We start from the raw sequence: 131,364 nt of genomic DNA, 5'->3' as shown, positions 1-131,364 counted from the left end.
TCAACTCAGGACATCAACCATATGCTGAAAAGCCAGAAACCTATCTCCCAGCTCACACCATTTGAACAGCTGTTCATTTGGTAAATTGCTTTCCTGAATGAGCTTTACCATGAGAAGGCTTCACCCGCCACAGATTTTGTTACAGTGTTGCTGGCCACGGAGCAGTCAAAGCCTGTGTGCAGGGGTAAGGGAAGGAGAGCAGGGCAGAGGTGCCAAGGGATGGGTACCCCCAGGCTACAGGGGGCTGTCTACCCCCGGTTTCAGTAGCTCCTGAGACTGCAGCTCTCAACTGCACGTGTCCTCAGATCAGAGTCACAGTGTTTCTACAGCCTACATCTTGTCTTTTGTAAGAGTGCTGCATGGGCAGTGGTCATCCCATTTTACAGATGGGAAGACTGAAGCTTGGTGCCCAGGGTCCAGAGTCATTGTTAGCCAACGCTTGTCCAGGGAAGATACACAAATGGCCAATAAATACCTGAAAGATGCTCGATATGAGTCACCAGAGAGATGCAAATCGAAATCACAGTGAGATACCACTTCACACCCACAAAGATGGCTAGGATCAAAAATCCAAATAATAACAAGCGTTGATGAAGATGTGGAGAAATCAGAACCCTCATACCGTGCCGCATACAGAGAATGTAAAATGGCGCAGTCCTTGGGAAAACAGTCTGGCAGTTCTTCAAACGATTAAACATAGAGTTCCCATGTGACCCAGAATATCTATTCTTAGGTATATACCTGAAAGAAATGAAAACAAGTGTCTATGCAAAAACTTGTACACAGCTGTTTAGGACAGCATTACATATAACAGCCAAAAGGTAGAAACAACCCAAATAGGTCCATCAACTGAGGAATGAATAAACAAAATGTTATATATATACATACATACACACACACACACACGCACGCGCGCGCAAATGGAATAATATTCCACTGTAAAATATTATTCCATTATTTGTCCATACAAAGGAATGCAGTACTGATATACGGCTCAATACGAGTGAACCTTGAGAACATTATGCTCGGTGAAAGAAGCCAGCCACAGAAGACCACGTATTATACGATTCTATTTATGTGAAATGTCCAGAATAGGGAAATATCTAGAGACAGCGGCTGCTCAGAGCTGGTGAGCGGGCAGGGAGGATACAGGGGGTGAGAGCTAAAGGAAACGGTTTCTTTTTCAGGTGATGGAAATGTTCTAAAATCAACTGAGAGGATGCTCGCACATGTCTGTGAATATGCTAGACCCGTGGAATCGTACACCTCCTTATGGGAGCCGTAAGGAAGTCACCAGTAACTGTAAAGTGATGGGGGGGGGCTTGAGGAAGGGTGTGGGGTGGTGGGCTTTGCACTGCGGCAGCCTCACACCTGCCTGGTTCACACCTGGCCCCTGCTGGAGCGAGAAGTTCCTCAGCTAGCATCTCTGGACCTCAGTTCTCCGCCTGTCTAAATGGGCCATTTTGTACGCGGCGTCTTGTAAACATGAAAAGAAAATTGTGGATATTAACCTCCTGGTTAACATGGAAACCAGTATCAGTAGAACAGGGCTTCCAACATGGACAACATGCTGGGATGGTGCAGAGACTGTGGGTTAGCAGGGAGAGAAGATTCCAGAAGGGGATGGTTGGATCAGTGCCAGTCTAGACTGTGTGCCAGAACAGCAGCAAGGAAGCACAGAGGAGGCCGGAGGCCCAGTTAGTGGTCAGTGGAGTGGGGACGGGCATCCTGAGGACCAAAGGACCCTCTGCGGACTCCGTGTGACCCAGAGGTCGACAAGGCTGGCTTTTGCCCCAGCTCCAGCACGCTGTGCCCCCCGTCTCTGGGCTCATGTCACCCCAGTACAAAGCTCAGTCCTTGAATGGTTTCGGCAAGAAGTCCCCTCACAGCTTACAAGCGTTACCAGATCAAGTCCAGCCTTGAGAGGTTATTGAGCAGAGCACATCACCTTCCCATGCCACCGCCTCACTTGGCCGCCGCCCCTGGGACCCAGAGCCCCGTGCCCACCCAGGGTCACCCGGGAAGCAGACACCCCCTTGCCAAGCCCCCGGTGGGCCATGTGTGAGGCCCACTGCTTCCCTGGCCAGACCTGGGGAGACCAGCTCCCTTCTTGGCATGTGCCCTCTTGGGGGGCTGAGAAGCCCTGGGACATTTCCTCCCCGGGTCCAGGGAGAAAGAACTGTGCTGGTCCTCAGGTCCACGCCTGCGGCATCGATGCCTGCCAGCTTCAGAGGACGCCTCAGCTGCATCCTCAAACCAGAGTCAGCCCCTGATGGAGCTGTGCGAGCTGGCGGTACAGCCTGGGAGCAAGCATGCGCCCTCGGAGTCCATGCCCACGTCCCCACTCGGTACCTGCAGGACCTGGGCAGCGGGGTTTTCTTCTCGGCGCCCAGCTTCATCACCAGCAAGAGGAACCCTCCAGAACCTCCCTGATGGGGCTGCACGAGCATTCAGTTGATGTTAACTTACCATCATTATTGTGGTTGTTGTTCGTTTATGATGTAGGACCAGAGATACCATGAGACTCCACCCGATTAAAGCACATGCCTGGAGTCTGAGGGGCAGGTGCAAAGGAAACCCGGCCCTGAGATGAGCGTTTAGCACACTAATAGGTTACGCTGACTCAAGCGTGCACCAGCGCACGCCAGCCTGAAACGAGCCTGCTCCCGGACCTGGTCCTGGCTCTTCCACAAGCCAGGTGTGGATGCAGTGAGCCCGTGTGTGCTCAGGAGAAAGGCTGCAGGTGTGACAGGCCCACGTGACGTGGAGGGACTGCCCGACCCCTATGGGCAGCGGGCTCGGGCACCCCGAGAAAGGGCAGCGGGGAGGGCCTGGGTGGGGGGAGATACTGCCAGACCCAGAGGGTTTTTAATCAATGAATTCTTTTTGAAACATCTGCCTCTTGCCTCTGCAGTCTGTGGGGTTCTTCTGTGGTCCTGCAGCTTTTTCTAACTTCACAGCTGCCATGCTGGTTAAATGCTTCCCTCTACAAACCCCAAAGTAAACTTTTCTTCCCCAAGACTTGGCATGCTGCTGCCTCTGCAGTATAAAAACAAAAACAAAACAAAAAACCAAGCATTTCGTAAACCCTCCCAGGAGGCGTCTACAGCCTTACGCTCCTGAAGAGCGGAGAGAAGGTGAGGGGATGGTGGCGGTTAACAGGAAATGCTGGGCACTGGAAATAGCCTCAGCAGTTGTATTAGCCGGGGTTCTCCATAGAGACAGAGCAACAGGGGATGGGTGATAGATGGATGGATAGATGGACGGATAGATGATAGATGGATAGATAGATGGATGGATAGATGGATGGGTAGATGGATGGATAGATGGATGGATAGATAGATGGATAGACGATAGATAAATGGATAGATAGATGATAGGTAGGTAGATAGATAGGTGATAGATGATAGATACATAGATACATGATAGATGATAGGTAGATATAGATGGATAGATGATAGATTGATAGATGATAGATATAGATATAAAGAACTAGGTAGATGATAGATAGATGGATAGATAGAATAGATATAAAGAAGCAGGTAGATGATAGATAGATGGATAGATAAAGAGATTTAAAGAATTGGTTCATGTGATTATGGAGGCTCACAAGTCCAAAATCTTCAGGGTGGGCCAGCGGGGAGAAGAGCCAGTGCAGTTCAAGCCCAAAGGCATTCTGCTGGCAGCTCTCACGCTTCCCTGAGGGGGACAGTCTTGTGCTCTCCTCAGGCCTTCAAGCGATTGGATGAGGCCCACCCACATTATGGAAGGTAAACTGCTTCACTCAGAGTTCACTGATTTAAATGTTAGTCTCAGCCAAAAACACCCTCACAGAAACATCCAGAATAGTGTTTGACCAAATATCTAGGCATCGTGGCCCAGCCGAGTTAACACATAAAATGAACCATCACAGGAGTTCACTGTAGCTCATTTTTCTTGGGATCCTTGAGCATCTTGGATCTGTTTTTCCTTTGACCATGTGGAAACATCTGCACATGTTCACTACATTCTTTTTTTAAATTTTTTTTGTATCTTTTTAAGTTTGTGGCTGTGTTGGGTCTCCGTTGCTGCACGTGGGCTTTCTCTAGTTGTGGTGAGGGGGGGCTACTCTTCATTGCAGTGCACAGGCTTCTCATTGTGGTGGCTTCTCTTGTTGCGAAGCACGGGCTCTAGGTGCGTGGGCTTCAGTAGTTGTGGCGCACGGGCTCTAGAGCGCAGGCTCAGTAGTTGCGGTGCACGGGCTTAGTTGCTCTGCGGCATGTGGAATCTTCCCAGACCAGGGCTCAAACCCATGTCCCCAGCATTGGCAGGTAGATTCTTAACCACTGCACCACCGGGGAAGTCCCCATCTTTACTACATTCTGTCTGAGCAACATTTAACTTGCTCTTCCAAACAGACATTCTAAAATTCGATTAAGGGCATTCATGACAAGAGAAGATAGTTTTTCCCTCATCCTCCCTTTTAATCCTAAATATTATTATAAATCCAACTGCCATGCTTTAAAAAAAAAAATCCAATTTGTCCACTAGAAAAGACCCAACATGATCTAATATAATGAACTCATATAATCTGGAGGATTTGGAACTCTACCCAGGAGCCTTGAACGAGCTTTTTGATTACATTTCAGCTTTGTCATTCTGTGTTGCCGAGGGTCACCTAAAAAAGAGTTCAACATTTTATAGCACAAGGGCTTAGCTTCTGTGCAAATTAACCAGAAACCTCTTTGTGTCATTCTTTAAATAGAGATGCATTGAGAGCACGTGATGCGCTTGGAGTATTAGTAAGGATCTTCATTATCTCTAGGGCAGTGATTTCCACCGGACGGGTGGGGTGCATGGGCAATGTTAGCCCCAGAGAACACCGGGTGATGTCTGAAGACATCTTTGGTTGTCACAACTGGGGATTAGAGAGGAGGGGGATGCTAGCAGGTAGCATCTAGTGGGTGGAGGCCAGGGATGCTCATACAAATCCTACCATGTGCAGGACTGCCCCTGCAACAAAGAAGTGTCCAGACCAAAACGTCAGCAGTACCGAGGTTGAGGAACTCTATTGGTCCTGTTCTTATAGTAATGCAATTAAACAATTAAAGGCAAATTCCCCTCATCCTTGAATCTTGAAAAAAGTTTTACATGTGTGTCAGTGACAAGGGCACATTTCATAGAAGCAGCTAAAGTAGCTCAAGCTTGTGTATGCTTTTCAGTCCCTGGAGCAGAAAACAACAAATTGCTATGATGCAGATTTGCTCCTGGATGCAATGGAAAATTCTAGATAAAGCAAGTCTTTTCCTCCAGGGAGAGCGTGCAACAGATCTACAGCATAATGATTGTTTTCTCAGACACTGATACAAAGAGGAGCAGAGATGAGTTTCCCTGGGTGGCTTCACTCACCCAGGACAGGCGGGACAGACTCTCAGCCTTTTGGCTCAGCTACTTTAATGTTCTCCAGAGAAGATCTATGTAGAAACTCCACTCCAAACAATTGCAACCTATTTTCCAAAATGGACCGAGTGTGTCTCAAGCTGATTAACCTCAGAGCTATCAGTAAGCGCGGCAGAGCAGGAAGCAGAAGAGGAAAATGAGTCTCTGCAGAGCCAGTGGCTAAGCCTGACTCGGGGGAGGGGAACCTTGCGTGGGTGAAGCTTGCCTTCAGCCCGGGTCTGTGTCCTCATCCTGTATCCCTGTCTCCTAGCATAGCTCCCACTCCCACCCCTCCGCTGCCCCTCCTCAAATCCTTGTTTCTATCTCAGAAGGACTGATGCTAGCTGTGAACTCTTGGGAATGTGGCCATTTCTTTCCCCTGGAACTTACCCATAACCCCACACTACCTAAATTGTAGACCTGGGAGGCTGACATCTCTCGGTACTGAAAATGTTCGATGACTTGGTTCTACTTTTAGCTGCACCATGTACCACTAGATTACATCACAAGGCATATAAAAAACAAATTTCATGGAACAAAAGTCACATGCTTTGTCACAAAATTCTCTACCTTGGGTGCCAAGGATGCTGACGCCTCTGTACGTCAGGTGGCTAGCAACTGTCAGGTTCAGTCACCTCCCAAAAGCATGATTTGTCAGGGTGCCATTACTAATGGGGGAAGCCGTGTGGGACTACCCAAGTCATTTAGTGTAAATGAGCAGTACTTTCAGCTGGGGGAAGACTCATCTCAATCCCCGTCACCAGTTAACAAGCATCAGATGTATCATATCAGAACCAGAAAGGCTATTAAAGTGTTTGTGGTTCCCGGACCTTCTCAGTTTATCTGAAAACTGGAAACCAGAGTGCTGTGGGTGAACATCCATCCTCACCTAATGGGACCAGTGTGAGAAACCCACATCCTGACAAGTGCCACCTCTCAGCCAAATACACACTAGACCTAAGAAGGGAGATTTTAAGAGTAGAAAGGATCTCTGAACAAAAACAACAATAACCAAAAAAAAACCCCAACCACAAACAAAACCTAAGAAACAGTGTTTGGGGTAACCATAGTGAGGTTTCCATACAGCATAATAAGGGAACCCCCTCAAATTACATATAATGTCACGTCATGTATATTTAACATCCCTTGGCCCACCTTGCCAGTTAAAATAAGTAATAAAGTCCCTCATATATTTATTGTTTGGGTTTCACAGCTAAAGCTTTTTCTGACTTAATACTAATTTTTTTCAACTTAATAGGGTAAGTCATTTAACTATCCTCATAAAGGCTCTTAACATATCAAAAGGATCTCCCAGAAAAAGTTTTCCTACGAAACAAAACCAAAGATTATTAATTTGCAGGCACAAAACTGCAACATCTAAGAATGAGAACTGGCGTTAGTTTGATAAACAAGTAGTTTTCAAGGACAATTAGATAACCTGAACATAAGAAGACATGATAAATGGGCATTTACTAATTAACACTTTGTTTAAACTATATAAACTTAACCAGAGTGACTATTTTCATGAATCACAAAAGCATCCAAGTAGACAGATTACCCACAGGAAGAGATTCTGAGCCTAAATCACCATCATCACCACCACCACCACCATCGTCCTCATCACCTTCACTGCCCCCACCACCACCATCATCACCACCGTCATCGTCACCATCATCGCCACCACTGCCATCCTTCTCACCTTATTGAGCATTTACTATGTACCAGGAACTCATAGCAACTCTACTTAGTAGACATTGTTATTATTGCTATTATACAGATGAGGAAACTAAGGCCTAGTGTGGTAAAAATAACTTATGTAAGTAGTAGATGGCAAAGCTAAGATCAATCTGACACCAACTCCTATGCTTTCCACCACCAATCTTTAAAGACCAGAACACTCCACTGTCATTTCCGCACTTAATCCATCCCCCACCCATCTGATTTCCATCGCCACCCTCTGACCACCAGGCCATCTCTGGTGTCCTCTGTCTCCTTACAGAAGAGTTCAGATGTCCCTCTGCTTACACAGCTCCCAACAACCAGCAAATGTCACCCCAGGTGACAGTAGGGCCCCCAGAGTTGGAGGAACAGTAAGGTGCTCTGGTTGTCAAACCCTGACTGGCACCTCAGAGACGTCTAGGTGCTGCTCTCAGGATGGGTAACCCTAGGAGAAATTTGAAACCCATTCCTCTTGAAGGTCTTCATTGGGCCAGATTAGGAAAGGGTAAATATCTTGAAAGACTAGATTTCACTTTCACTGCATGGAAATCCAGCTCTAAGTTCTCCTCCTGAGGATGGACCTCTTAGCCAGGCTTCACTTATGCTCTGGGGAGAAATCCACTATATATCCTTGGGGCTACCCTTCTTCCTTCTCACCGTGGTCGGAAAGATCTTGACCCAGACAGTCTGGGACACTGTTCCGGGCACTGAGGACACCATAGCAACTAAGTCAAGCACAAGTCATAGAGTCCACTAGACCACGACTGCAGTGTGGGCTGAGATCACCTCCCCACCTGCTCAGAGACCATGTGTGGTCTGAGGCACCTCACCAGAACTGGGGCTCACACAGGGTCTGGGGCTGAAGGGCTCTGGCCTGACTCTCCCTGGGGAGGATACTAGCACTCAGAAGGCCTTTCAAACACACATCTTGCCTCATCCCCACTGCAGGCCATATTATGCTGATCTACCTTCCATAGGGAGTCACTGGGGTTCTTGAGAGACATTCCTGATCACCTGCTGGGCATGGAGGCAGAGAAGAGATGGAGAACCCTTGAGGACTGTCAATCAAGGTCATGAGCACGGAGTCTGTGCTCAGAGTGGCCCCCAGCATCCCTCTGCCCAGGACGGGCACCAAGCAGGGTGTGTAGCATTCACACAGAGACCCATTCTTCTGTAAGGAAATGACTACCCTGCCAGGATCACAAAGAAAACGTAGCAAAGCCAGGACCAGACCTTTGTCTGTCTGTCTCCAGAGACCCTTCCCCACACAGCTTTGAATATGCCTACTGTCATTTGGTTTAATTAAGCAAGCGGAGCATCTTCTTCCCCGTATGCTTTTCTGGGAGGAGAGACAGGCTGAGTCTGATAAAGCAGAGTATTTTCCACACTGCTGCTTCTACCGAGCCGATTTAGCTCGTTTCCGCTGTCATGTAACGTTCTCCTAGTTAAACACCAGTGCCCTCAACAACAGGATCTAATCAGCAGTGTCCCAAGAGGCATCTGGTAGCAGGACAGCCACCATCACCCCCCGCAGCCAGTGGGAAGTAGCTGATGGCCAGTCAGTCCCGTGACTCCCGGGCAGATGAAGTGAGGGCCGCACGGCTGCCCCAGGTGTGTTTCAAGCTTCCTCCAGCCCCTGCTCATCTCCCAGGAACAGAGCTCGGGCCCCAGGAACGACCTCCAGAGACGCACAGAGAGCAGCTCAGAAGGCAGTGCAGCCCAAACGGGGAGGCCCTCGATACCCTGGATGACCCATGGATGGAGGCTCAGCCTCAGTCCTCAAGGCTGTCCCGGGGCAGAAACGGAGAGCGAAGTGAGGCTCTTCTCTCTCTGGTCCTGCCTCCGTGGGGTGTAGGGGCTTTGGTGTGGAGGACACTAAGTACATTTGGTGCAGGAACCAGCTGTAACCATACTTTCAGTCTCAGGATGAAAAGGTTTGGCAGGTCATGGGTGTGGCCTCTGTAAAGTCAAGGAGATTTCAGAGCCGACAGGAAGCGACTGGGTGGGTGCGGAGATGGGGCGGGGGAAGGGGCAGTGTTCAGAGCTCCACTCATTTACCTGGGAGTCCCACCCATTACGCTAAATGAAGTAAGTCAGAGAAAAACCAATACTGTATAATCTCACTTGTATGAGGAATCTAAGAAAACAAATGAAGAGCAAAAAACCCAGCTCACAGGTACAGAGAACAGACTGGCGGTTGCCAGAGGCAAGACGTGGAGCAGGGTGTGAAACAGGTGAAGGGATCCAAAGCCACAAACTTCCCGTTATAAAATAATAAGTCATGGGATGTAACCGATAGCATGGGGACTATAGTTAATAACCGTGCGCTGCGTATTTGAAAGTTGCTAAGGAGAGTAGATCTTAAAAATTCTCATCACAAGGAAAAACGTTATAACTATGTGTAGTGATGGATGTGAACTAGACATTGTGGTCATTGTTCTGCGATACCTACAAACAGCAAATCATTCGGTTGTACACCTGAAACCAATATAATGTTTTACGTCCATTATATCTCAATTATTAAAAAAGGAAAAAAAAAAAAAAGAGCTGTCTGGGCACATTAGGTCTTCAGTGCCTATTCCACACCAGATGAAAACATCCACCACCTGTGGGATTGGTGCCCAGGCAGATGTCAGCAAGCTTTCTCCGTAAAGGTTCAGACAGTCAGCACTTTAGGCTTTGCGAGCATACGGCCTCTGTTACAGCTATGTGCCCTGGAGAGTGAAAACCACCATAGACAATATGTCACTGAGTGAGCAGGGCTGTGTTTCAATGCAATTGCATTGACAGAAACAGGCAGTGGCTGGATTTGAACTGTGGGCTGTGGGCCCCTGGCCTAGAGGTGGTGGTCAAGGGCACAGCTGAAGGTCGGCAGCCTCTAGCTGGCATTTAAAGCCATGAGCTGTAGAGATGGCCCAGGCAGGGGGGCAGAGAAGGGTCCCCAGGATGGAACCGGCTTCTAGCCCTCAGGGGTAGGGTGGGGCCTGGGTGGGGGGGAGTGATGGTAATGGCATGACCCCCGTGGTCAGCAAGGTGGGAGCGAGCGTGAGTGTTGGGTGGGAGCCCGGCGGGCGTGCAGAGTTAGGGAGGGTGCACGCCCAGACTCGCAGTGTCTCTGGCTCAGTAGCTTGGCGTGGTGTTGTAGGTGGAATTGTGTCCCCCAAAAGGTTTTACTCTAAGTCCCTGTGAATGTGACCTTATTTGGAAACAGGGTCTTTGCATATGTAATTAAGTTAAAACAAGGCCATACTTGGTTAGGGTGGGCGGGTGCTAATCCAGTGACGGGTGGGCGCTAATCCAATGACTGGTGGCCCTATAAAAAGTGGGAAGTGTGTTGGGCTTCCCTGGTGGCGCAGTGGTTGAGAGTCCGCCTGCCGATGCAGGGGACGCGGGTTCGTGCCCTGATCCGGGAAGGTCCCACATGCCGCGGAGCGGCTGGGCGCGTGAGCCATGGCCGCTGAGCCTGCGCGTCCGGAGCCTGTGCTCTGCAACGGGAGAGGCCACAACAGTGAGAGGCCCGTGTACGATAAAAAAAAAAAAAAAAAAAAAAAAAAAGTGGGAAGTGTGGACACAGACACACAGAAGGAAGCCGGCCATGTGGTGACAGAGGCAGACGGAGGCTGCCACAAGCCAAGGAACGCCAAGGATTGCTGGCAACCACCAGGAGCTGGGAGAGGTGAGGAAGCACCCTCCCCTGGAGGCTTCAGAGGGGGCGTGGCCCTGCTGACACAGCGATTCCCGAACTGCGAGGGAATACATGTCAGTTGCTTGAAGCCATCCAGGTAATTTGTTACAGCAATCACGCGAAACTAATACAGGTTCGGCCTGAGAAGGTGTACTTCGGAAAATTTCCCAAGTGGTGCTGATGCTGCCTGTCCCGGGAACCCCGGCCCTTCAAGCACCATTGCTTTATGCAACCGCAGAGGGCCATCTGCCAGCTCAGGGAGAGCACGAGGGTTGCCCAAATCTCTCTAGAGTCACCTGGCCGGAGTCCGGAATTAGGAATGTGTAGAGTTAGAGAACCACAGGCTGGGGCTCAGGACGGGCCCAGCGCCTGCACAGCAGCGGGAGGGAAGGCAGGCAGGGGTGGCTTTTTCGACCCCCAACCTATGACCTTTCACCCTACAGAGGGCATCAGGCACTTCAACCAAGGGAGGCCCATTCCAATGGAGTTTGGTCAGGAAGGACATCGAGTCTGCACCTTTCAATGATCACTCAGGTTAGAAGGTAAAAGCTGGTCCCCCAACCCCCAGGGGCAGGGCGTGAAGGGGCCATGGGATGGCTAAGGGACTCCTTTGCTGGGGAGCGGGGACATTCTGCAACCTTTCTCACTGTAGGGTGACAGCTTCCCCATCACAACCCATGTGCCCAAACCCTCTCGTCTCTGATGGCCCAGAGAGGGGCCTTCCTGGTCCAGCTTCTCCACTCAGCTCTTGGCCCTAATAAAGCTTCTAAGAGCTCGTGAAAAATTGGTGTCATATCCTTGCAGCTACCTGACCTCTTGATTTTGTGTCGCGCTTTTGAAATGGCAAGGCGGGTCTGAGCGTCATTTACATACGCATCCAGGAAAACCTATTAACATCTCGTTAGGTTTGGGGCTTGAGTGAGGGCAGCAATGAGCTCGGGCGGGATGACCAGGCAGGTGGTGTCGAGTGGGCAGGGTGGCTGCCCCATGCTTGTGATCGGCTGTCCCTGCTGCAGGGGCAGTGGCCCCCTGGCACTGGGAGCTGCGGTTGAGCTAACAATTCACCTGAGCAATCTGCACATCAAAGTTGGGTTTGTCGGCAGACTGGCGGTTTTCGGACCACCTTTCACGTCCCTGGCTGGAAACCAGCTAGGTTATCATCAAGGGAAACAGCCGGAGTGACCTATTGGGAGCCAGTGACCACGTGAAGGGCTGCTTGCAGAAGCCCTCGAGGTCCTCAAGGGGCAACGCTCTTGAGTGCACGACTGCCCAGCGCAGACGCACTGCTCTTGGGGCCGGGCCGCCGGACGGAAAGAGCATCCGTCCATCTGTGCTCCTCAGAGCCTCGGGGTGCTCGACGCAGGTCCAGTCGGGGGAATAAAGACCACCTCCCTCACTTTTCATGTCAGTTCTCAGATTTTCTTTCTTTTTTTGGCCGTGCCTCTTGGACTGCAGGATCTTAGCTCCCCGACCAGGGATCGAACCTGGGCCCCCTGCTGTGGAAGCGCGGAGTCCTAACCACTGGACCGACAGGGACGTCCCTAGTTCTCAGATTTTCTAATAAGGACAGTTCCTTGTATATTACCTTCACATCATTTGTCTTTCACAACAATAAATACAAATAATCTCCAATAACAATCTTGGCCTAGAACAAAACCTTATTTAAAATTTGACATCCTATGTAGGTCCTTAATAATTATGATTCTGGATGAGTAGAATTTAATGACTAAAATTATGGTTTTTAACGTGTCAGACTTCTCAAATGCTGAATAGAACTTCCCAAATAAATAGCTGTTTGTCTTCAGTCCCATCAAAAATTACTGAAAAGATGAATTGTGTATGAATGTCTTTTTAAAAAGTAGCTACAAATCATTAGATAAAACTATAGAAGAAAAATGTTGATTTGGTGTAGGAAAGGCCTTCTTAAATAAGAAATGCAAATATAAACTAAAAAGTTTGGCAAGTTTGACTAAATCAAAATTTAAGACTTACACACGATACCTTAAAGATAAGTGATAAAATGGGAGAAAAAAATGCAGGATGTGTCAAAGAACTGACTCAAAATTTATAGAAAACTCCTATAAATCAGTAAAAATGACACCAAAGGGTAATTTTTTAAAAATGAGAAACAGATATATATAACAAAATTTTAAAACAGGAAATAGAAATGGTCAAAAGACACATGAAAAGATGCTCTACTTCACCAGTAACTCAGGCGATTAAAATGAGATACAATTTCTTAACCATTGGACTGGCAAACAGCAAGTGCGCTGCAGGGGGAAAGGGGCCTCTTTTGTCCATTGTCGACAGGTGAATATTCAGCAGGCTCTGAAAAGGGCAACACAGCAGTGACTACTGAAATAAAATTCGTCTTCCCTTCTACTGGCAAGTCCCACTTCTACACGCTTGTCTTAGAGAAACATTCACTTGTGTATACAAATAGGTAAGTCAGATGAAGGCTCTTCATGACTTACAAGTGGTAAGAACTGAAAAGACTGTAACAGTCCATCATGAGGTCATGGTTAAATGTACCACAGTGCAGCTCTCCAGAGGAACACTACACAGCAATCAACAAGAACACTGGGTGAAAATGTATATACCACACTGTACATCACATGAAGGGGAGAAAACATTAAAAATATATTTCTATGTCAAACAGAGAAAAGACAACTATCATGATATCACTTATATGCGGAACCTAAGAAATATGATACAAATGAACTTATTTACAGAACAGAAATGGACCCACAGACATGGAAGACAAACTTACGGTTACTAAAGGGGAAGGGGCAAAGGGAGAAATTAGGAGCTTGGGATTAACGGATACACACTACTACATATAAAACAGATGAACAACAAGGACCTACTGTTTAGCACAGGGAACTGTACTCAGTTATCTTGTAATAACCTATAATGGAAAAGAATCTGAAAAAGTACATATATATATATACATATATATATACTTTATACTGAAAAAGTATATCTATATCTGAATCACTTTGCTGTACACCTGAAACTAATACAACATTGTAAATCAACTAATAAAAAATAAACTAAATGAAAAAAATTATAAATGTATATATTATATAACATATTATATAATATATATAATAATAACAAATAAATAACAAAACTAAACTTGTTTCTATATACACAGGTAAATAAATCCACAGAAACACAGCTGAAGGATGCCTCCCTACCAGTGGGTACTTCTGAGAAGAGGCAGAATGTAAAGAGATTATTTTAACACGTGCAGAGAGGTATTCACAGATAGCTCATGAATTTAAAAGTCTTACTTTTGAAATGTGAAAAATAAAAGTGTGTCAGATGAAGGAAGTGCACATCTATTTCTATCAAAATAAGTAACATTAAAAACACTGGTATCATTGTATCATTTTCCAATTTACACACACTTAGGTTTATCCAAGTATCACACCGTTGTACCATAAGACTTTATTTCACAAGTGATTTTAAATTCCGTAGCCACAACTTCCCCACATTTTTACATGACTCTCATCCTTTTTGCTATGTTTTAAACTTTAGATACAGAGTTTGTTAAAAGAGAAGCTAAGAGGGAAAGACACATTCCTTCTGCTGAATAATATATCCTATTCAACTCAAAGATGATTATTAACCTTTTGGGTATCAAGAATTGAAACTGCTGGGGCCGCATTTATTTGTAGGTCCCCAAATAGCCCTGAGGTCTAAATAGAAAAATATCTTTTATAAACTGTAACAAAACTCTCACCTCAAAATAAAACACTATGAAATTTACACAACTATATCCTTATTCAACATTTTTACAATATCCGGAAACCTACGGGATTTTTAGAAACGACAATGAAAATAGTTTTACATTCAGAAAACAAAGCTTATACCAACATGACATAACCTGAAACCAGGCACCTGTGCAGAGTCCATACAGTTCTTAAGTCACCCTTGTTAAAAACACACATTCTCAGACACCCAATACATGTGAGTCAGAACAAGGATTTGAATGAAGAGAATTCCAATGAGATTAGCTTTGCCTGTTTGTTTGAATGGGGTCTATTATTCAAATTCCTTAGGATGGCCGAGAGGCTCACAGGGCTGCTGGTAACATGGCCAGGTTTATAGCATCCTTTTCTGGTTTTTATCCTGTTTGACAGAGCTGTGAGGTTCCAAACCAGCTTCTAGAACTTCTGCTCAAAAACTGGTGTTAAAGTGCTTCAATGCAACCTCCCAAAATTTCATAAAGCATCAAACCAACACAGGCCACTGCCGTGCCTGCAACCGCTGGTTTCATTTTATTTCTCGTCTTCACTTTCTTCAAAAACAATATAAAGGTGTCCCGTTGTGATGAAATGATTCTCTCAAAAACCAAACTGTGTTAGTGTTGATTAATTAGAGTACTGATACTTGGGCAGACTTGGGAACATCTCAGTGCCTCCGCAGGGTAAGATGCTGATTCTGTGGCTAGCCTGGTGCCATGGGGTGAATGCCTGGTGGAGCTCCCCAAGCATCTCCTCTGGATTCTGCCCCTCCATGCCAAGGACGCAGCCAAAAGCAGAGCGATGGCCCAGGCCCGGCTACACAACCTCGCCCAGGAGCTCCTACATGAGCCGCCCAGGCCAACACCACCTTTCGACAAGAAGACCTGCGTTATGACACACTGGCTGTGCTCTGTGCCACAGTGGACACACTGGAGTGCTCCCAGTGGGCGTCTTGGGCTGTCCCATCCTCCACTACATGCCATCAAATCAGGTCACACCAGACATTACCTGGGAGCCACAACGGCAGTCCCCTCTGAGCACAAAACCCGGACTCCTTCCTGTGTGTGTGTGTGCACACACACATCACATCACACACCTCCACTTGCAGCTGAGGCCATCAGAGCACTGCAGGGCTGTGCCTTTCACATGAGCCTTATTTCAGGCTGGGTCAGGGTAAGGGGAGATTTTGCACGCAGCCCTGGCATTCAACTGAGTCCCTCAAAAATGAGCTAAATCAAACCAGGCAGTGGTGGTTTTTTGTTTTTTTCCATTTCTTTAAAATAAAACAAAAAACCTCCAGAGGAATTGTTTTAGCCTCTTATTTTAAATGTTAATGAAGAAACATGTGAATTCAAGGGCACAGCCGTGAGTAGCTGATTCAAGAGTTACAAGGACGTTTGAAACAAAGTCTAAATGCATGGAGAGGAGAGCAACCAGCGTTTTCAGGAAGAGCTGTTTTGTTGTAAGTTCTTCATGGCAACAGCCCTCCCTCCCGCTGCCATGATTATGTACCCAATGCCAGCTGTTGTCGCAAAGGGGACTTTGTTTTATAAGGATCAGTCGTGATGGGTCTTCTGCCATTCCTTCCCTAGAAGACCACTGTCCAGCAGGCCCAGCGGAAAGGGGCCCAGCATGAGCCTGCCGCCGAGGAAACCGAGGACCAGACGCAGACCAGGGCCCTGAGGGATCCTGTGAGCCGGGCACCCACAGCCAAATGCAGAATCCAAACAGTTACCCACGTGGGACGAAAAGGCTCACAAGGGAATACTTGGGTAGCGCGTTAGGATTTCCCCAAATACCGTGAAAAAGAAAAAGTGTGTCAGCACTTCATCCTATAAAAGATAGATTGCCGCTAGCAGCTTACAAATAGTTCCTGACAAATCTTAGCACTGCAGGGAACACCTGCATTGTATCAGGATGGGAACTGAGCGAGCACATGTCTCCAAGTGAACCTGGGGGTAAGCACTGCACCTGACATCCGTCAGGGCTAGAACTCCTTTAGCGGAGCTCAAGTGAATGATGAAAAGACAGTCTTCCGTCTTAATGCAGCGTGGATAAGGGGGGAATACTGTGATCCTGCCAGAGGCCGGAAGAGTCAAATCGTCCCTACTTCTTAGTCTTAGCTCATTTATTGGCCCCTCAGGGGTGCTTTACTTCGTAATAACTCGGTACCCATGATTCTTCCCTGGAGACAGAAGGCTTTGCATCCACTTCAGGATTCGGGTGTGGCCCACCTCACGGGATTGTTTCACAGCCTCATCTCCACTCAGCGGACTTCCAGAGACCCGGTCATCCACAGCACGGAAAGAAGCAGACAGAGGCAGCCTGGACTGGCCACGCTGCATCCACAAATCCCACTTTCCAACTGACATCACGAACTCTATCCTCCACTGCAGAATGAGTGAGTAGCAGGGGTGCCCGAAGTTGAGATGACGAACTACTGCGATTTCCGATCCTATTTCTGAGGCATCTAGTGCCACCAGGAGCTCGTGGGGAGGTGCTGCAGAAAAAGTCACGAAGGTCCGTAATGTCACGTGTTGCATTTCTCAAAGGTAGCCAAAGACATGCAAGGTCTCTGAACGACGCGGTCATTCCAGCTTTTCCCTCCCCACTCCCAGCGGTGAGCTTGGCGCTCGACTGGCTGTAGAACACGATTCACATAAGCAGATAGAAAACACTGTCACTGTCACACCACACACCCCTGGATCAGATGGGGAGGAAACAGTTGTAGAGGTAAAAGCGATGAATGGTCCATCTGTGTTGTCACAGCCATCTCTACGTACATGAGGGCTGCAATTTTTTTTTGAATACAAGGGTTCACATCCACAAGAGGCAACTGAGAGGCACTGAAGTGACTTCACATCCACTCCAAAGCCATTTCAGCTGCCAGAGTCCCGAGTTTCTAATAATCAAGAAATCTCAACACGAGGGGTGATTCCCAGGCATCTCCCCAGAAAACAGCAAAACTGACATTGTCTTAGAAATATTTCTTCTATCTAGTTTAATAACTCACTCAGATATTAAAAAGTATTAAAATATACTTCAACTTTTCCCCTAACTGTATTTATATATAAATCCCTGAGAGGGTACCTGTCAAGTTGAAATTCACTATTTACAGTTAACAGACATCAGGAGTGCAAGCAGACACCGGATCTACAGCAGGGCGGTGCTGTCACCTGCCAGGAGAGCAAACCAAGTCTCCCTCCCTAAAGAAAAAAAAAGGGGGAAAGCGCGCGGTGGAGGTGGGGGAATTGTGCCAACACTCTGCACAGGAGCAGCGGGCGGAATCTGCCGTTCATTCACTCTTGGGTGTTTGGAGGGCACGACATGATAATTCCACAGGGCACCGTTGATCTCTCAGCATTGCCTTGCTTTTCCGCCCCTTTTAGATCTCAGAGTAGTGGTGCCAGGGATGATCAAGGCATTTAGCTAAATCTGGAGCAGAAAACAGGCAAAACAAAGCAAAAGCAAATAAGGAAAACAGGAGGCAAAGGGGTCAGCAGGGAATGTATGTGGTGACGGAGCTGGGGGGGCACTGCTCATCAGTGCCGCATCCCTGACCGACACTGGAGCGGAGGGAGGAGGGCTGACCCCTTGGTGAGAAAAATGCAGCTAGCCATTCAAAGCCACGAAAATACAGAAACACGAAAATGATCTCAAAGGATATGGATTGGACTGTCAGGGAAACGGGTGTTTCTCTCCACGTCGGGGACCAGCTTTCATCTCATCCAAGGGGACTTGGCCAACCTCAACTCTTAGACACGAAAGTGACCCAACAGCCAACTGCATCAGTGATGCTCAAAGTGGGTCCAGACCTCTGTGCCTTTCTTCTTGTGCCCTTCTGGGATGAGGGAGGAACTCACTAAAATCTGACTTTAAGAGCTGTATTATCGTCACACCTGTCTCCCACCAGTCTGGGTGCAGCCTGATGGTCTGTTTATTGAGATTTGGGGGAAGGTGAGTGTGAGATGCTCAACTCTGAAGGATGGGGCAGAAGGGGGAGAGTGGCGCTACCCCGCCCACATAATGAGACAGACACGTGCTCATTACCGCATAGCCAGGGAGCACGATTTCCCCTGCGAATCTAGAGTTATAATAAAGAGCTTCCAAACTGGTCTGTAATATTTTAAATCTATGGCTTCTGAGCAGAATAATATTTAAATAAAGTGCTGTTGGTAGTGCATATGTGAGAGAGACTCTGCAACCCAGATGGCCAGAGATTCATTAGAATTTCTCAGTGCTTTGGAGATAACTCCCTCGGAGAGCTCAGGGCCCGGGGCAAATCACATACATGCTCTGCCGAAGTCCCAACATCTTGGAAATTCTACAAAGTCGGCATAAGGGTAAACTGAAGATCAGGGGCAGTCATCAAAGGAAAAATGAAAGTAATTCCACACCAGGGATTCCTTGGAATTGAGTCAGGAGGCGGAAGCAACCCAGCTCACTCCAGGCAAATTTGCCTAAAACATGTTTGCTTAAGTATTCAATTGTAGTCCCTGTTTCTCTAAAAAATTTACGCCTGCCCCCATTTCAGCAGTCTGCAGGACACTGGGTTCCTTATGCTTTTTGCATCTTTTTTACATTTTAAGGATATCTGAATTCAATTTATCCAAGAGCACATAACTTACTTTTGTATTTCTAGTAATAATTTATTAGATTTGCCCCTATTTTCTTAAATACTTTTTTCTTATGTCAATATCTATTTTTGAATATGTTCGAGACTTCGTACAGTTTATCTAGAATCCCTTGCTTAAAATGAGTTTAGTCCTAGCAATAAATACGTGCTTCTCTACGCAGTCTCATACGTTGACAACTGGGTTTTTTCATCATTTTCTAGCACTGGATGGACAAGAGAGCTTAAAAAGTAAGATACAAGGAAATCTGATTCCTCTATCTTACTTGATCATTTTGCTGTAAAGTAAACGCCTCCATCAGATGGAAAGAAATATTCTGCATCACTTAATCCAGTTAAGAACATGCAGTGCTCACGGGCACCCACGTGAGATGGAAAGGCAAAGACCCAAACAAACAGCAGAAGGGGGGAGAATGCCACAAATTCTGTGTGAAATCATAGAGATATCACAAGTAGTCATTGCTAGAAACGGTACTTTAAACAAAGGGTCTTCAGACAAATGCATTAAAACCATCCTACGTATGAAGAGCCCCATCTTTGTATGGGGCTGGTAAAGTGCTGCACGTTTGACTGTGATTAAAAGCACAGAACTATCCAGAAAATGCCCTTCTGACAAACTGGTCTTAAAAATTTCTTAACGGAGATTCTAAAGATAAACTTTTAGGTAAAACGCCCACTAAGTGTACTGACTGCTGGGGGAACTGGTTTTAGGCAAATCGATTAGTGCTATGCCCAATTCACTCTTGGGTGCAGCCTGAACAAACACAAACGTTTTCTCGGGCCGAAGGGGCCTGCGGGCACGGGGACGTGTGGTGCGTAAAAGGCAAGGGCCGGGCGGAGGTTCTGCGTCCTTCCTCCCCGCCCACCCCCAGACACCCCCCGCCCCCCCCCCCCCCCCCCCCGTCACGTCCTTTTCCTCCAGGACGGTGCCCGCTTCTCCTTGTGCGCCGTGGCCAGCCGCTGCTTCTCTGCCTCTTCCGCCTTCCTTCTTTCCTCCTTCGCCTCCTTGTACCGCCACTTGGGGAGCTGCAGGTGGGTGCTGTCCTTGGTGCTGCCCTTCGCCGCCCGCTCGGGCTGGAAGGCGGGCGCGGGCGCCTTGCTGATGCGCACCTTGGGGATGACCACGCCCGGCCGCACGCTGCTCCGCCGCAGCAGCTGCAGGGACAGGAGGCTGGCCTTCCGCGGGGCAGCTGGCAGCTGGGAAGACGACGTGGAGCTGGCTCTGGGGGCCCCCTCTCTGGAGACCCCCGCGGTCTGGGAGGTCCGGAATCGCTGCTCGTTGCCCTCCGCTTTGTCCCTCTCTTGGGCTTGCGTGTCCGGGTGCCCCCGTGCCGCCAGGATTTCCTGCACCGCCAGCCGCCTTTTCCCCACACAGGGGGGGTTCTCGGGGCACATGGTCTGGCAGACAACGGCCACGGCGGGGCTGTAGAGGCTCGTGGTCATCCTGACCATGTGGTCCAGGGCGCCCCCATCCTCCAGGCCTTGGCGCAAGCGGGAGGTCAGCATGGACCGCACAAACTCGGTGAGCCTCTGCAAGCAGTTCTTGGAGCCCGCAGGCTTCGGACCCGCCTCGGGGGCCAGCGGCAGGTCTGGCTTGTACTTTTCCCCAAACTGCTCTGGGCAGGGTCGCTCCAGCAGCCTCTGGATGACGTGGACCGCTTCGAACCTTCCCGTGTAAGTAGCCCACTCCTGGGACGACATTCCGCGGTGAGGGTCCCTGGCGTGGACATCTGCCCCTGAAAACCGCAAAGAAGAAACAGGAATGGGTGGATGCAATAAGACCTCCCTTCCACAGGCAGAAAACGAAAAGACAGTGAAATGGATCAAAGGCGAAACTTCCAAAACCTTCTAACAGACCCTACCCTGGAGCTGGGCCACCTGGATGAACCCACACCTGACCGTCACCTCTTGCGTTTACTATTGTAACACAACCGACCTTTTGTTTTTGCGGTACGCGGGCCTCTCACTGTTGTGGCCTCTCCCGTTGCGGAGCACAGGCTCTGGACACGCAGGCTCAGCGGCCATGGCTCACGGGCCCAGCCGCTCCGCGGCATGTGGGATCTTCCCGGACCAGGGCATGAACCCGTGTCCCCTGCATCGGCAGGCGGACTCTCAACCACTGTGCCACCAGGGAAGCCCCACAACCGACCTTTAAGTGTTCCACTTAATGGTTTATCTTTCCTAAATAAAACCCCCTAAACTCAGCACCTAAATCATGGAATTTTTTTATAGAAATAAGATTTCATGGCTTTCCAGCAATGGAGACACAATCAGACCACAAAGGTGCTTTGTAACACTTGGCAGATGATACTAGAATGTTCTAAAAATACTAACAGTAACTCACAGGCAAAGCACTCAGTGTCCCATTTATTTATCATCTCCCTTTTTCCTCCAAGATCTCTTGTGGGGACGATTATGGTTCTTATCTTACAGGAAACGTGTGGTCCTTCACTTTTCGTGCTGGTGGTTAGTTGGTCGTGGGTCGTGGGCTTCTCCAGGACAGAGGCAGTTTAAGCAAAAACTTAAGTCATTTTTGCTTCCTTAACACACATAGTTCTGGCTGGTAGGAGGCATGCATTTAATAAACATTTGTTACAGAATGGATGGTGGTCCCAGTGGCTGAGGGCACTGCTGGAGACCTCGAAGCTGGTAAGAGAGAAGTGCTCAGACCTGGGTCCTGACCCTCAGCTGCCTGCACTTCCCACCACCCTGCTGGGGGGCTCTTCCTCTGTGACACTTTCCTGTGTCAACAGGGCCAGGGCCTAGTACTCAGGGACTTGATCCAACACTAATCTAGGTGCGCTGTGGAGCTGTTTTGTAGGCGCGGTTAGCATCCACAACTGGTTGACTTTTAAGTCCAGATTACCACCCAAAATGTGGGTGAGCCTCGTCCAAGGTCTTAGGAGCAAAAGTTGAAGTTTCCTGGAGAAAGAATTCAGCCTGAAGACTGCAGCATCCACTCCTGCCCAGGTCTCCAGCCCACTGGCCTGTCCTACAGATTCCAGGCTTACCAACCCCGTAAATCACGTGAGCCAATTCCCTAAAATAAATCTCTTAATATATATCTCCCATCGGTTCTGTCTTTCTGCAGGACAGAGGCTGCATCTCCTACATCCTCACGGTCTCCCTTACACTGGTCACTTCCTTAATAAATCTCCTCCGTACCAGCCACTGCCCCCTCTTAATACTGCAAAGTTAAACTTCAGCTCAACTTGATGAAATGTTCATAAGTTTCAGCTCGGTAGTAAAACAGAAATTAACCAGGGATTGCTGTTCAATTAATCTTGGTCCAATCTCAGCCGAATATACAGTTAAAAATCATTCAGCATTTCAAGTCCCATTAGTCATATTTTCACTGGCAAAGCAATGTGGGAAGTAGGGCAATTATCTAGTCTACCCAGGGACCAGGCCCAGCAGAAGCTTCTGCATTTACATCCCACACAGACCGGGGTGTCCGGCATGCTATGGCAGGTGAATATGAACGAGAGCAGCAGGGGGTCTCAGCGACTTCCCTGCCCCATAGCCCTCAGTGGCCCCATGGCTGAGGCAGACGCAGCTCACCTGAGCTCGCCCGGTAATGCTCTTAATTCTGTGACACGTTAAAGAACATATCAGAAGAGTGGTAATTATTGGGAACTGGAAATCACGATGGAACTCATTAGCTACAGTACAATTTATAAACGGACTCAAATGAAAAGGAGGCAGTAAAAATGTCATTGCAAAAAATAGATTGACACATTAAACCTTAATTCGTTGCACGTCACTTAAAAAAGGAGCAAACTGAAAAATTAAAATCTTAATGAACGCTGCTTGAAAGAGACATTTTTCAAATGCTAATGGAAAACTAAAGGAACAGCTGTCAAAAGTTGAGTGCACCTCTTCCTTTTCAAAATCACCTTGGAAAATACAAACACTGTAAAGAACGGAGGCCATTCTGACTGTAATGCAGCTCAAGAATCTGAGTCATGCTATAAATTAGGGATTCACTTCCTTAAGAAAGTACTATTAAGGGTAATATTAAAGGCCTGGGCATAGTCATTAAATCATGAAAGGCAAGTACTGACGATTAGCACGTTATACTTATATCTTTTTAGAAAATACGGAGCACCTCTGACAGGCCAAAGTACCCATCGCCTGCCCCAGAGACACCCGGCATCCTCATCCCCCCACCCCATGTTGTTTCACCCAGGGCTCCAGCCGTGCAAAGGCTGGGCTCCTGCCAATGAGTCCATTTGCTGCCACGTTAAGTGCTGTGAGCTGTCTACACAGAATCCTCTATTTTATTCAAGGCAGCAACTACTCAGTTCTAGGCAATGCATCATGACTGGTCTATCCCTGAGTTTCAAAACTTGGCCATACTGACATTTGGGGCCAGACGACTATTTGTTTTGGGGATTGTAGGGCTTTTAACAGCATCCCTGTTCTCTGTGCACTAGATGCCAGTAGCATTCCACCAGTTGTGACAATCAAAAATGTCCCCTGGGGGATCACACACATCCCCACCCCATTGAGGATTATGGTTCTGACCTCGATGACCTGCCACGTTGTTCCCCATTCTCCCAGTCTCCCTTACAGCTGGTCAGTGAGCCCCAAAGAGAAGGCTGCAGCACCCTGATCGAAGGGACCGATGAATCTGAGGCCTGGAGCTCTGGTGACCATCGTGCAATCATGAGGTGACCAGTCAACACACTGGCAGGTGGTTGGGGGGCCGTGTGGAGCTGAGTGGACAAGAGGAAGAAACCTGGGTCTGTGATGTCCTCATGGAGTCCAGGGCCAAGCTCTGCATGGTGACTTCCAGTGAGGTGAGACAGACAGACACTTGCTTTCTTTAAGCCACCGTCAAGTCAGGACTTCTGTTACTGGAAGCAGAAAGCATTCTAAAAGGGACTAAAGGAAAACAATCTACCTTCCGTTGCTCATTCTTAGGACGCTTTTCTCCAACAGTCAAGGCCAGGTATGTGGGACCAGCAGGAGGCAGGCAGAGCCCAGGGTGCGTCACTTCCTTTCCTATTTATCTCTAAGCCCCCATCCCCATGTTATCTTATCTCTAAGCCCCCATCCCCATGTTATCTTATCTCTAAGCCCCCATCCCCATGTTATCTTATCTCTAAGCCCCCATCCCCATGTTATCTACCCTTCAGAGCCCCAATCTGGTCCCCCTCCTGCCGAGAGACCCTGCTGGTCATGTCAGATGGTTAGACATGAGCAGCTCCCTGCCGCATCCTGGACGGGGTCATCTTTCCCTCCCCCATCTGGACACTGGTGATTAGAACATGCCCAGAGAGCCTCCCTTTTGTGGTCAAGGACCGTTAAGTCTCCAGCCTTATCAAGACCAAACAAGATAAAACCACCAGCACAGGTTGGTGCAGGCATACCAAGACCTAAAAGGTGACTCAGTAACCCGGGGTTCATTACGCCGTGTTTGTAATAAATTAGCATTGCGGTTTCTGCATCCATCACCCTTCTGTGGGTTTTGCCCGGGTGCCTGTGGGTAAGCGCTTGCGCAGAAGGAAGAAGTTATATAACCTAAAGCTGTCGATCAGCTTGGCAGTCAAATGATGCAGGACCTGAGGGGCTTTCCACCACTCTGAGAAACCAACCCCAGCCCTACCGCGGGGCTGCTTCCAGTTTCCAAACAACCCCGCGCCCCTTCTCTCTCTCCGGAGTGTACTTTTGCTTTGCTTAATAAAAAACTCTTGCTACTTAAAACTGCTCTATGTCTCTGGACTGAATTCTTTCTCTTCGAGAGGACGAGAACCGAGGGAATAGCCTTTTTCCGCCGGTGACAGTCACAAGACCACTGTGGACCGGTCCTTACAGGCCTCCTCCTGTGCTGTCTGTGGCCTGTATCTTGGGCACTTGGGGTATACTCGGGATGCAGGGTCACAGGGAAGAGCCCTTGAAGGGGGTGGGGCAGGTGATCCCACCCTACCCTCAGGCATTTCAGTCTTTCAGAGGGTCTCAGCAGGGCTCAAGCCCACAGCCTGCAGGGTAGCCAGCTAATGAGCTCACACTGGTTCGTTTTCCAGTCTTCCCAATCTGGCTTCCTTATCCCTGACCAGCTTCCAAGGGTGACTTTCCAGAACAACCACTTGCCCCACGGTTGGCTCTTGTGGGTACCCAGGCTAAGACAGTGCCCTTGGTGATATGAAATGCCTGATTTTTAGCCCTTTCTCTGCCTAATTACTTGACACTATTCCAACTTAGTCACAGAAAATTCATGTTTTCCTCTATAAACAGAAAGAAACCTCTCTGGTGATATCATATCCTTCGGCTTTCCAGAAACACATAGTCAGGGCTTGCCTAAGACAAAGATGAGCACACAATGTACAGCGGGAGTGCCTCTGCTCTCTGTTCAGTAAACGAGCCTCCTACACCTTCCTTTCCATCTGCTTTGCTGCCCGGAATCCCAGGGAGATTCAAGGCTTCTGTTTGCTTGTTTTTGCTCCCCAAGTGCCGCAGCAATGACACCAACAACTCAGGTATGAAAGCCAGCTCTCTTAAGCCAGTCTGGAACCTGCCAACCTCCACCGGGTTCTGCTTCTCTTCAGAGATAATCACAGCTTCCCTCATACGGCTTCTAAGAGCATTTATTAAATACACCTGTCACTTGGGGGCATTAATATTCCACTGAATTAACAAGGCTCTGCAACCCTATCCCCAACCCCTGGGATCTCAACAGCAGAGCTGACGTTACTCCTTGGGATGCCAAAAACCAAAGAGCCAATATATCAGCTGTTCAGAACTTGGTTATATATATATATTTTTATTTATTTATTTATTTAATTTATTTATTCTTGGCTGCGCTGGGTCTTCGTTGCTGCGCGCGGGCTTTCTCTAGTTGCGGCGAGCGGGGGCTACTCTTCGTTGCGGTGTGCGGGCTGCTCCTTGCGATGGCTTCTCTTGTTGGGGAGCACGGGCTCTAGGCTCACGGGCTTCAGTAGTTGTGGTGCGTGGGCTCAGTAGTTGTGACTCGCAGGCTCTAGAGCACAGGCTCAGTAGTTGTGGCCCACGGGCTTAGTTGCTCCACGGCATGTGGGATCCTCCAGGACCAGGGCTCAAACCCGTGTCCCCTGCATTGGCAGGTGGATTCTTAACCACTGCACCACCAGGGAAGCCCGAGAACTTGGTTATATTTCTATTAAAAGCCTGAGTTCTGGTAATTCTGACACTATTTCGTTCTGCCCAACAAGGTAAGATAAGAGCTGATATGCACCAACAGGTTATGAACTATTGGAAAATCTAAACAGTCTAGGGGGGCATTCAATTCAATGATTCATTATTTCCAAAAGGAAATAGTTCTTATTGAATATTATGAAACTGCAACTCGGAAATTCAACCCAGGTGCAGAAAGACACTCAGGTTCAGAAGAACACGGCACTTGAAAAAATGAGAATGAGATACACAGTTTTATCCTAACTATTAATATGTAGTAATGCTCGTGCCTTTTGCTTTTAAAATGATCACAGGATGACCTGATTCTGTAAACATCAATCCAAAAGAAATGCCCAGATTTTAGGATCTTTACAGGCTTAGTTTTTCTTAATATTGATAAATTCAAACGGAAATAAGAAGACTTTAAAATACTGTTGCAAATTGTTTAAACATTTCAACAAGTATCCTATTGCTATGTACCAAACCCAGGAAAGGCATTCAATCACGTATTGTTTTTTCTTTTAAAACATACACACTCATCTGTAAGAAGAAAATGTGACCCACTTTCCTGGGAAAAAGTATAAGGTAACTTAGTGGCAATAGTAAAAAATGAAAATATTCTGTAAGTTAAACAATAAAAGCCTTAGAGGGCAGCTCAAAAGCTCCCTGAAAAAGGTGTCAGATTTTCTTTTCACTTTTCCCTTCATTTCCCATTTACATTAGTTATATCAGTGGTTTTCAACAAAAGGCCACTTTCCCACTAGGGGACGTTTGGCAATGTCTGGAGATATTTTTGATCATCACAACTGCGGGGTGCTACAGTCACCTAGTGTGCAGAGGCCAGGGATGCTGCTAAACATCCTACAACCCACAGGATAGCCCGACCACGAAGAATTATCTGGCCCCAAACATCAACAGTGCCAAGATTAAGAAACCTGAGTTACCCTCCATAGAAAGTTTAAGTATCTGATCACAAGGATATTTTCAAAGGGAAAAATATACCATAGTTTTTCATTCATTTAACACATAATAGTGAACACATAAAGTCACCAATAACAATGACAACCAACAATGACTGATGGCTTCCTCCATGCCAGGCGAGCCCCTGAGAGCTGTGAAGTGTGAACTCAATACACATCATGACCTCCTGCAGTAACTACTGACATTCACCGAGTTTTACAGAAGAAACAGGCCCATAGCAGGAGGTGACTGGCCCTGGGTATAGAGAGGCTGAATGGTGGGGCTGGAATTTGAAACCAGGGGTCCTGATTTCCAAGTTGGTTCTATTGGCCATTCTGCTCTGACCAGGTACAGTTCAGGAACAGAGGCACTAGAGGTCTGCACTCATGTGGATTATTCTAGACTTTGATGGGGTTGTGCTCACGTTGACAGGAACAGGAAAGGTAGGGTATATAAAACCTAATGCCAAATTTGTTATCCAAATAACTAAGGGAAAAGAAAAAAAAACACATTAGCATTGAACACACTGCCCTCAAGCAGGCCCATCTCTCGCGAGATCTGAAAGGTTCTGTGATCTGTAAATGCCTGAAACCTCTACCAGACTCAGGGAAAAAATGACAGCAAATCCCATGCACGGTCCAGACTGATTAGAAGGCAATTAATCTGAAAACAAGAGGGTTTGTAATTCAAATTAATTCATTGGGGAAAATGCCTCGATTGACATCGAAAGTTTTTGGTTGTAAAAGTGAATTGCTAATTTACACTCAATTATAACTAGATCCAGAAGCAGTAAAAGCAGATGAAGCTCCCCCCAAAACACAAAAGCATCGTAATCACCATTAAATTAGGAGGAACCATCCCTCCCTGATGTCATTGATAAACCCTGTGGAAACGGCTATCTCACTTTAAAAAAATGAAACTGTCACTGAGTCAAAAGCACAACCAATGAGATTAATTTTAATTAGGATCTTTTTTAATTCCAAGAAGGTTTTCATCTTCGAAGCCTCTGTCTTCGCTTACTGAATTTATTTTCCTTACAGCATCCCCTAAAACACTTCAGCTAAAGCAGGAGAAAAAAACAATCCTGAGTAGGTTTGTAACAAATCCTGTAACCCCAATCTAATCACAAGGAAAAAGACAGATGGGCTCAGGTTGGGGGACCAGTGTTCATTGGCCAGTGTCAAGACCAAGTCATGGACAAGGCATGAAGACTGAGCAACTTCTGGGGACCAGAACAGACTGGGGACATGTGACAACTCAGTGTGGGAGCCTGGCTGGGATGCTGGAACAGAAAGGGGCCATCTGTGGAAGAACTGGTGACATCTGGATAAAGTCTGGACTTTAGTGACTTGTATTGTGCAGTTTCTGCCTCTCGGTAAGATGCTAACATGGTCGGGGGAGGGAGGGCGGTGCTGAGTCGGGGCTCTGTGGGTGCTCTCTCTACTACCTCTGTCGCTTTTCCATACACCTAAAATTATCCCCAAATGAAGGTTTATTTACAAAAAGAAGCAAGTTGTCTAAACAGAGCTACTAGCCCAGGCTGATGCCTGGAAGAATTTTAACGTGGTCCTCAAGATACTGAGACTGGAGGGGATGCCGCCTCTCTGGGAGCTCGTAGGGCCAAGCAAGACCGGCTGAACCCAGTGCCAAGAACAAAAACAAAATAAACTAAGATAATGAAATTAAATAATGGCGACAACAGCATCTCCCCCTGTTTGAGATGCTCCCTCTGCGCCTGACCGTGGGTGTGTGCTTCACATACATTTTCTCATTTTATTGCCAGAATAACCCAATGAGGTTGTGCCCTAACAATGATCATTAATTCCATTTTAGAGTGAGGGGGAAAACAACTAGAGATTAGTCGCAAGGAATTCAGCTCAGTAATTCCTTAAATATGTATAGCCCCAGAGAGTTTACAAAGTGATGTATTTCATCCTCAGGGAGGTGGGGAAGAAGTCATTACTCCCATTTCACAGATGAGGACAGAGAGGCTCAGAGGAGGGGCTTCCCTCAAGATGATGAGGCCAAAAGGGCAAAGGGGGGCCTGCCGTGCTGGCCCAGCCTGAGAACATTCCACTGTGATGCCAGGCAGAAAGAAACTGCCCCACACAGAAACCAAGACCCCTAAAACCGAGTCCCACTCCCGCAATTTATGATGAACCTCTCTACCCAAAACTTTAATCTCTTTCTTGTCCCACTCCTGTTCTCCTCAGGATTGATGCAAATCAAAGAAAAGGGGGGATTGAAACCGAGCAGGACCCTGTGAGGCCTTCCCGGGTGCAAAAGCCCATCTGTGTCCCGTTTCTTGTTTGTAGAAAAAAGGCTTTAGTCTCCTAGGCCTTCCTCGAGTTCCAAAGAGCAGACTCAAGCAGCTAATGACCAGGACGACAGAGTCACAGGACTCCCAGTTCCTCCTGAAGGGATACAGGTGACAATCTGGTGCATATCTTTGAGTTGTTCTGCAGAAACTAAGACCCCCTCCCAGTGGCGGATGGTGACTACACTGACCACAAGCACTAGATCCCAGACCGGCTGGAACCCAAAGGTTGATGGTTGAGACTCCTGAAGCATCACCCTGTTACCTCAGCACCAGCTGATCAGAAGGTCAACAAGCTGGTCAGGCAACCTATGACCCTCTCCCCTAACACCATCTTTAAAAACCGTTGCCTAAAAGCCATCGGGAGGTTCGGGTCTTCTGAGCCTAAGCTGCCGGTACTCCTTGCTTGGTGCCCTGCAAATAAACCCTTACTTTGCTGTGAACAACCACCGTCAGAGTATGGCTTTCTGCACTGCAGGCACACGAGCCCTTGCTCAGTTACAACATCATATGACCACGTGACTCCACCCACCAGCAAGCAGACACCTGGGATGGCTCCTGGGTAGACCCTGCCATCCCTTTGCCCACCTTCAACAGGACCATCTTGCCGGCGTCAAGACCAGAGCACACGTTTGTGAAGAAAAATGCAGGCAGGATGAGGCTAGGGGGTGAGGAAACAGGAGGGCTGGCCTATGGGGTGACCAGTGCTGTGACCTCCCAACCCACCCTGAAAGCAGGAGCTTTTTTTTTTTTTTCTTTTAAAAATTAAGACTGGGGTGATTTATTAATCTTGTTAGGAACTCTGATACAAAGCACAGTAAAAGGCCACAGACCAGTAAATAAACAATGTGGCTTTTGGCTACTTTACAACTGCTGCTACGGACCTAAGAGGAAAACACGCTTTTTCATCACTTAGAATGAAGGAGTACAAATGGCAAATAAAAGTTTTAATCACGTCTCTGATTAAAAAGTTTAATAAAGCTTTAAGTGTCTGCTGGTTTAAATATTACCAACCTAAAAAAAATACTTTAAAAATTTTTAGTTAACACAAGATTTATAGAGAAAGTTACTTGGTTTTGAAGGCAATGCAGTTGGTTCCTATGCCATAAGAAACTTATCCTCCAGCTTTATGAATTAGTAAAGTAGCAGACCGTATTATAGGCCTTGAGTCACATAAATTTATATAGGTTATTAGCATTATCTTTAAATGTACAATATAAACAAAACTGTACATGTATGGCATATTAACTTTGTTTTCCAAAACAATAGGCAACTCGTTGGCTAAAGACACCATAGTCTGCAAAAACACTCTGTATAAGATATGTGCCCTTTTCTCCTCTTATGATTGGGTTAGGTAGTCTGTTTACATTTCGACAAAACAATAAACACAGTGCATTCCATTATTTTCGTTCTATTTTTCACTTTTGTCTTCAGCAGCAAATTCTGGCTTTTAAGACATGGCATTAAAGAGTTTAAGAGCAGTGCGTGTTATTCACGATCTTCCGAAATGTAAAAACTAGACGTAAAAACTAGAAGATGGTCAAAGAGTTTGCTTAAAAATCAGTATCACCACACATTCCCTATATGTGTATAAATTCACTGCCTTAAAAAGTCATCTGTTACTCAAATTTGAAAAATTCCACAAATGCACTACCCGCTTTCAGTGCCATCCATGTCACTTTAAACCATATTTCAGCAGAGTCTACAGTGCAAATATAAATTCTTTATACTGGCCTTTGGGCAGCACTGAGGATCCAAGACAAGACAATAAATGCTACTGATCACCTGAGGATAATGGTAAAGGACTTCTGTATTTTTATTTTTCCAATTCTTAAAAGCTTATTTGATCAGTAGCATTTTTGTAAGAACATTATTTTTAAAAAGTACTAAAATACTACGCCTTTTTTGAATAAATTAAAAAAATAAACTGTACAAATACCATTCCAGTGTCAATGACTACATATGGCTAGGATCATTGAGGAGTTTCTGCATTTTCTAGCAAAGGCAGTCTACACAATGGGGGTTGTGAAAGCTCCCGTTTGTAAGTCTTTGGTGGCAGTTTTGGTAGGTGAGGGCTTGAATTCTGCCTTGGTGGAACAGGGGGAGCTTAAGGATGAGCAAGATTATTTTGACTAGAACTGAGCACATAGCGTCGACGTGGTACCATTGGAGAGGGTGTGCTAGGAGGAGTGTTTGGAGAATTGGGACATGTACTAACGTCTCTGAACCAGTCTGGATCTCTGTGAAGGTGTCCCAGAGCAGGTGGCTGAAGAGTAAACGGACAGTTTATAAAGTGTTCTGGAGGCCGAAGGGAAACTGGTGGAGGGGTATCAGGAAGAGGATCTCTCGGCGGCGGCGGCGGTGGACTATACAGAGGCCCGTCAAATGCACCAGAAGGAGCAGGAACTCTGGGTTTTACCTTTGGAGGAGGGGGCTGTCTTGGCAGAATAGCAGGGGGGTCCTCATCAGATTTCATAGTCCCCTTGGAATCTGAAGCATCATGATCAAATTTTTTTCGAGGAGGAAGTGGAGGAGGAATCAGTGGCCCTTCGCTTAGTTTATGTAAACTACCACACGAACTAAAGAAAGACTTTGAATGAGGCAAGAGGACTGGAGCAAAGATGCTATTGCTTCCACAGGAACTGTTGAGATCCACATCTAAAAACACACTAAGGTCTGAAGAAGCAGATACTGGTGGAGTAGATGGTGTATTCGGAGAGGTTGGTGCTGACACTGTTGATTCAAGCTCTGTTTCAGCAATCCGACTAAAGCTTATTTTACGTGGTTCTCTTTCTAATGGTGTTGGATGACCTCGTAAAGTACCTGAGGTAGAGCCATGTCGGCCTGTATTAGGCCTTATTCCAGGAGATTTTAAAGAGAAAGTTGATTTCCTAGGAAATCGAGGTGGCTGTTTGCAGTTTCGGGGTTCAATTTCTAGTGACTTGTTGAACAAATAATCTGTAAACTCGTTTTCAGAAGCATTTCCCATGGGATTAAGGTTTTCAAAGAACCTCCTCATTTCTGGTTCTATCCGTAAACAGTAAGGCTGATTCTGATATTGCTGAATTTCTCCAGTAATTTCAGCCACTTTTTTCCTCTTACTGAAATTGATTAAATCTTTCCCTTTCTTTTTTAAAAAATCATTATTCCCTTCTTCAGTCTTCAGAATATTTGTTAAATATATTTCAAAAGAAGACACACAAGGTGGACTGATTGACTTAAGTTTCACTAGATATTTTTAAAAATGATCTTGACTTAATTCCACAGCTTCATCCAAAATTTTCCTTTTTCTTTCCTCAAAGGTATGATCTAGTCTACAGACTCATACTGAATTTACTGCACTGACGATCTCTAATACACCACTGAAATTATTCAAATCTTGAAAAACTTGCAGAATTTCTATAATTCTACTTAGTACTGCCACCCGTTCCTCAAAATTTTCTGCTTCCACAATGCACTTTTCAAACCAGAGAGTGAGATTTGTGGTGTGGCGAATCATTTTTAATAAATTTGGAGAATTTATTTATCTTCTTTGGTCCATACACTCCCTACAAGTTCAGAAGGTTGAACTTTCCTGTAGAGATCAGATTCCAAAAGTGTCAGCTGACATGCAATTTCTATTGGATGAAGTGTCATGAGATCAAATGTTTCAAACTGTCCTGGTCTGCTGATATGCCATTCAATTGGTGGAGGTGGACTTTCAAAGGTAATATTATGGCTTATTCCATTTGCCTGAGCTTGTTTCTTCCTCTTGATGATCTTAGCAATTGACTCTACCCATTTCTTCAGAGCTTTCCCTCTTACACTTGAAGGATTCTAGTCTTTCAAGCAACTCCAAGTCTCTTTCAAAGTCAAAAAATGGTGTTCAACCCTGTGCCGAAACACATTTAAGATCCTAAGTTGTACTGGCTGGACGTATTCCTTGCGAAACCTTTTAAGGTCTGCACTGATTGGCTGCTCGCCTTTCTCTACTGCCAATTTATCTGCTTCACTAGGTTGTGGCTCTGGAATTTCAAATCGTTCAATCAGTAAGCTTAGCAATTCCTGTGGTTTACAAAATGAACGATACGTAGTAAGAAAAGTGCGAACAAAATCGGGATCTGCATACATGTGATGTGTTAACCTTTCAATTAATTTCACCACAGTTCCTCCTTTAATAATGGGGATTCCACTTCTACTTTGCAAGTTGTCTTCAAAAACAATGTTTTCCTCAGAGTCTTTTACCACAAAACGATACACTTCAGGACTCGGTAATCGAAGTGGTTGCTCATTTTCTTCCTTCAATAATACTGAATCTAGCATTCGATGTAGAGTACTATGATAATGAAGAGAAATAAGTGCTGCCATCCGATTATTTTTCTCTTCAGCAGACTTAGCAGCAAATACTATGCTGTTTTCATCTTTGGATACTAATTCAAAAGCATGTTTGCACTCACAAGTATCTTCTTTATCACATATTTGTATTTTCCTCATGACAAATTTTTCTTTTAATCTGTATTCTGTACTACTGTATCCTGGAAGGTGTGACTGGCTGTGACTGCGTTTGTGGCTAATCATTAAGCCATCAAAGAGAAAAATATGCCGTTCATGTTTAGCACCAATTCTCGTCAATGGGCCTTCCATAATAAATTCATTACAACACTGTCCAACATCTTTGCCTTCCCATCCATCTATGTTTTTCTGAATTTCATTCATTTTTTTAATAGCCAGGTGCTTGCTTCTTAATTGATGATTACAAAAAGGGCAAACAGGATCCCCAGGTCAGCGTCTAGGTGAATACTATTTGTAAATTCGGTCTACACTACCTTGGAGATTCATGAGAGCAGTAACAGCTTGGTTCAAACATTCTCTGTCTTCATGCTCTTCACTACATGCTTTCAATTGCTTTAATAATTCAAAATAGTGCCAACAATGATATACTGGCACCAGCATAAGGCATGGAAGGACATAACGAACTGCCTCTTTAAAACCATCAGCAATGGACGGAAAGTGTAGAGCCACTGCAGGTCTGGCCATCAACTTACTGAAATGTTCATTAAATTTTGGTGAAAGAATATCCTGTGATAATGTTTCATAAGGATCAAATGCTTGTTCCTCTGCCAAATCTTCAAAACAGCTTCCAGCTAAGGGATGAGGGCTGCTTTCATCAGTCATTTCAACTGTGTCTTCAATTAAACCTAAAAGTTTCACAGTCAATTCATGTATAGCTAAAATGTTACTGAAAATCTTTTCAATATCAGAAAGTTTAGACAGCTTTCTGTCAGAAATAAAAGCTTCTCAAAACACTTTTATGATCATATTTAGTTCCCGTAGATACTGTCTTTCTTCTGCAATTTCAGTTCTGACAAGGTCATAGTAGTTTAATTCACCTGAAGAACTAGGTTCATCTTCACAAAGAGAAACCAAGCCTATGTCATCCTGATCAAACATGTCCATCAAAACCTTATCTGCAGGGCTTCCCTGGTGGCGCAGTGGTTGAGAGTCCGCCTGCCGATGCAGGGGACATGGGTTCGTGCCCCGGTCCGGGAAGATCCCACATGCCGCGGAGCGGCTGGGCCCGTGAGCCATGGGCGCTGGGCCTGCGCGTCCGGAGCCTGTGCTCCGCAACGGGAGAGACCACAACAGTGAGAGGCCCGCGTACCGCAAAAAAACAAACAAACAAACAACAAAAACCTTATCTGCACACATTGACACTTTAATGTCCTGTTGGGATATTTCATAATGTCGGATATTAAATACATAATTCCCAGCCAATTTCAAAATATCAGCTGAGATATACTCTAGTACAGCCACAATATACAGCGACACATGGTAGTCCACTTTGTACCCTAAAACTTCCTTCAATGAAGGATGGATTTTGTCCACAGGCAGTAAAAGGATTTCTTCGTTTTCGTTTCTCTATGGCAGACTATGCATCAACAATAGCCCATTTATCCATTGGATGAGGAAAGGTCTTTTGAACTCGCTCCTCCACATCTTGAACAGTCCTTGGTTGGGCCATGCATAATTTATTAAGCAGCTGAAAAATCAGCTCTTCAATATAATAGAGAGACTCTTCATTAGCTGAGAGATTGGGATGTGCTTGCTCCTGAACCTTCCGCAGGGCCGAGATCAACAGTCCCCGCCATTTCGGACTGTCCTCTTCGCTGACGAACTCGTACGTATGCGGCGCCTGCGGCATGGCCCCGGCGGCAGCGCCTCCGTAGCGGGGGCGGCCCGCGGGCCGAAGGGGGCCGGGCCGGTGGCCTCACAGGCAGGGCGTGGGCCGCCTCGCCTCGCCGGCCGCCGCCGCCTCCTGCCCGGGCCGCGGCTACGGCCGAGTTGGCTCGGAGGCGGAGACGGCGCCGGCGGGCGGGCGGGCGGGGGCTCCGGGGGCAGCTTCCTCGGCTCCGCGGCGTCGCCTAGTGCAGCGTCCGCAGAGGAAGCGCAGCGTCCGCAGAGGAAGCGCTGCGTCCCATGAACCCGGGCGGCCTCCTTTCCACGCGGCGCTGGCCCGCTTCTCGGGCGGCTCCTCCTCCTCTGTCTGGGTTCGCAACCCGGCGGGGGTACAGCTGGCCTCTCCCCTGCTCGGACTCCGCTACGGACGCGGCAGGCAGAGAGCGGCGGCGGCTTGTCTCCTCATCGCCTCATCTCCGCCCTCCCTACCGGCAACACCGCCCTGCCCCGCCCAGCCGAGTCACCGCCAGAGGGCCCTGGGGACAGACCGGGCGCGCGCGTCGGGCGAGAGAGCCACACTGGCGCGCACAGTGCTGGCCACCACCACCTTCGCCGCCGCCCCTTCAGCAGCCGCGCACAGGGCCCCAGGGCCGCCGCCAAGCCCCGGGCCCCAGCAAGCGCGGCTCGGCCAGCCCCCTCCGCCCCGCGCTCATTACCCCGTGTAGCTGGAGCAGCCCCGCACGGAGCATGCGCGCCGCGGAGCAGGCCGGAGCTTTTGTTTTTGTTTCAACTCGGATGATGACAGCCATACATCTCAACAAAGAAACGTTTCTTTGATGCATCCACTAGGCTTGGTTTCTATGGGGGGGATTCATCCCTTCAACACATATCTTTAAAGGAGCCAACTCAGCATTTCCCGGGACCCTGGGACTGCATGGGACAGGTGGGGACGTACCTGCTAGCATCAGGGCTCGGATGCACTCCGTTCGGCCCTGCATGGCGGCTTTCATCAGGGCCGTGAACCCAAACACGTTCCTCCTTTCAAGGTCAAGACCGGGGAAATAGTTCAACAAGTAGTTGGTGATGGTGACGTGCCCTGCAAAGAGAAATGCACACATGTATGGACCACACTCCACAAAGAGCGGGCATTCCAGAGGCCTTCCTACACAGACAGAGGGAAAGGTGGCATGGTCCACCGTTCTGGTGTGTGTGTGTGTTTGCCTCTCAGGCCGCAAAAAAATAATTCTCAGGAGTCCAGGAAACGAGAAGACAGAGGGCCCTGCCCCGGCCATGCCGTTGCTGCCTCTGGTTCATTATTCCCTCCTGCCAAGCCACTTGGAAGTTCAGCTGTCCCATCAACCTGTTGAGGAGGGAATGTGGGGAGCAGGGACACTGTGGAGGTGGCGTGGGCAAACCCGAGCTGGCCTGACGCAGACGCTGGCTGGTCAGTGGGGAGGCCCTGCATGCTGTCGGCGCCCAGCAGGAGACGCCGATGCAAAACAGAAGATGAACCTCGGAGCCATTTCCCAGAACTCAGAGCCTCAGGGAGGAGAAAGTCTTCATCTCATCATCATAAAAACAGGATATGCCAGTGCACACTGCCACCCTATCACCGCTCAGAGGGCTCTCTCTCTCTCTCTCTCTCTCACACACACACACACACACACACACACACACACACACACAGAGGCAGGGAACCCAGGGAGTATTGCTACCCAGACCCTTATCCATAAACCCAAGCAGGTAAGAATATTCATTTCAGAATATAGATTTCTCCCCTTTATCGTCTCGCACTTCCAAAAAAGGGCCTGATTTTCTGCTCACTCCCAGAGGGTTTTCAAAAAGCCCACGCACTCTTGGATAGCGGTGAATAAGGAGAACATCACGTAACAAGCAGTGTTCCCAGGATGCTCCTGGCTCACCCAGAGAAAAATCCTCAAACGACTCTTGTGCCACATAAAGAGCTCTGGGGTCAAATGCCCATGGTGCCCGAAGCCCACTGGCCACATCTATTAAGTCCTCGAGTGAAATGACACGCCACCCTCCCCCCCCGACTCTTTAGTTCCTTAGAGCAGGGTGTCAACCTTGGCACTACTGACACCTGGGGCCGGATTATTCTTTGTTGTAGGGCTGTTCTGTGCAGTGTGGGACGGTTAGCACTGGGCTCTACCCACTAGATGCCAGTAGCTACCATACCCCTCCTCCCTCCAAGGTATGACAACCAAAAATGTGTCCAGACGTTGCCAAATATCCCCTATGGGGGCAAAATCACCCCTGTTGAGAGCCACTTCCTAGAGGCTCAGATTTCAGGACCAAGGTGGGAGATGGCTTCCTCTCCTGCTTACCTTCTCCCTGACCCCTGACCCGCCAGCCTGCCTCTTGGTTGCCATTGCCATCCTGGCCCTAATCGTGACGGCTAACACACCTCGGGAGGGTGGGCAGTCTGCAGAAGCTCTCACCTGAGCCTGGATGGAGGGCCTGGGGACCCAGCCTCCATCCTTACACGCCGAGGACTGGCTCGGAAATCCCGCCGTCATCCCCACCCCATACATGTCCCCCGGAAGCCCCACTGTCAGGGCTGCAGGTGTGACGCCTGGTGGACACTGCACTGCGACTTCTGCTGCTAACTGGGCACCACTAGCTCCTCGCAGGGAGGCCTCTGCACCACGGAGAAGCCAGGACCCCTGAGGCTCCGTCCCCGGCTGCTATCAGGAAGCACAATGGGTGAGACTGGACACATGGCAGAGGAGGTGAGGCCTCCTCCGGAGGGTGGGCAGCCATGGGACACAAGGTGCTCCCGAGATGCAGCCCCCCTTGCCCTGCAGACTGGGAGGCCGAGGGAGCGGAGGCCCCCAGCACAGCAGCGGGGAGACCCCACCCCTCCCCTGCCCCAGCGACGTCTCCTGGGCCTCCTTCCGGGTCCTGCCAGTGCTGTGCATGCCCACCAGTAACTCCTCCCACGGCGGGAGCTCCGTACCCCCCATCGCACGCCGACCGAGACAGAGTGCAGGCGGGGACCCAGTTACCCTCCTTGAATGGCACCCAGACACTGCAGGCTGCTGGCCAAGCAACAGTGCATCCTTCTCCTCAACTTCCAAGTTAAAAATGAAACAAGCAACAGAAACTAGAGTGTGGGCTCCTCCAGAAGCAGTGTTTTCCCCTCACCATGGACCTCAGCCCACCTCCTGAACTCATCGCAAAATCATGTAGCTTTCTGACTTTCTGAGATAAGCACTGACTAATACGATCGTGTCCAGGGGTTAACAAGCCAGAAGCAAATGGGTGGGACCTTCCCGCTCTGTGACTCACAGGTTCCAACCAGCAGCTGACACTTTTTGAGTCATTCACACCACTTTGCTTTCTGCTCTCCTTTACAGAGCACATCCCCGCCAGGGGACGATGCTGGCTGTCAGGTGCCCAAAGCAGCTTAACTGCTCTAAACTGTTGGAGCAGGGGCGGGGGAGGGGAGTCCTTTGATCTCAGTTGGGTTTGTCGTCCAGCTAAACACTTTGCAGCACCTGTCAGTTAGATTTAGCCAGGGTCATAGTGAAACGAATTGCAATTCGTTTGGAGCCGTTTCTTTAAAAACGTGAAAGAGCGTGGCCGCCGTATTTTCAGCACGATGCCCTTTGCACTGACATATCCTAAACACTCTGAACAGGCGGGGAGAGAAAAAACTGACAATCCACAAAACAAACGGCCCATTGTACAGACCTGTTCTGCATGTTATGTAGAGATCAGAAAAACCAATGTGCAGTCCACTCGTTCCGACTGCTGACTACAGGCTCGAGCTGTCAGTGACCCGTGAAGTCACTCTCAGCTCCCCACTGGCTTTCCCAGAATGACAGCACGATACCTGTTATCATGAAACAACCTCGCTCAGCTGAAATCAGGGGTGGACCCAGTGCTGCTAAGAACGAATAGATATTAACCTGAATAGATATTAACCTTTCTTCTTTATTTATTTATTCTTATTTTATTATTATTATTATTTTTTTTTTTGCGGTATGCAGGCCTCTCACTGTTGTGGCCTCTCCCGTTGTGGAGCACAGGCTCCGGACGCGCAGGCTCAGCGGCCATGGCTCACGGGCCCAGCCGCTCCGCGGCATGTGGGATCCTCCCGGACTGGGGCACGAACCCGTGTCCCCTGCATCGGCAGACGGACTCTCAACCACTGCGCCACCAGGGAAGCCCAACCTTTCTTCTTTAAATCATGCCAGTTAACCAAAAAGGAGCTTTTTTCTTTTTCTTCAGTAAGATAGATAGATAGATGATAGGAAGAACACAGCCTTCCTTGCATAACAGAATGTGCCCCATATGGAAATCTAGTTTGAGCCTAGTCCAACTTTGACCGTATGGTACAGGATTTGGTTCCTGAAGTCCTCAGAGTGGACTTAACGAGTGGGCTGACCACACAGAGCTAAAGAACGTCCTCCGCCGACCCCATGAGCCTTACCCTGCCTAAGAGAAGGGCTTAAGCGGCCCAGGGAGTAAGTTAATTCTTGATGACATAGCTTCAGTGGAGTAACTAAATGGCCATGCAGACAGAGAACTGAGTACTTAAGAGAGCTCGCTCTGAGAACGCTCAGATTCAAGCTCCCAGCCTGCCACTTAAAATCTGGGTGAGCCTGGGGAGGTAGGTCAACTTCACTGAGTCTCTGTTTCCACATCTGGAAAATGGGAGATAATATCAACCTCACAACTGTGAAAATGACAGGAGATAAGGTGTTGTATAAAAAGGGCCTAACAGAAAAATTTCTGGGCAGAAAAACTCCAAAAAACGTATGCACTTGCTCCACTCCCAAGGAGGTGACACATAAGCACCCACTCGTTCTCTTGTGGGCTGTGCACAGAGACTCCCCTCCAAAGAGTAGACTGTGTTGGGGATGGCGGTGGAGCGGTAATCTCACAAGAGAGAAGTGTGGCCAACATGACCTCAGCCCGGTGATCAGGGTCAACGGTCATGTCCAGAGCCTCTGCCGACAAAGATTCTCTGCCTGATCAAACTTCACTCAGGCTTCTGAATCTTCTCCCCAGGCCCATCTGTGCCCTTCCTTGTAAAATCTCATTTTAGCAATAACCCTGCTAATAAGTCAGTTTAACGAGAACCACCCTCATCCCCACCATGCTATCTGGTCATTCCTCATCCTCCACCAGCCCCCAGGTGACATCCGATCACCCTGGCCTGTCTTCAGCAAGAATCTTGTTAGGTCAGTTTGGCCGGAATCTCCCTGATGTTTCCTCTTAGTCATTTTCCACCCCAGGCCCCCACCCTGCTCCTTGTCTATAAACACCCACATATCCATGCTGCAGTTGGAGTTGAGCCTACCCTCTCCCCTGGTGCAAAATCCCATTGTGATGGCCCTCATACCTATCGAGATGATTTTTGAATAAAGTCTGCCTGACCATCTCTAACAGGTGTCATTGAATTTTTCTTTAACAAATCCCTTCATATGATGTCATGCAAACGGCACTTTCCTCTGTAGTCCTCCTTTGAAAAACCCGCAACTCCACTCTAATCATGCAGAAAACACCAGACACACACAAACTGAGGGACACTCTACCTGACGAGTGCCTAACAAGCACTCCCCAGACTGTGAAGGTCATAAAGTCTGAGAAACTGTCACAACCAAAAGGAGCATGAGGGGACATGACAACAAAATGTCACATGGGATCCTAGCTGGGATCTTGGAACAGAAAAAGGACATTAGGGAAAAACTGAGGAAGTCTGAATTAAAAAAATGGACTTTAGTTAATAAAAAAAAAATGCATTGAGGAGATTGGTTCAAGATAGCAGAGTACAAGGACATGCGCTCACTCCCTCTGCGAGGGCACCGGAATCACAACGGCTCAACAATCATTGACAGCAAGACACTGGAACTCACCAAAAAAGATACCCCACATCCAAAGACAAAGGAGAAGCCACAATGAGACCGTAGGAGGGGCGCAATCACAATAAAATCAAATCCCGTAACCGCTGGGTGGGTGACTCACAGATTGGAGAACAATTATACCACAGAAGTCCTCCCACTGGAGTGAAGGTTCTGAGCCCCACATCAGGCTTCCCAACCTGGGGGTCTGGAAACGGGAGGAGGAATTTCCAGAGCATCAGCCTTTGAAGGCTAGCAGGATTTGACTGCAGGACTTCGACAGGACTGGGGGAAACAGAGACCCCACTCTTGGAGGGCCCACATAAAATAGTGTGCGCATCGGGACCCAGGGGAAGGAGAAGTAACCCCAGGGGAGACTGAACCAGACCTACCTGCTAGTGTTGGAGGGTCTCCTGCAGAGGCGGGGGGTGGCTGTGGCTCACCATGGGGACAAGGACACTGGCAGCAGAAGTTCTGGGAAGTACTCCTTGGTGCGAGCCCTCCCAGAGTCCACCATTAGCCCCACCAAAGAGCCGGGTAGGCTCCAGTGCTGAGTCACCTCAGGCCAAACAACCAACAGGGAGGGAACTCAGCCCCACGAATCAGCAGACAAGCAGATTAAAGTTTTACTGAGCTCTGCCCACCAGAGCAACACCCAGCTCTACCCACCACCAGTCCCTCCCATCAGGAAGCTTGCACAAGCCTCTTAGACAGCCTCATCCACCACAGGGGAAATAGCAGAAGCAAGAAGAACTACAATCCTGCAGCCTGTGGAATGAAAACCACATTCACAGAAAGAGAGACAAAATGAAAAGGCAGAGGGCTATGTACAAGATGAAGGAACAAGATATAACCCCAGAAAAACAACTAAATGAAATGGAGATAGGCAACCTTCCAGAAAAAGAAGTCAGAATAATGATAGTGAAAATGATCCAGGACCTCAGAAAAAAAATGGAGGCAAAGACTGAGAAGATGCAAGAAATGTTGAACAAAGACCTACAAGAATTAAAGAACAAACACCTAGAAGAATTAAAGGACAAACAAACACAGATGAATAATACAGTAACTGAAATCAAAAATACACCAGAAGGAATCAATAGCAGAATAACTGAGGCAGAAGAATGGATAACTGACCTGGAAGACAGAATGGTGGAATTCACTGTCACAGAACAGAATAAAGAAAAAAGAAAGAAAAGAAATGAAGACAGCCTAAGAGACCTCTAGGATAACATTAAACACAGTGACATTCGCATTATAGGGGTCCCAGAGGAGAAGACAGAGAGAAAGGACCCGAGAAAACATTTAGAGATTATAGTAGAAAATTTCCCTAACATGGGAAAAGAAATAGCCACTCAAGTACAGGAAGCACAGAGTCCCAGGCAGGATAAACCCAAGGAGAAACATGCTGAGACACATAGTAATCAAACTGACAAAAATTAAAGACAAAGAAAAATTATTAAAAGCAACAAGGGTAAAACAACAAATAACATGCAAGGGAACTCCCATAAGGTTAACAGCTGATTGATTTCTCAACAGAAACTCTACAAGCCAGAAGGGACTGGCACAATATATTTAAAGTGATGAAAGGGAAGAAACTACAACCAAGATCACTCTACCCAGCAAGGATCTCATTCAGATTTGACAGAGAAATCAAAAGCTTTACAGAAAAGCAAAAGCTAAGAGAATTCAGCACCACCAAACTAGCTCTACAACAAATGCTAAAGGAACTTCTCTAGGCAGGAAACACAAGAAAAGAAAAAGACCTACAAAAACAAACCCAAAACAATCAAGAAAATGGTAATAGGAACATACATATCGATAATTACCTTAAACGTAAACGGATTAAATGCTTCAACCAAGAGACACAGGCTTGCTGAATGGATATAAAAACAAAACCCATATATATGCTGTCTACAAGACACCCACTTCAAACCTAAGGACACATACAGACTGAAAGTGAGGGGATGGAAAAACATATTCCATGCAAATGGAAATCAAAAGAAAGCTGGAGTAGAAATTCGCATATCAGATAAAATAGACATTAAAATAAAGAATGTTACAAGAGACAAGGAAGGACACTACGTAATGATCAAGGGATCAATCCAAGAAGAAGATATAACAATTATAAATACATATGCACCCAACATAGGAGCACCTCAGTACATAAGGCAAATGCTAACATCTATGAAGGAGGAAATGGACAGTAACACAATAGTGGGGAACTTTAACACCTCACTTACACCAATGGACAGATCATCCAGACAGAAAATTAATAAGGAAACACAAGCTTTAAATGACACAATAGACCAGATAGATTTAATTGACATTTATAGGACATTCCATCTGAAAACAACAGATTACATTTTCTTCTCAAGTGCACATGGAACATTCTCCAGAATAGATCACATCTTGGGTCACAAATCAAGCCTCAGTAAATTTAAGAAAATTGAAATCATATCAAGCATCATTTCCCACCACAACTCTATGAGATTAGAAATCAATTACAGGGGGAAAAGAGTAAAAAAAACACAAACACATGGAGGCTAAACAATACGTTACTAAATAACCAAGAGATCACTGAAGAAATCAAAGAGGAAATCAAAAAATACCTAGAGACAAATGACAATGAAAACACGACAATCCAAAACCTCTGGGATGCAGCAAAAGCCGTTCTAAGAAGGACGTTTATAGCAATACAATCCTATCTCAAGAAACAAGAAAAATTTCAAATAAACAATCTAACCTTACACCTAATGGAACTAGAGAAGGTAGAACAAACAAAACCCAAAGTTAGTGAGAGGAAAGAAACCATAAAGATCAGAGCAGAAATAAATGAAATAGAAACAAAGAAAATAGCAAAGATCATAAAACTAAAACCTGGTTCCTTGAGAAGATAAACAAAATTGATAAACCATTAGCCAGACTCATCAAGAAAAAGAGGGAAAGGACTCAAATCAATAAAATTAGAAATGAAACAGGAGAAGTTACAACGGACACCGCACAAATACAAAGCATCCTAAGAGACTACTACAAGCAACTCTATGCCAATAAAATGGACAACCTGGAAGAAATGGACAAATTCTTAGAAAGCTATAACCTGCCAAGACTGAACCAGGATGAAATAGAAAACATGAACAGACCAATCACAAGTAATGAAATTGAACCTGTGGTTAAAAACCTTCCTGCAAACAGAAGTCCAGGACCAGATGGCTTCACAGGTGAATTCTATGAAACATTTAGAGAAGAGCTAACACCCATCCTTCTCAAACTCTTCCAAAAACTTGCAGAGGAAGGAACACTCCCAAACTCATTCTACAAGGCCACCATCACCCTGATACCTAAACCAGACAAAGATACTACAAAAGAAGAAAATTACAGACCAATATCACTGATGAATATAGACTCAAAAATCCTCAACAAAATACTAGCAAGCAGAATCCGACAACATACTAAAAGGATCATACGCCATGATCAAGTGGGATTTATCCCAGGGATGCAAGGATTCTTCAATATATGCAAATCAATCAATGTGATATACCATATTAACAAATTGAAGAAGAAAAACCATATGATCATCTCAGTAGATGGAGAAAAAGCTTTTGACAAAATTCAACACTGATTTATGATAAAAACTCTCCAGAAAGTGGGCACAGAGGGAACCTAACTCAGCATAATAAAGGCTATATATGACAAACCCACAGCAAACATCATTCTCAAGAGTGAAAAACTGAAAGCATTTCCTCTAAGATCAGGAACAAGATAAGGATGTCCACTCTCACCACTATTATTCAACATAGTTTTGGAAGTCCTAGCCACGGCAATCAGAGAAGAAAAAGAAATAAAAGGAATACAAATTGGAAAAGAAGAATTAAAGCTGTCACTGTTTGACATGGTACTATACGTAGAGAATCCTAAAGATGCCACCAGAAAACTACTAGAGCTAATCAATGAATTTGGTAAAGTTGCAGGATACAAAATAATGCACAGAAATCTCTTGCATTCCTATACACTAACAACGAAAGATCAGAAAGAGAAATTAGGGAAAGAAACCCATTCATTATTGCAACAAAAAGAATAAAATACCTAGGAATAAACCTACCTAAGGAGGTAAAAGACCTGTTCTCAGAAAACTTTAAGACTGATGAAAGAAATCAGAGATGACACAAACAGATGGAGAGATATACCACGTTCTTGGATTGGAAGAATCAATATTGTGAAAATGACTATACTACCCAAAGCAATCTACAGATTCAATACAATCCCTATCAAATTACCAATGGCATTTTTCACAGGACTAGAACAAAGAATTTTACAATTTGTGTAGAAACACAAAAGACCCCGAATAGTCAAAGCAATCTTGAGAAAGAGAAACGGAGCTTGAGAAATCAGGCTCCCAGACTTCAGACTATACTACAAAGCTACAGTCATCAAAACAGTATGGTACCGGCACAAAAACAGAAATATAGATCAATGGAACAGGATAGAAAGCCTAGAGATAAACCCACGCACCTATGGTCAACTAATCTGACAAAGGAGGCAAGAATATACAATGGAGAAAAGACAGCCTCTTCAATAAGTGGTGCTGGGAAAACTGGACAGCTACATGTAAAAGAATGAAATTAGAACACTCCCTAACACTATACACACAAAAAAAACCTCAAAATGGATTAGAGACCTAAATTTAAGACCAGACACTATAAAACTCTTAGAGGAAAACATAGGAAGAACACACTTTGACATAAATCACAGCAAGATCTTTTTTGACCCACCTCCTAGAATAATGGAAATAAAAACAAAAATAAACAAATGGGACCTAATGAAACTTAAAAGCTTTTGCACAGCAAAGGAAACTATAAACAAGATGAAAAGACAACCCTCAGAATGGGAGAAAATATTTGCAAACCAAGCAATGGACAAAGGATTAATCTCCAAAATATAAACAGCTCATGCAGCTCAATATTAAAAAAACAAACAACCCAATCCAAAAATGGGCAGAAGACCTAAATAGACATTTCTCCAAAGAAGACATACAGATGGCCACGAGGCACATGAAAAGCTGCTCAACATCACTAATTATTAGGAAAATGCAAATCAAAACTACAATGAAGTATCACCTCACACTAGTTAGAATGGGCATCATCAGAAAATCTACAAACAACAGATGCCAGAGAAGGTGTGGCGAAAAGGGAACCGTCTTGCACTGTTGGCAGGAATGTAAATTGATACAGCCACTATGGAGAACAGTATGGAGGTTCCTCAAAACACTAAAAACAGAACTACCATATGACCCAGCAATCCCACTACTAGGCATATACCCAGAGAAAACCATAATTCCAAACGATACATGCACCCCAATGTTTGTTGCAGCACTATTTACAATAGCCAGGTCATGGAAGCCACCTAAATGCCCATTGACAGATGAATGGGTAAAGGAGATGTGGTACATATATACAATGGAATATTACTCAGCCATAAAAAGGAACGAAATTGGGTCATTTGTAGAGACGTGGATGGACCTAGAGACTGTCATACAGAATGAAGTCAGTCAGAAAGAGAAAAACAAATATCGTATATTAACACATATATGTGGAATCTAGAAAAAAAGTACAGATGAACCGGTTTGCAAGGCAGAAATAGAGACACAGATGTACAGAACAAATGTATGGATACCAAGGGGGGAAGCAGGGGTGGTGGTGGTGGTGTGATGAATTGGGAGATTGGGATTGACATGTATATGCTAATATGTATAAAATAGTTAACTAATTAGAACCTGCTGTATAAAAAAAGTAAAATAAAATTTTAAAAAAATGCATCGATATGGGTTTATTTGTTTTGTGCAAGGTATCATCCTAGTGTAAGAGCCTAACGAAAGGGGAAACCAGGTGTGGGGTATACGGAAATTCTCTGCACAATCTTTACAGTTTTTCTGTAATCAAAAGTTCATCTTCTGAAAGGGAGATCTAGGCTAGGGCCACTCGATAAGACTGCAAGGTAGGGACGATGGCTCTTGACTGGCTGCCGGGTGTGGATCCTGTCCACACAGTCCACAAGCCTCACCAGCGGTGGGGGAGGCGGGGTGCTTACCAAGTGGGTGTGCAATGGACAGAGGAGACGGTGGCCAGCCCCCGGGGAGGGCCGGAGGGTAGAGAGGAGTTGTTGACTCAGAGCAAAGTGAATGGACAGGTCTTGGTGATTATTGGGCTGAGCCAAGTAACAGAAAGAGAAAAGTCAAAGATGACTCCTGGTACCACCCCAGCCCCAGGGTTCTGGCTTCACTTTGGATGGCCAATGGCATTTTCTCTGAAAGTGTACGGGAGATAGAAGTCCATGGTAGCCAAGCTGGACTATCTTTCAAGCTATCTGTGTTACCAAAGAAAAGGAAAGCTCCCTTCAGTTCATTGTCATGGTTTTAAAGAAAAAAGGTTAATATCTATATGTTCTTAGAAGCATCATATCCACTCTTGATTTCCACTGAGCAACAATCCCCCAAACCCCAAGGGGGGAATTTTAAACTTTCCAACTCTTAAGTCACCTACCTCACAGCAAACCCCTCTCCCAGGAGATGACACACCTCCTACTTCATAGAGGGAACTGAAACCACAAGGGAACCCCCTCAACTTTCCCCCATCACTCCCAAAACTTCCCCACATCCCTCTTAGTGAAAAGGAGGGTGTTTCTTCTCCTATTTAAAGATGCCAATCTCTCCTCCCCTTGCAGTGCTTTAAAGCCATTCCCCATCTACTTCTGGGGAATATATTTGTGCTACAAACTACTTCCTCTTTCTCTTCAACCTCTCCCGCCTTGCAAATTCATTCCCACCAGATTGTATTAACGGACTAAATTCCTCACCTTGCCTTCTGCCACATGGCTTCTAAGTTCTTCTGTCAAGAAGAACATTGGCTCACAGGACATCTACAGGCATGATGCCAACAGAAGCTTGAAACACACTCACTGATGGGACTCCTTCTACACTTGTGCCTCAGCTATCTCCCTAAGAAGAACGTGCCAGGCTGATACAATGGTCCCAGGTAGAGGATGAGAAATGCACGGAGCAGAGCGGACCCGGCTGAATGGTCCGGCTCACCCACAGACACACGAGCAAAGGCAGTCTAGATCAGCCGATCCCCAGCCCATCCGCAGATGCATCAACTATAAACATATTTTAAACTAGAGTTTGGGGGTGGTCATGCAGCAGTAAGCTGGTATATATGCTCAAGGGTCTCCCATCTTAAAATATATATGACTGTCTTAGCCCATTCAAGCTGCTGTAAGAAACTGCCATTGACTGAGTGGGTTAAACAACAAACATTTATTTCTCACAGTTCTGGAGGCTGGGAAGTTCAAGATCAAGATGCCAGCAGATTCAGTGTCTGGTAAGAGCCCGCTTCCTGGTTCATAGGGTATCTTCTTGCTGTGTCCTCACATGGAAAAAAGGGTGAGGGAGCTCTCTGGAGTCTCTTGTATTAAAGCACTAACTCTATTCATGAGGGCTACACCCTCATGACCTAATTACCTCCCCAAAGCCCCACCTCCTATTACCATCACTTGGGGATTAGGATTCAACATATTAATTTGGAGAGAAGACATAAACATCCAGTTCATTGCAGTGACCAACAATAATCCCCAGGACCTGTCTTTGTATTCCCGCCACCCACCACCAATCACCTGACTCCTTTTCAGGCTAACTTCCAGAGTCTTCTACTCTCACTCTTGCTACTTATACCCCCCACCAAGTCTCCTGAAACCGTCTTCCATCATTCCCCAATGACTGTCTTGTAGCAATATCCAATGGTTACTAGTCAGTTCCCATCTTACTAGACATCTCTGTAGCATTTACCACTTGCTTGTTCCATCCTTTTGAAACTCTTTCTGCAAATGTCCTGACAGCTCACCCTTCTGCTTTTCTTCCTCTCTCTCCAGCCACTCAATTTTCTTTGTGGATTCTTCTGTTCCCTGCTTTCTGAAATGCCACTGTTCCTCAGACGTATGACCAAGCCCTCTTCTCATCCCCTACACGCTCCCTTGGTGATCCTATCCCCTCTCATCCTAAAACTTCCAGATCACTTACTGCTAGCTAATCTCTCTTTCTGAGTTTCTTACCTAAATATGTGTCTACTGGATATTTCATCTTGGGCATCCCACCAACAAAGCAAACTCAACACATCAAACCCAAAACACGTTTCTTCCAAACCTGCTCCTCTCACCCACATTCCTTATTCAATGCTGAATACCACCAATAACTGACAGAGGTGCCCAAGACAGAAATCTGGGCTTTCTCTTCAGCCCTCCCCTAACCCCTTCCCCATCCAAGTATCATGGAATTCTGGCAAGGCCACCTCTTAAACATCTTCCAAACCTGTCCGTGTTTCTCCATTCCCACTTCTAACCTAGATGAGGGCCACCACATCCTTCCTGGGGTTCACCCCTCTCCTACCTGGACTTCCTGGTCCGATTTCTGCCCCATTCTCCACACCATCAGCAAGAAACTCTTCTGACCAACACAACTACTGCTTAAAACCCTTCATGGTTTCTACTCTTTAGACGAAGTCTCAACTCTTTAACCAGCTAGCTCCTTTTTTATCTGACCCTGCTCTCTGAAGGCCAGCAGAATATGCCACCTCAAAACATGCAACTTTGACATTTATTTTGAGCTGAAGGCAACTGAGAAGAAGCAATTACAAGAAAAGTTCCCTGTCCTCCCCCATTTGCCTAAAAGCAGGACATACATTTTCTTATTTTATTGCTTTATGTTTCCCCAGTTTTACTGAGATATAATTAACATGTATCACTGTGTTAAATTAAGGTGTACAGCATAATGATTTGACTTACATATATTGTGAAACATTACCATAGTAAGTTTAGTTAACATCCATCATCTCATATAGGTACCAAAAAGGGGGGGGGATGGTTTTTCTTCTTTGTGATGAGAACTCTTCAAAAACTGCTTTCCCTTGTCCTGTCATTTCTCCACAAATGTATTGCTCTTTATGGAAGATGACGTATAAGCCAGAGTTCTAAGCCACTTCCTTGAGTTATTCACTTTTCCCTGGGTGTCCCCCATTTACACATGCATGTTTATAGATGTCTGGTCCTCTCTTGTTAGTCTTTTATTACAGGGGTCTCAGTTGGGAACCCAGAAGGGTAGAGGGAAGGTTATTTTTCCTCCCCTATATCCCCGCTTCATTCTCAGCTCTTGCACCAATGCCCTTCTCCTCGACTCTTTAATCATAACTCTCTTTTTAATTCAGCCGTGTACCACACTTTCTCTAATCTGGTGGCCTTCCCACCAGGCTAGTTCCCCACCTGGTATACTCTTTCTTTGCCTTCTACCCAATTACCTGATGAGCCTTCCCTTCCACTGGAAGCTCTGCCCTGGTCCCCCAAGCCTGGATTAGGCACCTGAACCATCATGCCTCATGGTCCACATTTCCATGTGGCTGTGGATTCCCACAGCCACCACGCTTGCTCATAAGTTCAAAACTTCCAACTGACTGCAAGCTCAATATATATTTAGTAAGTAAAAGGGCAGAAGGATTCCTACTTCTCCCTTGAAAAAATTCACTTATCAAAAAGGTTGCTAGTTTTCAAGCCATAACCCACATTAACTAAGATTACATGGCCATCACAATTATTAATTCAACATGTAATTGGGTACCAATGATGGGCTAAACGTCTTGTTTATTCCTTTATTCAAGGAAAGGAAACAGACAATAAACCTGTGCAGACCTAAAAATGGAATTAGGGCTGTCTAAAGACTTGATTGGTCTGACACCAGGTACTCAAAATATACTTTTCCAAACCAGCCAGTAGAGGGAACTGTTGATTGGAAATATCAGGTCCCAACAGCACTGAGGAAGAGAACAGATTCTTCGTCCCCATCCAGAGGAGGGGAAAATGCACAAGGGGAGCAGAGGGCAGGCAGCACAGACAGGCTTTCCTCTAGTCTGACCGAGGAGCAGGGCCAGCTGCTGCAAAGGAGGTGGCATTGCTGTGCTCAGTCAGAAAGGCTCCAAAAAATGGAGTTTATGGGAAAAGGCGAGGTGATGCTAGGAAACCTCAGAGACGTGCCAAGTTCTAATGTACTTAAAACAGTAGAAACCGAGTAAAAGGAAAACACTTCAAAAATCCATAAAAATCACAATGAAGTCAGACTAGAAATCGTGATCCAGCTGTAGTGATAATAAGATAAATACAATGAAGAGGCATTGGCCTGCCTCAGGCCAAGTCATACGTTCTCCTCTGAAGCGGGACACTCCCCAAATCCAGTTCACAATTCAGAACACACACAGGCAGCCTGAGCCTGCCAGCCACTCCTGGGAGCCTCACTGCCACCCTGTCCCCAGCAAACAAGTGACATGAATAATGCCAGGCTGGCTCTCAGTGCATTTCCTCCAAAATCTTAAAGATAAGTTCAAGGAATAACAAGTTTTAAGGATGCACCAGAGGTTACTTGTACTGAACCAGCTTGATATTATCACCAGTTCGGAAGGACCCCTGTAGTTTTCTCACTTCATCTTACTCCTGCTCTTCTGTTCAAGGGGAAGAAGAAACGGAGAAAGTAAACACCTAACGCCATCCCCGGGGCGTGTAATTCATTTCTTTGGTTATATCCTACTTTATACTTTTGTTAGGGGAAGTAAGGTAGAAATTGAAATTACTGGCTGAATGAGATTTAGGGATTATTTGAGGCTTTACTTTCATATATCCTCTCCATGGTAAAGGCCTAACTTAGATTCAGCTGTATCTTTATTCTGCATAAAGACCTGAGAAGGCGAGACTTCGCAGAGAACGCGGCCAGGCAGACCCAGGCATTTGCATCCTCATTTACACTCCCGACTCTCAGACGAGCTACACAGCTACGATATCAAATAATAGAAACATGTGGTCACTTTACAGTTTTCCTTAACCACACAGATTCTGTGGGGGCCAAAGGTGACTGAGGTCACTCCACCGCCCTGGCCAGCGATTTGTTTTGCCTGGGGCAGGGTGTGTGATGCAACCCTGCCCCGTAACTGAAGCTGTGCTGGAGGCTTCTGGAGATGTTTTCCCATCTTAGAGAATAGAACATGAACAGGGATTTGTTCCTCCTTCCTGAAGCCTCCTGTGCTGTAACATGAAGCCACGCTGCTTGGAGCTGCCAGGCCATCTTGGGACCATGAGGCAAAAGGTCAGGAGCATTTCTGAGAAGCCGGCTCCAGGTCCTGACATCAGGAGGCCATGCAATGAAGCAACCCCCCAACTGTTGCCTTCAGACACATCATATTGCAAGAGAAGACTGTTTCCTCATCGTTGAAGCTTGTTTTGTTGGGTATTCAGTAGACTGCACCCAAAAGCACCGTAGCAGATCCTAGGCTCCAATAAGAATCAGGGAAACACAAAGAGCAAGCGAAGTCCATTTTGAGTTGACAAACTCTCAACCCTTGGGAACGTGGTGGGAAATATAAATTGGTACAGCTTTTCCTAAAGGCCACTCGGCAGGGGCTACGTAAATGTGCACATTTAAAAGGTGGGCGTCCTTTGATGAAGCGGTTGAGTTCTAAGAATCTATCTGTGCATTTCTTCTCTTTCCTCCTCTGCCCTGCTCTGACCGCCACAGACCACACCTGCCGGGTTCCTTAGCCCTGAAGTCTCAGGTGTGACTGAGCAGGGGCCCGGTGGAAGGAGGGCGGGTATGAGCCCCTGTCCCCTGCCCACCTCCCTCCTCGAGTGGCTCAGGTGTCCCAGGTCCCAACACCTGGGGGCAGCCTTCCCGGGCTCTCTCCCTCTCCAGGGCCTGCCCCTGAGCTCTGCTGCCACCTCTACTCACAGCCCCCTTACCCATTCCTCAGCTTAGACTCTGAGCGCACCTGCCGCTCCACCTGTTTCCGGCCGGGATGCTGACAGGTACACCCTCCCCAGAGATGCGCCCCTCGTCCCCAGCCCGTCAACACAAAGGGCTCCACTCCAGCATGGTCTGAAACAGCCTCATTCAGAAACCCGTGCACACTAGACTTTAAATTTGGGAGATGGGGTTACGTGTGCCCTTGCCCGCCCTGTAGACCCAGCACTTAGCACAGCCCTTGGACATGAAGTGACTGCTGAATAAATATTTGTTTTAAAAGAGGATCTTGTGGGGCTTCCCTGGTGGCGCAGTGGTTGAGAGTCCACCTGCTGATGCAGGGGACACGGGTTCGTGCCCCGGTCCGGGAGGATCCCACACGCCGTGGAGCGGCTGGGCCTGTGAGCCATGGCCGCTGAGCCTGCGCGTCCGGAGCCTGTGCTCCGCAACGGGAGAGGCCACAATAGTGAGAGGCCCGCGTACCGCAAAAAAAAAAAAGAGGATCTTGTACAGAGTGGATGACCCATGGCTTACCGAACTGTCTCAGTTACTGGACTCGGGGGACACGGCCCCGAACACACCATCACTCGGGTGTGCCGCTGTAAGAGGCAGGGAAATCTCGTGTGCACAAGTCTACACGGAAAGATCCCCTAGATAGACTGAGTGAAAAAAATTAGAATCACAGTCTCTACAGAATTACCCCATTCACGGAAATAAAAGGTGCGTGCACACCCTTTGTGTTTAAAAGGAGAGAGAGTGAGTTCTGGAAATGTAACCAGCTGGAACGTGGTCAGTCAATGAGAGAATTGGGGAGAGTGAAAAGGTACTTCTTTTTTTTATATAATAATACTTCTGTGGTGATTTTTCACTGTAAGCATGTATTACTAGACATCTTTTGGAATTAAGACATCATCAAATAAATAAAGCTGGTTATGGAACTGGATTAAAACGGGACATCATTTGATTCTATCAGCTGAAAGCCCAAACAGCCTCTCTTTGGTCAAACAGTACATGAAAGTCATGAGCAGATGCTCAGTTGCTTTCCTTTATTCTCCCTTTGATTTAGTGACAGCTCTGTGTCCCTCCGACATCTCACCCAGGTCCATGAACTACCCCTACCCCACCCCACCCCTGGCTCTTATACCCACGGACAGGCACCCTGGGTCATCATTCGGTATAGGAACATGGAAAGCCCCAGTTCTCAGAGTGAGGTCCCCAGACCAGCGGCATCGGCATCACCGGGGAACTCACTGAAAGGCACAGTCTCGAGCCCCACCCCAGACCTACACAATCCAGGACTCCAGGGGTGGGGCCCAGAAATCCGTGTTTTAACCAAATCTGGGTTAAAACATAGATTACCCACCTGTGGGTGACAGCGATCCCGCTTGTAACCGAGCAGGACCCTATGAGGCCTTCACGGGACAGACCACCACCCCCTGTGTCCTCTGCCTTCCTCTTGTTGGTAGAAAAACTTTAGCCTCGGGGGCCTCCCCCGAGTTCCAAAGAACAAATTTAATCAGAGAAGTGAGAAAATGCAGAAACAAAGGAAAACAGGCAAGCAAGACAAATTAATAATGGTTTCGCCATTAAACAAAGTCAAGGCCCTTGAGTTCCTCCTCAAGGGCTACAGACGATAGAATCTGAGCCATGTCCTTTAAGCTATTTTGCAGATACCGAAGTCCCCACCAGGTGGGAGAAGTTAACCGTATGCTACCCACAGGCATGTAGACCCCCAGACGGGTCGGATCCAGAAGGTTGATGATGTTGACTCCCAGTTACTTCCCACCAGCCAATCAGAAGAGCGTCCACGAGCTGATCACACACCCCACAGCCCCTTCCCTCACCCTGTCTTTAAAAACCTCTCCCTGAAGGCCTCTGGGGAGCTCGGGCCTTTTAAGCAGTAGGTGCCTGGACTCCTTGCTGGGTGCCTGCAATAAACGCTGCCCTCTCCTCCACCACACCTGCTGTCAGGACACTGGCTTTACTGCCTGCGGGCGAGTAGACCCAAGTTTGGTTCAGTAGCAAGCTCAAGGCTGTGCTCTCAGAGAGGGAAGCAGCCCCGTGAGGTCACGACCTCCACCTGCGGCAATAAATTAGGGGAAAACGCTTCCTTACATGGAGGCAATTAAGAGAAAGAAGGACAAGCTTTCTAATTGGACTTCTTTTAAAGTAGCACAAGAACCATGCTCCCCCTCCTTCCCCTCCCCCTAAACAATTCAATCCTAAAGCTCCGGTGGGCAGAGCCAGGAGGCCTCCCGCACCCCCGAAGCCCTGGGTGGGTGTCCCAGGGCTCAGAGCCCCCGTGGAGGGAGCGGGGACCACGCAGAGGTGAGAGTGGTTAAGAAACAGACACTACAGACAGAACTTGGACGAATCAGTCAATAGGCCGAGGATCGTGGAAGCCAGGAAAAAGAGAAAATACGTTACAATATTTTGTTTCTATAAAAGAAGATGGAAAGGAACTTATCTATGCATCCAGTCGTTAACAATGGTTATTACCTCTAGAAAGTAAAATGGGAAAGAACTAAGAGTGAGCAGGTAAGAGATCTTCACCCTTAAGTTTAATTGCTTTATGTGTTTAATTGCTTATGTGTTGTTTTTTTCCAAACATTGTGTATCGTTTTCCACGATCAGCTTATAAGAACATCAGCAAGGCTGAGTGGAGAAAGCACCCAGGATGGCCACCACGTTGCCAGCCTCCTGCACGACCCGGTCTGGGTCACATCCCCACCCCCCTGCCACGCCCTCACCTCTGGTACCCACATACTTAAACACACCCCAGCCATGTGAGTCCTGCCAACTGCCCTCCAGTCTAACTCTGTCTGGGGGGGAGGCTCCACCGGGGACCACCAGCGCTCTTGAGGTCACAGCAGGAGGGCCATGAACACAGGAGTCTTGTCCCCTGTCCCAGTTTCCCGCCCATGACCAAAGCAATAGGGAGAAGCCTTATCGGTACTAGAAACCACAGAAGGACACCATCCACTGGCCAGAATTCCAGAAAGGAATTTCTGTCAGAGGCAGTGGAGACAGGAGCCAGCTGTAGGGAAGGATGGGGCATTACAGGGTTTTCTTTTTGTTTCTCTTTTTAACTTTTAATTTTATATTAGGATATAGCTGATTAACTATGTTGTGATGGTTTCAGGTGACTCAGCCATACATATACATGTATCCATTCTCTCCCAAACTCCCCTCCCACCCAAGCTACCAGATAACATTGAGCAGAGTTCCCTGTGCTGTACAGTAGGTCCTTGTTGGTTATCCATCTTAAATATAGCAGTGTGTACGTGTCAATCCCAAACTCCCTAACTATCCCTTCTCCCCACCCTTCCCCCCTGGTAGCTATAAGTTCGTTCTCAAAGTCCATGAGTCTGTGCATTACATGTGTTTGAGTAGACCTGGGGCAACTCCAGCAGTGCCCCAGGGAAAAAGGGGGGCTGCGGGGATGCACGGAGACCCACTGATGCCATTTCCAATGCCCAGGCACACAAGCCAAGCAGGAGACCTGAGGTGCTCCCACGCCCAGCTCCTGCGGCCAGCAGAAACGACACCAGGTAGGGGTGTGTGGTGCTCAACCTTGGCCGGCATAGACCGCTGCCCCACCGCACGCCTGCAGCCCAGGGACGGGAGCCGCCGCTGTGACTGCCCTCAGCCCCACCTGGATTTCTCCCTCTGCACCCCAGGCCTCAGACCCAGAGCCTGGAAAGCACATGGAGCCCTTTCCTTCTCCCTTTGCTGGGCCTCTCTCTAACCTTGAAAGGACCTGTGTCATCTTTGACTTAAATAAACCAGTTCAGGGAAGCACAGGCTCTGCTTAAAGATGAGCGTTATGGACTAAACGTTGTATTCCTCCGAATTCCTATGTTGAAGCCCCGAGCCCCCAACATGACTGTACTTCGAGATGGAGCCTTTGTGCGGGTAACTTAAGGTTAAATGAGGTCAGAAGAGTGGTGCCTGATCTAATAGGACTGGTGTCCTCATAAAAGGAGACACCAGAGACCTGGATCTTGCTCTCTCCACCGTACAAGGACACAGCAGGAAGATGCCACATGCTTGCCAGGAACCAAATGGTCCAGCACCTTGACCTTGGACTTCCAGCCTCCAAAACTGTAAGAAATAAATTTCTGTTGTTTAAGCTCCCAATTTATGGTATTTTGGTAATAGCAGCCCAAACGGGCTAAGACATAAGTATTCTCATGAAGAAAAAAATAAATTTAACCCAATGAATAGCATAAAAACAAACTGATGAAGAAATATGAAGCACTTCCACAGATCCTGGAGTAAAAGATAGAAAAGAAAAAAACAATGATGAGAGAAAGCTGTGACGTGAGGACCTAACCTACACCTAAGAGGGAACCCCAGAAAGCAAAAACAAAGCAAGGCAGATGCAGCGTTCAAAGAGATAACAGAAAAGTGTTCCCTGAAGTAAAAATATGCCTAATATAAGTCAAACACAGAGAGCAGGAATGGAAATATACGATAATGACAGTTGGGTTTTTTTTTGTTGGTGGTGGTTGGTTGGGTTCTTCTCAAGGATAGGGGGCAGGAGATCTTTATAGGCTGAGAAACAGGGTATCAACAAAGACAAAAATTAGGCTGGACTCAGACTATTCCTCTGCAACACGAAATTTTTTTTTAAAAGAAAAGCAAAAGACAAGTTGTTATTTTCTGAATGAAAACAAAATAAAAACATTTTCAAATAGGCAAGAATTCAGAAAGTGCCTCATGGGTATTAAACAACCACTAATATCCCTACACACATAAAGAGCTCTCGCAAATCAATAAGTAACCTCGCCTTCCTGTACTTTCTCATACTCCGGGATGAGACTCGTGCTCTCGTCCATGCCTTGGCCCTGCTGCTCAGGAACGCCTGGCATCCCTTCTGTATTCCGGCAGGGACTGGAGTCTGACGCTCCACACTTTCCTCCTGCCATGAAGACCTCTTACTTGGATGGCTCAGCATTTCAAAGGCCTGGGGACCGAGTGGAGGCAACGTTTCTCCGACCACCGCTCCTTTCATGTACACCCCTCTGAGCTGGCGTTCCAAAGGCTGAAAGCCAGCCCAGACCCGCCTCTCCCCTACAGCCCACCATCACGACCACCAGAACCTGAGCCTTCTGCCACTCAGCTTCTGCTCCCTCTCTGCTCTCTGAAACAGCCTCTGTGCCCACCAGGATCATCTCGCCCGTCACCACACACCCAGCCTCACGCCACTCAAATGCATTCCCTCGCATTGTATCTAGACCCTTGATGACCTGGTCCCCTGCCTCCTCGTGGGGCCACCTCTCCCCCATCCTAGACACACATGGTCCTTGGCTCTTCCTAAGACATGCCTGGCTCCCTATTGGTCCTGAAGCTCTGTGGTGCACCGGCTGGCATGGCCTCCCTCTGAGCTCTGCAATGCCCAGCTCAATGCCCACCCCCTCCAGGACCCGTGTCCCAAACCACCAGGCTAGACGGGGTGTTCCCACGCCAAGGCTCTCAGCGCACCCGTTCATCAGAGCCCCATCAGATGGCCACTTAGCTGGACAATTACTCAAGGGCAGCAGTGCCCTTCACTTCACCACCCCTGGTCCCTGCCCAGGTTCTTGGCCAGTGGGGGTAATGAGTGATAAGGTCACGGTCACTGAACGCCTCTCACAATATCCTTTTACTCTTTTGCTGTTCAGGACGTTGTGCACCTGGGCTTTCAAAGTCTGGAGTGCCTCCATGCAGGGAAAGCTTCACGCCCTGACACCTGACGAGGTGGACGTGTGTGAGCACAGCCCTGACACCTGGCTAAGTTTGGGGGGTTTTCTGCCTTAGGCTTCTCGATTGAAAAGCAGGTGAGCACAGACTACTTCCCGTTATGGGGACAAAACTGCAAGATGCTGAGTCTCTGCTTCCCCTGGGCTCCGCAATCAGTCACCCACGCTGGATTAGACACAGGGGCCTGTGATGCAAGACAGGACAGGGAAGTCCCCCTTGGGTGTCAGCGGCAGAAATTCCCTTTCCACAATCAACACGCTGTGTGGTTTGGGGCATTTTCTGCAGCGTCCCGGCCCTGAGTCTGCTTCTCAACAACCCTCAGCAACGGTGACCCACATTCTTTAATAAACAAACGCCTTTTCTTCCTAACTCAGCCAGGAGTAGCTCCTCTGCTGGAAGCCGAGAACCTGAGTGATGCAACAGACGCAATCTTGACGGCCAAGAATTTTGAAAGTGGTCTATTACAAACCCGGTTAGTACCATGGTCACAAAGGAAGTGCAGTTCTGAAGGGACAAGCACAGTTTCATGTTTGTCCCCAAAATGTCCGAGTACAATTCCAGAAGAGGGCACTTGGCAATGCTGGCATAAGGACCACCTCTGCAGACGGACACCCCAGGACGAAGTTCGCTCACCCTTTACAAGGTGCTCTCATTACCAGCCTCACCTTGTTCCGCTGATACACTCTCTGCAAGAAGCCCCTGGTTTCCTTTACCTCCCCAAGCCAAGTGCAAGGCTACCTCATAAACATGTCCGCTTTTGTACGTTCACTGTCACTCGTGCCTCCTCCACTCACGAGTTCACCAGCATCTCCCAGATCCCGGGAGCACAGGGTGGGGTGCAGTGCTCTGGGGTAGGGGACGTGGAGCTGGCTTTCTGGTGCAGCTTGATGTTCAAAGACTTCGGGCGGTTTCAGAGCTAGCTCTGCCCCACACTGAGTCCTGCACTGGTGTGTAAACTGCACGTGGAACAGACAGCAGACCTGACTCCCTACTAGGTCTATTCCTTTTGCTCTCACCTTTGTGCTCTGTCGCCTGTGCTTAGTCATGCTGGCTCTGCACCTTTTGTAAAAGAATGTTGCCTACAGCCTGAAATATACAGGATAGCTCATTCTCCAGGCCCTGACCTTTAAAGGTGTGACGCTTTTCCATCCACATAGAGATAAAAAGTTGCAAAACAGAAAACAACAACTGTCTTGTTGGAGGTTTATAGGAACATTGTGACCAGACCTGCTCAGACAGCTGCAAGAACAAAGGATTCTGGCAGGAGGAAGTTTCCAACAACCAGCCACACTCCCTCCCCTTTTAGTATAAAAGAAGCCTGAATTCTAACTCACGGAAGACGGTTCTTTGGGACACTAGTCCGCCTGCACCATCCTCTTGGTCTGCTGGTTTTCTGAATAAAGTCACTGTTCCTCACCCTAACACCTCACCTCTGGGTTGACCGGCCTGTCATGCAGAGAGCAGTATGAGCTTGGACTCAGCAACACACTGTCCCAAACACACAAAGAGAATGTCACCCACCTTCAGCCCTTTCCTTGTCCCTCTTAGCAGTAAAGCACGACCTCTGATCAACTACATCCTTCTGCCGTCAATCTCAGGAGCGAGGTCAAGTGCAGCCCCCAGCAACACTGCCTGGGAGGGAAGAGAAGCTGGGTCTTACCTGCCTGTGCAGCCGTGATTAGGGCCGTGTTGCCCTCGCTGTCCTGCCAGTTGACGTCAACGTGGGGGCAGTCTGCGAAGGCCACCACAGTATCCACAAAGCCGTGGTAGCAGGCGACAATGAGGCCGGTCTAGAAATGAAGAGGGAAGCAGGTCAGAGGGGAAGAGCAAGCATCACCACCCAACAGCAGCATGCATCCCCTGCCCTGCTGGGCACGACGGGCAGGAGTGAGGTGAGGACCCAGTCCGGGTTCTCAGCACCAGATTAGAGCAGCTGGCCATGGTCCATTCGCAGGTGTGTGCTGAGCGCTGCGAAGAGCGAGGTGCTGTGCTTGGAAATTCAGGGACAAAGACCCCGCCCTCGGGGTGTTCCATTCTAACGGGAGGAAGAGGCATCAACTACAGACCTAAGGTGTAAGTGTGCTATAAAGTAGACTGGATCAGGGCAGTTGTGAGCCCCAAGGCCACGCGGCTCAGTCTGGAACAGGTGCTGGGGCGGGCTCACTGAGATGGGGCGCTGGGCGCAGACCAAGGAGGTGGGGGAAGACGCCAAGGGGACCTGGAGGGGGAGGGGCAGGCAGAAGGCCATGCCTGGCTGCCCAGGGACCAGCCTGGAGGCTGGTGACCACAGGTGGCCTCAGTGGCCAGAGCAGGACTGGAGTTTGCTCTGAGCGAGATGGGGAACGTTTGGGGCAGTCCGCTGTCAATAGTTTGCATCAGTTCTGGCTGCTGGGTGGAAAACAGACTCTAAGAGTGGGAGCACGGAGAACAGGTGGGGCTGTGGTGACCCCCTTTCCTGGCACACAGCCCCTAAAACCCTCAGAGTTTGCTTTTTGGATGCTAACGAGATGACTCTTGGTGGCTTCAGGATGGGGGCTGGTCTCTAGGAGAGCTTATTAGAAGGTTAGATCTTTAAGCTCCACTGCCCCTCCCACCCCTACTCCTACCTCTGGGGTGGGGAGGAGAGGGTGGAAAACTGAGTCCAAGGACTAATGGCCAATGATTTAATAGCTGAGCAAATCATACCTACTTAATGAAACCCCCATAACATCCTAAACAAGGGGGTTCAGAAAGCTGCTGGGTTGGTGAACATACAGAGGTGCCAGGAGAAAGCATGGAAGCCTCGCACCCCTCCCCAATGCCTGGTCCCGTGCTTCTCTTCCATCTGGCTGTTCCTGAGTTACAGACCTTATAATAAAGCAGCAGCAGGATGTAAAGCACTTTCCCAAGTTCTGTGAGTCGTTCTAGCAAATTACTGAACCCGAGGGGGGGCTGCGGGAAACCCCAGATTTATAGCCAGTCAGGCAGAAGGTGGCCCATGGGTCCTGCGACTAGCATCTGAGCTGGGGGCAGTCTTGGGGGACTGAGCCCTTAACCCATGGGGTCCTTGCTGACTCTAGATAGTGTCAGAATTTAATTGAATTTTTAGACACCCTGCTGGTGTCGGAGAACTGGTGTGGAAAAACAACATGGATTTGGTGTCAGAGAAAACCCCAACGCTTGACATCAGGAAAAAGAAAACACCACAGGGTGTTTTTTTCTGCAGATGCTGGACAGGCGATGACAGTGGTCATCATGCACCAGGAAGCAGGACGAGAACCCCACGTGCTGGCACCCTGACCACAGATTTCTAGCCTCCAGAACTGTGAGAAATAAATTTCTGTTGTTAAGCTGCCCATTTTACGGTATTTTGTTATAGCATCCCAAGCTGATTAAGTCACCGTGTCACAAAGGATTCGGTGAGATCCTAAAATTCAACCCAGGGTAAGAATTCAAGATCCAGAGTTAATGATCAAGTGACTCAGAGCCCTGCCAGCTGCACCCACCAGCGCTCGGGGACGCAAACCTTAAGTTTAAGGCAATCCCACAGTGGCCCAGCTCTATTTTTACCAGATTTTTAATAAGAATGTAATTGTTCATGGAATGAGGAGAGGGCATGGGCAACCCCTCACGCTTATCTCAATAAGGCTCCCAGTTGCCCACCCAATATATTAAATGTCAAATATTAGAATTTTTTAAGTTTTAGAGAATACTGTTCATTTTTTAACACTGACATACATACTACAGCAAAGTGAACTGTATAATTCTGTGACTATAGTAAAGGCTATCTAATACCTTCCTGCTTGTGCATTCTTTGAAATAGGTCATTCTATCTACAGAATGAAATGTTTCACAATAATTTAATTTTAAGGAGAAATAAGCATGGCGTCAGCCCAGGCAGGCTCTACTTCTAAGCTTTCAGTGTCTCTGATAACCAGAGGTCACTGCCACCAACACCTGCATCCTCCCAGCTAACTTGTCAGCTCACTGCTACATACATGGTCCAGAAAACTTGGGATTCCCCGCATCGTAAATGCCGCAGTCTCACTCTGAGTTTCTTTGGATGACAGTATTTCTCGAATATTCTACAATCATCTCCTGACTTATAAATGAGGCATGTTGTACAAAATGTAGCCACTTCCTTTTTATATAATTCCACAAGGAGCTCATAGCTACTACAGAAAAAAAATCCAGAAACATATATTAGAAAAAAATTTTTCAGTCCAGACACACAATCTCACACACACACACACACACACACACACACACACACACACACTTTTAAAAAAAATTTTAAACCAAAACACAGGATTATTTCCTATATGTTTGTCAGGAATATACAGCAACATCTACCAATAAAAGTAATTCTGTGTCAACATTTCCAGCGGCTGTGGGGTATCATACATATTGCAGAATCTTAGTTATTTAATGGATCCCTATTCTTGGACTCTGAGATTTTTTTCCTGTTTTTCTCTATTATGAGTCAAGCCTGCAATGAAAATTCCTAGAGCTGAGGCTGTGTGCATATCATTTCTTATTTTCTCAGAGGACATTCTTAGAAGCTGTATTTCTGGATTAAAGGAAAGAGTTATTCTGAAAGTTTTTTAACACATATTTCAAACCCACCCTACAGAAACATCTCAAAGGACATCTACTTTCACCAATCCTGCCAACCCAACCATTAGTTACGGATTCCAGGGAATTCCCTGGTGGTCCAGTGCACTTTCACTGCTGAGGGCCCAGATTCAATGCCTGGTCAGGGAAATAAGGTCCTGCAAGCCACGTGGTATAGCCAAAAAAAAAAAAGGATTCCGGTTAAAAGGAAGACTTCCCTTTGGCAGGTAATAAATAAAGGGATGCTCTCCAGGGCTCCTGAAGTTCCTGGTTCTTTTGCAATCAGCCTCACCTCCACTTCTTCCTATCCCAATCAAAAGGGGGTCTGTTCTAGAACCACAGCCCCTTCCAGCCCCTAAGGTAAGCCTTCCCTAAATGTGAAGTAAGCCCCTTCTGATGGTGGCCTTGGAAATCTTAGCATAACCTTAGGTCAGAAATGAAGATTATCAGGAAAAAAAAATAGATAATGCAATTTAAGGACTCAGGATAAAATGGTATTGAACACAGAAGTAGTAGCTCTAGTCTCCACAGAGACTTCCATTACTACTAAAAATCATTACCTTTATTACTTATTTTCTGGGAATCTGTTCCAAACGGCTGACATTTCCTTTTTTTTTTTTTGCGGTACACGGGCCTCTCACTGTTGTGGCCTCTCCCGTTGCGGAGCACAGGCTCCAGATGCGCAGGCTCAGCGCCCATGGCTCACGGGCCCAGCCGCTCCGCGGCATGCGGGACCCTCCCAGACCGGGGCACGAACCCGTGTCCCCTGCATTGGCAGGCGGACTCCCAACCACTGCGTCACCAGGGAAGCCCTGACATTTCCATTTTTAACACTGGTGTTTAGCTATAACTTAAACTCTGTTTTGGCTGGGTCATCTTGGTGCCCCCGACAGGAAGCTGGGAGGGGAGCTACAATCTTTAGCAACCCCTGACCATGGCGTCCCAAGACCATTCAACAAAGGACCTGTCACAAAGGAAAGTACTGTCCACCCGCCGAATCATCAGAAACCCACTAGCACGTGGTTCCCTGAAGCCACAGACAGCTTATTTTTTAAATTACAAACAAAGCATTCATGAGAACAAAATATTATTATTAAGGGGAAAAAAAAGTAAGGTACCTACAAGTGGAAGCCCCCATTTAGAGGTCAGCTAGAAACTCTAGGCCCTCGAAATACAGCCCTAATTTTCAAAGCCTACATACAGTGGAAAAGTCAGAGCAATGATAACAGAATAAAGTTGAGATGCTTCTGCTTCAAAATTGTAAGCATTTGTACATGAGAAACCAAAGATAAACAAACCAAAGCTCTATTCCTTGTAGGAAGAAAGGATGATATAACACTAGGATTCAAACAACATCATTTATTACATTAACAGATTAAAGGGGAGGGTGAAGAAAGAAGATCATCCTCTAAGTGTGTTAAACCTCTCAATACACACACACACAGACACACACACTAGCAAATGCACAGAAACATCTGGAAGGATTGCACCAAAATACTGAATTAGCATCCTCTGTAGAAGAAAGGGGAAGAGAGGTCTGTTAGTTTTATGTGTACCCAGATATTTGGTCAAACGTTACTCCAGGTGTTTCTGTGACAGTATTTTGGGGATGATATTAACATTTAAATCAGTAGATGCTGACTAAAGCAGATTACCCTCCATGACGTGCGTGGGCCTCATCCACTCAGTTGAAGGCCTGAACTGAAAAAGAATGACACACCCCCCCCGCCCCCGCAACCAGGAAGGAATTCTCCTGGCAGACTGCCCTTGGACTCAAACTACACCTCTCCCCTGGGTCTCCAGCCTGCCAGCCACCCTGCCGATTTTGGACTCGCCCAAGCTTCCACAATTGTGTGAACCAATTCCTTAAAATAAATGTCTCTATCCCCCTATATACAGAGATACAGATATAAATGGACAGCTATGGATAAATCTCACTAACTAGCTATATCTCTCTAAGAATCAATATATGTATACATGCATCTATCTAACCATGTATATCTCTATATGTCTATAGACACACACACACCACACAAACACTCTCTACTGGTTCTAGCTCTCTGGTGACCCCTGATTAATACAGGGTAGTTGGGGAAGGAACACTTCAGAGAACTAATTTCACTTTTCACTCCATTTCGGTACCATTAGAATTCTTTAAAACAAAGCCATATTCGTGAGGAACTTACATGATTTTACTTCACAATGAAAAACAAGAAAGAAAACACGGTGTTTAACAATAGTCTCATGAGGAAATACAGTTTTATAACAACTGTAAACAACTAAAAAGAAGAACCATCTGTGAAGAGGGGAGGGGGGCAGTGGGCAAAAGAAACAGATTGTGGCAAACCAGGGGGAGACTGCGGCACCAAGATGCACGTACAAACCCCACAGCCATATGGCACAATAACAGAGTAATTCCCCTGACCATACAGAAGAAACAGGACAGTGTCCATTTCCAACTGTAAGGAAAAACTCTACCATTCACTGTACAACTTTTAGGTTCAGAACCGAGAGTACACTCAGCTACTTGAAAATTGATTTCTATGCCTTTCTCCATAATAATACCACCGACGGGGGCAGGGAAAAGTTTATGTGACTTTATGAAAGAACTTGAGAATTCTGGTCTTCTTAAGCTACACTATGTTTCTAAAAGGTGACCATGCGTCACCGCTACTGTGGGCATAATTTGTTGGGTAAAATGTGTTAGCCATTGTTTCAATAATCTCATTTATGATTAACCACCATGACAAGAAAGTAAATTCCAGGATGAAAATTTGATCTATGTTGGTTACTGCCAGGTCCCCAGCTCTGAGAACATAGCCTAGCTGATATATACTTGTTGAATAAATGAACGAGGACTAGAGCTTTGGTAAAGTTTCTTCCTAGATGGTAAGTGGATCTGAACTTTGCACCATCGCATTCAATGGCGAGGGCATGGCCGGGACCCTCTGGGCAGCAGGCACTGCCCAACCCCAGCCTGGCACGTACACTTACGGGCATCACTCCTGCACATTTGGTGGAAGGCAAAAGAGCCCAGCAACTATCACAGTAACCATGCCTGAACTTGCGGACTTTAAATAATTCTCATCGAAACTATCACTCTGTAAACGTGGCTTTGGTGTTATGTATCTCATAAAACATTTTGCAGGGAGTTCCCTGGTGGTCCAGTGGTTAAGGACTCCACGCTTCCACTGCAGGGGACCCCGGTTCCATCCCTGGTCAGGGAACTAAGATTCCCACAGTGCCGCACAGTGCGGCCAAAAAAAACCCAACAAACAAAACAAACAAACCAACAAAAACACTTCTGCAGATGTGTGTGACAGGACGCTTTACTCTGAGGATTGTTTCCGGGTTCCTTGAGACATGTTTACAACTGGGATAGCTGATGAGGTCAAGGGGCTGATGGGAGGTAGTCAGCAAAGCCCATAATCTCAGGAGGACTGTTGGTGAGCCTGAAAATCTGTCAGACAGACATAATAAAACAGCTACTAGGCTGGACTTCTAGTACTAAGACTGCAGCAAAGTTTCCCTCTGTTAACTTTAAAGGCGATGCAAATTAATACCGGGACTTAAGAAAAGGATATTCCACTGGGGGATGAAGATGTGAATCCAGCATGAAAATAAATTATACCATCTGATCACGGCAAATACAACGGTACAATTATACCATTTGGTCACAGTAAGAGGGATGAGGTCCCCATGAGGGACTGGATTCCTGGTTCAGCCTTGCTCTGTGATGCAGACACACAGTCCAGCGCAAGACTGACTTGGATTTTCCATTCTGAAAGTCTTGAAAACACCTTCCGACCATCTAAGTAAGCTATTCTCCCACCGAGATTCTAAAGGGAAGGGGTATCTTATAAAAGCCTTAATAATTCTATTTTCCCATGACATCAGTTCATTATTTCAACGTATTACAGAAAAAGGGTGGGTAACGAGGCTACAAGCCCAGCTCCACAGGCGGAAATCCTTTCCATGGGCCTAACCTCGAATGATTGTGAGAGAGGGCGCCCCCTGTAACGTGGAGAATCCTAAAACACACGGCTTGTGAGGAAGCCCACCATTGCTGGTCTTCAACATCTCACTGAACTATGAAATGGTGTTGTGAAACCCTTCCCGGCTGAGTCAGGGTTGTCGAATGAACCCAACAGCAAAGCCCAAACAGCAGACTTCCCCTCTGCAGTGTCTCCCCAGGCATTCAGATTTGCATGCAATTTACATGCTATGACATCTATTTCCCTTTGAACACACACAAGACTGGAGGTGTGAATTTTAGTATCTTCAGCTGGATTACTCTCTGCAATATGCCATTAGAAGTTCAGAGGGTGAAGGGCATGTCCAGGTCTGGTGCGGAGCGGTTGGGCCTGGGGGTGACCACTTGGCCGGCAGGCAGGTCCCGAGGGGTCATCGCACTGCAGGGTGTGGCCAAGCACCTCTCAGCAGACAGCTCACAGTGAGGAACCCCACGGAGCGTCCCATGTACACTTTGTGCAGCAAACACTTACCATGCGCTGAGCTGTGCCAGGGCCCATGTCGACACTGGGGAACCAAACAGAACCAGGCACAACGCCTAATCACCGGCTGGCACCGGATACTACCGACCCCGCGGCGCACTTCAGCAAGTGCGCAGGCGTGTTCATCGTGGAAAAAAAAAATCCAATATTGAAAAAAACTAAAACAGAAAGTAATATAACAAACACCCATGTCTCATCGGCTACAATAACAAAAGCTAATATTTTGTCATAATTTCTTCAAACTTCTGTCCGAAGTCAACATTCCAGAAGTAATTCCCTTATGTACCTTTCTCCCCAGAAGCAACCACTATTTGGTGCTGATGGGTTAACCTTCCTGATTTTGCTTTTGATTTTTTACTCTGCATGCATGCATCTATACACAATACATAAAACATAAAGTACTATTTTGTATTTTAAGTATTTATGGAAAATAGTATTTCCACGTACATGTGAGCCTGCAACTTGATTTATTCAGTGCTGGATGGGTGATCTTTCCACATCGTGACTAGTATAGCACCTCCGCAGGTGGGTCCCTCACTAGTCATTTATCCCTTAAACTTACGGACATTTAAGTTGTTTCCAAATTCCCCCAATTGTAAATATGGAGCCCTGGAATGAAAACTTTGATCTGTATCTCCTGATGCACCTAGGCTAGGGCAACCTTGGAATCCGTGCCTAGGTCAGAGTTTCTGGACCACAGAACTATTTTCCTTTGGGGGCCTTTGATAGCTCTTGAGTTTGAGTGGCGGTCCCCTGTATCGTGAGACGTTTAGCTGCATCCCTGGCCTCTACTCACTAAAGGCCAGTGGTATCCCTCACTCTCATTTATGACAACCAAAAATGTCTCCAGACATTGTCAAATGTCCCCTGGGGGGCAAAATCGCCTCTCTGGTGAGAACCCCTGTGATAAATGGACTAGCTGTGGGTAGAACATGTACCAAAATGCTCTCCAAAGTGACTGCAACTACCTAAACGCCCCCTTCAGTGTGTGAAAGTTACAATTCTCTTCATTCTCATCAATACCCAGTACTGTGAGTAAACAGCGACTTTTCAACCTTCACCAACTGCATGCGTATACATTGTTATTGTGTTTTTGACTTGCATTCTCCTGACTAGCAGTCAGATTGCAGATCTAATCAATATGTGTATTGGCCATCTTCAGTGAATAATTTATGTCCTCTGCCCAATTCCTATTGGCTTCTTTTCCTTATTGATCAGCCTGAGTTCTTTATATATTTGCGGTCAGCACTAACCAACAGAAATATAACGGGAGCCACAAATGTAAGCCACATAGTTAAAACTTTCTGGTGGCCATGTTAAGAAAAGCAAAAAGAAATGGGTGACGTTTATTTTAATAATGTAATATTTTATTTAACCCAACATGGCCAAAATATTATGATTTTAACATGTAATCGACATTAAAATTTTTCATGAGACATTAATGAAACAATAGGTCCTAAGAAGATGCCCTAAGACGTGCTTAAATTGCCAGGAATAGGTTTTTGTCGCCTAGAAAGGGGCAAAGGGAACTGCTGTGGAGAGCTGTTGCCTCAATAATGTCAAGCTATAAATAATAAATGAACTCAGAGTCTAGCAGCAAAATAAATAGCTGGAAGCTCACCACCTCGTGTGTTTTGCTGTCCTGAGTAAGCCTTAGGATTCTTCCAAAATGTCATTATGGACATTCTCCATTCTCTTTCACTTATGCTATTGTTGGCATGTAGAGGGTGCATACTCACCCAAGTATGTGATGGGCCAGGAAGGAGCTGGTGAAGGCACACAACAAAAACTAGATACACAACAAAAACACAAGGACAACTGGTTGTGGTCATTACTAACTGTTCCCACATTATCTACTCCTCCCGCCACGTGGTAGAATTGCGTTTATCATTCCTTTTTGACCTCCAACTGGACCCTCTGATCGGCTGGTGAAATGCAAGCAAAATGGCATGTGTCAGTTCCAGGCAGAAGTTTTAAGGAACAGTGCAGGACCTGCCACATTCCCTTTTCTTTTTCTGCCTTGACTCTCCCTGAAGCTGAGAGCCAGAATGTCTCAGGAGCCTTGGTGTGTGCAGGCATGGAGCCCAGAGCCCCACCATCACCTCCAGCCAACCCTCAAGAGCGTGAATGAACAAGAAGCAGGATTTGGTTATTTTAAATGCCAGAGATTTGGGGCTGTATGTTATCACAGTTAACATACCCTATCCAAACATAACTTATTATATAATATGCATAGTAGTGTATATTTATAAATATGTCAATAGTTACTCTTGATTTTTTCCTTGGAAAGAACTGTTCTTTAAGATTATGTCTTTGCTACTTGATTGGGCATAAAACTTACTTTCCTTTATAAAAATGACAGGGATAGGAACTTTAGGGTTATCTATTTAATTTCTTTCTTAGCTTGAAAAATAAAAATTTGGTAACCATGTCATGCCACATATTCCAAAAACATCTTACACGAGGCCAGTCCACCAACCGGGGAACCACTGTTCCATGGGTACCATTTAGTGCCTGAGCGTGGTGCCACCCAGGGCTTCTGAACTAAGTCCCTATGGTTGGGTTCTCCCCAGAGCCATCCCTTGTCCCTACCCCTACCTCAGTTTCCTTGCCTCCAAGCCTCTGCAGGTCGTGCAGGCACCTCTGCCTGGGGTGCCCTTCCTCCCACCCTCCAGCCCCCATCACCCAGCCTGCCTGTCGCACGTCCAATTCTCCTCCACATCTTGGTTCAGCCCTTTTCTACCCATCTTCTGATGCTCTCATTGGGCTTTCCTGCACACTCCATTCCTCACTGGGAAGTAAGCTCCAAGTGGAGAAAGACCACATCTTTTTAACTTTTCCCCAGTGCCCCATGTCTGCAAGACACTCAATAAGCATTTACTGAATGAATGAAACGCCCCTGAGATGTGTCAGAACCTCCCACCTCGAGCAAGTACTCAACTTACTCTCAACCGAGGTGCTGACACACGATGACATGAGCTCCGGGCTTTTTATCTTACTTCCACCTTCAAGTAAGGAAATGACCTGAGGTCCCAAGAAAACCTCAAAGAAGACAGTTGCCTTTAGTGTGGTAAGTATCGCTCTAAGCTGGTGCTTTTGATTTGGGACTGAATAATAATAGGCATGAAAACAGCAGCTACATTCAAAGAAAACGAAAGCCGTTGGAAGGATTCATTTTAGGGACATCAAAAGTACATCAAGGGATCTGTACCTGCAAAAGCCTGAAAACAACCCAAATATACTATACATGGAGATGACGGGCTAATGAAACACACACTCTATGTGGCACTATGTCACCCCCAATAGGAATGAGGCTAAAATTCATGAGCTGATGTGGAAAGATCTTCACAGGGTAGCATTAAGTAAAAATAATAATAACCACAGGTCAGAAGAGTGTACATTCAGCCTTTCGTATCCACGGGTTCCACATCCTTGGATTCAACCAACTGCGGATGGAAAATATTTGAGAAAAAATTCCAGAAAGTTCCAAAAGGAAAACTTGAATTGCTGTGTTCTGGCAACTATTTACATAGCATTTACGTTGACTTAGATATTATACATAATCTAGAGATGATTTAAAGTACATAGGAGGGGGACTTCCCTGGTGGGGCAGTGGTTAAGAATCCGCCTGCCAATGCAGGGGACACGGGTTCGAGCCCTGGTCCAGGAAGATCCCACATGCCGCGGAGCAACTAAGCCCGTGCGCCACAATTACTGAGCCTGTGCTCTAGAGCCCGCGAGCCACAACTACTGAGCCCGTGTGCCACAACTACTGAAGCCCACGTGGCTAGAGCCCGTGCTCCACAACAAGAGAAGCCACCACAATGAGAAGCCCGCGTGCCACAATGAAGAGTAGTCCCTGCTCGCTGCAACTAGAGAAAGCCCGCGCTCAGCAACGATGACCCAACGCAGCCATAAGTAAATTAATTAATTAAAAAAAAATAAAGTACATAGGAGGATTGTGTAGGTTCTATGCAAATACTACATGATTTCATATAAGGGACTTGAGCATCCATGGATTTTGGTATGGGGGGGGCGGTCCTGAAACCAATACCCCTCGGATACCAAGGGACAACTGTGTATGATATGACCTCTTTTTGTGTGAACTTCTAAAATGTGTGCATGGCTCCTGCAATGGCACTGTTCATAAAAGATCTTTTATTTTTCTGAAAGAGGATATAAGAAATTTAACTGGCCACCTTCAATCCACAAACTGTGAGAGAGGAGCCTTCAAAGTTGTATTATGTATTTGGGATCTGTTTCAATGTCCTTTCGAGGCACTCACTTTTTTTCATTGTACAAATAAAGTAATATTGGCAGTGAGGTTACAGGGGATATTTAATTTTTATTCATGCTTTCCTGCTTTAAATAAAGAGATGCCTAATAAACTGTTTTAAATAAAGAAATAACAAACATTACTAAAGATAAAACATATACAATTATATCAGCAGAATTCTTTCAGCAGCAGGGCTTATCTTCAGATTAGAAGTAGAATAAATTCAAGGTTGTCATAATTCAAAATAATTTCCCTATGGATTAAATTTTGCATAAAATGTGAATTTTACTATCACTAGATTTATAATCTTAGATTGTTAGTGATTTTAGGAAACTACTTTGTTCAACTATAGTCTCTTTTCAAATCCAGATTTTTATACACACACACACACACACACATCTCCAAATACTTTTAATTCTAATTCATTTATATACTCCTAATGCAAAGGGTATATATCTCAGAAGATTGTCTAATTTTCCCAATAATGACTGTGAGTTTCAGATAGTCCCCTTACAAGTATTCAGTGTTGGAAAACCACACCTGTTAACTAACAGCTGACCTGAAGGCAGGTCAATTGTCACCAATAATAACACGTTCCTCTCACCATTTATTTACTTAATCTTTTTGAAGTCAGCCTTGGAATTTTTACAATGGATACACAAAGCTCAACAGAGACCTTTAAAGAGAGAACAGTTGGAAGAGCAAAATATAGAAAACCAAATGGAGCAGAAACCACCCTCCCCGATGAGAACGAGCTCCCACGGGGTGTGCTGCCCTAGCACCTATCCACACACCAGGGGCCTGGTCTTCCAACCCTAGTCAAGCCTTCAGCTCATACAGCCCCAGCCAACATCTGACAGCAACCTCACGTAGAGACCTTGGGTCAAAACTGCCCAGCCAAGCTGCCCCTGAATTCCTGAGCCTCGGGAACTGTGAGTGAAAATAAATGCTAATTGTTCTTTTAAGCCACTATATTTGGGGGTGATGCCATGCCGCATTAGATAAGTTAATACAAACACCAACAAGTCCTAAGGATAGACTATCCAAAATCCAGTCACAGTCTTCTGAAGCCCACAGGTACTGAGACAAGTTATTTATTTATTTATTTATTTATTTATTTAACATCTTTATTGGAGTATAATTGCTTTACAATGGTGTGTTAGTTTCTGCTGTATAACAAAGTGAATCAGTTATACATATACGTATGTCCCCATATCTCTTCCTTCCTGCGTCTCCCTCCCTCCCACCCCTCCAGGTGGTCACAAAGCACCGAGCTGATCTCCCTGTGCTATGCGGCTGCTTCCCACTAGCTATCTATTTTACGTTTGGTAGTGTATATATGTCCATGCCACTGTCTCACTTTGTCCCAGCTTACCCTTCCCCCTTCCCATATCCTCAAGTCCATTCTCTAGCTGGTCTGCGACAATTCATGTTAATAAATTCATCCTGAGAACTGGATCCTTGGATTCAGGTTGAATATAAGCTTATATAAAGAAATACATAATTAAATAAAATGTACTAGTATTTCATTAATACTCAGCCATTGAAGAGCTACTACTAGATATTATGCTAGTTACAAGAGAGATATAATTAATGCTACAAAGCAGCTAAGGAAACTTTCCTTTTGGGCTTAAATCAAGACTCATTACATTCTCAGAAGATGTGAGAACAATGCTATTTTTTCCTTCTTTCAAAAATGTTCTCCTTTTGAAATTTAAAAAAGTTAAAGAACATGTTTTTATTATATAATCTTATATGTTATCAAACATTAGTAAAAATGAGGTATATAAAGAATTTGAGTCATGAGGAAAGGCTTAACTTAAAAAATGAAAAATATATATACTTAAACTAGCCTGCAAAATTCTGCATCAACAATGCATGAAAAAAAAAAAACTAGTAAGAAATGCACCAAGATTTCAGTAGAGATTGATTCTGGCTGATGACATATAGGTGACATCTTTTTCTTTATACTTTTCCGTAGTAAAAAGTCCCATTTTTCCTATCATGAACTTACTTCTACTTAATAATCAGAAAATTTTAAATTTTTAAGGAAGCAAAGTTCTGATAAAGCTTCGCAATCTCCTGCTTGCAGTAAATGGCAAGTTCACAGGCTGGGAGGAAACAGTACAAACAAGAGGAAGCTGCTGCTTATCCGCTTCCGGAAAGAAATGGGGAGGATTTAAATAAGTTGACCGTCCAGCAAGCAATCAATAAATGAAAAACAAATTGGACCTTTCAGGATCTGTAGATTATGATCAGCTTTATGAATTTCTTACAAAAACCCTCCATAAAGTTTCAAAAAAGAAATCCAAGTTGTCTATTCTGTTGGCCTCAAAGAATTGAAACCCTTGTTGATGTTTAACTTACTCCAAGTGCTTCTCACCCCAAAGCTCCCATCCAGCTGCTCTGCCGTAGGCTCTCAGACAACGGTACGTTCTACTCATGATAATAAAACTTTACAACTGTTTTTCAAGGCCACTTCTTCCTCACATATTAGGTCTGTAATGCACAGGTACTGGGTTGGGTCACACAGGAGGTGGCATCACTTAGTACAATCCAGTCCAATCGATGGAGGATAAACAACCTGGGTAATTATTCCCCCAAACCATCTACCTACTGTGTTCTGATTGGTTCGGGGTCGACCCTGGCCACCCAAAGTGGGGGTCGCTGGACCAGCAGTAAGCAGCATCGCCTGGGAGCTTGTTAGGAATGCAGACCCCTGGGCCCCAGCCCAGACCTAGTGAATCAGAGCCTACATTTTCACAAGCCCACAGCTGGTCTATAGGACATAAAGTATGAGGGCCCCTGGGGCACAGGCTGGGGCTCTCCGATGGACGGTGATGGTTGCTATCACTACACCTGGGAGCCTAGGGTACAGACTTCTCGGTCACATCTTCCGGGATCTCAGAAACAGAGCTCAGCTTGCTTTTCCTGTTAATTTTAATTTTGATTGGTTTTTCTTTTCATGGGGAGGTGTGTCCACTTTCTTGTCATGCCCAGTGCCTGTCATACATGTATCAGATTCTCACCTGGTCCTGGCCCAGGTACCAACAGTACCCTCTCAAATGCCCCCTGAGTGGTCTTGGCTGCCATCTGCTCCCTGATCCCTCACCCTGAGTCACCCCTGGTCTCACCAGGGCGAATCGCATCCTCTTGTCTGGGCTGGGATGGAGAAGTCACAGAGAGAATGTGAGATAGCAAGATTTTGCGGTTTGCAATTTGCCTTACAGATTGACTCTTAGCCCTACAATGTATGTAATAGAACAAACGCAATGGAAAGCAGGGTCCCAGGGGAGGGGGGTGGCACTGCTTCCAGAACTCCCTCTCCCCAAACCGAGCATTTGGTCTCCATCCAACAAGCTGGTACAGATGGTCCACAGGTACCTGGGCTGGGTGTTGAGAAGACAAAGATGAACTTTGGAATCAGACAGTCCTACCCCTTAGGACATTCAGCCTGAGGAAAGAGACAGGAAAGTCAACAGTGATGACAAGCCTTGCCGCAGGGGACAGAGGACAGAGGACTGGAAACAGGTCCAGGTTGGGGGAAAGCACCCACCCAGCTGGGCCTGGTCAGCCAAACAAAGGCAGGAATCCCAGGATGCCAGGGAGGACGGGGACGGTGGTCCAAGTGTCAGACAAGCAAAGGCTGGGAGCTGACAGCTCCTGGGGAATTGGGGAAGTTACAAGTAGATTCACCTGGCCGCCCACACAGGAGGGGAAGATAGCTCATGAAGTCCTAAGGGTTGACATGGGCTAAGGAGTCTGAATTGCACCTGAAGCTAATGGAGAACCACTCAAGGTCTTAAGCGAGATGTGTCATGAGCAGACTTTCCTTCTAAAATGCTGCTTCTCAGGTGAGAGGACAGGTGGAAGGGTGGAGCCTCCCCATTTTCTTCTTTCTATTTCCAAAATAGTCATTAAATATGTGCCCTCCCCACTCACCTTTTTAAACTGATTTGGCAACTCCTTTGTGACTTAAGATGTAATTGAAACTGACATCTGTCTGTCTGACTCATGGCTGTCAGGGCGGACAGCTTCAACAGAACATTCTGGGCTTAGGGATGTCTGTGCTTCAGGTGTTCCTTAATGTCTTGCAACTTGATTTTCTCTTTAATGTAAAAATTTTAATTATAACCTTTCCAAATGTGAAGGTTCTTGATATCATTAGTCATCAGGGAGATGCAAGTTAAACCCACACTGAGATACACCCACCAAAATGACTAAAATTAAAAAGACTGACAATACCCAATGCTGGTGATGGTTCGGGGCTCCCCGCAGGTGGGAGTGTAAAATGGAACAACCATATTGGAAAACTGGCAGTTTCTAATAAAACATACCACACGCCTACCTTACGATCCAGCAATTCCACTCACAGGTATATTCCCAAGACAGATAAAGTCTATATCCACATAAAGGTGTGTACAAGGATGTTTAGGGAAGCTTTAAATTGAAAACAACCCAAATATTCGACATCAAGAGACCGGATAAGCAAACTCTGCTATATTCAAACTTAGAAATACCACTCAGCAACCAAAAAGAACAAAATCCTGATACAGGCAACAATACAAACAGATCTCAAACTCATTACATGGAACAAAATAAGCCAGACACAAAAAAGTACATGCTATTTGATTCCATTTAATGAAATCCAATGACGGACAAAATTGATCTATGGTGATAAAAAAACAAAAAAACAGTGAAGGGGATTACTATAGGTGAGAAATTTCTAGGGTAATGGAAACATCATATATATTGATCTGGGTGATATTTATATGTTTATATTCACCTGCCAAAATTCATTGAGCCGTACCCTTAAGAGTTATGCATTTCTCCGTGTGTAAACTGTATCTCATAAAACACAACTTCACCAAAGATATACAAATGGCCAAAACCACCGTGAGATACCACTTTACATCCTAGAAGCCTACTAGGATGGCTACAATTAAAAATAAAACAACAACAAACAGAAAATAACAAGTGCTATTTCCCTGTGGAGACAGGGAAAGCCGTGGAGGAATTGGAACCCTTGGGCACTGCTGATAGGAAAGTAAAATAGTGCAGCCACTGTGGAAAACAGTTTGGTCATTACTCAGAGAGTTAAACATAGAATTATCATGTAATCCAGCAATTCCACTCCTAGGTGTACACCCAAAGGAATTTAAAGCAGGGGCTCAAACAGATATTTGTACACCTGTGTTCGTGGCAACGTTATTCACAATAGCCAAAAGTCAGAAACAACCCAAGTGTCCACTAACAGATGAATGGATAAACAACATGTGGCACATCCATATAATGCACTATTATTCCTTTAAATTAAGTAACGAAATTCTGAAACATGCCACAACACGGATGAACCTTGAAGACATTATGCTAAGCGAAAGAAGCCAGACATGAAAGACGAATATTGTATGAGCCCATTTGTGTGAAATATCTAGATTAGGCAAATTCATAAAGACAAAAAGTAGATTAGAGGCTACCAAAACTAGGGGGAGGAGGGCATCGGGAGTTCCTGCTTAATGGTTATAGAGTTTCTGCTTGGGGTGATAACCAAGTTTTGGAAACAGATAGCAGTGACGATTGCACAAGATCATGAATGTAATTCATGCCACTGAATTGTAAGTGGGTTACAATGGTTAAAACAGGGATTTTACGTTGTATATTTTACACATTAAACTAGTTCACGGTGATAGAAATCTGAAGGGTGGGGCCTGGGGAGAAAGGCTAAGAAGAAATTTAACCACGGTGATAAAAATGCTTTTTATCTTGAGCTGGGGGACGATTACACAAGTGCATGAATTTGTCAAAAAATCATCCAGGTGTCCATTTAGAATCTATTATGCACTTTACTGTATGCAAATTGTACCTCACTAAACAGCTATGACCACAAAATATGGTTAAAAAGCAATAAGGCATTGATAGCGCTGGGAAGGGTGTGGCGAAGGAAAAGCAGGGCCAGAGATGGGAAACCAATTACAAGCGTCCTCTCAGTCCCCCAGGTAGACATGGCTCCACTAAGTAAGGTGAGGGCCTTGGGAGGCTGAGAGGGAAGCCAACCCCGAACTCACGAGGCAGAATAGACGCATGGATGTGGGAGGGGACGAAAGGACAGGGGAATGGCTTCTGACTTGGGGGCCTAAGAAAATGTCAGTCATCCGCCAAGCAAAGAAACACAGCAAGAAAATCCAGGGCTCTTGGTAAACAAATGAAGGCCCAGAAATCTGCAGCCAACTAAAAGAAGCATCACAGGGACACACAAGATACATTCAACTTGAATCAGAGGTTCACAGTAGAAAGTATAATTTCCAAGGGTACTGGTGCATATGAAGTTGTTTTGTTGGCGTGTGTCAATTTGTTTTTTTCTGCCCAGAAACAAGTGGCCTGACTTATGCCAAAAACAATGTGTTGCCCAGGTACATGCGAAATAGGATCACCGCAAACTCTCCCATGAGTCAGTGAACACAGTTCCTTTTGTACCGAGGAACAGATCTCGGGACCCTCCTCCCCTGCCCTGGCAGCCTCCACCGCCTCCGTCCTCGTTTCATACGTCATACCTGCCCGTCCGGTAAGAAGGGGGAAAAATGAACAATGGGCAGATTTCCAGCGTCATAATCATCCGGATGGCGGCAGCTAGAAAAAACGGGACAAAATATCTACTGGGGGTACAGGGATGAGCCCAGAAAGGCGGCATCGCAGGCAGTGATGAACCTCTGAGGATCCCTTTCACCTGTGGAGGGGCCCGTCAGGACGCCCCCACCCTTGGTGCATCCTGCCTCCCAGAGCCCTCTTCTGAGACATATCCTTCCCCTCAGGCATCCGAGCCATGACCTCTCTCCCTCACCTACTCACTAACCGCCTGCCCTGGGATGAATTGTGTCCCCCCGAAAAGATATACCCAAGTATACCCAAGAGATACCAAGTATATCACAGGTCCCAAGTATATCCCCTGGGACCTGCAAATGTGACCTCATTTGGAAATAGAGTCTTTGCAGATGGAATTAGATTAAGAATCTTGAGATGAGATCATTCTGGAGATTTGAGACACAGACACACAGAAGAGAGAGGCCATGTGAAGATGGCCAGAGATAGGAGTGACGCAGCTAAAGGCCAAGAATGCCTGGGGCCATCAGAGGCTGGAAGAGGCGAGGAAGGATCCTCCCCTAGAGTCTTCGGAGGGAGCACGCACCTGCTGGCACCTTGATTCTGGATTTCTAGCCTTCGGATCTGGGAGAGGATGAATTTCTGTTGTTTAAAGCACCCAATTTGCGGTAAGCTGTTACGACAGCCCTAGGAAACTGACACATCGATGCTCCAGCACCACAATCACCCTGCATCCTCGGAGCACCTCTTCCACCTGACCTTCCCCCTCCTCTCCCGCTCAAGATGACACCTGTGGGTCCAGCCTCACCCACCTGCAATGGCAGCAAGAAGCCCCCATCAGATCACCTGCCTCACTCTCCTCCACCCTCTACACTCCTGTGTTCTCCCAGCTCAAAAAAGTCAATTCCTGGGCTTCCCTGGTGGCGCAGTGGTTGAGAGTCCGCCTGCCGATGCAGGGGACACGGGTTCATGCCCCGGTCCGGGAAGATCCCACATGCTGTGGAGTGGCTGGGCCCGTGAGCCATGGCTGCTGAGCCTGCGCGTCTGGAGCCTGTGCTCCGCAACGGGAGAAGCCACAGCAGTGAGAGGCCCGCGTACCGCAAAAAAAAAAAGTCAATTCCTGCAAATCCCTGGTTACCCTCAGGAAGAAAAGCCCAGGTTGGCCCCTGCCCCCATCCCCAGCCTGAAAGGGCACCATGAATGTCAGAGACACCTTTGTGGTAGAAGCAAGTATTGTTTGGTGCATTTGCAAAAAATAAGATCCAACCATGCTGTGCAGTAAAATACTCAAAATGCCTGGTAATTTGCTCAGTGTTTTTCTTCCTCCAGCCACTGGTAACCTCAACTTTTAATAAACGGAAAAATATGGCTGATTAGGGAAATGAACAGAACGAATACTCTGTAAATAGAGCCCTGTGACATGAATGCCGTTCCTTCAAAGTGGCTGAATGCAAAGAGAACAAACCACCTGGGCCACTGGCACCATCAAAGTGCATCATCCCACATCGACAGCAGGGAGACCCCAGGCCTGCCTGAGCTTACGGTTCTCTGGAACACGAGTTCTGAGCACAGCCCGTCAGCTTTCAGCCCACTCACTACACCAAGTTCCTAATTCCCAACTAAGGAGAATTTTACATTCACAAGAATTATTTACCCACAGGAAGATGGTGCCCTGGCATGGAACACACCTGTAAGTCACAGACTAATGAACAGCGAACACTGATGCTCCCCTGATGCCTCTAATTCATTCTGGTTTCCGGTCTCTTACTTAGAGTGACATGTGCCTTGGGTCCTTCCAAAATCAGCATGTAAGTTGATCAAATGCTCCAAACACAAACCCTCAACATTTTGTCACTGTTGTTGCAACAGACTTTATTTTTTAGAACAGTTTTAGGGAATTCCCTGGCGGTCCAATGGTTAGGACTCCATGCTCTCACTGCCAAGGGCCCGGGTTCCATCTCTGGTCAGGGAACTAAAATCCCACAGGCCATGCTGCATGGCCAAAAAAATAAAAATAGAGCAGTTTTAGGTTCACAGCAAAACCGGATGGAAGGTGCAAAGATTTCCCTGTATGTAATGTTTGTTTTTTGTTTGGTTGTTTTTTTAAATAAATATTTATTTTATTTATTCATTTTTAAATGTATTGGGTCTTCGCTGCTGCACGTGGGCTCCCTCCAGTTGCAGAGAGCAGGGGCTACTCTTCATTGTGGTGCGCGGGCCTCCCATTGCGGTACCTTCTCCTGCTGCAGAGCACGGGCTCTAGGTGTGCGGGCTCAGTAGTTGTGGCTCACAGGGCCCAGCTGCTCCGAGGCATGTGGGATCCTCCCAGACCAGGGCTCGAACCCGTGTCCCCTGCATTGGCAGGCAGACTCTCAACCACTGTGCCACCAGGGAAGCGCTCCCTGGCTATAAAGTTTTGATACCTGAAATGATGTTCAGAGCAAAGGAAGTCCTATGCTACATTCAAATTTCAACAGTGCAGCTATAAAAGCTAAGATTAGCCTTTTATTTATATTATTATTATTTTTTTAAGAGTGTAACAGGTTAACACTAAAGCTTTACAAAAAAGAAATGAAAAAGAAATACAGAGTAAATACATGTCGTAGTTTAAAATGGGGGATTGCATAGAAAAGGAAAGGTGGTCTGAGCACACTCAATTCTTCAATTAACAAGAGTTTCATTGTTATAATAGTAATATAAATGTCACTTGTTTCCAACTGTTAGCATCAATCAACAGATAAAATCGAGGTGTACATAAGCTTAATTACAGATTAAAGAGAAAAAAATGTCATTAATCTTGTCAGTAGAAAGATAAGGAGGGCACAACAAGCGGTGATGGGAGCAGAGGAGGTAGGGAAAGGCCAGGAATGTCCTTCCCTAAAGGAGAAATCCAGAAATACTGACTAGAGCGGATGGAAAGGAAATCAAGGGTGAAATAAAATACATGTGTAGGTGCCTGACGATTAGCTTTTGTGATCTGTGATGTAAGCGCCTGACATTAAGCTTTTGATTGCTGAGGCATCCACTTCAAAGACACCCATCTCGAATAAACACATCGCCAGCTATTCGACTACAAAAAGAGGCAAGCGGCCCCGCACATAATGCTCCTCTTTTTAGAAACCTCCAGGTGATCTAGATAGCTGTGGACAGACAGCTTCCCCTCCTGCACTTTAACTCCCACTCTTTCGTTTTAAATTCACCCATAAAGAGTGAACCCTAGGCCCTCACCCTGCCAATAAAGGCAGAACCCCAGGTGTTCGTTTTCCCTCTCTCTCTCTCCCCCCACACCCCGACGACCCTCACCCCCTCTGCTGTGTGGCCCCAAGCATGCTGTGTGCCCTACAGGTCCTGAAAGTAATAAAACTTGTTCTTTTCAAAGTTTGCTGCTGATTGTGGCTGACGTGTGTCTTACAGTCCTATTAAGAACCACAAGGGCTGGTCCAGGCATGACCCTGGCTCTGGTGGGGAAATGTCTGTGGAGGCTGTCACAGGTAGAGTGGTCCCAGGTGAGTGCCCCAGGCGGGCCTAGCCTACAGCATCACTGTCAACAGGCTGAACACACAAAGCAACAAGGCATTAGAACCATAAATATGAAGAATTCTGGGTGGGTGTGTCTGATTAGAGAGATGGGGAGATAGAAGAGTGCAGCTCAACAAAATCTCCATCTGTCACTGCAGGGAGTCAATGGTATTCTCCCAAATGGGTAAATCAATATGCCCATTATGAACAAGTTGTGCATCAGCAGGGAGTGGCTGCCAGAAGAAATGGAAGGGGGGTGGTTATCAGTTCTGGGAAGCAGACAGGAGAGGGAACGGTCTGGGGTGAGTAGCTGCGGCTGTTCATACGAGCCCATCTGTAAGAGCCTCTTTTCTACCATGTACGTGCGTGACTTTAACTGAAAAGGAGGAAGATGTTCAAAGGTACAAACGTCCGGTTATGAAATAAATGAGCTGTGAGGATGTAATGTACAGCATGGTTACTATAGTTAACAATACGGTATTTTATATTTGAAAGTTGCTAAGAGAGAAGGTGTTAAACATTATCATCAGAAGGAAAAAAAAATGTGCTAATGGGTGGTGATGGATGTTAACTGGGCTTGTGGTGGTCATTTCACAAGACAGTCGGCCCTTGGTATCCCCAGGGAATTGGTTCCAAGACACCCACGGATGCTAAAATCAGCAGACTCTCAAGTCCCTTATATAAAAATGGCATGGTATTTGCACATCACCCACACACATTGTCCTATATACTTTAAATCATCTCTAGATTCCTTATAATACCTAATACAAGGTAAATGCTATGTTAATAGCTATAAATACAATGTAAATGCTATGTTAATAGCTATAAATACAACGTAAATGCTATGTTAATAGCTATAAATACAATGTAAATGCTATGGAAACAGCTATAAATACAACGTAAATGCTATGTTAATAGCTATAAATACAACGTAAATGCTATGTTAATAGCTATAAATACAATGTAAATGCTATGGAAATAGTTGCCAGCTGGCAACAAGTTCAAGTTTTGCTTTTGGGAACTTTCCGGAATTTTTTTTTCCAAACATTTTTGATCTATGGATGCAGATCTGCAGGTGCTGAACCCGTGGATACAGAAGGGCGACTGTATATACAAATATGTAATCATTATCTTGTACACCTGAAACTAATATAATGTTATATGTCAATTATACCTCAGTTTTTTAAAAATGGGAAGAGGAGAGCAAAATACTAAGAAGGATAAAAAAGTATATTAAATGGGAAAAAAATTAAGCAAATAAGACCCCTGTCATTAAAGGTCAAGGTGTGTTTAAAGAAGAATCTGGAAAACAGATGGATTATTTAACCAACATTGTTGAAAAGTTGACAATTATGCAGGAAAAATACACACACACACACATTCCATATATCAAAATACAGATCAAAGAAAATTAAGAGCAAAAATAAATATATACATACATACTTAGATCCTAAAATAGTTAACTGATCATGAGACAAGGAAGGGTTTCAATAGCGTAATAACAATGAATAAAAGAACAAAAATGTTACTGTACATGAAAACATAATTTCCATTTATATAAAAAATCATAAGCAAAATTAAAAGGACATTTAAAAGCAGCAACCAAAATTAATGACATACACAGGATTATTTAAGTAATCATAGAAATATATTAAATATCAGCATAAATATACTGAGTACAATATTTTAAATGGACAAATAACAGAAAAATCACTAGTAAACAAATTAAAATAGTAATGAGACACCACATACCTAACAAAAAAGATGGTACTTCAGATATTCACAGAAGATGGATTACTCAGTTAACGGTGCTGGACAAATGCCCTAGCCATTTGGGAAACAATAAGGTTGGATCTTTACCTCACGTTTTATGCCAAAATGAATCATTAAATAACATACAACCATAAAAATGCTGCAAGAAAAGTTAGATAACTATTAAATTTGCTTTAAAAAAGCATTTCAAAGCATGATAGCAAAGCCAGAAACCATAAAGAAAAGGACAGATAAATCTGACTAAACAAAAATCTATTCCTTCTCAGCAAAATAGTATAAAGAAAGTAAAATGGCAAATGATAGGAACTTCCCCATTCAGCTATGAAAAACCAGCTTTGATTGATCCATTCTCCCACTGAGAACAGTGAGTAAGACTGAACCATTTGTTTTTACATCTATTTGGAGGCGTCAGACTTCCCAGACAACCAGGACTTGAGGGCCCAATGTCCAAGAAAGAAGGTGAACGCCCTGACATAAGCTTCCACTCTCATCCCTTTTCCCATCATGGTATTTGCTGATTCATAAAGGCTAAGAGACTGAGAAACAAAGCAGAGAGCAGCAGCAGTGATCAGAGGCCTCAGGCAGAGTCGATCACAGTCTCAAGGGTTAAGGGGACAGCGTGGGAGTTCATGCCTTGCCAAGGGTGACAGGCCTGTTGAACACCCCGCGTTTTCTGTGGGAAGCCCAAAGGGCTAGGCCCACAAGTAAGGCAAGCCAGAGACAGGACAGACCTTACCAAGACCTACGTAGCCTACTACCATCTGCCCCACTCTGGCTGCCAGAAGCAAATTAAATCTTCTCTGGTGAAAGACAACACTATCTAGAGCTACTTCAATTTTTCATATACAGTGTCTATCATTAAAAACAACAAATTACCAGAGATATCAGGAGAAAGGACCAAGAGAAAAGCAGACAGACAATAGAAAACATCTCCAAGAGACACAGATACTGAAGGTATGAGACCATAATTCACATGTAATGACAAAAGGAGAATTTCAGCAGAGAACTGAAATCTAAAGAAGAATCAATAGTTTTAGAAATAAAGTATATAATAACTAAAACTAAGAATTTTAAAAGGAATTAAGAAGCAGATTAAGCTAAAGAGAGAATTAGTAAACTGGAAGATGAGTTGACCAAAAATGCCCAGACAGGGAAAAAAAAGGATGGAAAAGATAGGGGGAAAAAAAACCCATAAGAGATACATGGAGCATGGTAGAAAGGTCTAATATATGGGAATGTGGTGTCATAGAATGGGGGGGGGCAGGAAAGAATGAGACAAAACAATAGTTGACAAGATTGTGGCAAAGAATCTTCCCAAACTGACAAAAGATATCAAGCCAAAAATTCAAGAAATTCTACAAACCCCAAATAAGATTTAAAAAATACATGCCGGGGCTTCCCTGGTGGCGCAGTCGTTGAGAGTCCGCCTGCCGATGCAGGGGACGCGGGTTCATGCCCTGGTCTGGGAGGATCCCACATGCCGCAGAGCGGCTGGGCCCGTGAGCCATGGCCGCTGAGCCTGCGCGTCCAGAGCCTGTGCTCCGCAACGGGAGAGGCCACCACAGTGAGAGGCCCACGTACCGCCAAAAATAAAAATAAAAATAAATACATGCCAACTTGAAAAACAATGTAGAACATGTGCTAGACAAAGAATAATATCTTAAGCATATATTTTAAGTTCTTAGAACTCAGGAAGAAAAGACAGATTAACCCCAAAAAAAAAAAAAAAAGAGAGAGCAAGGGATATGAAGAAGTAAATCAAAGAAAGAAGAAAGCTAAACGGCTAGTAAACATGTTATAGGAAACATGTTTTAACCTCACTAGTCATCAAAGACACACACGTTAAAGTGAGTTATCATTTTTTGACCATGAGTTAGAAAAGATTAAAAAGAGTTAAAATAACTAGCTTTGGCAAAGTGGAAGGAAAGGCACTCTCTTATCGTGCTGGTGAGCACAAGCAGGTTCACTCTTCCTAAAGGGCAATTTGTTACCATGTATTATAGCCAGTCAGGATAAGCAGGTCATGTGGCAGTAACAAGCAACCCCCAAATTTCAATGGCTATGACAAAAGTCTACTTTCCCACATGACATGTCCACTATAAGTGGGCTGCAGCTCTTTCCCATGTTGTTTTCTCTCTACCTGGAATGTCACGAGTTTCATCACTGAGGGAAAAGAGGGTATGGCAGATCATATGCTGGGTCTTAAAAATCATGAGCAAAGCTACTCAAGTCACTTCTCACACTGAATCTGCCAGAGCAAGAGGCCCAGCCAAACATGATGCTACAGAGAGAGAAGTCTACTGCTCCAGGGAGAGGCAGAAGTCTTTGTGAAAATAACAGGACCCACCACGTGGATCCACACTCAAGACCCAACAATTCCTTAAAAATAATTAGATCAGTGTGCAAAGATATATGCAAATTGCTGTAGTGCTCATAAATGACAAACTCGAAATAACCTCAATGTCCATCAGGAAGTCAAAAGTTTAAAAAATGAAAATATCCAAAATACAGAATATATTGCAGTAATTAAAAATCATGATGTGTATGTGCAGAAATGGAAACATTGCCTCAATAAGTTGCTAAGGAAAAAAGGAGATTACATGTAGCATAAGAAATGACTCAACTTATATCGAAAAAATTTAATTATCTCTAGATCAGCGATTTTCATATTTGGCATTTTACCTATCTATGTTATCTGAATATTTACAATAAGCATGTATGATTTTTAATGTTGCAAAGACCAATAAGCCATTTCAACATTTTTAATAATTAATGTGCTGCATGATGAGGATACAGCAAAACAGGCAGTTTTATTGCCTGCTGGTGGAAGGAGAAATTAGTACAATCTTCCTAGAAAGTAAAATGGCCTTTAAAAGGCTCATACTCGTAAAGCTAATATATGTTCTAAGAATTGATCTGAAAAGGAATGCTCCAAGTGCCAATAAAAGATATACTAAGACATCCATTCATCAGAGCATTATTCACAGAGCAAAATCTCAGAAACAACCAAAATGCCCAAAAATGATTAACTAAACTATGATGTGTACAGAAATGGGTTTTGAAAAAATCAAAATTCTAAAGCACTTTTAATATAGAAATGAGCTCAGAGTATGCTTATAAGTGAAAAAAGCAGGATCCAAAATTGTATTTATAAGATAAACCTTAGAGATAGATAAACAGATGAACAGATCATACCAAATGTTAACTTCATTATCTCCAGGTACTGGTCACTTGTTTTTATTTTCTCCTTTGTACTTTTTTTTTCCATTTTCCACACCTAAATATTTCTATTGGAAGCAGAAAGAAATATCTAATAAATATTACTGTTAAATGTCAGAGTAAAGGAGCAAGGATCAGAGGGTTGTGTGATCATTCATTCACAGCAAAAAATCAAGCTCTATCCAGGAGTTTCACAAATCACTAACATCAGAAACGTCTGCCCAATGAAACCTTCGTGTACCCCAACTTCATTGCCCCTTGAAATTCAGCAAGCAAAAGGGTCTCCCAACCTCTTAACCAAGCACATACTGCTGTTGAGAGCCAGAAAACACATGATAATGACCAGAGAAATGTAAATGTAGTGGAAAAGGCTCACATTTGCACTGGAAAAATCTTTTCCCGTTTGAATCAGCTCTGACTACAGGAGACCAACAGTAATTTCCTCAATTACGCATTAAGAGAGCACAGACACACACACACACAAAAGAGAGCACACCAAAAAATTAAGCATGAAAAGACCAGACAAGAACCATTCTGTTGGTCTAATGTTGTAATGAACTAGATGGAATCTAGAGATAAGAAAACATTATACACATATGTAAACACACACACACAAACACACTGAATTACAGGAACCCATATACATGGTGTTTTCACAGTGTATCAGATTCAAACAATGACTTCCAACCAGGTAAAGACACCCTGGCTCTTTCTCCTTCCTGTAGAGTTGCATGATTTCCTACTATCACATAATGGAAAAAAGAAATACAGTCGACCCTCTAACACCATGGGTCTGAACTGTACAGGTCCACTTACACATGTACTTTTTTCAATAAATATAGTATGTATTTTCATTTTACAGATCTTGAAATCAACTAAGTGTGAGGGAAAGTTTCTGTCCGATTAGAGATCACAACATATGAATGCAAAACAACTAGGGTTTGAGTCCAGACTGTCCAAACTGTTTCTGCTTCCTGCCCTTGGGTGAGTCACTTACCAATTCCTTTGTTTTTCAGACAGAGATGGCAGTTGTGTGGGTTTTCCACTGCACAGGAGGGCGGAGCCGCTCACCCCCCATTGTTCAACGGTCAACTACTACTCAGTGTGGCACTGAGCTCATGGAGAAACTCTCAAGACCATGTTGCCGTTTGCCGGTTCCTTGAGGACGGGGCCCCAGGCCTTGTAGCTCTCTGGGACTCCCGGCTCCTGCCCAGGGCCTGGCATGCAGAAGGCATCATCCCTGGGCATTGAGAAGGCATCATCCCCGGGCACTGAAAAGGCACCAGGGAAGATCTAGAAAGGGTGGAGGATGGATGGGTGCCTCCATGCAGGTGAGGAAGGAGGTGGGAGGGGCCTAGCAGGGCTCAGAGGTGCCGTCCTGAATCTCTGACCCCAGAACCTCGCATCTCTCTGTTTGATGCATGCCCCATGTGGTGTTCTCAAACCCGGGTGGAAACCCGTCAAACCCCACGGCCCAGCACCTCCTCTTCCGACCGGGCACCCAGCACACCTCTCAGACAGGCAGGCCTCTGGGCAGCCAGGCCACGGGCCAACAGGGGAAGCCACAAGCCCCCAGGAAGTGTTTTTTAGTTTTAGGGGGTTTTCTCGGGGTTTCCTTTCATAAGACGGAAGCCTCGTGCTCCACAGACTCACATAATCACATTCTTAAATTTCCTGTTCAAGAAATGATCCCCCAGACTTGAAGTCAGATCTAAAAAGCCAAAGCTTGGGACTTGGCTGGCAGTCCAGTGGTTAAGACACTGCACTTCCATTGTAAGGAGCGCAGGTTCAATCCCTGGTCCGGGAACTAAGATCCTGCATGCTGTGCGGCGTGGCCAAAAAACATAAATAAATAAACAAACAAACAAATAATAAAAAGCAAAGCTTAAGGACACCGGATGACAAGCCCCAAAACAGATCTGTCAATCTAAGGACAGTGTTTGGGGAGCTCAGTTTCAAATGCCATGTACATCCGTGAAATAGTTGATGATCTAATTACATGAATATTGAAAAGGCATCAGTCCAGTTAGGTATGATGCAAGAGGCAAGCTCACCACACCAATCCTAAAAAAACCTCTGGCCTGGAACACTCTGTCCTCCTGAAAGAGCACCAAATCTCAGTGAGACATTACTAAAACTTTCACATCTGAGTGGAAGTGGGTCTTTTTTCTTCTGCTCTAACTGGTTGCCCAAGTCTGTCTCTTGAGTAGTATATCACGAGACCACTGCTCCTGCCGGCTCCCCCACTTCATTCTCCACTAGTCCCTCTGGCCTCCTGGCTGTTCCAGAACATTCCATGTCCTCCACCTCACAGCCTTTGTTCTTGATGCTCCATCTGCCTGGACCAATCTTCCTCTACAACCATGCAGGGAGACTCTCCCCTCCACAGTGTCTTTACTCGAAGTTTCTCTCCTCAGGGAGAATTTCAGCATCCACCCAACACTGCATAACCCGTGCCCTGCCTGGTCTACCTCTCCTCCTCCCCAAAAGCATGTGAGCCCCGTTTGAATGGGAATTTCCCCCTTTGCTCAGCGCTCTGTTCCCTAGAACAGTGCCTGGTGCAGGGTGCACACTTTTTTGTGATATTTCTTTTTAAAGGAGGAACTGCTGCACCGCGCTTGATAGTTTTCCTGGTAGAATGCACCGCACACCATCTTGCTAGGCATGAAATGGTCATCTCTGGCTCCTCATAAGCTTCATTATCAATTAAATGTCCACTGAGCATGTGGTGGCCGCCTCCAAGGTCCTCCTGGGTCTGGATAAAGATGGAGTGATCATCGTGAAAGGCAGACTCTGAAATTTGGAGTGGATGTGTCATGCCTCCTGGGGCTAATCTCCTCGTATTACATTTTTAAAAGCACAACTTGTCCAATTATGAGTATTTTTCAAAAGGAAAATATGGTCAAATGTTAAGATTCTAACCAGAAATACTCCAAATAAGAAACTGAGGAGTGTTTACAAGTGCTGGCAATTCTAATCATAGGTTTCTCTCATTTTGTGGACTCGGAGGAGCTGGTGGATATAATTTTTCTGCTAAGCCATGTAAATTCTTTCACTTTAAAAAACACCTGACCAAACTTTCAGTGAGAAGAGGGAGGAGAGAGCAACCAGGCTTGACAAATACTCTAGATCCTTCTACAACCTCGGGAATTTCTCCATGTAAAAGGCACTCTTGTCCACAACTCAAACAATTTTGCTGCCCTTATTCTCTATTTCAGTAATTTTCAAGCAGGGAGTGGTTTTGCTCCCCCCACCCACTCAGGGACATTTGGCAATGTCTGGGGACATTTTTGGTTGTCACACTGGGGCAGGGCGGGTGTGCTACTGGCATGCAGTGGGTGGAGGCCAGGGCAGCTGCTCAACATCCTACAATGCACAGGAAAGCTCCCACAACAAAGAATTATTCAGCCCCAAATGTCAGCAGTGCCAAGGTTGAGAAGTCTCAACACAGTAAAGGCCAATTATAGCAAGCCCACTGCTAACATCATAATCAATGGGGTAAAACTGAAAGTCTTTCCTCTAACTTCTGATACAAGGCAAGGATGAGCACTCTCACCATATCTATTCAACACAGTACCGGAAGTACTAGCCAGAGCTATCAGACAAGAAAAAGAAATAAAAGGCATCCAAATAAGAATGGAAGAAGTAAAATTATCTGTTTGCAAATGGTATGATCCTATATAGAGAAAACCCTAAAGACTCCACCAAAAAAAAAACTGTTAGAATAAACAAGTCCAGTAAAGTTGCAGGATACAAAATCTACACGCAAAAATCAACTGCATTTCTTTACACCAACCAAGATCTATCCAAAGAAGGACATCAAGAAAACAACCCCATTTATGATGGCATCAAAAAGAATAAAATGCCTAGGAATAAATTTAACCAAGGGGGTGAAGATCTTTACACTGAAAACTATAAAACATTGGTGAAAGAAACTGAAGAAGACACAAATAAATGGAAAGATATAGAAGAATTAATATTGTTAAAATGTCCATGCTATCCAAAGAGGTATACAGATTCAACACAATCCCTATCAAAATTCTAATGGCATTTTTCACAGAAATAGGAAAAAGAATCCTAAAATCCATATGGAACCACAAAAGACCCCAACTAGCCAAAGCAATCTTGAGAAAGAAGAACAAAGTTGAAAGCATCACACTTCCTGATTTCAAATTATATTACAAAGCTATAGTAATCAAAACAGTATAGTATTGGCACAAAAACAGACACATGGATCAATGGAACAGAAGAGAGAGCCCAGAAATAAACCCAACCATGTATGGTCAACTAATTTTAGACAAAGACACCAAGAATACACAATGGAAAAAGGATAATCTCTTCAGTAAATGGTATTGGAAAAACGGTATCCATTTGCAAAAGAATGAAATTGGACCCTTATCTTACACCAACCACAAAAATCAAGTCAAAATGATTAATGGCTTAAATGTAAGACCCCAAACTATCTGTTTAAGTATTTTCAAATCAAGGTTATATAACTGGCAGCAAGGCAATTTTAGCCCAATTTTATCCAATAAGCAGATACAAATCACCTACTATGTGCAGCAAACTCTGTTTGACTGAAGAGAACACAAGCTGAATGAATGATGCTGAGGACTTTCCCTCATGGAGCTCATCAAGCTCAGAGACAGCAATTATCAACAAATAGTTATAAAACAAAGCAGAAAGAAAGGAGTTTCATAAACAAATTGCAAATTGTGATGAGATTCCAAAGTCAGAGAGGGGCACAGGAGTTCATGGGAAAGGTGACACTGCCTTGCAGTAGAGAGAAGGGAACGATGTGTGTCCCAGGGAGAATAAGGATCGACCATGGCTGTGGGGACAGAAAGTCACCCACTTCTGTGACACAAAAGGAAACCGTGGAAAATCAGGCAGGCATTTGAAACACTATTGTCAGGGGCCTTCAAGGAAGGGCTTCCGAAGATGATGCTGTTGTAACACGAGCCACACAAATGAAAATAAATCCAGGAGTCACACAACAGACCGGAAAGTGGTGAGATGCAGTGGGGAGACTGGAGAGGAGGTACCACATTTGTTAAGGTGAGATGTCTCAAAGCCTCAAGCTAGAGAGGTAGTGAGACTCCAGTGGAAAGTGGGGACCATCACTGGAGACTGTGAAGTGCCTAGAACACGACTGGAAACGGGAGCTGAGCGAGGCTGGGTCACTTCCAGGGCTGCAGATATGAGCAGCCAGCAGCATGGGGTAATCAGAGTCAGCTACATAATTTGTAGCCTCAGTGCCAAGTGAAAACAAGGGACCCCAGGTTCAAAGTCATTAAGAATGTCAAGACAGCAACAGCAGAGCACCACACCAAACACAGGCCCTCTCACACACAGAGCGCTGGAGCTGCACAGGTTACATCCCCACAAAGTCTTGGCAACAGAAATGGTGCCCAAAAGTTGGGGCTGGGGCGTTGGGATGACTTCACAGAAAAGTACAAGATGCTGGGAGGTTGGTGGGAGAAACCCTGCAGTTGATCTTGAATGCAAGTGTGACCCTTAGGAGAGCAGTCGAGGGCTGAGAGCTGGCATCAGCTGTACAAGCCCGGGGGGCTCTGCCAAGCAAGTGAGATTCCCAAGAAATACGCGAGTCAGCCTTCTGCAGAGACGGAACCAACAGGGGATACAGACACTTAAGGAACTGGCTCACACGATGGTGGGGTTGGCAGGCTGGAAACTCAGGCAGGAGCTGATGCCGCTGTCTGGAGGCAGAATTCCTTCTTCCCAAGAAACCTGCTTTTGCTCTTAAGGCCTTCAACTGATTAGATGAGGCCCACCCAGACTGTCCGTGGTCGTCTTGAGTTCAAGTCAACTGATTGTGGCTGTTAACCACATGCACAGAATACTTTCATGGCACTAGTCTGGTTGAATAACCAGGTGTTATAGCTTAACCAAGCTGACACTTAAAAATAGCCACCACAGGGAGTAAAGAGAGAAGCGGGTTAAGAAAGCCTCAGGGCAAAGAAGTGGCAACCAGAAGGCCCAGGGGAAACCGGAAGTGGGCAATGTGTGGGAGACCTATGGAGTCCCAGGAAGTGGCTTCTGGAGGCATGATCCCAGCTGCAGGGAATGGATGCTTTCACCCCCAGTCAGGCCACGGTCAAGATCATGCAGACAACAGTGCCCAAAATGCTGCGGGGGAGGGGAGGCAGGCAGCCCTGCCACGGCCATGAGCAGGCCCAAGGGGTGGGTTGGGAGGGAAGAAATCAGAGCTCAAGAGGGTGAGGCCGGGATCCAGGAAGGGACGCTTCCACAACCCCCAACAATGAAGCTGAAGACTGAGCTGCAGGGGCAGCCAGAGAAGGTGCCGGAACAGAGCGAGCTGGGGCAGGAGAGCCCCCCAGCCCCCGGGTCAAGGCTGGGCACCGGGCAGGCACCTGCCAGCCCCGCACACCCTTGGCCTTGGGAAGCAGAGAACTTCAGGAGCCTGCAGACAAGTGAGTCTTGGGCTTGTTTGGAGTTTGTGCGTGTGTGTTCTTTTTTATGACAGAAGAGATCCAAAGATGTAAGATGGGAAAGAGAGGGAAGAGGCCGCGAGAGGCGGCGGTGGACAGTGGCCGGGTCAGGGGCAAGTGGGGACCAAGCCCACTGGGGGAGGGGTTTGCACTCAGAGGGGCAGGGACGGCGGTGACAGTCCATCCACAGCCTTCACTGGGCACTTCCCACGTCTCCTGCCCCGAAACCCGGACAAGGGCAAAGCCAGGCTGGCCCTCCATCGTCTCTTCAAAATATTTAGACGGCCAGGCCGTGCCCAGGTGGAGAGAGAGCCTCCTAGGCAGAGCTGGCAGAAACATTAAACAGAAGATGGAAATGCAGTCGAGCAGTGGTACCCAATGTGCGCATGAGAATCCCCTGGGAGGTTGCTGAACAGAGTGCTGATCTGTTCAACAGAGTTCCCGAGTCACGAGGCCCCACGTGCCACCGACACTGCTGAACGCAGGCCACACTTTGAGGACCTCAGCGACAGGTCAGCAAGCCCAAGTAGAGGTGAACAAAAGGACAGCTCGGCCCAAGGCTCACCGTGAAATGGTTCAAGTTTGGGGCTTTGCACATACTTTGTAAAAAACGTAATTTTTTTATCATACACCGTAATTTATAGGAAACTTAACAGTTAAGACCCTGAAGGCAGAACCCACACACGTCACCCTGTCTGGCAGGCACCTCTTGTGGTGAAGTGCGTTGTATTCCTTTGCTGAGAAAACTGTCAAGATATGTTGGCATATAGTTCATCTTTCATAAAAACCCTTTTATAAGTAATGTAAACAAAGAAAGGAGCTAGCGGTTGCTTAGGGCTGGAGGGAATGGGGAATAGAGGAGTGACAGCCGAAGGGTACAAGTTTTCTTTTTGAGGTGATGAAAATGTCCTAAAATGGACTGCAGTGATGCCTGCCCGTATCTGTGAATATACTAAAAAAATCACTTAATTGTACGGTTTTAAATGGGTGAATTGTATAGTATGTGAATTATATATCAATACTGCTTTTTTAAAAACAATCCATTTTCTTCACTTTCCTTTTTAGATTATTTCCTTTTATTTGGCATTTTGGGGATTTCCCATCACTTAGAACTTCAAAGGCTCTGTTTTCTTTGAGAATCTTTTTTTTTTTCTATTTCTAAGCATCTTGTGATTACTTAATTTTCAATGATTTCATTTTACTCACCTGAACTTTTGTTTTAAATCACAGAATAGCAGGATTCCCTATTTTTAGATATGGAGATTCTCTTTATGTAAACCCATCCAATTTTCCACATAGGGACTCTGGAATTTTCTGAATGAAAGTCATACACATAGCAAATTTTGAAAAATTATGTACCTCTTCTGCAAGTGGAAAGACACTTTAAATGCTATTTTTTTTTTTTTACTGATTCCTTCAGTAGTTGATGTGTTTTGTTCTCGACTGAATGTTTGTGTCCCCCCAAAATTCATATGCTGAAATCCTAACCCCCAGGTGTGATGGTCCTAGGAGATGGGGCCTTTGGGAGGTGATTAGGTCATGAGGGTGGATGACTGTCCCTACAGAGACCCCACAGACCTCCTTCCCCTGCTCTGTCCGGTGAGGACACAGACAGAAGACGGCCATCTACGAACCAGGAATCGGGCCCTCACCAGACACCGAATCCGCAGGGCCCTGACCTTTGACTTCGGCCTCCAGAACTGTGAGAAATAAATGTCTGATTTTCATAAGCCCCCTGGTCTGTGGTATTCTGTCACAGCAGCCCAAATGGACTAAAACCTGTTTTACTACTCAACGTTCAGGAATATCCACTTCTTTGAAAAACAAGTCTTTTTTCTTCTTACTTTGACTTTTTTCTAAAGTATGCATGCTATTGATAAGGAAAGACAGACTCCACGCATTTGCTAAAACACTTATGCTGAAATCAAACCATTTGCAGATTGACAGATGGAACTTGCCAGGTGCAAACAGAATGTTGAGGAGTTTTCAGTTATTTTCAAAGGCCCCTCAACCAAATTAACCTTAGGTTATTTAAAAAAAACAATGTAACAGTATCTTAAGTATTCTTGGACCCAATAGTATTATTAGCAGAATCATTGTAACTCACTGCCTTTCACAAACGAAATGAGTTAACTCCATACACTTGTACCTCATTCCAAACAAACCCAAAGGATTTAGATTTGTTTACACCGAACAACATTTTTAAATAATTATTTCTATCAAAAACAAATTCACTAGAGATTCCCTGGTGCATTTTAAGTAGCTGAATTTCTTAGAAAAATGTATTTATTCTACTTTTCATGTATGGCAGTGGAGACTTAACCCCGCTCCAGGCCCTCCCGCCATGGGCCCCCCCCCCCCCCCGATCAAGGGCTCTGCTGTCTCCCAAAAGCCTCCCAAGATAATGTCTCCCTTGGGAGACAGCTCTGTCCTGTGATGAAAGAACCCAGTCTAAGCGACTGCATTTAGGCAAAAGCTTCCCTCCCAGTGGGTGTGCCCCAGATACCATAACTTAATGCAGCAGCTTTCCTCCAAAGTAGGGTTTCCAGATTCCGCTAAAGGAGGAATTCTGCATTCAGTGGGCCTTTCAGCTTCTCTGAGGTGACACTGTGTGTGGCCCCAACACGGGAGTGGCTTTCCTAGGTAGGGTGACCAACCACCCCAGCTGGCCAGGGGCACAGGGGTTTCCCAGGATGTGGGACTTTCTGTGCCAACATGAGAAAATCCTGGGCAGACCAGAGCAAGTTGATCCCTCTGTAGGGCCAGTGGATGCCTCCCACCATACGGCAGGACATCACAGCACATGGAGGTTGAGCCTGGGGACCTCAAAAGAGGAGGAACGTGTAGGTGACAAGACACACCTGAGTCACTCTTTCCCCTGCTCCGCAGTGTCTCCTGTGTCCCTTTTCACTGCAGATGAACTGGCTCCCCAAAGCACTGGATCATCTGAAGCACGACGGTCAGCAGGGAGAAGCGTCGTCAGGTGACACAAGGACTGCTCGGCCCCAGCTGGCCATCGGGCCATCCCGGCGCCGCTGTACATGGAATTCATTTCCTAGAAACCCACCCATTTCCTATGCCCAAGGAAAGGAGTCCTGACTCACAGCTCCGCGAAACCTTCCAGGCAGCTGTGTCACCACTGCTATTTTTAGCGCACGACTACTGTGTTTTCCAAATCAAGAGCTGGAAGGTCTAGAAGGCAGCGATGCAGCCTGGCCCTCCTGATCGGAGTGGGCAGGGCCAGCCCCTTGGGGATGCCTGTCTTGACAAAGTGGAGGAGAAGCAGAAATGGAAGGAAACTTTGGGGACCCACAGCAGCTGCTTGTTCACGGCAGGACATCACGATGGAATCAGGCCCTGAAAGTCCCGGCATGCACGAGGGCTCGCATCCGGAGCTCTGCCCTAACTTCAACTCACGGGAAATGCTGAAGAAAGGACAAGGGCTCGTGACCGTCCCTGGCACAGTGGTTATCTCTGCCCTGCTTGGGGTGCTCTGCTTCCTCGTTGGTCATCAGTCTGGAGCCCGCTCATTCGCCTCCAAGCCTCTGCCTCCCCGCACCCGCAATCACAGGTGCTCCCCAGATGTGCCCAGATGTGGCCCCAGCCCCTGCCCTGCCCCTCCGCCCGCTCCCGCCCTGCTTCACCTGCACCCATGGCTCCAATTGCCACTTTCCTTGCGGTATGAACACGTAACAGGAGATCGACCCTCTTAACTAATGTTTACATTTACAAAGGGGTCCTTACCAAGCGGACACACCATTTTCTCGACCACTCCTCTTTGGCTAGACGTTTCATGTGCTCCCATCTCTTCCCTTGGCTGAAATTGAAACAGCAGGACTGGAAACGCATCTTGAGGTTAACTCACCCATAGAAACAACAGCTGCGTTCACCAGGTCCCTATGATGTGGTGCCCACTGTATGTGTAAGTCACTTTCTTAGGCCCTAGAACCTCTGTGAGGTGGTGTTAGCCTCGTAGAAAGCATCCCCATTTTCTAGATGGGGATCTAGAGGAAATTGAGGATGGAAAGATCGTGTGATTTGTCCAGGATCATGTGGCCAACCTAAGCCTGCTATCTTTGGCCACCACACTTGTTTTCTACTCTCAGAATAAAGTTCTAGAGCTCTTCCAACAAGCGTACATACCAATCACCAAGACCAGCTTAAAGTGAGCGTCGATTCTGGTTCTGTACGTCTAGGGAGGGCCTGGGATCCTGCATTTGGGAAAAGCGCCCAGAGGAAGCCACACTGCTAACTCGTTGTACCACACTCGAGCAGCAGTAGTTCAAACACCCAATATTCCCAGTCGGTCCCACTCCCGCTGTGCTAACCAGCTCTGATCCTGCTTTAGTTTCCAAACTCCAGTGTATTCGTGCGATAGGGCTGCAGGTTAAAGGTAATGCATGCCTTCCTTCATTTTTACTAAACTTTTGATTTTGAAATAGTGATAGACCGGCAGGAAGTTGTCCCCTTGGGCGTTCTTCCCCAATACCAACACCTTGCATAACTACAGTACAAGAACATCATGAAATGGCCGTGGCTGAAATCCACAGAGCTTGTTCAGGTGTCCCCAGTCACGTGTGTGTGTGTGTGTGTGTGTGTGGGCGGGGGGGGGGGTTCTCTGCCATTTTAACCCTCGTGCAGCTCCCCATAACCACCACCAACACAATCTAGAAGCAGGCCTGTCCCAGTTAGAGTACCACCCACTCCTCTCCCCAAAGCTCTAACCTCAGCAACCTCTAATCTGTTCTCCATCCCTCCAACTGCATTACTTTGCGAAGGTTACATAAACGGAACCGTACAGCATATAATCCTTAGAGATGGACTCTTTTTCACTCAGCCTAATTTCTCCATCTTCCTTTATTTTTAAACTGACTTCACGTGTCTTCCCTTGTTCCGGAAAATGTGCTACTGTGAATTTAACACCCTTTACTGGGCAGGCACTGCCCCTGAGCAGGGCTCGTGCCTCTTCGGCAGCCTCATCTCCACACCCGCCTCCGCTGGATGTCCCTCACCAGGGGTGGCCTCTAACCCAAGAGTCAGTTAAGTTTCAGAAACAGAAGCCAGAGTGAAATGCTTGGTTCTCCGCCGTATCACATGCCTACTTTGGACGTGAACTTCCTCGGAGCTGATGTAGATGTGCCTTTGTAAGCATACATTGCTTTTCCGTTACTTTGAAATTGCTCTCAAATCCCACCACTCTAATCCAATTTTGCCACCAAGCCAACTGTCACTCGGGATTTCACGTCTACCCGAATTTCTCTGTCTCTGACTTAGAAGAAATAAATAAGTAAATGCCACCTTCAACTGTCTTTCAAATTCAGGAACACCATTAAAAACAGTCTCTATTCTTTTTGTACACACACACTGAGTGACATCAAGGATTCTTAACATCCTACTTCATCATAAAATCCGACCTCATAAGAACACACACACACACACACAGAGCCATATATACACCTTCATTCGACCAGTTGTCTAAAAGAATTACTTCCCAACCATCTGGAATGAAGCCTATTTCCTTTGTTCACATATTTTAACAACTTCTCTACATCCTTCTTATTTCCTTTAATTAAAGGGAATTACATATTGTTTTACATATGGAACTGTTTTGAGTTAATTTGGAGAAATCATAAAATGTCACATGGTTATGATTTAGAATTACTGGCCCAGTAGGCTGTAAAGCCAGTCTCAAGAAATTTCAAAATATCATGCAGACCATAGTCTCTGAATCAGGTTTTAAAAATTACTTTAGGGACTTCCCTGGTGGCGCAGTGGTTAAGAATCTGCGGGCCATTGCAGGCAACACGGGTTCGATCCCTGGTCCAGGAAGATCCCACATGCCACGGAGCAACTAAGCCCGTGCGCCACAGCTACTGAGCCTGCGCTCTAGGGCCCGTGAGCCACAACTACTGAGCCCACGCGCCACAACTACTGAAGCCGGCACGCCTAGAGCCCGTGCTCCGCAACAAGAGATGCCACCACAATGAGAAGCCCGTGCACCGCAATGAAGAGTGGCCCCCGCTCGCCGCAACTAGAGAAAGCCCACGTGCAGAAACGAAGACCCAACACGGCCAAAATAAATAAATAAATATTTTAATAAAGCTTAACAATATGTATTTAAAAAATTTAAACACCATTCTAAATCTAGGTCAGAAAAAGAGGAAATCATAACGTAAATGAGAACAAAACAATAATAAAATATTACATATCAAAACTTGTGGGGGAAAAAAATGAAAGTGATACTTTGAAAGTTACATGTAGAACAAACCTGAAGGAAGGAATAAAAAGAAAAGCAGAAGTTGATGAAATAGTGAGGAAGGAAACAGATGCAGAACAAAAGTTGATTCTCTGAAAAGACTAATAAAATATTTTTGACAATATGTCACAAAAGAGAAACAGCATAAATTCAAAAATGTAGAAAAACAGGATATAATAATGTTATAGCAGAGATTAAAAAGAGAACTCTGTAAAACCTCATACTATTAACCTTTAAAACTCAGGGGAAAAAAAAATGGAACAGTTTCCTAGAAAAATAGAGGTTACCATAGTGGATTCAGGAAGAAAGAGAAAATCTGAACAATTCTATAACCATTAGTTACTGACCTAAAGGTCTGATGGGAGGAACTGAACTTACAATTAGCTAAATAACATTTAAAGCTTTTCCTAAACTGTAGCCATATCTACTAGAAGTTGTCATTCAAAATAGCTTTGAATAATAGCTCACATATTATATTGATATGAATGTTAGATGAATAAATGAGGTTCCAAAAGGGTCCCTAAGCTCTCTTATTGTTTTAGATTTTTATAACACCTGCCTTAGTCTCCTTTACAAGCATAGGGTGGAAAAGAAATCAAATGCTCAAAATCACCCAAACCACCTCACAGAATTTCTAGGTAGCCCATTCCTCATGGGCAGCCAGGAGGTAAAGGGGGGAAGCTCAGAAGCCCCTGGGAGAGGCCCATGGGGGATCAAAAGAAGGATCATGAATAGCTTCTGGGTCATTCTAGAACCCAGCTCCCCTGATACATCTAGCTGCCCTCTTCTCTGAGCCCCACTTTCTTCTACTACAAAATGATGGGAACCACTAGCCTCTAAAATCCATTCCAGCTTCAAAACCCCCTGACAATGGTCCTCCTAGGTTCCTGAAACCTTCATACACACACACACCCCAAAAGCAGCATTAAATCCTATAATCCTTTCCATCAAAATTAAAACCGGCCTTCAGGGGCTGACGCTTGTTGATGCTGAATGACTAGGACATGGGAGGGTCTTGATATCCTCTTCTTGGGCACCCATCTGAAATGTTTTTCAATAAAAATAAATTTTAGGTAAACAGAAATGCTTAGGGTTAGTGAATAGCATTCATTACAAACAAAAGCAAATTCACACTTAGAGGGTAAATCTGGGCTTGGCTTTGTAACTTCCTTCAGCAGAATTGACGCTGAACCTTATTTGCTCTGCTTGCTTCCTGGGAGCCCTGCCCCTGCCATGGAGAACAAGCCTGGGCCAGCCTGCTGGAGGACAAGAAATCACATGGAGCACAGACCAGCCACCCCAGCCAAGACCTTCCCAGTCCTGCCATCTGCAGCCAACCCCAGCTAAAAGCAAATCCAGCTGAGACTGGCTGAGCTGGGCCACCCTTAGCAAAATGTGACTGGTGTATACACCCATGAAGTTTCACAGTTATTTGTTATGCAGCATTGCTGTGGCCATAGATAACTGATACACTTACATGAAGAACACATGGGGCAATATATGATACTACAGTGATGGATAAGCATCATTACGCATTTGTCCAAACCCACAGAATGCCCAACACTAAAGGTGAACCCTAATGTAAACTGTGGACTTTGGCTATTAGGATGTGTCAGCGTAGGTTCATCAGTTATAACAAATGTACCACTCTGATGGGGGATGTTGACAATGGGGGCACGGGGCAGAATGTGCCTGGGGGGCTGGGTAGGGGGTATATGGGAAATCTCTGTGCCCTCCTCTCAATTTTGCTGTGAACTTCAAACTGCTCTTTAAAAAACTGTGTCCTTTTTTTTAAAAAAATGAAAAAAACAAAACAAATGAGCCTCTCAACTGCTTCTGGGCCCAGAGCGGCCATCTTGGTCAGTGGAGAAAGGAAGAGGCCAACACCTGTCAGCCTGCCCGATCCAAGCCCAGGCTTTCCCAGGCTCACTCCAGCTTCCCTGGTCTGGCCCCCTGGGGTCCCAGTCTAATCTGCTTATTCTCCCTTCTCACCCCCCTTCCCACACTTCAGAATGTGCAGCTAACACACTAACATACTGATACATCCCTAAACAGCAAAGCCAGGCTCCTTCTCTGCTGGATGACCCTCGACAGACGTATGGAGGCCTGAGGCCAGAATTCACTTTCAGTACCAACAAGCCAGTTCTAAGCGCATGCAAGCCCATGAATACTGAGGCCTGGTAAATGCAGAAGGGGGTGTGAGTTCAAACTTGATTCTCATTTTAGGGAAAGGTGATTCCAAAGTTTATAAATCTTACTATGGCATTCAAAAAACCAACAAAAACAGAAATAAAACATTTCTCACGTATATGTCAAGTTAAAGGTCCCAGTCACTGCTACAAATCTATGAAACATTTAAGCCCCCCAGGAGCAAAGGGAGACACCCCCATACTGGGTCTGCAGTGTGGGCCTTCCTGAGCCATAGAGCAAATGGCTGGAGAGGTCTTCGAAAAACTTCAGCAAGAGGCCCTGGAATTTAAACATGCATGAGAAGAATTATATCAAGAAAGGAGTGGGAATTCCCTGGCGGTCCAGTGGTTAGGACTCCACGCTTCCACTGCCGGGGGCCAGGGTTCAATCCCTGGTCGGGAAACTAAAATCCTGCAAGCCTCGGGGCATGGCCAAAAATCAATAAATAAAAATAAATAAAAAATTAAAAAGAAAAGAAAGGAGTACAATATTTTAAATTTAGCATAATTGGGCCTAATTTGGTTCAAGAGCAGCTGTCTGACATTCAAACTGCCGTTCTGTAACAGTGAACACAGCACAGACACTTCCTTTGGTTTCAGTACTGTCTGCAGAGCTGTCAGGGCTGTAAGGCTGAACCTTGAGAGAGAAGTGAAGAATTAAGAAGAAGTGTGGTAGCTTCCATTGCCCCAGTGTCAGTGGGAACAAAACACGCATAAATGTACGAGACAGCAGAGCACACTTTGAATATTGCTGAAGAATTGTTTGACAGATATTTACAGGTTGCATATTCAATTACGCCATCCTTTTAGAGCAATAAATATTTTAGAAGACTGTGCTGAGCCACGCCCGAAATTCTACAAACCTCAGGAGCCAGGAAAGAACACACCTCAAAACAAACATGATCCTTAGTTACTCCAACCAAATGAAACCTCTGTCAGCTCAGGAAAATTCTCTTCTTAACTGACCAGAGATAAACAGCTCAACAAAAACACCGCCCCCCCAAAAAAAACATTTAGAGACATTTTTCTTCTGCGAAGCTGCTGCCGTCAGCACCTGTAATTCTATAGTTAATGCAATTACCTCGCTCCTCCAGCAAAAGCTCTTGGGCTCTCTGTAAGCTTTTTTACTGCTACTAATCATAGACCAGTCCCAAAGGGCTCCTGCCTCAGGGCCTTTGCACATGCTGTGCCCTCTGTCTGGAGTGCTCTTCCCAAGTTATCTTCTCTACATCTTTACTTGAATGTCACATGTCCTCTCAGATGACCACCCTACCTATACACAATTTCAGCCCTTAGTCTCTGAACACCTGGATTGTACTCCCCAGCTCCCAGTGCCACTGGCTTATCTAGGCATGGGAGGAAAGGTCTCTCTGAGAAGATGCCCTTAAGACTAGAACCTGAAGGCAGTGAGTGAATGAGTCGAATGGCCATCTGGGGAGGCACACCACAGCCCCAAGGCCAGACCCTGGCACGCTGAAACCACATTGTGTCCTGATTTCCTGTTTCTTAGCCGGCTGCTCCAGGCCAGCCTCTCATCAGCTAGCCCCGGGAAGCCTCTCGGGCTTTAGCACCCACATCATCCCGCACTGCGACCAACCACACGGCACTTGCCACCACCCCCTTCGTTCCATCTGTCTGGCTAGAATGTCTTCCCACCACCATCTCCAAAAGGCTCCCCTTGCTGGGCTTCCAGAATTGTCCTCAGCTCCCTGCTTCCAAGACATTTGCTCTGCATTATTATAGGGCCCCTCTCACATCCTGCCTTTGGCAATAAGCACTGAGTACTATTACTATCTAAGCACTGGTTACTATTACTCTGAGCTCCTCCTCAACTAAAAGGCAGAGACTGTTTGATTCACCTTGGAGTCTCCTGCAGTGCCAAACGGTGCTTTGTACACAGTAGGTCTGCAATAACCACTCATTTTCCCATTCGCTACAGGGTCACGTTTTGGACCTTGAGACACTTTATTCTTTCAAAGTGTTTCAGAATAGACAGAGGCTGTTTGATAATAGCATCAAGAAGCCACTGGGAAGAACAGAAGCTCTCGTCTCACGCCTTCAAAGCCCAGAACCCAGGACGCTCTCCTTCTGATCAGAAGATAAAAGAACTGGGGGTCTTGCTGTTGGTGGGCCGAGTGCCATTTCTCCATCCAGATTTGGTGTGGAGCAGAAAGGAGACTCAAAGCAGAAAAACAAAGGGAGGCTCTTTCATCAAGGGCAAAAGCAGAGAGAAAAAGAGCTTTGCCTGGCCGAAGGAAAAAAGATAAAAAGCTGGAGGATGGCTCTTCCGAGCAAGGAGAAGGTAGGTGAGTGAAAAACAGGACAAGACAGTAAACACGGCCATGTCAGAGTGCTGTGTGTTAGGGCATCTCATGCTCACAACCCCGGGAGGTTGGAACTGCTGTCAGCCCTACATCACAACGGGTAAACTGAGGCAGAGGGGCACTCAGAAGATGGAGCCAGCCTCCTCTGACTCTGCACTGAGGGAGGGGCTTTCAAAGTGGCCCAGAAACTCGGTCCGTCAGACCCAAGCCCCTTGGGGATGGTTTACGCTGTTCTCAGTGGTCTCCAATGCAGCTGTTTTCCAACTTTTATTTTTTGGCCCCAAAGGAAAAAACAAAGCCCAGCCCACTGGAGCCTCAGATTGGGGGCTGGGTGAGCCACACCCACCCCTGCCCACTGGAGACACCCCAGGCTGCCTGAAACCCGGGAAAGACCTACCCCACCCGTGTTCTTCCTGATGCTTATCGGGCCTCCTTTAAAGCAGCCCTGGGTACCTGCTTCAGCAAAGTGAGGTCTCACATAAGCATCTGTTTGTGAAAAGCCACCTCAGTAAAAGTGAAAGCAGAGCCTGCAGAAACAGCACCCACTGCCTGGCCACCAGAGGGAGGGCTGAGGTGCAGTCATTGCCGGGTGTCCCAGCGCCACCAGGGTGATCTGCCCACGAAGACCCCAGGTTAGCTCCCCCAGCCCTAGGGGCCTCAGGGCCGGCACCACCTGACACATCACACCAAGTGTAGAACCTTCCCCAAGTTCAAATGCTGTGTCAAGTTAGACCATACGTGTAGCAGCAGAAAATGACCCTCCCCGGGGCTCCTGTCTGCCTAAGGGCTCCTGTCTGCCTAAACCGGGCCCAGACCACAGTCGGGGGTGAACCAGCCGGCCCCCTGAGATAAACCAAAGGCACAGGGTCCCACCAGTTCCCAAGGAAATGCACATCTTTCTTATCAGGCGTGGGCTCCCGAGCAAAAGCACTTTCCCTCCCGATCTGTGCCAGGCTGAGGCTGCGGATCCCCCGGGGACCGGGGAATGTGACAATCAGGTGAGATCTCTGCCACTAGGCACACAGCACAGACCACGGGCACTTGGCCACCGTGGGCACCCTTTGGTTTTCCCCTCCAGCTGCTTTGGTGGGTTGTGTTGTGAGAGCCAGTTCCTCTCAAGCCAACTTTTTCTAAGCGTTTCTCATCGTCTCTGAGTCTAGCCCTGACTGATGCGTACCCCGTGCCTCTCCCCGCCTCCACGCCCGCCTGCCTTACCTGCTGGGCGCGCGGCCCTCCCCGGGGCCTGGCTCTCCGCGGTGACCGTGCAGACAGCCAAGTCAGACATCACGCTGGCAGGTCACCGCGTGGGTCACCAGGAGCGGCCGGGCGTGGGAGGGGGGAGGGGTACGGGTAAGCAGGGGGTCCCAGAGGGAACTCCGAACCCGGGGGGCAGGAACAAGCCGATCCGCGCTCGGGCGTGGAAGGGAAAGTGCAGGGGCAGCGCGAGGGCCGAGAACTGGGGACAAGTGGGGCTCTGGGCAGAAGGGCTCTCCCCGGCAGGCGAGCAAGGATGACGGTCAGAGGGGACTGAAGGTGAAGGGAACCGGCGAGAGGCTTCCAACCCGGATCCCGGCGCGGGCCCCAGGCAGGAGTAAGAGGACTCCGGGGGCGGGAAACGAGAGGGGGCTCCGGTGAGCACGCCGGGACTAGCGTTGGCCCCCGCGGCGCTGTGACCTCAGGCAGATCAATCGTGCCGTCCCACCCCCAGCCCGGGATGGGCAGGCCACCCAGGGCTCCACACGTGCCCCACGCCCAGAGAGCGAGGAGAAGGGTTCACCGCGGGCGCTGGACAGAGTCAGGATCCGGGTGGCGCGGGCAATAGGAGGTACGCGGAGGGCACCCGAAACCTGCGGGGACGCCCGCTTACCCGGCCGTTGCGGTCTGTCTCCTGCACCTCCTCGGCGCTGGGCCCCCGCCGCACCAGCGCCCTCAGCAGCCCCACATCGTTGGCGCAGGCGGCGCGCAGGAGGGTCGCCGCCTCCGGGACGGCCTCCGGGACGCTCTCCGCGCTCACGGAGCTGTACTCCTCCTCGCCTCCAAAAGGGTAGAAGGAGTCGTCCGAGGCGATGCTGCGGGTGTCGGGCAGACTCGAGAAGTCCTCGTACTCCTCGAAGTCAGCTGGGTCCTCCCCGGCCTGCGCGTCCCGGGGTGGGGACGGCGACTGCGGGGACACGCGGCGCGCCCCGCCGCCCTCCGGCCCGGGCCCGGCCAGCAGCACCATGCTGGCGGCCGGGGCGCGGGCCGGGGGCCGGGGAGCTGGCCAGGAGCCGGGGACGCGGGGCGCGCACCGAGGTCACCGCCTCTTGTCTCTGGTGGCCCCAGAAAAGCAATGCTCTGCGCGCCCCAGCTCGGCGGAAACGCGCGCCCGGCGGCTGCGCTCCAGGACTCCAGTCGCTGGAGGCTGAAGAAAGCCCCTAAGGAGTGGGCGGAGCCGCGGGGGCTTTCTGAGCGCGGCCGGCTGGCTGGGGGTGGGGTGGGGGGCGGGGACCCGGCGGGGGCGGGCGGGCGGGGCGGCCGCGCAGGAGGAGGAGTGCGCCCCGGGTCCCGAGCCCGCAGGCCCGATCCTGGCAAAAGTTAAGAGCGAAGCAGCTGCTCCTCGGCCCCGCGGGGACAGCGCACCCGGCTGCTTTGCCGGGGAGCGGAGAAATGCACGCGCGGTAGAACCAGAAGCAATAACTACAGAACCCGAACGCCCTTGTGGCGGGCGGCCCCGCCCCTCCCCTCCGGCGGCCCCGGGGATGAGGGCGAAGGTAGGGGTCGGAGGACGCCGCGGGTTGAGCCTGCCCTGGCGTCGGGAACGCCCAGATCCCCGAGGCCCGGAGCCGCCCAGGGCGTCAGGCCTCCGGGCTGGGGCGGGGGAAGTTTCTCAGCGTCCGAGGCTCGGAGCCCGTTTTTGCATCTTCCCCAGGAGTCTGGGCTCCGGGGCCAACTTCACTCCCGGCTTCAGACCCGGGCATCCCCGGGGCGCACTGGGCACGGAGGACAAGTGGATGCGTGGGAGGTGGTGACCACCCCGGTGCCCCTCTGAACTGGGAGCTCCGTGCTGCCACGGGGTTGTCCCAACCCGGGGCGGGGCGTGGGGCGCGGGGGAAGGATTCGCGGAGTCCCCAGGTCACTCAGAACCCGGACCAGCTGTCGCTTTCAGGTTACTCCTAGAAGAGCGTCCCTGGGCAGGTGTCCAGGAGCCTCTGGGGGTAACATTTGGGTGGGAAAGGGCGGCTCCAGGCCAGAAGGGTTCCCTCCTCCTTCACCCCTGGCCAATGTCACCGTGCCCTGGATCTGCGGAGTCGAAACGGATTAACTGCGTGAAGCCGAGACGGGGCGCTGATCTCGCAGCTGGCCGCCAAACCCAGAGAGCAGGCCTGCAGGCGACGGCCGTGGTCCCATCCCCGGACTCTCCCTGGCCGGCGCTTGGCCTCTCCCCGTCGGTCCCGGTGCAGGGGTTGAGGATTAGCTGCGGGGAGCCCCTGACCTCCTGGAGGAGGATGCACCGTGGGCCAAATCCTCGTTGGAAGTCTTTGCGTGGAGGCGCGGTGTGAGGGCGCACCGAGCCTGGGTAGGCGGTGTTGCATCTTTGACAGAAAGCATCGCAGACCCAGGGGCGGATGCGGAGACCACAAGGCAAGCACCACCTCTTTCTCTCTGTCCCCTCTCCCTCCTTTCCTTCTTTTCTTTCCACCGCTCTTAACAGCGTGCCTGCCAGGTGCCAGCGCGTGAGAGACCCTCGGGGTGCAAAGGTGAACCAAACCGGGCCGCCGCAGGCACTGGGGACAAACTAGAAGACCCCAGGCCCCGGGCGGGCAAGCTGAGGGCCACAGTGGGGAACGCGGTCAGAAATACCCGGGGTGGGCGGTGGAGGCCAGAGTGAAGTTTGAACTGCCTGCCCAAGGCCGCTTGATCTTGAGCCCCTGGCGTTACCCTGCGCTGGGCCGCAACTGCGGTGGTGATCGCGCCGGCCTCCAGTGTCCTCGGGACCGGCTAACGTGGCTTCCTGAGGCAGGGAGGGCCGCGGCCGGAGGACAGCAACTTCTCGTGAAGACAGTTGGACGCCTGAGCGATCCCTGAGCCAGAAGTGAACTTGCGTGCACTGGCCTCCTTCTGTAGTCCGGGGCTTTCTCTCCGAAGCCCAAAATACCCCAGATCGTTGTTTGCTTTTTACCTTTTCCTGTAACTAGCCATATTTACGCACATTCCCACTTGGAATTTCCCCCTTTCAAAGTTGATGGCTGTTTTGGTGTTTCCAGAGGCCTGTAAAATGAAGTCAGGGGATTTACAAGTTGAAGTGACCAACACCCCCTCACCCCCAAGGTGGGTTGGGTTTGCTGGCCCTCTTTTTCCCCCAGCCAGTGCAGGGTACCGTGTGGTATTAAAGAAAGAACCCCAGTGGCCTGTGACAGGGTCCCGGCGGAGTTGGAGCAGTGGCCTTCCTGGCTGCAGTCCTGGAGTGGAGCACAGGGCACCCTCTTCTGGAGTGGGCAGCACCTAGGTCCTCATCCCTGGTCACTTAGCAACAAAATTCAAGCTCTATCTTTAGAGTTCACCACTTCCTCCTTTCCTTCCTCAGAAATTTGGGTGCAAATAGCACTAAATGGTTTAGCCTTTAAAGGTAAACTTCTGAAACAGCCTGCTCCAAATAAGGACTAGTCATTTGTGAGTGATCGGACTCCAAATCTAAACTGATTATTTTCTCTTTCAAAAATGCACCCGTTGGGGCTTCCCTGGTGGCGCAGTGGTTGAGAATCCGCCTGCCAATGCAGAGGACACGGGTTCATCCCTGGTCCGGGAAGACCCCACATGCCACGGAGCAACTAAGCCCTTGTGCCACAGCTACTGAGCCTGCGCTCTAGAACCTATGAGCCACAACTACTGAGCCCGCATGCCACAACTACTGAAGCCCACGTGTGCGCCACAATGAGAAGCCACTGCAATGAGAAGCCCGTGCACCACAACAAAGAGAAGCCCCTGCTCGCCGCAACTAGAGAAAGCCCGTGCGCAGCAACGAAGGCCCAACGCACCCAAAAATAAATAAATAAAATTTTTTTAAATGCACCCCTTTTACCACAAAGACAAGAGATTCTCAGTGTTGTAAAAGAACATAAAATTAGGCATTTAGATTTTTTTGTAAAGTCAACGTTGCATATTATATGTTCAAAATCTACATAAGAAGGTGAAAGTAGCTTATCAAAACTGCCAACACACTCACTCAGGATAACTCTTTTTTTTTAGAATAACTCTTAAATGAGTAACATTGTGCAAAACTGTATTTTATCCAGAACTGTTCAATTTCAATGAACTATTTTAATTTATGATTTTTTAAGTGTTGTATATGTATGGCAATTAAGCAACTTATTGATTTAGTTGAATACTTTGAGCCATTAAAAAAAAGATTCACTACTTTATAGTTCTCAAAGAGACCACCTAACTGTAACACCTGTAACACCAGGAAGATCTTTCAAAATTACAAGCAGTGTATTTAAAGCTTGAAAACCAAATGCACCTGTAATGGCCTCCTCCCGCAAATATGTTTAGAGGGCAAAGTGCTGGGGGGGCAGGATGGGGGACCTAACGGTGGAGCAAACTCAAATCCTCCCCACTGCTCACCAGATAACACCCCACCCCTGGATCCAATGGCAGAGTGATTTTAAACACTTCACATTGTCTGGAATTTAGCACACAAATGACTGTTAACTTTCATTATTATTAAATTTAAAGTATCCATTCGACTTATCATATAAACTGCTCTGCAGGAGCTGCTTCTCCAAATGTGTTGCTCTATTTGCCGGAGAAGTAGCTCACGTGAGGTGAATGAGTAATGCTTTTAATTTTTTCTTTTGCAAGGCAGTGTAGCTGGGGATAAAGAGCAGATTGTGATATCAGACAGAACTGTCTTCCAATTCTGTCTCCTCCACTGCTGAGTTGCAGCCATAATAGTTCTAAATTTTGACTATTACTGGGTATACCAGTGTGTATTTGACCAATTTCCTAGTCTTGATATTTAGGACGTTCCCAGCATTTTCTTACTGTATCTGTAAAGAAAAAAAATGTTGCTTGCCATTCCAGTTCTACAAAAATCAAGTCATAAGCCACTGCAGTCACCCACTGACAGGGAAATTCAGGATGCGGGGGGAAAGAGGAAGCATTCTGTTCTTTGGATACCTGCCCCTAGATAGTTAAAATACACATCTAAAGAAAAATTTCAATGATCCCAGATTCTTGCACCTTCCCATACAGAGAAAAGCACTAAAATCATTAATTTTAGGAGGCTGTTCTTTGTGATTAGCAGTGATCTTTTGATGTTCGACTCCATTTTCTTTTCCAGCAAAAAATTCGTATATATTCAGTCTCCACCCTTACCTCTTTCAAAGCAGTACCTTAGAGCTATCCGAGAGGCTGTTTCCCAGACTGTAGTCCTCAGTAAGATCCCCGAATAAAACTTCACTTGCAACTTTTATGTTGTGTGTTTTTATTTCAGCCAACACATCCAGATGCATCCTTACTTGGTATTTTCTTGAGAGAACCTCCCACATCAGGTGGCTTGAGCATCTTAAACGTCAATATTTTCTTAACTGCTGTGTTCAAAATGGTAACCCAAAGTCTAGACTACTGGGAAAAAAATTCAAGAAGTGTATAAGAACTGTTCTCAAGGAAAGAGACATGAGTCAATGGAGAGCCACACCATGATCTTAGATGGGAAACCTCGAATGAAAAGAAAATTGTTACTGAACAAAGTTCATGTGCCCAGCACAGAGTGAGGCCAAGTAAACCGAAATGTCAGAGTTTGCAGCAGAGAGAGGTTTACGGCAGGGCCAAGCAAGGAGAACGGGTGGCACATACTCCAAAAACCTGAACTGCCTGATGGTTTTGGGGGAAAAGTTTGTATAGGCAAAATTTGGGGTGAGGGCTGAAGGGTATGTGACTTTCTCTGATCAGCTGGTGGTGAGGTAACAGAGCAGTTATCCAGGAATCTTGCTCTCAGCCTGAAGTTGCCATCCTGCGCCTAGGTGAGGGCCTTGTTCTGCAGAAAAACTCAGAGGTGTTGCTACATATATTCCTTGAGGAGTTCCTAGGACCCTGCTCCAAAGCTGCACTGTTTTTTCTTGACCGCTCCTCCTTTGTTTCTGCATCCCCTCCCTTCCCTAATTAGCAACTGTCCGAACCCGCCCTTTGGGACTCAGGGAAGGTCAAGGAGGCTGAATGAAGCCTATTTCCTACAAACAAGAAATGGGGGACACAGAAAGGATTTGTGCCTGGGAGCCTCACAGGGTCCTGCTTGGTTTCAGAACCTGCTTGTCTCCTACTGTTCTAGAAACCACCAAATTCCAGTGGAAATTCATGGGCTGGGGGTGGTGTAGACACAACCAAATTAAAGCATATCTCATGAGATAATACACATCTAATAATTTCCTTTGTTGTTCTTTAAGCTTCCAGAGCTGGTTTCCATAACAGCAACTAAAAGCACTTTAATTCTGCAAAAATAAATAAATAAAGCATATTTGAATCAACAACAGGGGTGAGGGATAAAAGAGGAGTTTGGGACTGACATATACACACTACCGTATATAAAATAGATAACCAACAAGAACCTACTGTATAGCACAGGGAACTCTACTCAGTACTCTGTAATGGCCTATATGAGAAAAGAATCTGAAAAAGAATAGAGATATATGTATGTATAACTGAATCAGTTTGCTGTACACCTGAAACTAACACAGTACCGTAAATCAACTGTACTTCAATTAAAAAAAATAAAAATAAACAAAACAACAAAAAACGCCAAATGGGGGAAAAAATTAACTGTAGGAAAAACATTCATTGTGCCACCTGTTACAAGTGGTTGATGGCTGGAATATAGGGAGACTGCCTGCAAATCAAGAAGAAAGCACTGGGCATATCTATCCATTTTGTTAACCCTGGTGAGTGGCAATATAGCTTGCCAAAATGAAAAGGCCTGTTTCTTGCTTTGGGTGGTGATGCTGAAAGCTGGGCCTCTGTGCGCCGGTGCCGAATCAGATCTCAGAGATAGAATTTTGGGTGAAAGGAGGATACAGCGGGCTCCTGCCCCAAAAAAACTGTGTCCCAACCCAGAAGGATCTGATGAGTTTGATAGCAAAGGTTCAAGGGTGGGGTTGCTGATAAGATTAAGGTGTGTACAGGGCCTGCACTCCTCTAATTACCTGGTCTCAGGTAATCTTCTTGATGAGCTTCTCTGGTTCTTTTCATGTAGCCTCAGTTGGTTTCTTGGCTTCTCTTCCCTTGATTAGCACCTGTTGAGTCTGCCCTTTGGAACTCACGGAAGGTCAACGGAGGTTGGGGTCCGTTCCCTCTAAATGAGAAAATGGGGGACAGAAAGAATTCCGTACGCAGGAACCCCACAGGGTCCTGCTCGGTTACAGTGGCTGTGGACGACGGCACCCCAGGCAGGCTTAGGGTCTAGACTGAGTGATGGCTGCAGTTAAAAGCAAAGAAAACTAGCTCAGTGCCTGGGGTTGGTATCAAGGAAGAAAATGGGGGCTTGGGGAGACCCTACGCTTGAAGGCTGAGACGCTCTACTTTCTTGCTCTCACCTTCCTCTTATAAATCATCTTCAAGGATGGACTTCAGAGAAGCTCATCACCTCCTGAAGTTGGCAGCAGGCTGCTCCAGTTCTCCCCCTGCTCACGTGAGAAGTAGAAGTGCATGGGGGATGGGACTTTTCTTAGTCACTCTTTTTTAAAGAAACAGTTTAAGCAAACCAAACTTTTTTGGTTGGGAATTTTTGCAAATTTCCTTGAGTTTTTTGTGGTAAATAGAAGTAAATTAAAAGCGTCCTGAAGTCCATCTACAGAATGGCTGGGCCAGATTACCCTTCTGACCTACTTAAAAATACAAGAAAAAGTCTCCTGTGTATTTCTGGGTCTCCCTGTTAAAGAGATTAGCAGGTCTTTGGTGCTAACTCGATTCAGTGGACAGCTACGAGATCCCTGCTATTGTAATCTGGATTGGCGTAAACATTTAAGAACTTCATTTTCTTTTAGGAAGGATTTCTGCCTTTGTGGTTAAATATTTGGAAGAAGTATATGCATGTGTGCACCTAACTGGCAGTTCTTCTGCCTCTTTCCTGTTGTTGATGGGAGTTAGCGATAAAAGGGTATCACTAGGGAAGCCATGTTTACTCCAAGGACAAAAGGCCTTGGATCCTCATCTGAATAAAAGTGGTTGGATTTTTAAGGCCAGTTTAGGAAGTCATATGTGATGTGAAAAGCTATTAAAGGACCTACTGAACAGAAGGCTTCTCCACGACCCACCCTGGCCTCCCACCCTGGTACAGGGCAAACACTCTTTTTCCCCATCACCGCCCCTTTGTTCGTGCACCTATAATAGTTCCTATTACCCTGTTTTCCAAAAAATTTTTGCAAAACTATTTTCCTTCTCATAAACTGAGAATTCACCAAATTCAAGGACCAGGTCTTATTGGTTTGGGGTGTTTTTTTTTTAACTGAGGTATAGTTGATTTGCAGTGTTGTGTTAATTTCTGCTGTACTACAAAGTGATTGTTATACATATATATACATATACATACATTCTTTTTCATTTTCTTTTCCATTACGGTTTATCACAGGATATTGAATATAGCTCCCTGTGCTCTACAGCAGGACCTTGTTGTTTATTATTAATTTATTTAATCTCCAGCATCTAAGAGGGCATCTCAGCATCTTGATTGATGCTCAGTAGATCTCTATTAAATGAAAGAGAAGATATGGCATCCTAAACCAGGGCCCAGCTGTCTGTCAGGACCTTCTGAGTTTAGACAAGATCAAGCACAGATCAGGAAACTGAATTTTCTTTAGCCACTTGCACATCTAAGTCTTTGGATCTTCAGGAATTAAAATCAAACAAAAGAAAAGAAAAAAAACAACAACACATTATCAAAGGTAGGAAGACATAGGACCCTGGGGATGTCTGCATTCTGTACCAGCTTCTGACCATCAGCGGCTCCCTATAAAGCCGGATTAATATCTTGCCACGTGTAACCACCAATCAGACTGCTGGGGGCACACACTAAGGAGACTCGGGTCTCAACCAGTGCTGGTGGTCCTGCTTCTAGAGGGGCATCTCGTGAAACAGAACGGATGGGGCGACATGCACGGCTCTGAGCCTGGACCCACGTGTCCTTAGGGCAGGGCTTTCAGGCCCCATCACTCTCCCTAACTGAGCAGAAATTCAGTAATCAAAGCAAAGACTAAATCAGAATTTTAAAATTACTATGATGAATCATTCAGTTTGGCTTACACCTATTCTTGGCCTAATTCTCTTGGCTGGATTTCATGCCAAAATGTTCTCAGGGGGTCAAAGCTAAGGGCAGAGAGAATTTGGGCTGAACGTGCCGTGCATGATGAGAGGATCACTGGGCAAATATTTTAAAAATGAAGTAAAAATTAATTCCCTGCCATATTAGTTTACTAGTACTGTTGTAACAAAACATCACAACGTGGGTGGCTTAAACACTCGGAATGTGTTCTCTCACAATTCAGGAGGCTAGAGACCTGAGATCAAGGTGTCAGCAGGGTTAGTTTCTTTTGAGGCTGTGAGACAGGATCTGGTCCGTGCTCTTTCCCCTGTCTTCTGTTGATTTGCTGGATATCTTTGGCTTTCTTTGGCTTGTAGAAGCATCACCCCATGTCTAGCTCCATCTGTGTGTGTCTCTGTATCCAAATCTCCCCCTGTTTTTAGGACACCAGTCATACTGGATTAGGGCCCATCCTAATGACCTCATCTTAACTAATTACATCTGCCACAACAATATTTTTAAGTAAGGTCACATTCTGAGGTTCTGGGGGATTAGGACTTCAACATATGAATTTTAGGGGTATACATTTCAATCCATAACCCCTGACCTTGGAGGGCTTCCATTCTATTGGGAATACAAATACATGAAATGCACTGCATGTGAAATAGTATTACGTGCCAAGAAACAAAGATAAAGTAGGGACAGAGAATGGGAAGGATCCTGGGGTTAGAGTTTTAGTTGAGGGGGCTAGAGAAGGTCCCGCTGAGGAAGGGGCTTTAGAACTAAGACTTAAAGGAAGTGGGGGAGTGAGCCATGCAGGTGATGGGGTCCCCATGCATCCCTGTCTCCTGTCTGCATATCCCTCCCCTCGGGGAGGGTCCTGTGATCCCTGTCCTACCTGCACCAGGAGCTTGAGCCTCGTCCTCTTCCTGCCCCAATCCCGGCTCCAGCAATTTGGACTCCCCAGGGTGCTGGACCCACCACCCTATCCTTCCTTCAGTCCCCACGGTGGCCTCAGATCTTCCCCGACTTCCCCCAAGCCTAAGCCACGACCCTCCTTCAAAGCTCTCACCTCCTGCTCTACAGAGAAACGGGAGCAATCTCTTCCAGGCGGAGCGCCCCAGACCCCCCTCTCCCAGCTAAGATTTATCTTCATCCCTGACCTTTGTGACTTCTCAGTTGGAAAAGACCTCTCCCCTACAGCTAAACCTGGAGCCTTCCTCCCTGGGGATTCTGGATACTACCACCAACCAACCCCCGACGGTCCTCATGTCATCCTGTGGCAACTGTCCTCTGCAATCCACAACCCCGCTCAGCTCTGCATCTTAAACCAGACTCTGCTTCTTCCCCCAACCCTTCTCCACCCACCTCAGTCCCACCTGCCTCACCGTCCCAGCCAAACCTTCTGCAAGAAAGATCTCCTTCAACAAGCTCCACTTTCCATCTTTTATTTACTCATTAAAATATATATATATAATGTTTCTTTGCAAATTGCAAAAGTAGTATGTGCTTTTTGGAAACACTCCGCGCCTCCACCCCCAGCACTCTGAGTGTATAAAGTAAAGACGTCTCCCGTCTCTGTTCTCCCTGTTACTATTTGAATCACTGTCATGTGCTTCTGCCCCTCCTCTCCTTTCCCAAGGGTCCTGCAGGGGCTTCTTTTCTTTTAAATTCAATGGACATTCCCAGCCTCACCCAAATCTGACATCAGCACGAGCCCCATACTCTGCCTGAACAGTGACCATCTACAGCAGACACAGACGCCGTCGCTTGAACTCACGCTGGCTGCTCGCACGGTAGTCGCCCAGCTCTCCAGTCCAAAGCTGGGAAGTGAGAAGCCTCCCCCGCACCATATTCCAAAACCCCTGTCCTTCCTGAGGCTCCAGGAATGGGAAGGAGGTGGGAGTTTTGCCCATGTGGGACTGCATAGGGGCAAGGCTCAAGGGGTGTGAACCAGATTGTGAATCTCAAGAACAGAGAGCTGTCCAGCTGTATCCTAAAGCAGCACATGGCCCGGACGATGCTCAGGAAACGTTCCTGATTGAGTAAAGAAAAGATGTCTGAGCAATCCCAGCTTTCTTGAGATCCTAAACCTAAAGCAACTCACTCACCCTGCCCAACCTGGAGTATCCTACCCAACCCAGAAGACATTAGCTCGTCAATTCCAAAGACAAACAACCCCGGGTACAAAGATTGTGGGATCTACACCCACCTCTTACCACATTAACTGTGGTGAGCCCACAGTTATGACTTTCTTTTGACATATTTTTACACTTGACTACGACTGCCTCTGGTCCCATGGTATAGATTGTCTCGAGAATTCACCAGAACATTTTGGCATTTTATCCTTGGACCAGAAATATCCCCAGTTTACGACAATAAAAATCCCCCAATTCTGTTCTTCCCTCTCCTTATCTGCAGTTATTCAGTCACCTGGCTTCTGGAGGAAGCAGATGCACAGCCAGCATCTCAATTTGCACATTGTACCACAGATTCCTCCACAGAATCCTCCCTGCTGGTGACTCACGCCCACATTCCCCGCAGCAGCGGTTGGCTTCTGAGTCCCCCTTACCAGACTGCAAGGCTGCTTTAGGAATCAGCTCCCCTTTGAGACCTGGTTTCTGGTTTCTTCTCTGTTAGCACAGACCTCTCTCTTCCCCTCCCACCCCTCACAAACATTCTCCTTGACAGAATTTCTTAAGTAAGCATTGATGGAATGGGTGGAACAGAAAACGTCTCAGCACGATCCTGCTCTGCAAGCTTGCACTTGCTCCTGACGATGAGATGCCTGTACCTGCCCATGTGCTCACGACATATGCAGCTAGGGTGCCCTGACAGCTACCAACCGCTGGGGCTGTAGATGACTCAGATTGGAAGGGCTGAACAATGTCACAAAGAGAGAAGGACCTTAATAAAGTTCTCAAATTTATTATTTTTTTGGCAGGGGGAGGTACCAAATTACTTTATTTGAAGGAGTGGTATAAGAAAGGAACTTAAGAAGATGTTTTGGTGCAACTTCTAGAAAAGGTAAAGGTAACCCCAACATGCATGCACTTCCTTGGTGACCAGGACGTCACCCCTGTGGCTATGGAAGCCAGCCCGAGGCTTAGCTCTTGTCGTCACTGTCTCCCAGGATGCGCTTGTCAAAGTGGCAGTCTGCTGGCCAGAGTTGGGACCCCCATCTTGCACAAGTTCGTTATGTGGTCGCCCAGTTCTTTGATGGATTTCACCTGCTCATTCAGGTCCTGAGTCTCAATGAAGTCACCCAAATGGGGGTCATTTTGTGAGTGGCCAGTTTGTGCGGTTCTGGTAATAACAGATTCATGCTTTTTTCCAAGTAAAATGCACACTCTGGCAGATTCAGCCTGTTCTCCCAGGTGTCATGGCCCGGTTTCTTGATCTCCTCAAGGAAGATTCGGCCACCTCGTTGGTTCTGCAACTTCATCGGTTTCTCACTCTCCTCACGAGATCAGTGAAGAAAAGACTTTGCAAAGTTCTTCAAAGCAACATCACCGGGTCAAGGTCGTCAAGGCACGGGTAGGTCGAGGCACAGAGCTCCAGGTTGATCTGGAGGTTGATGGCTGCCCAGAGTCCTGCTGGCTTTGCCGGGGGGATGCAGGTGTCCTGGAGGTGGCAGCGGGGCCTGGGGGGTCTGAGGGCCCGGGGAGCAGGTGGTGGAGATCTGGCTCTGAGGGGTCCGCTGGGGTTGGGGAGGAGGGCCAGATGCTCCAAGCACTACTGAAGAAGGACACCATGGCAAATCTCTCTCAGACTGTCTTGGATTCCAATAGTGGAGCCCAGTGGATACTTGTCTCGAGGGGAGCAGCCCGACCAGAGTCTTTGTGACCCCAACCAGAGGCAGAGTAGACAGACAGTGGCTGCCTTGCCAGTTGATTGAATGTGCAGGCATTAGACCCGGAATAATGTAAAGAAGTCAATACTTCATCTCACTTCAACCTCAGTGGAGCCTTACCGTGAGTGTGTCTGGGTGCTGGGTGCACTAAAGGGAACCTGGCTACTTTGTGTCTTGTAGGCTGATGGGCTCTGGTTGTCCCCGCACTCCCTGCCCCAAACCCTCCAGTCTCAACCAGAAGAGCTTTGGCACTGAACTGGCGGGAACACACGTACCGTAGAGGACAGAGATCACAGCTGTTTTGACTTAATGCTTCTCTTGCTCTCTATTGTGGATGACTTTTCACTGCTCATCATGTCAATCTCCACTCTCTCTTTGAGTCCCAGTTCTTGGACCCAGATTGCCCTTCACTAGATTGTCAGAGGAATGAAACCAAATTGCTCTCCATCTGGAGAATCTCAGATATTCTAGCCTTTGAAGATGTCTGAACTATATCAGTCTATTTTTTAATTTATTTTTATTTTTGGCTCCACCGTGCAGCTTGTGGGATCTTAGTTCCCCAACCAGGGATTGAACCCATGCCCCCTGCAGTGAAAGCGCGGAGTCCTAACCACTGGACCACCAGGGAAGTCCCCAGTCTATGTTTAAAAATGTTTTCCCTAAAATCTCCCAAATTTCTCGAACTGAACTTCGTTTCTGTTTGTCCCACACCAGTCCGCCTCGGGCTCTTTGCTCTGGGCATCCTATCAGTGCCCCTGCCCCACCTCCTGTCTTTATGTCTCTGACTCTCCAGACTTCAGGTGTGCTCACTGGGACACTGTTGATGAAGCATCCACTGAATCCCACCACATGACCTGGGATCCCTCTGGGCAGCAGGAAATAGGGCTGTACCCACATAACAGAAAATCAAAACGTGTCCCTCGCCGCAGCCAATGTGTGCTCGGGTCTCAGAGTTCTCAAATGAAGCGGGATCACCCCCTTGCAAATACTTCTAGTAACATTTACTTCCACTAGTTCTGCCGTGGGGTCATCTGTGAACACTTGCCCCTCAGCAGAATCAGACACTAGAGAGTAGAGTTAAAATTTTGTGTAAATGACCCTTGACACTGAGATGGTAGAATTCTACACATCGAGTGGAATTCATTTTCTGCGAATCTGGGAGAGACTGCCTTTGTTTTGTTCTAGCTGCGGACCCTCTGGTGGCCTCATTTCCCACCCCGCCTCTAACCCGACTCTTAGTGCTTCACTTGACCTTGTTGCTAGGCCTTACCACATCCCAGAACCCTCCAACCCCTTCTTCGATCACTCAGCACCACACCCTCCTTCCGCTCTTTCTTCTTTCCCTGTTGCAGGTTAATTCTACAAGGTCTCACCTAAATTCTTCTCATTTCAGACTCTGCCTCCAGAACTTACCCTTGACTTTCCACCACCCACAACAAGAGAATCCCTTCCCTGGGGTCACGCCTACCACCCCCCTGCTGGAACATCACCGAGGCTGTTGAGTACCGTACCCACCAGGGGTCCTGACAACGTGGGTGTGGTCTGCACACTGAGTGGGGGCCAGTCTTCGAGCCCCACAACAATTCTGTGTGCATTCTTGGTTCTTGCCACTCTAGACACTCGCCACTTTTTCCCCGGCTTGGTCTTACCAGGCACCCTGACTCTCCAGCATCAGTGGTCCACAAAGCTTTTCACTCCGTGCTCATCTTCCCTGGGCAATCTCACTTTCTCCCTGGCTTTCCCCCATACACAGGGCTCCTGAGGTAAGCTTTACAAACACACAGAGCCTGATGTACTCTGGGTAGCACCTCCTGGAGGTCCCTTAGGCATCTTAGGAGTCTTCCTGGGCCAGACTGAACTCACATTCTTCTCCCACAAATTGGCTCTCCTTCTGCCCTTCTTATGTTTAGTAACACCACCACCTGCCCAGAAACCCAAGCCAGAGCCTCAGTCCTCCTCCTGACTTCCAGACCTCCCCTAGCATTGCTTGTTTTCCCCACCCCTCTCTCTGTGTCCCCTGCCACATCAGATGTCTCCTCAGGACGCCTGTCAGGGGTTTTAGGTCCATATCCCCAGCCTGGTACTGTCCATTGCACATGGGGGCATATGGCATGGTTGTTAAGTTGAGATTTGGCACATCAGTGTTCAAAATCCTACTTAGCATCAACCCTGTGACTCAGTAATTCCACTCCTGGTTACGTACCCAGCACAAATGTGTACATATTTCCAATAAGACAGAGACTGGGCTCTTCACGGTAGCTTCCTTCATCACGGGAAAGAGGAGGAAGGAGGAGAATGAGGCGAGAAACAAAACTACAAGGACTAGAAGGAAACAAATGTTCACCAACAGGAGGCTGGATACATTGGTTGTGGCGCATTCACACAGTGGAGCACTGTACTGCAGTGGGCATGGGTGAACTCTGCGGCTCTCAACAACATGGGTGAATATCACCGACGTGATGCTGGCCAAAAGAAGGCAAACACAAAAAAGAGCACATGCCATATGATTCCATTTGTAGAAAGCTTAAAATCAGGCAAAACTAAGCTCTGTTGTATGAAATGTGGATAGTGTTTACCTTTGGGAAGGAGGGGGCGGTAGTGGCTGGGAAGGGTACAGAGAGGTGTTTGGGGCCCTTGGAATGTCATGTCCTACTTGTGATCCTGAGAGGTGGCTGCATAGATGGGTTCACTTTGAGATAATTCATCAATCTATACACTTAGGGTTTTTCCAAATGTATGCTATACCTCAATAAATTTTCTAAAAGCTCAGCTCTTTTTGGCTTGGGCAAGTTATTTAAACGCTGTAGGGCTAAATATCCCTCTCTACAGGTAGTAACACCTCCCTTACAAGGTTGTAAGAGAAGATCGAGAAAAGCAATACATGGGAAAGGTTTAACATGGAAAGTGCAATTGAATGAGCACTGCATTAATAGCTAATATCCTTATGATTAGCACTCAGTAAAGGTTTGTGAAAGGAAGGATAAACCCAGAGCCCCAGCTCTCTCCCCACCCCAGAATTCCTTTTATCCCTGTAGCTGGAGGCTGTCCCCCTACAGAAGGCCTCCTAGGAACCCTCTGGGGTAGAGCCCACCCTCCTCTAGCCCCCCGCTGAGAATGGAATTCCTGCTTCCACCACACTCTGTGGTGTGAGGAGGGCCTCTCCCAGCTCCAGATCTTCTGGGGATCTGGAATTCAGGACTTTTTCTAGTACTACTCATGGTTCAGGCATTTCTCTTTGGCTTGGAAGCTTAACCATTACTCATATCATTGCTTACCCCCAACTCCCCACGGCCAGATCAGCAACGGCGGGGACGCTCACTCTGTGTGTCCCTTGGACCTACTGCTGCTCGTTTTAGCCCCAAAATAACACTGAGGAGGAAGAATGTGCCCAGCAGCTACCAATCCCCAAGAAGCCCACTAGAAATAAACACTGTTCTTCAAGATCAGCCTTGTTAGGGGGATATTATTAACACCCTACCTAAGGAAGCAATGAGCTTCCCTTGGCAAGTAGGATAGTCTTTCAGCTACTGTTTAACCTCTTTGTGCTTCAGTTTCTCTGTCTGTAAAGATGGGAATAGCAATAGCACCTTCTTCATAGTTTTGTTAATGAGGAGTAAATGAGCTAATTTGTGTAAAATGCTTAAAAGAGTACCTGGCACATAATAAGCTTTACATATGTTAGTACTGGGATTACTGTTGTTCTTTAGAACACAAGCACATGGTTCCTCCAGTTTAACTGTCCTGAAGGGAGAGCTGTGGTCTTCCTCTGCTCCAAATACCTCCAGTTATACCAGATTCCAGAAGAAGGAATTGGAGAAGCAGAGTGGAGCTCGCAGAGGGTACCAGCCACCTGAGACCCAGGTATAATTAGGGAAGATTGAAAATGGAAGCAGCAAAAGATGGTAAACAGATTAGGCAGGGATGCCATTGTCATACTCTCCAAACCTCCAGTGCCATCAGGTGCCACAAAATCGAGGCGGACCCACCTTGGGCCACATCTCTTTTACTGAGCCCAAGCTATACTGCTTGCTGCACAACAAGCCAGTAAACCGGGAGACAAGTCGTTGGGGCGAGGAATAGTGACTTTATTCGGAAGGCTAGGAACCAAGAAGATGGTGGACTTATGTCCCAAAGAACCATTTCCCCTCAGTTAGAACTCAGGCTTCTTTTATACTAAAAGGGGAGGGAACAACGTCAAACATTTCTTGGTTCTGGTCAGCCCTCAGAGGGGATGTGTTCATTTCTTCCTTCCTGCAGTCATTCACAGGTGGGCCTGGTCATGTCGTTTCCTGTGAGCTAAACAAAGGTATTTTAGCTTAACACTCATTACCTGGGAGGCAGGGTTCCCAGAGATGGGCCATTATGTATAACTTAAGCTTACAGGTAATATCCCTTTAGTGATTAACTTGTAATAGAATACAAAGGTTCTTCCCAGGAATTCCCTGGTGGTCCAGTGGTTAGGACTCCATGCTTTCACTGCCGAAGGCGTGGGTTCAATCCTTGGTTGGGGAACTAAGATCCCACAAGCTGTGTTGAGCAGCCAATAAAACCCCCCAAATCCAAAGGTTCTTCCCTATTACATCTCCAGGGAGCCCATGGCCACCACCCAGCATCCCAGCATCTGTGGCAGCAGTGTCACCTTCTTTAAGCAGTTCCCTCTTTAACACAACCCTAGTTGCCCTTCCACAGCTGTGCAGTGGGACACAGTCACCTCCAGTCTGCCTGCCTTCTCTCCTTGTGGCCCAGGACAGGAGCACAGAAATAACATGGAAAACCTTACAGACTTCCGCAACCACAGACCTGATCTGGAGTTACCAGCTCCCTTCAACCGTGAAACCCGGAAGGCCCACTGAATTCCTACTCTTGGCTTTTAGTGGGGTACATTGGTCTCCTAGAACCTTCCTCCACCGCCCTGCCAATCCCTTCCCGGGGCAGACCTCGTCTCTCCCTCCAGAGGGGCTGCTTCCCAACCCTGAAGATGGAAAAGCCACCCAAGGTACAACCACAGATATTCCCCAGTCTCTAGTGAGTATTTACATCTTTGAAACCTTCCAGACCCCAAATCCACCTCTCTGGCTCCAACCATAAATATATTTAGACCAAATCACCTCCCAAAGAGGTAAACAGAAAAATGTATAAATAAGAACAATTCTAAACAAACTGCCCATTTCCCCCAAAATAACAATTTGAAAATAAAAATAAACGTATCTGAAAACTTCCTCAATTTATAACAGCTGATTTGCTATCTACACATTGCTATGCCATAGGACGCAACTGTAAATTTAAAACAAGAAGCAGATTTAGACGTTTTGTGAATTCAGAGGCAAAAGAAGAAGAATCTGGGAAAAGTAGGATCAGAATCTCAATTACATTCTTTGAAATCAGGCTGAATATTGGTGAAAATGGGTCGACAAGCACTGTCTTTTTAAAAGGTGGGAGTTCAGTGGGAAAAGGGTTGCAATTCACAAGGGAGCCGCTGAGGACAGGGCCTTTGGATGGGGCGAAGTGAGTTGGATTCAGGAGGAAGCATTGGTATCAGGTGCTCGGGCTCCAGGTGAGGGCTCCACCCACTTGGGATGAAGGACAGAGAACCTGAGGAGACGTCTCCGGGAGGCTGGAGCAGGTGCTGAGTGGAAGATAGAGGGGGTTCAAGGCACCCTTGACCTACTTCAGCCTTTGGCTCAGGGCTAGAGTAGGGTCCATGGAAGGGGAAGGGAATTCCCTTGTGCTTTCTTTTTCCTCCTCTTTTCACTGTTAAAAAGTAGTTTTTTTATAAAGGTAAAATCATGACTCTCACATACATATAAAAATAAATGCTTGTTAAAGATTTTATTCAACAAATGAAGGAATCAGGCACACATGCCAATCTGTTTAAAAGAGAGTCCAAAGAGCAGACCCACTTACAGATCAGGAATATTTAAATGAACGTGCAGATGAAGGAAACACTGGTTGTTCCAGGTGCCGGGAGAGACAGAAGGCAATTACACCTCTCCTGAACAGGACAGACTGTGCATGTCTATAAACATGAATCCTTTGCATTGCTATTAGTTACTGTACCTGGTTGAATAACGCCCACCGAAAATTCACATCCATCCGAGAACCTGTGAATGGGGCCTTATTTGGAAATACGGTCTTTGCAATGTAATCAAGTTAAGATGAGGCCATCCTGGATGAGGGTGAGCCCCAAATCCAATACGACTGATGTCCTTAGAAGAAGATGGAAGTTTGGACACAGACACACGCACGGGGAGAACATCATATGAAGACAAGAGTGGAGATCGTAGTGATGCGTCTATGAACCAAGAAGCCCAAGCATGGCTAGCGGCGGGAATGAGAAGCTGGAAGAGGTGGGGAGGGATCCCCCAGAGCCTTCAGAGAGAGAATGGACCTGCTGACACCCTGACTTCAGACTTCTAGGCTCCAGAGCTGTGAAACAATCCATTTCTGTTCTAAACCACTTAGCTGGTGGCACTTTGTTACGATAGCCCTAAGAAACTAACACAGGTACCTACAACTTACTGAGACAGAAAACAGCTCAAAGACAATGAAAGGCTAGAATCAGACAACCTGGAAGGTTGTACTGTTGGTAGACGATGTTTTCCTACGCCTCATTAAATCTCCTTGTTCTCAGCATCCAAACCTGTGGAGGGCCCGCTTTCAATCTACCTGAGTCCACGTATGTCCGAAGTCCTTGATTAGTATAATTCATTTCACATGGATATAGGACACTGGTGAGGCACCCTTTATAACATTTTGTTTAATGCAGACATAATTCTCCATGCCAAAAATAAGCCTGACAAATAGCATTTTAATACACATCTCTGTTCCTAACCTGAGGGCTGCCTACTTTAAAATTTGGTTTTATGTCCATATAAAAAAATCAGAGTAGTTGAGATTCACAAAATAACTCTTGCTTCTCTGGGATTCATTGCTGTGTCATTCCACGTTAAGCACTCTTTTTTTTTGGCTTCACCACAGGGCTCGTGGGATCTTAGCTCCCTGACCGGGGATCGAACCCGGCCCCCGGCAATGGAGGCACAGAGTCCTAACCACTGGATCGCCAGGGAATTCCCAAGCACTCTTTCTTTGGAAGTATTTAGTAGGAGTGGGGTCCGGCAGAATATGGCCGGCAGGTATGGGAAATTGGGGGAAACATATTAAGCATTTTAATGTTATACTTGGAAAATTAAAAACAGATATTTATTTTATAATACAAACTACAGAGAACAAATAAGTCCCCTGAATGGTGCATATAGGCAGAAAATAAAGCAAGAAAGGCTTTAGAGGAAGCTCACGTGTTAACACAATGTGTCCTATTCACCTGGATTATAAAATCCAATTTTTTTCTGCTGCTTCCTACTGCACAGTATGTGAGCTTGCTGTTTAAATATAACTATGCATATATTTTTTAAATAACATTGGATTGTATAGATACTGTAATAAAGTATAAAAGTAGATTCTGGGACCGTCTTCTGTTTGTATAAGTTAGCACTTATCCTTGAACTTGAGTTGGCAACATTAGACTACTGTCCAGAAAGATTATTTAAAGCTTGCCATGGAGCCATTAAATGTGGTGGGCTTAGACCAAGGACACAGTCTTGGAACCCGAAAGTAGTCTCAGCATTCCGAATTTCAGACATGCCTGGGTGTCTGGACCCACCACCACTGGACACCCCTCCTCCCTCTACAAGTATGGGACCAGGTATTTCCAACAAACCTTTCATTTTTGCTTACTCTTCTTTTTTCTTTGGGTGGCTGAAGATGGCATCAACAATTTGTGGCAATGTTTATTGTCATATATGGATTCACGCAGGATGGAGTGCTTTTTTTCCAGTATGTTGGAGTTCCAGAATTGTTGTGTAACTATGACAGAAATTCTTTTTTTCTTTAAGAGATGCCAACACATTTAATATTTTTAAATTTTATTTAATTTATTTATTTTTGGCTGTGTTGGGTCTTCATTGCTGCGCGTGGGCTTTCTCTAGCTGTGGCAAGAGGAGGCTACTCTTCGTTGCGGTGCGCGGGCTTGTTGCTGTGGCTTCTCTTGTTGCAGAGCACGGGCTCTAGGCGCGTGGGCTTCAGTAGTTGTGGCACGCGGGCTCAGTAGTTGTGGCTCGCGGGCTCTAGAGCGCAGGCTCAGTAGCTGTGGCTCATGGGCTTAGGTGCTCCACGGCATGTGGGATCTCCCCAGACCAGGGCTCGAACCCGTGTCCCCTGCATTGGCAGGCAGATTCTTAACCACTGTGCCACCAGGAAAGTCCCTGACAGAAATTATTGATTTAAGTGATATTTCAGCCAAAATATTTTAAGAGGACATTTATGTTTATACATTTGCTTTTCCTGCAAAGGAGAATTTTCGGCTGCATGTAAGATTGGACAGAACTAGAACATAATATCAGGAATCAACAAAGTGCAGAAGGTTTTGTATGATTCAGCTTTTTCCATTACTAAGATTAAAACAGCAATAACAACAAAACCAACCTTTCATAGTGGAGAAACTCATGTGAAAATTTGCATTCTGACAGCTGCTCAAGTTTCCTTTGGAGAAGAATCTAAGAAAAAAATTCAGATTGCTGTTCAAGCCAGTCCAATTTTTCAATCAAATAATCATTAACTGAATTAGCTTAGGACATCAAACTTCAAGTTTTGCAAAAGACTGATTTAATGTCCCTCTTTTCCCTATGTGTGCTGAATAAACCAATAGAGGAAATTGAGCTTAATAATTTCATTAGGCACAATGGCTCAAGATACTGTTGGAAAAGAAATGTGGTTTTCTCAGGTCTTACACATCGTCGTGAAAGCTGATGACAGTTTTGAAGCCATGTGAAAATCCTTCAAAGTAAATTAGTCAAATAGAAAAAAAAAACATTAATGGTGTTCTGCCCTGGTGATGCTCCTGAAATGCTGGGATTTGCAGATACCGAGCAAAAATCAAAGGAAAACACTCATTTCTGGAGTGTGCTGTATCATGCATCATCAGTGTTACCTTTCAAAATTCTGCCCAGGAATTGATAAGAAAACCTCAACCAATGGTAATCAACTACATGAAAAGTTATGCATCTGAGGGTTGCCTCAGATGATTCACTTTGCTCTGTATGAAGATCTGAATGTCAGTCAGAAAGTTCTCCACTGGGGTTCGATGATCGGCAAAGGGAAATAAACACTTTTACATGCTGGAGGGGGAGGTGTCGTATTTGTGGAATACTAGGGTAAAAACATACAGCTGTAAGCTTCTTAAAATGATTATCTTTCAGCAAATCTTGTCCTATTTGACAATTATACTTGAAAGTTTGAATATAAACTTCCCCTTATGAAAATACTTAGTGCCCAAACCAAGTCATGGATGTTGAGAATCATTGCTAAAACTGTCTTTTTATACTTTTTCAACCTAAAACTTTCAAAGACAAGGTTATTGAAAAGTATTCCATGAAAAAAATAAATGTGTATCTAGTACGTATATATGCTGAATTCAGGATCTACTTTCTAGATGTCATGGCTGAAAAATCTCATTTCAGAGCTTATCAAGAAACTCCCTTTTCCCCTAATATACCATCTGTGCTGGAAAACATCTCCAAGAAGAAATTTTGAAGTTCCGGTTTTTGCCAAAGGTAATTTCCAGAAAATCACAACAGAGGTCCTTGCAGGGAGCCTGCTGAGAGCAGCCGTTGACCTTTCCTCCTTTCTAAGGGCAACAGATTTCATTCAGGTGCACGCCCTCTGCCCTGGGGAAGCCCAGTGTTGGGGAGTGGGGTGTGGGTACCATTTCTAGTTCCAGGGGTTGGGCTGTGGTGGACTTCTGCCCATCAGCACAGCACAGCATCCTGGTCACATCATGGATCCATCAATGATCATATAATGGAAACTGTCCAATCACATGACCCTCTGACTTCTTGGGGGTTTGCAGACAGACCCACTCTGTCTCCTACTGGACATGAAGGAGAAAGTAGCTGGCTTTGACTTCTACAGGTCCACAAGGGGGACATGCCTCAGGATAAAACTGTCTCTACGAGAGGAAGACAGCTAGGGTTCCCACATCACGTACCTGAGTCACCACATCAACCTTCAGGGAAATCTGTCCACCTCCAGACTTCTATTATGGAAGCCACAGCATCCCGTTTGTCGTTTGAGTTGGATTTCTAATTACTTGTCACATAAGGAATCTTTGCTAAATCTGAATCTCGTGCCAGGAGGCAGGTGTGGCAAATCAAGAAACCCTAAGACACCAAAACTGCCTGGAGAAGGGTACAGCGGTCTTTTGTCCAGTTTTGAAACTAGCGGCTCTTGCTACATGTTTGCAAAATGGTTAAACTGTCTTCATTTACATCTTGGGAAACAGGCCATGTGTCCACCAAGATAGTATCAGGGAACTTGGTAGGGAATGTTCTGGAATGTGTTGGCCAATTTTCATAGCCTCTTGTAAGGTTTCAAAAGGAAAAACAAGAAACACAACTTGGGTTGAAGGTGGCCGAGGAGGAATGAGAGGCAATAATCCCTGTTAATCATGACAGTCCACCGACATGATGACTTTGAACATTTGGAGGTAAAATACTTCTCCTTAAAGAAAGGGAGAGGGCTTCCCTGGTGGCGCAGTGGTTGAGAGTCCACCTGCCGATGCAGGGGACACGGGTTCGTGCCCCGGCCCGGGGAGATCCCACATGCCACGGAGCGGCTGGGCCCGTGAGCCATGGCTGCTGAGCCTGCGTGTCCGGAGCCTGTGCTCCGCAACGGGAGAGGCCACAACAGTGAGAGACCCGTGTACCGCAAAAAAAAAAAAAGAGAGAGAGAAAACATTCCTATTGAGATCTCATTTTTTACCCACATGTATCTGATTTTTTTCCTTACTATGGACTTTAAAAACAAAACAACACAACAGACCTGATGTCGAAAGGGCCATGCTGAGCCCTGGGCTCCTCTTCTGTAGGAGGCACAAAAACTGCAATGTTTATAAGAGCCGACAATTTTTAAAATGTATCTTTAGAGACAAAAATATCATTTTCGGCTTCCCTGAGGACGCAGTGGTTAAGAATCCACCTGCCAATGCAGGGGACACGGGTTCGAGCCCTGGTCTGGGAAGGTTCCGCATGCCATGGAGCAACTAAGCCCATGCGCCACAACTACTGAGCCTGCGCTCTAGAGCCCACGAGCCACAACTAATGAGCCTGTGTGCCACAGTTACTGAAGCCCATGCACATACAGCCCGTGCTCTGCAACAAGAGAAGCCACCACTCGCCACAACTGGAGAAAGCCTACGCGCAGCAACAAAGACCCAACGCAGCCAAAAATAAATAAATAAAAATAAATTTTAAAAATATATATCATTTTCTTCTACTATTACCATTGGTATTGGTTGGGTTTTTTTTTAGCATGTTATTTGTCTTGAAATTTCCAATAACATTAAAGGAAAGCATATGATTTCTTCCCCCTCAAAACGGAGCTTTGTTTTGAAGTTTGAGGATATTCTGCTGGAGAATCTAGAAGCAGAGAAACTCAAGCTGCTTGCATATATTGTCAGAGGGAGCCCAAAACCAAAAACAATTGAAAGATCATAGAACAGGCAGCAATGTTTGACTGAAGAAGTCAGGAGGAATTTGATTTACCAAAAAAAAAAAAAAAAAAATCACTTATCTTTAACTTTTATAGAACTTGTCTGTTTTAAAAGGAGAGAGTAATTGAACTGATTTCCACTTATAGCCGCCTCCCTGCCAAAGTTCTCAAAGCTTGTTTTTTTCTCATGATGATAATACCTGTACCTTGCCTTTCAGTAGCTCCAGGGAGCTCAAAGCATCTTGCAAATATGATCTCATTAGTCCCGATTCTATCCCCAGACACTTTATGCACATTAACCTGCCTTTGTAAAGTGACTGTCAAACTCAAAATGGAAAATGACACCAAATCTCCTGCAGCTCTTTTCTTAAATGCCGTAAGTAGGTAAACGTGTGTATTATTCTAGGTTGTTGGTTGCAAACAACCAAACTCCCACTGCAGCTAGTTTAAGCAGAAAAGGACTTTATTAAAAGATACTGAATAACTCACCAAAATGCCTGGACAGCAGAGGTCCTGGTTCACAGACTGGCCATCCCAAACCTCATTCCCGCAGGGTTCTTTTTAATAGGCTTTATTTCTTTTTCTTTTTTTTTTTGCGGTACGTGGGCCTCTCACTGTTGTGGCCTCTCCCGTTGCGGAGCACAGGCTCCGGACGCGCAGGCTCAGCGACCATGGCTCACGGGCCCAGCCGCTCCGCGGCATGTGGGATCTTCCCGGACCGGGGCACGAACCCGTGTCC

The 131,364-nt window shown here is 46.5% G+C and overlaps 1 protein-coding gene and 1 pseudogene across 2 annotated transcripts; both read right to left on the bottom strand.

The window, feature by feature from the left end:
* Positions 1-20,091: 20,091 nt before the first annotated feature.
* On the bottom strand, positions 20,092-107,367 carry ANKRD33B (ankyrin repeat domain 33B). Its single transcript, XM_022581395.3, has 4 exons — positions 106,829-107,367; positions 60,889-61,018; positions 36,751-36,891; positions 20,092-20,943 (listed from the first exon to the last, which is right to left on the bottom strand). Exons 1-4 carry the CDS (start codon positions 107,180-107,182, stop codon positions 20,111-20,113), a joined length of 1,458 nt encoding a protein of 485 aa, XP_022437103.2. The 5' UTR covers positions 107,183-107,367; the 3' UTR covers positions 20,092-20,110.
* Positions 20,912-36,606, bottom strand: LOC111178569 (son of sevenless homolog 2-like; annotated as a pseudogene). The gene is made up of 2 exons (XR_016392592.1): positions 35,313-36,606; positions 20,912-35,081 (listed from the first exon to the last, which is right to left on the bottom strand). The product of XR_016392592.1 is annotated as a son of sevenless homolog 2-like (transcript).
* Positions 107,368-131,364: the final 23,997 nt, after the last annotated feature.

Source organism: Delphinapterus leucas, chromosome 3 (assembly GCF_059928025.1).
Source record: "Delphinapterus leucas isolate spDelLeu-1000000601 "Yukka" chromosome 3, BTC_Dleu_Yukka2, whole genome shotgun sequence".
NCBI lineage: Eukaryota > Metazoa > Chordata > Mammalia > Artiodactyla > Monodontidae > Delphinapterus > Delphinapterus leucas.
The sequence above is the reverse complement of the archived record's forward strand: the minus strand, read 5'-3'. Positions and strand labels throughout refer to the sequence as shown.

What these genes read in the sequence shown, in the direction of transcription:
- ANKRD33B (XM_022581395.3), bottom strand. Translation starts at nt 107,182, where the DNA reads ATGGTGCTGCTGGCCGGGCCCGGGCCGGAGGGCGGCGGGGCGCGCCGC. An exon ending in AATCACGGCTGCACAGGCAG is followed by an intron (nt 36,892 to 60,888) that starts GTAAGACCCAGC and finishes TTCTCTTTGCAG; the next exon opens with GGCACGTCACCATCACCAAC. An exon ending in CCGAGCCCTGATGCTAGCAG is followed by an intron (nt 20,944 to 36,750) that starts GTACGTCCCCAC and finishes TGCGGTTTTCAG; the next exon opens with GGGCAGATGTCCACGCCAGG.